At 38.5% G+C, this 127,603-nt stretch overlaps 8 protein-coding genes across 13 annotated transcripts; 2 read left to right on the forward strand and 6 right to left on the reverse strand.

The window, feature by feature from the left end:
- Positions 1-1,735: 1,735 nt before the first annotated feature.
- LOC139953332 (uncharacterized) lies at positions 1,736-13,127 on the reverse strand. Of its 2 annotated transcripts, none has more exons than XM_071952828.1 (2): positions 12,762-13,127; positions 1,736-6,785 (listed from the first exon to the last, which is right to left on the reverse strand). In XM_071952828.1, the coding sequence occupies exon 2, from the start codon at positions 6,757-6,759 to the stop codon at positions 4,837-4,839; it is 1,923 nt and encodes a 640-aa protein (XP_071808929.1). In that variant the 5' UTR covers positions 6,760-6,785; positions 12,762-13,127; the 3' UTR covers positions 1,736-4,836. The 2 variants fall into 2 exon arrangements, with proteins under 2 accessions (XP_071808929.1, XP_071808928.1); XM_071952827.1 differs by lacking the exon at positions 12,762-13,127 and adding an exon at positions 9,338-9,470.
- A 766-nt stretch (positions 13,128-13,893) lies between these two features.
- Positions 13,894-23,802, forward strand: LOC139953356 (E3 ubiquitin-protein ligase TRIM32-like). The gene is made up of 4 exons (XM_071952864.1): positions 13,894-14,037; positions 20,694-20,756; positions 21,842-22,157; positions 22,340-23,802. The coding sequence occupies exons 1-4, from the start codon at positions 13,894-13,896 to the stop codon at positions 23,800-23,802; spliced, it is 1,986 nt and encodes a 661-aa protein (XP_071808965.1).
- A 12,362-nt stretch (positions 23,803-36,164) lies between these two features.
- Positions 36,165-55,941, reverse strand: LOC139953260 (uncharacterized). 2 transcript variants are annotated; one of them, XM_071952731.1, is made up of 10 exons: positions 55,840-55,941; positions 52,166-52,476; positions 43,477-43,659; positions 43,164-43,258; positions 42,232-42,334; positions 41,152-41,439; positions 40,209-40,252; positions 39,134-39,287; positions 37,251-37,370; positions 36,165-37,025 (listed from the first exon to the last, which is right to left on the reverse strand). In XM_071952731.1, the coding sequence occupies exons 2-10, from the start codon at positions 52,449-52,451 to the stop codon at positions 36,976-36,978; spliced, it is 1,323 nt and encodes a 440-aa protein (XP_071808832.1). In that variant the 5' UTR covers positions 52,452-52,476; positions 55,840-55,941; the 3' UTR covers positions 36,165-36,975. The 2 variants fall into 2 exon arrangements, with proteins under 2 accessions (XP_071808832.1, XP_071808833.1); XM_071952732.1 differs by lacking the exon at positions 55,840-55,941 and adding an exon at positions 53,534-53,647.
- Positions 55,942-69,971: 14,030 nt separating this feature from the next.
- On the reverse strand, positions 69,972-84,264 carry LOC139952974 (uncharacterized). The gene is made up of 8 exons (XM_071952325.1): positions 84,165-84,264; positions 80,179-80,310; positions 79,494-79,729; positions 78,984-79,137; positions 75,595-75,676; positions 75,002-75,218; positions 73,482-73,656; positions 69,972-72,948 (listed from the first exon to the last, which is right to left on the reverse strand). The coding sequence occupies exons 2-8, from the start codon at positions 80,293-80,295 to the stop codon at positions 71,716-71,718; spliced, it is 2,214 nt and encodes a 737-aa protein (XP_071808426.1). The 5' UTR covers positions 80,296-80,310; positions 84,165-84,264; the 3' UTR covers positions 69,972-71,715.
- A 728-nt stretch (positions 84,265-84,992) lies between these two features.
- LOC139953033 (biogenesis of lysosome-related organelles complex 1 subunit 2-like) lies at positions 84,993-94,076 on the reverse strand. 2 transcript variants are annotated; one of them, XM_071952424.1, is made up of 5 exons: positions 93,930-94,076; positions 89,139-89,258; positions 88,214-88,333; positions 87,419-87,523; positions 84,993-86,217 (listed from the first exon to the last, which is right to left on the reverse strand). In XM_071952424.1, the coding sequence occupies exons 1-5, from the start codon at positions 93,991-93,993 to the stop codon at positions 86,186-86,188; spliced, it is 441 nt and encodes a 146-aa protein (XP_071808525.1). In that variant the 5' UTR covers positions 93,994-94,076; the 3' UTR covers positions 84,993-86,185. The 2 variants fall into 2 exon arrangements, with proteins under 2 accessions (XP_071808525.1, XP_071808524.1); XM_071952423.1 differs by having other exon boundaries at positions 89,139-89,261.
- A 1,845-nt stretch (positions 94,077-95,921) lies between these two features.
- Positions 95,922-101,313, reverse strand: LOC139953261 (uncharacterized). Of its 2 annotated transcripts, none has more exons than XM_071952733.1 (7): positions 101,217-101,313; positions 99,616-99,821; positions 99,330-99,478; positions 98,339-98,398; positions 96,887-97,007; positions 96,363-96,509; positions 95,922-96,048 (listed from the first exon to the last, which is right to left on the reverse strand). In XM_071952733.1, exons 2-7 carry the CDS (start codon positions 99,803-99,805, stop codon positions 96,029-96,031), a joined length of 687 nt encoding a protein of 228 aa, XP_071808834.1. In that variant the 5' UTR covers positions 99,806-99,821; positions 101,217-101,313; the 3' UTR covers positions 95,922-96,028. The 2 variants fall into 2 exon arrangements, with proteins under 2 accessions (XP_071808834.1, XP_071808835.1); XM_071952734.1 differs by lacking the exon at positions 101,217-101,313 and adding an exon at positions 100,153-100,305.
- Positions 101,314-101,455: 142 nt separating this feature from the next.
- Positions 101,456-108,056, forward strand: LOC139953102 (uncharacterized). The gene is made up of 3 exons (XM_071952513.1): positions 101,456-101,591; positions 102,743-102,850; positions 103,365-108,056. Exons 1-3 carry the CDS (start codon positions 101,536-101,538, stop codon positions 104,233-104,235), a joined length of 1,035 nt encoding a protein of 344 aa, XP_071808614.1. The 5' UTR covers positions 101,456-101,535; the 3' UTR covers positions 104,236-108,056.
- A 27-nt stretch (positions 108,057-108,083) lies between these two features.
- LOC139953103 (uncharacterized) lies at positions 108,084-112,757 on the reverse strand. Of its 2 annotated transcripts, none has more exons than XM_071952515.1 (5): positions 112,670-112,757; positions 111,670-111,867; positions 110,205-110,327; positions 109,776-109,946; positions 108,084-108,837 (listed from the first exon to the last, which is right to left on the reverse strand). In XM_071952515.1, exons 2-5 carry the CDS (start codon positions 111,814-111,816, stop codon positions 108,691-108,693), a joined length of 588 nt encoding a protein of 195 aa, XP_071808616.1. In that variant the 5' UTR covers positions 111,817-111,867; positions 112,670-112,757; the 3' UTR covers positions 108,084-108,690. The 2 variants fall into 2 exon arrangements, with proteins under 2 accessions (XP_071808616.1, XP_071808615.1); XM_071952514.1 differs by having other exon boundaries at positions 108,085-108,837; positions 112,666-112,738.
- Positions 112,758-127,603: the final 14,846 nt, after the last annotated feature.

Consider the following 127,603-nt stretch of genomic DNA (forward strand, 5'->3'; position numbering starts at 1 on the left):
ATCCTCATGCTGTTCGTGCTTTAAATGTTAACTAGTTTGTTTTCTGCTTTTTGTAGCCTGTACATTAATTTTTTTGTAGATATTTATATTTTTGTAATTCCATCGTAATGTTTTTAAATGTAATTTTTTGATTGTTAAAAGCAGTGGACACTATTGGTAACTGTCAAAGTTTAGCCTTTACAGTTGGTTTATCTCAACATATGCATAAAATAACAAACCTGTGAAAATTTGACTTCAATCGGTCATAAAACTTGCGAGATAATTATGAAAGAAAAAACACACCATTGTCATACGAAGTTGTGTGTGTTTAGATGGTTGATTTCGAGACCTCAAGTTCTAAATCTGAGGTCTCTAAATCAAATTCGTGGAAAATTACTTCTTTCTTGAAAACTATGGCACTTCAGAGGGAGCCGTTTCTCACAATATTTTATACCATCAACCTCTCCCCATTACTCGTCACCAAGAAAGGTTTTATGCTAATAATTATTTTGAGTAATTACCAATAGTGTCCACTGCCTTTAAAGCCAATATACACTTTCGGAACAGAAAAAAATAAAATAAAAGTTGACAGACTTACAAATAACTTACAGAGTTTACATAAGGTAATGGTGAAAGACTTCTCTTGAATTGTTATTCCATGAAAATGCTTAACTCTTTAAGAAAACACTATCAATTATCTCGATATCGAGAGTTACGGATTTGTTATAAACACATGTCATATGACACGGCGAAACGTGCGGAAACAAGGATGGGTTTTCCCGTTATTTTCTGCCGACTCCGATGACCGGTTGAGCCTAAATTTTCACAGGTTTGTTATTTTATATATAGGTTGTGATACACGAAGTGTGGACCCTTGGACAATACTGTTTACCGAAAGTGTCCAATGGCTTTAATCTAGAATGCTCGAGGCACACTACAATGGGAGACTTTGGGACGCTAGGTGGCAGCATACTTACCAGGTAAATTTCCATTGTTTACGTAGTTATGAGCATGCGCACATGACCGAGAACAATGGATTTTACCTGGTAAGTCTGCTCCCACCAAGCGTCCCAAAAGTCTCCCATTGTCGATGTTTTTTTTTTTTTTTTTAACGTTGGCTGATTAAATAATTTTAATCTAATCTAATCTTATCTTAGTAAAATCATAGTCAAAGATGTTATAATGGTTTGGCAGACGCTGTTGAACTGTTTGTACGAACTTGAACAAAGGGGCTTTTGAATATTGAACGAAACAGATAGCGAACAATGATGATCATTTGTGATAATCCGATGCGCGAGGTGGCGGGGCAAATGTATCAACCATGATTATAATAATATTACCTTCACATTTGAAAAACGCCCTCACTTCAGCTGGGTCCTCGCTAAGGAATAAATTATCCAAACAGGGCGCCCTCTTTCGGTTAGATGTCGTAGTCACACCACCAAGGCGTATAGCATTGCATTTGCATGGATCGTTGAACAGTGAGACCCAACAGTGTCGGTTGTTACAGGTGGGATAAAACGCCGATCCGATGTAGCAAATATGGTTGGGTGAAACTAACACGACCTCTAACAAAGGAACAAACAATGAAACAATACCCCCAGCGAAATGAGACTGCATTGGTGGTTAAAAGGTGGTCGTACTATGAACGTCTTTACCCTGTAAACACCGCGTGCGTTATTGACTAAAAAGTATGAGAATACTCATTCAATTTTTTTCAATTTCAATTCATCAGCATTTATTTTCACCAAGAATAGTCACTTTATAAAAACATCAACAATTGATACAATAACACTAATACTATGCACTACAAAGGAAGCAGAAGCTTACAAACGGAATAAGAGTATAAAGGCATTTGCAAAAAACAAATGGAGGGGGGGTTCTTAAATACAATGACCATAGTTAACTAAGGTGGCACGCAAGGTATGCCTAATAACATAGGGTGTTTCCTGCGCAGTCGACGCGTATGGCGTGACAGAAATGCGGCACTGCGCGAAATATTCCGCAGGTTTGAAGAATTTAAACTATGTCAGATCGAGAAAAGTAACAATAAAACCATAATTATATTAAAAACAAGTTATCAACAATCGAACTGACAGTTATCCACTCGGAAGTTTAAATCGCCGCATATCATTTCGCCATCATTAATACGAATGTCGTATGTGGCGAACCCTTAACCAATTCAGATGGATGATCTACCACCATGATCTAAGTTCATACACCTTGTTTTGGTCATTCGAACAAAAGAGCCCGGCTATTATGAGCTGAATGAGGGCTAGCTCGTAGTAGACGGGCTCTTTTGTTATGGACTAACGCTGGCCTGGTGGTCGGGGCACCATACCCACGAAAAACAGCAGGCTGCCACATCAATGGATGATGTCATCGTCAGCCAATCACCGTGCAAGAAACCATCCTGTGTAATGGTTGATTTGCTCGTAACGTGGGTTTTGGACTACCGGTGGAAATCGCTGTATCCTGACTGGACTAGGTCGATCCGGTCTCGCTTTTAACATTTCCAGAAGGCATATTAAATAATCTATCCATGTATACTATTGTTGGACTGTTGCTGACATTCATAACGGGACAATCTGTCGTGTTTTTGTGACTTGTTTTCTTTCTTTTTGATGCGATTTTTTACGTACAAATTTCTCTTTTTAAAATTTGAGTGGCACCGATTTTGCTCAAACAAAACGACAGATATGCTCGTTATTTCAATGTACTACTACATTATTTCTGTCAATACTTATTAGATAAGGCCGAAAAAAGCTGAATTTCAGAAGTCCTTCGGACTGATTAAATATTCAAACCGAGGTCACGCATGAAAAACCACACCAACCCCTGCAGATAAAACCGGGCAAAAGCTCATAACGCATGGGTTGCGGGTAGATTGGAGACATATATCCAACTCGCGCACATACCTGGATAATTAATCCCGCCCAGTGACGCCATCATCTCTTGACTTGTTGAAATTTGAAAACAATACAATTACAAAAAAAAAGTTACTTTCCATAACGAATTAATATTGTTGGTGAGGGCCATTTTGACAACTTGAAATCCTAAACAAAGTTGTTTACAAACAACGACGAAATTCTCGTAAACGGTAAAAAAAAAATGTATATCCACGTGACTCCGTTTGTTTTTTCTTTGATGTTTATCCAGAAACAGCGCACATTTCTTGGCAGGATGCAAACGTACATAGGTTTAAAAACAAATAATCTTGAAGAACTATGAAAGAACCTGAAAAAACAAACAGTGAATGCAAAAAGACGAAAATAGATACCGTTCACCAAATAAGAATCACGTAAGATGGGGTTTAACATTTTTGCAACCAGTCACTTCTGTGTGAAATAATGTTCACTGCTGACTTAAGCTGTAATATTTCTCAACAAAATAAAAACGTTAATAATTGTTCTCCAGTATGGAATTGAAACACAAAACCACCGTTGTTTGCACCCTTTCCTGAAAAACATGAATAAGTACCTGTCACAGCAGAAACCATCAGAAAAGCCAGCGCTGCTCCACCTATTCTCAAAAGTCAAACTTGCTAGGATGTGGATGTCGTTGCTGTGATCATTACTTGCAAACCATTGGGAGAATGATGAGAACCGTCACGAACTGATTAGAAACCTCTCATGTAGTGGTTGAACTATCTATCCTTACAAGGTGTTTTCTTCATTAAAGCTAGCACAATGTTATCGTCCGTATTAGCGCAACATGACGATGTAATTGGTCAGTAGGTGTGTACTAAAAAAAAGCTTCCAATAACTAACTCCCGTAAAGCTTACAAACTCATTTATTTTCTACGTCGAGCCGGCTTACATTTGCCTGATTAGCTATTTACATAGTGAGCTATCACATGAAGCGCAGCGCTGTCTATTGTGGTACAGTGGAGTTGTAGCTATTGGCTGCAATAATTGCAAATGGTTCATCTTGCTTTAAAGACAGTGGACACTATTGGTAATTGTCAAAGACTAGTCGCCTCATTTGGTGTATGTCAACATATGCATGAAATAACAAACCTTTGAAAATTTGAGCTCAATTGGTCGTTGAAGTTGCGAGATAATAATGAAACACAAAAACACCCTTGTTACACGAGGATGTGTGCGTTAGATGGTTGATTTCGAGACTTCAAGTTCTAAACTTGAGGTCTCGAAATCAAATTCGCGGAAAACTACTTCTTTCTCGAAAACAACTCCACTTCAGAGGGAGCCGTTTCTCACGGTGTTTTATACTACCAACCTCTCCCCATTACTCGTTACCAATTAAGGTTTTATGCTAATAATTATTTTGAGTAATTACCAATAGTGTCCACTGCTTTTAAAGTCACCTGAAAAAAAAAAAAAAAAATCTTCAAACATTAGAGTATGTTCCTGAACAGTAAAACCATTTCTGGAGTAATTGTTGTTTACGATTTATATGTTAAAAAAAATTAAATAAAGTTGTGTGGGGGTGACGTCGCCTATCCTCTTTTGTGGCGTCAATCGAGGAAGACTTTGCTTCGATCGAACATCGAACACACGTACGTGCAATTACATTCAAAACCTAGTCGTAATTTTGTAAGTTTTGCAAAATGGCTTTTTTCTTGCATTTTTCCGGCAATGTCGACCAGGTGTATTGTTGCTGGATGCAGCAAAACAACTAAAGATGGTGTCAGTTTGCAAAATGGTCCGGTCCGACGTCTTTTCCAGGGCTGTGCAGCAAACTGGATTCGTCCGAGTGATAGAATATTCATATTCTTATGAATGACTGGGTTATTCACCGAGTCTCGTTTATTAATAAGTGTTTCTCTTTGTCAGTTGTTAATGTCCTTGTAGTCCGTGATATTAGAACACCGTTGATCATGACGTCATCGACACTTCACAAACGATGGAATACCTTGACCGAGTGCGTATCAGCCACGAGGAGATCACCAGTAGGAGTAAACGTCACACCACATGCATTGTACAAGCCACGAGCTATACAGCCGATGTGCTCACCCGATGCATCGTAATGATGTACCTCACGGGTTCCCAAGCCACCGCAGTGAACAGACACGTAGATGTCCCCAGCATCGTCGCAGCACACACCAGCAAGTTTGACTGGCTTACCATCGATGGAAGTGCTGATGTTGAACACCTCGTTTCCCATGAGATCCAGAAAAACGAGTTTCATCTTGTGGTAGTCTGCGAAGATCAGACGCTCTTTGCTGGTTATAAATAGAGAGGTTGAATCACCTATATCTTCATGATATATTGATGAAATAATGGATCCATCCATATTGTGGAGAGATATTACCTTTCTCTTCCAGTCAGCCACTGCAATCCGATCTTTCTTGTCGACAGCAATACCACTGAGTAGACTCTCTTCTTCATTCTGTGAGGGTCTGAACTGACGAATATATCGCAGTTCCCTATCATAAACTTTTACGTCACGTCTATCAGTGACCAGAAGTAGGTCATCAGAGGTCACGGTAACATAACGAGGGTATTTTAGTTGGCCGTCATCTGTTCCTTGAACACATGCAGATCTGTAAGTACCCTTTGATGTTAATATCGATAACAGCCACCTAGTTATATCAGTAACGACAATGTCACCATTGCTAAAGCAAGCAATACCAAGTGCCCATTTGAACTCCCCATCACCTTCCCCTTCTTTACCAAACTCTGTCCGCACCTCCCACTTCTCTTCCTCTAGTATTTCACCAATATCTGCATCGGTGACGATATCGTGACCTTTGAACCCGATGAATGACTTGCTATGCTGCACTGTTTGAAACTGAAGCTCTTTGTGGAAGTCTAAGTTGTGCATAACTTTTGGCTTGAGGTCCAGCAGCTCAAAGTTATCAGCATGTTGCATCAAGTCATTGACTGAAGCTACGATCTGCTCTGCACGGCTCATCTTATCGTGATTGCTGCTCTGTATGCTCTCAAATCCCTTATCTCTTTCTTGACCAATTTGAGTGACTCTTTCTTGAAGGAGGCGAGATGCTTTTCTTATCTTAGTGATTTCGTCTTCCTCCTTAGCCGCAATAGCTCGAAGAGTCCGGTCGACCATGAGCTGTAAACATTTTTGTGAGTGTTTGATAGAGTCATCCACTATTTGGAACTGCTTGCGGCCCTCAGCAAATCTTTGCAAGGCTTCATCAACAGCTCGACGATAAGATCGAATGGAGTCATTGATCTCAGAGAGATTGTGGTTTGACGCTCGGTGATCGAGCACCGCACATTTAGGACACACGAGTAAATCACACGTGTCGCAAAAGAAACAGAGTTCCTGGCCAGTGTGTTTCCGGCACTTTGGTGGTTCAGTTTTGTCCTTATCTTTGGCTCGCTTAATATTTGACATTGCGACAGAATTAACGATTTGATGATGACTGATAACTTTTAGCTTCGCGTGGTGTTCCAGACATATCCTGCAGAAATTTGCAGCACAGTCAGCGCACCGTGAGACGGCTTCAAGACCTTCGTCGCATCCATCGCAAGTCGAGACAGGGGGATTAATGTCCTCCTTCGGACCTTCCAGATTGATGACGTCATCAATAAGCGAGCTCAAGAAAAAGCAGCCATGGAGATCCGACAATCCCTCATCTGGGATTGACGTTTCTTTTTTACACATTGGGCAAATAATAATACCCGTCTTCGGATCCTGTTTGTCTACGAGTTCCTGAAGACAATTGAAGCAAAAGCTGTGCAGACAGTCCAGGATTTTCGGATCGTTGAACCGACTCAGGCAGATTGGGCATTCGATGTGTACATGTCTTATCTTGCAAGTGGTCTCAGTGGGTAGTGCAGCTTCGGCCATCTTGATGAAAATGGGGTCCTGTTTACCTGAAGAAGTAAAAACAAATAATGTTTTTGTTTAGTTCATACAACGCTGGGTGGCTACTGTGTTACTTCGTACTTAGACTGGTCCCCTGTCTGTACACGATAGGATCAAGTAATGCATTTGTCTCGGATGCCAAGTTCATAAGTTTTTAGACACAAAACTTATGAACTTGTGACGTGATAGCTTTAATAGCTGTGTAATGGTTGGTCCGAGGTGATTGTAGCGTGTGAATAATGATAATTGTGCGTTTATGTACACCGCGGTGTTGTGTAAATATTTCGTCACCACGTCATATTTCATGCACGTTTGAATTTTGACTGCAAATCGCCGTGTGACAAATTTCCAGCAAGATCAAAGGTAAATCGTCCGGTCAGGCTGGTATAATGTGTTAACGTAATTGAGCCTCGTAGGGTTACGTTAAACCGCCCTCAGGCCGACCTACGATTTGCTTGCGCTCGCAACAAACCGTCGACAACGCGCAGACAAAATAAACATGTTGAACAAATATAAACCGGGCGGAAAATTCTAATTATTACATATATTAATCAATTTTTTGTTATGGTGATCGAGTGATCCATTTCTCGTTGCTATGGCTTTTTCTGTTTTAAAATAAGAATAAACGAACTCTTTAAACGCTGTAATTGATAGAAGAGGCACTTCTTCACACTTATTGTTAAAAATGATTTTCGCCAAATAGTGACAAAGGAGATGAGCTCTTTCCCTGGTAATAAAACAAAACAAATATCTTTACAGCTAAGAGTCACTGGATTATCAGATGTTGAATTAAGCCAGATGATTATATTGTTCCAAAAAAGTTTGACCTTTCTGCAATCCCACCAAAACAAATATCTTTACAGCTAAGAGTCACTGGATTATCAGATGTTGAATTAAGCCAGATGATTATATTGTTCCAAAAAGGTTTGACCTTACTGCAATCCCAAAAGAGGTGAAGCATCTTCTCACGCTCTTCGTTACAAAAGAAACAAATGTCAGAATTTGTCTTTTTAATTTTGCAAAGAAAGGAGTTTGTTGGAATGAGAAAATGAATGAATTTATATTGAAAACATTGCAACTAAGGGTCTTTAGTAGTATTAAAAAGAACTTGGTGAACCTCATCCCATGGTGGAGAATATTCAAGCAAAGTTGTTCATTTCTGTTGTCATTTAGTAGGCTCTTGGCCGGGCTACAGCTTGGAAAATTGAGTTGTAAACAAAAATGTTTTTGGTTGCAAAGTTCATGAATCAATATTAATGAATTTGACTCAATCACATTTTGTCAAGTCACAGCCAAACAGTTGTTTCCAAGCCCTTGGAAGTGCTTTAAGAAGACCACAGTACTTGATAAAAATGCATTTGATATTAATATTTCAATCGAATATCATGAAAAGTTAAAATATTCCCGTCCTCAGAACAGATATCCATAAGTTTTAAAATCCCTTCATCCTTCCAAGAATGGTAGAAAATACAAATGTTATTGATTTTGACATTAGAATTAAGCCAGATAATTTCAGACAAGAAGTACGTGACATGGTTTACTTGCAATTCTAACCAAGACCTTACAACATCTTTTAGGAACCAGTCCTTTAAAAAGTAATGGAATGGAAATTCTGAGGGAGAAATATTTAACTTCCAAATAATGTCTTGAAAACCTGGTTATATATTATGGTTGGAAGCCTTAATGTGAAGTGTTGCTTAAGTCTTTTCTGGCAGGGCCCAATTTCATAGAGCTGCTTAAGCAAAAAAATTGTGCTTAAGCAAAAACATATTTGCTTAGTAAAATCAGATTACAAGCTAAGACTCCACTCAATTGTTATGCTAAGTAAACAACAGCTAAATACCAGTCACAAGCAATGTATGTGGCATGACATTTTTGCCAGTAACATGTGTAAAACAAGCAAGCTATTTTCGTGCTTAAGCGAATTTGTTGCTTAAGCAGCTCTATGAAATTGGCCCCAGGTCTACTGCCGGTTCGTTCTTTGTTTTGTTGCGCATCTGGCTTTGATATTAGTACTAAGTTATATGTGTTTGGAAGCCTGAGGTTTCACCGTCAAGAGGGTAGGTCCATTTTAATTTTAACAATCAACATGACTTACTACAGATTGAAACAAGCGTTTGTAGAATGATATTGGGTAGGCAACAAACAAATTATACCTCTCATAATCATGCCCTGGCTGGGCGGAGGAGAAATCATTGTGAATATTTTGCCGACAGTCGTGGTTTGTATTCTCTCCTCTCCCAGAGAGAGAGTGTGTTTATGTTTTGTACAAATACCCGTTATTCCAAAAATATATAAAACTCTTCCGATATAAACCACCCGTTTCCAAATCAACCCAGTCCTTTATTTCATTGGTATTATTACAATAATAAAATAACACTTTGTTACAATTGATGCAATAACTGTTATTTCACATGCAATTTAGCCCTTTGCCCACTAGTTGTAGTTTTAATACAAAAACAAATCTAACTTAAATCGCAAATTTTAGTTATTACACGCTGAACTGGCCAATTGCATTTGCATTTAGACAAAATAGACCTTTGTGAAAGTAAAGTCCTACCTCAAGCTGTAGATGTGACTAAAGCTTGCTGCGTACACTTGAACCTCTTTGTTTGATAAGTGGAAGATTGCCTGCAACAATTGGATTTTGTACAATACAACATTCAAAACGTGAAGAGCAGTGAACCCCTTTCGCCAACTCGCCACCGATGTGAGTGTTTATAGTACAAGTTACATAGGCTAAAATCCCCTGCGAAATCCAATGGTAGCAATTTCTCTCAACTGGAAAAACCCCTACGTATGTTTAGTGTTGCAATGCACTCTACGGTGGCCTGTTACGACCATTGCGATAGAGGGCGTTAAATGATTTTCCTCTTTTCAATGACATAGTGTATCAGTCTATCCGCAGCACACACGAAGCCCGTTCCTTTTATCTGCAAAATGTGCATGGGTTTTCGTGCGACCTAGGTATGAATATTTAATATTAGTCAAAATGGGCGTATGAAATTTAGTCTTTTTCGGCGTTTTGTGAAAAGTATTGACACAGGTAATGCACCAGTTATTTGAAACGAACAGCATACTATATCTATCTTTTCGTACGAAAAAAAAATCGGTGCAACTCCAATTTTAAAAAGAGAAACTTGAACGTTTGAAAAGGCTTGAAAAATAAATAGAATAATAAATGTTGGTACTCTCCCATCCAGTGCATTGTATCTGTTGACTTGTAGTAAATTGAAAAAAATATTGTATTAATACGATTCCAATTATTGTAACTGTGCTGTTTTATTTCCACCGTTGTTATTATAAACATTGTGTTGATGGGAAATAGTTTAACCAGGAAATATGACCCTTTAAGACCAAGTTGGTCTGTAGTGAACGAAAATATTTTCGAGATTTCGGATATTGTTGCAGATCATTGGTTAGCAAGGTAGCCGAGTGAACACCTTTCCACTGACTATTTATGATTCGCAAGTACTCATTTCAAAACTACTCAAACGCATTGAGGAAACTTAGATGGTTTCATAAGTAAATTGAAGTTCATCCGAGCTGAAGGTGAATTTTACCTTTGGTTTTTGAAATCGTTCAACTATTGTGTTACGTAGAAAAGGCAAAACAAAACACTATCATGAAACAAATAACCTGAAAGGGTGTTTGCGTTTTGATTTAATGTGGAAAATCCGGAGCGAATAACTACAATGTCAACGCAGGATTAACCCGTACGAAGGCGGAATACAATTTGATAAAATGTTTTGTTATCAGTAACCTTTGTCTTTTTGCCATCAACGCAAAAACGACTAGTCCACAAGTCAAGTTGGTGACTATTCTTTCCTGATGATGTTCCGTTTAATCTTTACCCTTGGCCTTTGATCTATAGAGTGTAAAGTTATCATTTCCCGGCCCGTCGTAAACTCCAGATCCCTTCAATGGACCAAAATTATACATTTCCGGGAAGAATGTAAGTAGGGCTTTAAAGTTTTAAGGCACTGTAAGCGTTTGGTAATTGCTCAACAAAATAGCACAAAACCTTACTTGGTAACGAGCAACGGGGAGCTGTTGATAGAATAAAACACTGTGAGAAACGACTCACTCTATAGTAACTTAGCTTTGAGGAAAGAGGTAATTTCTTACTAAAATACTTTTGGCTTTTTATTCCTATCTGAAAGCACACTATTTTGTACAACATGGGTGTTTTTTCTTTCATTGTGTTATCGGTTTTCTAATTATGTATTTAGAGTCATAGTTGCGATAACGTTACCCTCCTCCCGACGGCCGCCAGGCCGGAGGGTTATACGAAGCTTCCGCAATCTGTGCAGGGCGAAATGGTTAAAAACGTACATTTTCAACAGCTAGTCAGCAGATTTGCTCCAGTTTTACCACTTTTGAAAATCATGACACAAATTCTAGGAACACGAACTTGATCCTCAATGTCTAATGAATCCTACCATATCACTCAAAACACCATTGAGGAAATAGTTTGAAGAAAAGAGACAAAAACTTACCAGATCCCAGAGTGAAAGAGTAAAAAATGTCCCAGGTTGAAAACTCGAATCTGAGGGGGGCGGAGCTTCGGCTGTTTTTTGTTCTGTTTTTGCAAAGATATTTGAATTGCGACATCACAAACATCAGTTTTGAGTTGGCGAAGGGACGCGCGCATTTGCATTTTACGTTTTGAGCGTTGGTTATCGTACATTAATCCATAGTTCCTGTCAATCTTCCATCTTGAAGAGGTTCTTCACACAGAGCTTTAAGTCACACATACCGCTCGAGGTAGGTCTTTACTTGCCTTAGGGTCTTAGACTGTCTTAAATGCATATGACCAACATAAAAGTGTAATAACTATAACAGGTTGGCTGTGTGTAAATGAATGTCTGTTCACCATAATCCTGTGTCAGTATATAAAGTCATGCACTTAGATTTAGAAATCTGCGTTTGTTACGAAACACAACCAGTCATTGATAAATCTAAGAGGTATAATTATGTTTATTCATCACTTCAATCATCGGTTATTGGTCGCATAGTTCCTCAAACACGTCTGCCATCGACATGATGAAATCATCTTAACACACACTATTGCAATGGTTTAAACATTACAAACCCTTCTTGATCATGTCGAGCACAATACGTGTGGGGTTTTCATTTCTTATTGGGTTTTAACAAAACCATAGCCCAACCAATTGATGGAAAACAATAGGCCTACCTAGGCGAAGAGGTGCGCACTAGCTGCTTATGTAAAACGTTTACGTTCTTTATCGCACATTCATAAATACCTCAGACAGTTTCGATATTCCTATTGGTGGAGAGCGCGTCACGTGGGTGTGTTTAAACCGTTGATGATAATGACTAGTGTTTATAACCGATTGTGAGCGGAGACTCCGCTCAAGTCTTGATGATGCATGATGTTTCTTGTTACGGGCGATGCAGGCGCTGTCGGTGAGTTGGCCGGAAAACACACGCGTACGGACGTAGCCTTGACTCAAGGCTGTGGGCGTAGTGTGCCCCGGCCCGTCGCGGCACGATTCGGCAGTCTGCACGCTGTGCATACACGAACAACGTATACAGTACATTGTATGTACAGTACATTGTACAGCGAGAACAGTATAGCGAAGTCGTGAGTACGGTCGTGTCTTTCTACTTTCAAAATCGTACACGTGGCTCAAACAACATAAAGTACTTAGAAAGTACTGATGTACCGTACAGTATTCCGTACAGATGGTAATGTACATGTACAGTATGTATGTGTGTACATACGCTGTACACGTATTATATGCACTGTGTTTTATGTATGGGGAGGGGCGCGCTGGCGGAATTCGGTGATGGGGACTGGGATTTTGCAGGTGGCGGCTGGCTGTAGCGCCTTGATCAAGGCTAGTACCTAGTTAGCCCTGGCGGCCTTACACTTTCGTATTGTACTACAGTGACGTCCTGGACATCAGGGTACATTTCTGGGGCGGAAAATTTTCACAGCTTCATAACTCAAATCTTACCTGCAAGAAAGCACCAATTTCAACAAATTCACATTCCATGGCAGCATATGTTTTTCTGCGGTGGGTTTCGATCGTCATATATTCTTCACAAATCCGTTATTTTCATGAAACAATGCAGCTCCCAACGTTAAGGAATTCCGTTTTTGTTCGTACTCTCACAGTCTGCCGTGTGTACGGAAGACGCACGACGCGCACATTTTGAATTGTGTTGCGTGTTAACGCTGTGCAGTCAAGATACGGTGACCAAGAATTCATGCGTCTAAGCTTGCATCATGCGTCTTGCACGCGAATGTATACGCGTACGCACGACAACAGACAACACTGTGAGAAAACGATCGAAACGGGAATTTTTTTACGTTGGAAGCTGCATTATTTCACGAAAATGACGGATTTGTGAGGAATATATGAGGACCAAAACCCACCGCAGAAAAATATATGCCGCCATGGAATGTGAATATGTTGAAATTAGTGGCTTGTTGCAGGTAAGATTTAAGTTATGAAGCTGTGAAATTTTTCCGCCCCAGAAACGGGCCTCAATAGTTAGGACTCTGTTCCTGTGTACAGAGAAAGAGTCCTATACAGGGCTAGTACCTAGTGCATGTAACATGTACATGTATACTCAACATACCATATGGAGGCAGTCCACCCGCAGAACACTCGATTTAATAAGTCTCCTTTGTCATTTATCTGCGCGAGTAGGCGTGATTTTTCATGCGTGACCTCGGTTTGAATACTAATTAGTACAAAGGGCTTCTTTTTCGGCCTTTTCTGGAAAGTCTCAACCAAAATAATGAACCAGTAAATTGAGACAAAGAGCATATCTGTCGTTATGTATTAAAACAATCGGTGCAACTCAATTTTTAAATAGAGAAATTTGTACGTGAAAAATGGCTTCAAAAACGAAAAAAAAACAAGTCACCAAAAAATATTCCCGGATGAACGTCGGCAACAGTCCCCAATTAGTATGTATGGATAGATTATTTCATATTCTACCTGGAAATGTTCAAACCGAGACCGGATCGTTCCTAGTCCAGTCAGGATACAGCGATTTCCACCGTTAATCCAAATCTCACATTACGAAAAAGTCAACTATTAGACAGAATGGATTTCTTGCACGGGTGATTGGCTGACGATGACATCATCGACTGATAGGGCAGCATGCTGTTGGCATGGTACCTTGACCACCAAGCCTAAGTTAGTGAATAACAAAAGCGCCCGTCTATACCATGGGCTGAATGAGGAATCAGCTCATTCAGCCCATGGTAGACGGGCGCTTGTAATTTTACGTACAAATTTTACGAACAAATTTCTCTTTTTCCAATTTGAGTTGCACCGATTGTTTTTATACATAACGACAGATATGCTCTTCGTTTCAATTTACTGGTACATTATTTTGATTGAGACTTTTCAGCAAAGGCTGAAAATGACCTTATTCCAGAAGCCCTTTTGACTAATTAGTATTCAAACTGAGGTCCCGCATGAAAAAAACGCCGCATATCCCTGTAGATAAATAACAATGGGGATTAGTGTACTGCAGGTAGACTGAAGGTGGAAACGTACAGAGCTCAAGCACTCTTCTTACTTTATTACACCTTTTAACCAAAAAGGTATTTATGAATGGGAATCAAAGTGTGTTGAATCGGTTTTCAACTAGTGGTTTAAACCCGCCAAAGCCTGGTTCTTGATAATTTACCTCGACTTCGTCTCGGTAATATTATTATCATTATGAAGAACCAGGCCTCGTTGGGTGAAAACCACACATTGATTCCCTTATTACTGTTGCCGGCAATATTCCACTTCCGATTCATCAAACTCAAAGTGGTTCAAGTGTAACGCAGTGAGCATTTTTATTCACAAAACTTGAGGTATGACTTCACTTGCACTCGGGTCAATGTTTTCATAGGACCATCTACGACTGTAAGAATTGACTATGTGGGACATTAGGAAAACGTTGCCTTGGATCGGACGAGTTGGTCTATACAAAGCGTTTGTAACCGTTTGGTTATAAAATGCATATGGTTAGAAAGATGTTTTAAAAGTAGAATACAATGATCCATACAAATATGCCTCGAAATTGCACGGTTTTTCTTTTACCTCGTCGACAAGAATTGTCGACCATTAAATTTTATGGGAGTCAAATTTTGACTCCCATAAATGGCAGACCGTGTTAGTTCGCAAATTAAAACGAAAACCACGCAATTTCGAGGCAAATGTGTGTAGGTCATTGTACTCTACTTTTACAACATCTTTCTAACCATATGGGCATATCCACGGTCAGTCGCATTACACTTTTCAGTGTCATTTCTCGATCTTGGTGCTAGAAGTTTTATGTGAGATATTCTTTCCACTAAGTTTATAGACTGATTTGTACTTGACACCCAAGGCTTTGAATTGATAATATTAGAAGTGTTGTGGGCTTTGTGCTCTGGATGTTATAACGTTGTAAAAAGCGGTCAGTCGCATTACACAAAAAGGACATGGTAAAAAAAAAAAAACTTGTCACAATTCTATCAAAAAGCTTGCGAAAGTGTTACTATATGTAACACACAACTCTTATATATGAGTATCCAACAGGATACTTATAAATGGTCAGCAACTTGAACTTTTAGGTATAAATGGCAAAACCATGGTCAGTCGCATTACGGTCAGTCACATTACAGTTTTCCAGTCCATTTAGCCACGCCTGCATGGAGGCCAAGCTGAGGTCTTATTTGGCAAAATTGGGTTCATTTCTTGTCAACAACTAAAAATAAATTGGTTTCATATGTTAGCTATAACTTCTAAGTGGTAAGAAAGTTGTGAGAAAAACTTGTTTTTTTTGTGTCATGTCCATGTTTGCCTGGAATTGCCCATATGCATTTTATAACAAACGATTACAAACGCTTTTCAAAGACCAACTCGACCGATCCAAGGCAACGTGTTACTTTAATATGCACCTGATTTGGTTTACATAAACCAGGATTATTCTGAACAAGTCATATATACTGCGCCAATAAAGTATCTAAACACTTACAAATGGTCAGATATATCGGAACCTGAAAAAGTATGCCAAACAATAACTATTCATTTCGATTCACCGTTAGTTTCTGCACATTCTGATGTTGTTAGGTAGATTTATGGGCACTTACGTGGCTTAAGGTTGAATTTCAAAAGTTGCAAAAGCCCCTATTCAAGCTAAATCGTTGTATTGTGACGAGTAAGATCAGCCTTTATTTTACCCGCTGATTATAAACGTTATTTTTTTGTCGCGTGTTGGGTAAATCGGTTGCGATGAACATCAGCAATAATTGTCAGTAACCAAGCAAAGGGGTCAAAGATTGGAGGCATACAACAAAATGGGTTAAGAGCCAGAATCCCTGATTATGGTAAGACAGTGAAAGGTGTTTCAAGATAACATGAAAGTTGGCTCAACTGACCAAACAGGAAAGAGGACGGATCGTTGGTTTGATAGAAGCCGGTATGTCGATGCGAGCTGCACCTCATCAAGTTGGAACGTTATCAGCGACGGTCAGTAAATGGTGGAATGGCAACCAAGCTCAGGGAAATGTGGACGACCTGCCAAGGAGTGGCCATCCGAGGGTGACTTCTGCAGCAGAAGAAAGTGAACAAGTCCATCAAGCCTGACACCACTCTCAAGGGATTGCGACGCATCCTGATCAGGAAATGCCAGGGGATTGACCAGGGACAGATCGTAGGTCTCATTGGGAGTATGAGAAAACGACTCCTTGCCGTGCAGGACAGTGATGGAGGACACACCAAGAATGGGGGACAGAATATCAGCAGTTTTAGAGTTAAAGATACGGCAATAAATTTTATGGTCAAGTAAACGAAACGAGTTTGTGTCTTTTGTCTTAATTGTGTCTGTGTGTGATGCTTGTGTGAGTTCCCTTCTGGATTTGGGGTGAATAGGGGCTTTTGCAACTTTTGAAATTCGGCCTTAAGCCACTTAAGTGCCCATAAATCCACTTAACAACATCGTAGCGTAACACAAGAGGTGTCAAAATGTTCAGAAATTAACGGTGAATAGAAATGAATAATTATTTGTTTGCATACTATTTCAGGTTCCGATAAATCTGACCATTTATAAGTGTTTAGATACTTTATGTAGCTATGTGGGTTTTCCCAGTCGTCATACACTAAACACATCAACAAAAGTAAGTCCCCCCTCAACAATACGTCATAACATCGTAAGGTGAAACATTTTATATATAGCTACACGCCAGATAGATAGTCAATGTTTATTCAACGAGATTATTCAGGTTAATATTTGGGATCAACAGGTCAGACAGAGAACTTCAAGTTCCACAAACACACCATTACGAAACGGCATTGGAATAGGGAAACTTACATTCAGCGCACACTATCGCAATGGTTGCAACAGACCACCGTATAATGCAGTGCTACACAATATTGGTGTGGGTTTTTCCAGGTTTTTTTTCCAGTGAGAAATCTATGGTGGCCCCGAAGGGACATCGCATAACGCAAACGTGTGCGCACACGTATGCAATGTCGTGAAACAAATCGCGAATATATGCGCACACGTATACAATATCGTGAAAAAATTCGCGAATATGTGCGCACACGTAGGCAATGTCGTGAAACAATTCGCGAATATGTGCGCACACGTATGCAATGTCGTGAAACAAATCGCGAATATGTGCGCACACGTATGCAATGTCGTGAAACAAATCGCGAATATGTGCGCACACGTATGCAATTTCGTGAACCAAATCGTGAATATGTGCGCACACGAGTGCGATTTGTTTTGCAATGTCGTGAATTTTATTGCATACCATGTTGCATACCATTAGGATGATGTCATAGTTGTGGATAATTTGTTACCGATCTAGGGAGTACTGTGGCGCTACAGCAGGCTCCCTCTGTAAAGCATGTGTATACCCAGGAACTTGGCACCAGGTCAAGGACGACCACACGCCTCGCTTGCCTCACAACAAAGACTACTGCTGCAATGTTGGAAAGAAACCCCCCAGATCATTAGACATTTTATTCAAAGGTATGCAACATGGTATGCAATAAAATTCACGACATCGCAAATAATATTCGCAGACGTGTGCGCACATATTCGCGAATTGTTTCACGACATTGCATACGTGTGCGCACATATTCGCGAATTGTTTCACGACATTGCATACGTATGCGCACACGTTTGCGATATGCGATGTCCCTTCAGGGCCACCATACGTGCACGATGCAACGGCAGCGATTTCTATGGTGGCCCCGAAGGGACATCGCATAACGCAAACGTGTGCGCACACGTATGCAATGTCGTGAAACAAATCGCGAATATATGCGCACACGTATACAATATCGTGAAACAATTCGCGAATATGTCGTTGTCGACTTGGCGAAGAGGTGCACTGCTTTTAACGTTTCGAGCGTTGGTTAACGTACATCCATTACTGTTCCCGTCAATCTTACATCTTGAAGAGGCCCAGCTTTTAGTCACCGCTTGAAGTAGGTCTTTACTTGTCCTAGGATGTTAGGTTGTCTTATACACATTAGCAAAATATAAATTTAGTAACAGGTTGGTTGTGTGTGTACACGAACGTCAATCTGTTCAAATTTTGTACATGTACTTTAAATACGTCACGCTCTTGTATGAAACCTTATATTTTTTTGTATGCAAGCTATATAGGGAGATGTGGGAGTGTTTGGCCATATTTTTTTTTACACTTTTCACCAATCTGCTGAGATGAAATGTAGGATCCCTAACTAAATGTGTTGAGTAAAGCTTTATAGAGTATTGACTTACTTTGTACAACATAATAATATTGTTCAACTGCTATTGTTTATTCATGGGAGATGCTTGAAAAACAAATAAAGTGGCTCAACTCTCCCCGACTATGGGTAAGTTGAGCCACCAATGTGGGTAAGGAACCACAAGAATAACCGATGGGAAATCTGAAATTAGTTTGTCCATGGTAACAGTGAAATGTACTCATCATTGTAATAATATTTTGATCCATACTGGCGTTTTAAAACAATTCCCAACAATTTTCAGAATTATTTAAAAAAAAAAAAAAAATTATTATGGCTGTTTCTTATACTAGACTCAGAGTGCCATTTTGACATGTTACTTGATTTTGATCGATAACAATCGAATTGAATCCAATTTAATTTACCATAAAAAAATATATTAAGGCTAGAAATAATAATTATCACTATATTTCATCGCTAAACAATATGTAAGTAAAAAAGGGTCTCATCTGGAGTTCCAAAATTTACTTGTTAGTGAAAATATAAATACATGTATTGAAAATAAAATTACATGTGTTAGAAATATAAATACACGTATTGAGAACACATGTTTTGAAAATAATATGATCAAATGTATTGAAAATATAAAAACACGTATTTAAAAAATAAATACATGTATTGAACATATAAATACTTGCATTGAAAATACTAATTAACTGCTCTTAAGAATATAATTGGCTGCTTTGAAAATATAAATAACTGCATTGAAAGAATAAATAACTGCTTTGAAAATATAAATAACTGCATTGAAAGAATAAATAACTGCATTGGAAATATAAATAACTGCATTGAAAATATAAATAAATGTATGTGTTGAAAATATAAATACATGTATTGAAAATATAAATACATGTATTGGAAATATATGGAGGAGTGTTTCCTTCTTCCATGGTGCAACTTGCAAACAGTTTACTTCTTGAGTTCTGTCTCCTTTTTTATCGTTCTTATATTATTAGAAGAGCAACTTATTTTTTGGTGGTACTTATCTCTATTTTATAGGGAGCATATGGCTCTCGCCATGCTCAAAAAATTTATCTGGGAGGGATAAGTTTGTAGGGATAATGTGGGTCATTATGTTGTATGTTAATTCTATTTGGATCGAATTATTGTAAATTGCCCTGTGTGATAATGCTTTCGCTCTGCGTGTAGCCTAGCAAACCCCGTGTATTGGGGCTGACCTTTTTGTGAACTTTCGTTCACTCTGCATAATGTAAAGTGTTGTTGAAATTGTTTCTATGCTGTGCTATTTTATTGGATAAAATAAACCAGTACATACGAACAAATTTCATATTCGACACGTTTTAGCACTGTATTGTATTATTAATGATTAGTATTATGGCGAATGCTCGTCCTTTATTAATTAGAGGACCGGTGGTCGATTTCACAAAGAGTTGGGACTAGTCCTAACTTAGGACTATGGCTATAGTCCTCAGTTAGGACGAGTAACTCATCCTTACTCAAGATAAGACTAGTCTTAACTCTTTGTGAAATCCACCCCAGGTCTCATTCCCGTGCCTATACCAGTCAAATGAAACTCGATTTGTCAATGAAAGCTATTATACTATAAGTAAACAACTAATATACATGTACCATTGAACACAAAACGTGTAGCTATGTGGGTTTTCCCAGTTGTGAGAAACTATACTCCCAATACGCATGTCACACGGGGGTAGCTTAGTCATTGAAAACCGTTGGTAATTGTCAAAGACCAGTCTTCTCTCACTTGGTGTATCTCATTCTCAACGTATGCATACAATAACAAACCTGTGAATATTCGAACTCAATTTGTCATCAAAATTGCAAGAGAATAATGGAAGAAAAAACACTGATTTGTCGCATAAGTTGTGTGTTTCATATGCTTTAGTCAGACACCTCAGCAGAGGTCTCGAATTCAATTCAAATAAATTATTTTAGTGAGAAGTTATCTTTCTCAAAAACTATACGTTACTTCAGAGGGAGCAGTTTCCATGTGTTATGATATCAATAGCTCTCCATTACTCGTTATACCAAGTAAGTTGTTATGCTGACAGATGATAATTACAATACGAATAGTTTTGTTCAGTGCCTTTGAGAACAACCACTAGCCCTTCCAGAAGTACCACGGCGACGGGGTGCAGTGCTTTGTAAATGTTCACGTTATTGTTTATCATACAGAATACATCACTGTTGCCTGCAATCTTGTATTTCCGATTCATCAAAGAGGTTCAAGTGTACGCAGTGAGCAGAGTCACATCTACAGCTGGAGGTATGACTTTACCGTCTTAATGCACATGACAGGTTGGATAACAATATAAAATTGTTGCACGCTGTGACGGGCACTATGGCCCCGAGGGTGTACAACCCATGGACCCCAGTCACAGCGTGCAACAATTGGTTTGTTATACCTTTGTATAATTGTTATTCTTCTTCTCGAAGTTCTGTTGTCATCTTCAAACATTATTTCGACGGACTATTCATTATTTGAAGGCAGTGGACACTATTGGTAATTACTCAAAATAATTATCATCATAAAACCTTAATTGGTGACGAGTAATGGAGAGAGGTTGATGGTATAAAACATTGTGAAAAACGGCTCCCTCTGAAGTGACATAGTTTCCGAGAAAGAAGTAATTTTCGTGTGACAAGGGTGTGTTTTTTCTTTTATTATTATCTCGCAACTTCGACGACCGATTGAGCTCAAATTTGCACAGGTTTGTTATGTTATGCATATGGTGAGATTCACCAAGTGAGAAGACTAGTCTTTGACAATTACCAATAGTGTCCACTGTCTTTAATAAGCGGTATAGTGGTACGAGTGCGGATGACTTGTGCGCACAGTAGTATACGATGTGACAGTGTGTATAGTGTATACGGGTGGGTCATGCGGTGTGATTACACGCACCACGCACAGTGTACAGTCGCGAGTCCAGTGTTCACAAAATCTAGGGCATATAGGCCTTTATTTTAGAGTACCATACGGAACAAGCCTGAACGTCTGACGTCACACGTCGAGACTTGTGAACAACCCATAAACCAACCTGACCGGATTGCAAAATGCACCTTTGACGTCGCGTCATTTCACATGGAGGTTCATAATCAACTCACACGTACATTAGTGAATAAAACACACTGCATGCAGACGATTGGAAATGCAAGCTTACACAATACATCACATCTGACCAATCATGAAATATTATTTCATATACAGTTTACATCATGTTATACAATAACATTACTGAGCCTTTAAGACCATTGCATGTCTTAGTATCGATCCATTGTTCATTCAATTACCAAAATAACATGACATTGCTTTACTTTATCAGGTACAGGAGCCCATTCTCATCAAGATGGCCGAAGCTGCATTACCCACTGATGAGACCACTTGCAAGATTAGACATGTACACATCGAGTGCCCAATCTGCCTGAGTCGGTTCACTGATCCGAAAATCCTGGACTGTCTGCACAGCTTCTGCTTCAAATGCCTACAGGAACTTATAGACAAACAAGATCCGAAGGCGGATATTATTATTTGTCCAATGTGCAAAAAGAAAACGTCAATCCCAGATGAGGGATTATCCAATCTTCTTAGCTGCTTTTTCTTGAGCTCGCTTATTGACGACGTCATCAATCTGGAAAGTCAGAAGGAGGACATTAACTCTCCTGTCTCGACATGCGAAGGATGCGACGAAGGACTTGAAGCCGTCTCACAGTGTGTTGATTGTGACGCGGCTTTTGCAAGACATGTCTTGAACACCACGCGAAGTTAAAAACGAACAGGCATCATCAAGTCGTTGATAATGTCGGCTCGTCAATTAAACGAGCCAAAGACAAGGACAAAACTGGGTCACAAAAGTGCCGGAAACACATTGACCAGGAACTGTGTTTCTATTGCGACACGTGTGGTCTACTTGTGTGTCCTAAATGTGCGGTGCTCGATCACCGAGCGTCAAACCACAATCTATCTGAAATCATTGATTCCATTCGATCTTATCGTCGAGCTGTTGATGAAGCCTTGAAGAAGTTTGATGAGTGTCGCGAGCAATTACAAAAAGTGGATGACTCTATCAAACACTCAAAGCAAACTTTACAGCTCGTGGTCGACCAGGCTCTTCAAGATATTGTGGCTAAGGAGGAAGAAGAAATCACTAAGATAAGAAATGCATCTCGCTTCCTTCAAGAAAGAGTCACTCAAATCGGTCAAGAAAGAGGCGAGGGATTTGAGAGCATTCAGAGCAACAATCACGATAAGATGAGCCGTGCAGAGCAGATCGTAGCTTCAGTCAATGATTTGATGCAACATGCTAATAACTTTGAGCTGCTGGACCTGAAGCCAAAAGTTATGCACAACTTAGACTTCCACAAAGAGCTCCGGTTTCAAACAGTGCAGCATAGTAAGTTATTCGTCGGGTTCAAAGGTCATGATGTCGTCACTGATGCAGATATTGGTGAAATACTAGAGGAGGAGAAGTGGGAGGTGCGGACAGAGTTTGGTAAAGAAGGGGAAGGTGATGGGGAGTTCAAATTTGCAGAGGGCGTTGCTTGCTTTAGCAATGGTGACATTGCCGTAACCGATACACACAGACAGCTTTTATCCACTTTTACATCAAAGGGTAAATCTACAGGTGTTCGAATTGGAACACAGGACGGTATTAAACTAAACACTACTTTTGATGTTACCGTGACCTCTGATGACCTGCTTCTGGTTACTGACGGACAGGATGTAAAGGTTTATGATAGAGAACTGAGATACATTCGTCAGTTCCGACCCTCACAGAATGAAGTCGAGGGACAGTCAGAGAGTCTACTTCGTGGTATTGATGTTGACAAGAAAGATCGAATTGCAGTGGCTGACTATAAGAGAAAGGTAATATCTCTTCATAATATGGATGGATCCATTATTTCCACAGTGCATCATGACGATATTAGTAGCGACTGCCATCTATCTGCAAGCAGCATGAAGCATTTGATATTTACAAACTACGACAAGATGAAACTGATTTGTCTGGATTTCATAGGAAATGAGGTGTTTAATATCAGCACCTCCATTGACTGCAAAAATTCAAAACCTTACGGCGTGTGCTGCGACGATGCTGGAGACATCTATGTGTCTGTTCATTGCAGCAATCTTAGAGGAACACTTGAGATACATCACTACGATGCATCAGGTGTGCACATCGGCTGTGTAGCTCGTGGCTTGTACAATCCTGCAGGCATGACGTTTACTCCTACTGGTGACCTCATCGTGGCTGATAGGCACTCGGTCAAGGTCCTGCGTCGTTCGTAATGTGTCGGTGACGTCATGGTCGAAACTGATACAACATGGTAGATAACAAGGACATAACAACTAACCAAGTTAAACAATTATAAATAAGCGATAGACTCGCACAGAAAGTAAATCAAGATGGCAACGCGGGAGAACAATGCTTTTAAAAGAGTCGCGTGTCATGAAGGAAAATCGAGCTTTGACACTCAAATAAATCCTACAACGACAAAAGTAACTTTAAAGAAGGTTCTCATCCATCTTGTTGACCAAATAATAGCGTTAACCATTAATTTTTGTTTTCTTCTTTTGTTTTAAGTGTCAAGAAAGAAAATCCTGAAATCTACAGAATTTTGTTTCCAGTCGGAAGTTTTATTTCCACTGTTCCAGGGCTTTATTAACACTCAATAAGTATTAACTTAACACAAGAAAAAAGGCCTAAGCCAAAGGACGCTCTCTCTGACGAGCGGCGTGCAGGGGTTGCCAGGACCGACGGGGAGTCGTGATGGGAAGAGGTAGTGGACGATAAGTGAGCGAAAAATTCGATATGTGCATGCGCGAAACGAAACAACTCTCAGTCCTTCAGAGTTTGAGACGGTCTCGGGGATAAATAACGTCCAGTCAGTGGACGACCGAGTGGTTTTATTTGTAGTTGAACACGTTGTTATGGTTTTTTTTTTTTTTTTTTCGTTTCTTTAAATTTTTGTGTATTTATGTATTGATTTTGCCTGTTTATTGTTAATTCCATTTTTCTTAATCCTGTAAAAACTTTGTAAATTTGAATGTTGTCAACCTTTTGGTTGTTTTTTATTCAGATTAAAATAAACCATTAATAATAATATACACAGCATTGAACCGTGACCATGGGGCTAGAAATCGAAACAGCTTACAAAGTAGGACGGGAGCGTTAGTGCCCGGACCGCCGGCGTGGCGCGTTCGGTTACTTTCCGTTACCTCCCTCCCTCCCTCCTCCCGTCCCGATTCGAAAGCTCCCAGAAAACGGGTTAATATGTTTTAATTGGAATTTTCCTTCCCGGTTTATATTTAATCTTATGTTTAGATCTCTAGTTGGTACTATCAGTCCTTGGTCTTTTTGTTGTCCCTTTTTGTTTGTCTTCTGTTCATGTTTTTTTTTTTACTGCCCTTTCGGCATTTTTTTTTTCAATTTTGTTGGTTGTTTTTTCTGTGATTTATTGTATTTGTATGTATTTTGGTTGCTTATGGAATAAAACAATATGACTATGTGGCCGTGACACAGCTAAAAATCGAAAACAGCTTACAAAGTAGGACGGGGGCGTTTCTTTCGGACCAAATTAATACAGGGCAACAATATTGTTCAAACGTATATAAACTTCATCAGAACATTATAATTGTTTTACTTTTCGCTTTATATTAAGTCACTAATTTACCAAGGCTGGTGGGCGGGTGTGTGCTTGTGTGTGGGTATGTCTACGCATTCAAACCTAGGACTTGGAGAAGGTTATAACAAAAGGGATCCGGGAAAAGGTCACACCGAGGAAGTCCTCCATTCAAATTCGTGTATAAAACGAATGGGGACGTACAAACAATGGGAAAACAAAGAGAAGTCCTCTCGTGGTGTTGTCGTGCATAATTATTGAGTCACCCCCCAAGTGACCCACTCCACAAGCAGGGCACTGGGGGCTGACTCATCAGGTGAGCCCCTGGAATGACGTCAAAGCTATTCGAACACACCGGGGCAGACCGGGGTCGACCCAAGGAAAGCTACACGAACGCATCCACAACCCACTCTCGTAATTTGTTGCCACAATAAACTTCAAGGTTTCTTTTTTGCTAGTGCTTCAGTTCACACTCATCAGACCCGTCGTTTAGCCAAAGGGAATCTTTTTGTGAAACAAAGTAGAACTTAGTTTGTTAAAATGAGTGTGTTTCATTAAGGGGTCCTTTACTGGAATAGCCTTAATGCAGCTCTTAAACAGTTAGTGTTTTTTCTTTTCGTAGAAAGAAGATTTTGATTGATCTATACACTACTCATTAATCATATCTCTTTTAATTTAATACACAACATGTTTTAGTAAATATTTTATCCGTTGCCCAGTCTCACTCATGCATAATGTCCATGTCCCTTTTGTTTGTTAGTGTTCATTTTTGTGTAAATTGTCCCTGTCTTTAGGGAAGAGGGAAAAAAAGCTTTTGCTTCCTCATTTCCCTACATGTTAATGTCAAACTATTTTCTATTTATTGTTCATTAACTGGATTAAGTTTTCCTTAGTTCAAGTTATTATATGTTTTTCTGAACAATGTTATAACAATGTATTGATTGATGTTGACATGAAATAATAAATATTATCTGAAATGAAATGAAGGCTAGTGTGGATGTGTTGGGGGGGTGGCTGGGGTAATTACCAGTGATGTAGTCGATACCAGCATGCCCGAGACCACTGTGATAAACAAAGCGATGTTGTATGGCACCTGTCTAAAAACTATTCAAGTTGCAGTGAGGTTGTTTGCCAGCCGTTTCACGGGTATGGCAAATGTGGGAAATGTGGGGTGCAATGAAGGCGCCAGAAACGGGGACATAAATGGGTATCGGTGAAGCAGCGGGAATCATACAACAAACGTTTATTTTTATTTTTTTATATATATAAAACCTTGCAAGTTTCCTTTGACGGAACAAGACTTTTTGCACGGTGACATTCGCCGCGGTGCACCCCGCTATTTACAGAGAGCACGAAGCGGTAGAAGTTGATGGGCGGTAGTATGTGTGTCCATCCGAGAATCGGCATAGCGCCACCTCGCGGCGCGTGTCTTTTTTTCCGTGGGGTTTGTGGTTTTGTCGACCCCTTCCAGAGTTCATTGAACAAAACTAGTCAACAACAAACCTGCGGAACTTTGTCCGCTTGTACAGTTTTCACCGACATTTCTCAATCGCCTCCCTTCAGTTGAATGAGTCAAGGTGGAAACATCAATAGGAACCCGTGGCGTTGGATGATCTTACTCTCACAAGATCTGGTGTTTGTTTCATTGGTCTTGGCTGGTACAAGTCTATGAGTGTATTGATACCCGGAGGATTTTGATATTAGTATTTCTACAGCGGGTCTTCTAAGCAGCATTCCTTACAACATTAGTTTGTTAGCAGGTTAGTGTTTACCTATGGGTTCGTTCGTTTAGCTTCCCTGTGTCGACCCCAGTGTGTGGCGGTTTTTTTTTTCCCCAGGAAGAACGTGTGCAGACAATTACCCACGTTCGTCCTGGAAAAGAAACACGCCACACCGGGGTCGACCCAGGGAAGCTAAACGAACGCACCCTATATGAACGAGGGAACGTTTTCATTTTTCAAAACATTCTCACTCAATATAGTTTCAGTATGAATACTATGAGATCTACACACTCATGCTTAAAGGCAGTGGACACTATTGGTAATTGTCAAAATAATTACCATCATAAAACTTTTCTTGATTACGAGTAATGGGGATAGGTTGGTAGTGTACAAATATTGACTGCTTCGAGTGATATGGTTAAAACTATGACTCCCGAGGTGATCCCGAGAGCGTTCTATTTTCCCGAGGCGAAGCCGAGGGAAAATAGAACGCTACGGGGATCACCGAGGGAGTCGTAGTTTGTAATCATTGCACGAGTAAAAGCAGTCAATATTTGTTTTATAACACCCCAAACATTTCTAAATACTGTACTATTATTATTAAGTTACAGACCTGAATGCTACAATCCACGGACGACGCGAATACAGATTGCAACCACTTTTACTGTGCTGCATGTACTGTAGTGTCGTGGAATCCGAAATGGTTACAGACTATTAATTTATCATCCTCGTACACGCAACGGACGTCTGGGTACTGCACGCCGTGTGCTAGTCTTCGGACTAGCGCATGGCAAACCGACGCACTATCACACGGCCGTCGTATAGCAAAACTAAGACATGTCATGTGACGCGCTCTAAACCAATGAGCAGGCAGAATACTTGCAAGGAGTGTTATAATATAAAACATTGTGAGAAACAGCCCCCTCTGAAGTGACATAGTTTTCGAGTAAGAAGTAATTTTCCACGAATTTGATTTCGAGACCTCAAGTTTAGAATTTGAGGTCTCGAAATCAAGCATCAGAAAGCACACAACTTTGTGTGACAAGGGTTTTTTTCTTTCATTATTATCTCGCAACTTCGACGACCGATTGAGCTCAAATTTTCACAGGTTTGTTATTTTATGCACATGTTGAGATACACCAACTGTGAATACTAGTCTTTGACAATTACCAATAGTGTCCATTGTCTTTAAAGCTATTATACACTTTCGGTAAACGGTATTGTCCAAGTCCCACACTTCGTGTATCACAACTTAAATATGAAATAACAAACCTGTCAAAATTTAGGCGCAATCGGTCATCGGAATCGGGAGAAAATAACGGGAAAACCCACTCTTGTTTCCGCACGTTTCGCCGTGTCATGACGTGTTTAAAATAAATCCGTAATTCTCGCTGTCAAGAATTGATATTGTTTTAATGTTTTCACAAAAAGTGAAAGGTTACCTTCTGTAAACCCTATAAGTTAATTGTAAATCTGTGAACTTGTTTTCTTCTTTTCTGTACCGGAAGTGTATAATGGCTTTAAAGAAAGGTTACAGAATTGGTAGTAAACAAAAATCGTGAAAATCACAGCTATACATACAACTTACACGGTCTAATGATGATGATAGTTGAAAACATCCCTTGAAATATTTTTGTCTGAAGTGTCTTAATCGATGAGAAATAAATAATCTAACTTCGCGTTTGGAGTTTTTCGCTCAGTGTGCGTTTTATGCATTTACATTTGGCATCGATGCAATGCAAACAAAGTTTGTAATCGGTTTTCCACTTTTCTCTCGTGACCCAGATGGCCGATCGATCTTAAACTTCTACAGATTTGGCAGTTTAAGTATATGGTGTATTACATAAAGTGCTTACACTGTCAGCAACGATTTTGTTACCGAAAAAAAAAATTATGCAATGTTCCTTTAAAGGGTATGTTCCTTTAAAGGGTATGTCCTTTTTTCCTAACAAAAAACACAATGTCCACAGATTTACATTAAACTTACAGAGTTCGAAGATTATGATAGTAGAAAGCTTCCCTTGAAATTTTACCCACTGAGGTGCTGCAGTTTTTGAGAAATGAGTAAAAGTAATAATTTTCGTCTAAGTTTTAGCATGTAAAAACGTAGTAACCAGTTATGCTATGGTTTTGGTATAATATCATAACTGGTTAAGGGGATTTTACATGCTAAAATAATCTTGGTCTCAACTTGTTTTACTCATTTCTAAAAAAATACAAAACCTTAGATAGTAATATTTGAAGGGAAGCTTTCTACTATCATTATCTTCAAACCCTGTAAGTTTAATGTAAATCTGTGGACATTTTGAAAAAGTACCCACATCCTTTAAGGACAAATTAAGTTTAGTATCTAAAGATATTAGACCTACCCTTACTAATAGGACGAGTTACTCTTCCTAACTCGAGGTAGGATCAATCCTACCGTTTCGTGAAATCGGCTGCTGGTGTCTTACAAACAGGTGATCAAAATATTAATTTGTGTGAGCAAACGATCGAAACTAAAGCACTATTATTTTTGCGACCTTTGAAAACTTAGCGTTTTAGAAATGTATCAAAGGTGTGCTATAGTTTCGATCGTTTGCTCACACAAATTAATATTGTTTCACAGCTAAAACAAACTGACACCAGATTTGTTAACAATAATATAACAAAATCACCTGATTACTTGCCTAAAATGTAAACATACGTCCCGGTGCGGGTTTGGATGGAGATTCTGTCCCCCCCCCCCCCAGGTAAATCTTTCCCCCGGACATCTTTACCTGGGTTGTCTAGGGTGCAGCTTCCCGGAGACAGTGACTCCTATGTTGTCTACTGTTATGTTATTCTTTCCGCCGTACTAATAAGAGGATTTGGTCCCCAAACGGAGAATGTTTCCCCAAGGCGTCAGCCCTCCACCGACGACGGAACTTCAGTGGGAACATTTCGCTTGGTTTTACTTACAATATTTTCACCCGTAAAACAGCCATTTTGTGAGCAGTAAAACATGTTATTTGAAGACGGGGGATAAAATATGAAAATAAAATGAAAGTTCACAATGATTAAGGTAGTTATAACTATATAATATATAATATTAAGTAGCTTAGAGTAGGACAGTAATTTCGTGAAGTTATAGCTGCTGGCCCGATGAAAGGGTCATTTGGGCGTGTCCGGCGGGCACAACCGCCCACCACGAGTGGAGTTGGGGGCCTTCGATAGAGGGCATTTAGGTGTGTCTGTTGGGAAAACCTACCACTGAAATTGTCTTGCATTTGGCCAGTTGTGATACCTAACCTTGGACTCTACTGAACATTTACCAAAAGGTTTCATCATGTTTACTCTCTAGCAAGTTCCTTGCTCTATGCCCTTAACACCATTATCATGTACATGCGTGGGGCGGTTTGTGGCATGAGAGCAATTTGTGGATGATAGCGCCCTCTCGTGGTTAGCATTGTAAAGGTTTCCCACCAAAGACTAGGGTTTTGCAGTATTGTTTAATAGTTTTATTTGGCATGGGGGTGTGGAAATCTTCAAGGGGGGGGGGGTCAAGTAAAACCATGTAGCGTTGATCAAAGACGTGTATATCCTTAAACCCCAGGACAATATTGGTAATTTACTCAATAATTGTTAGCATAAAAACTTATGGAGAGCTGCTGACAGTGAAAGAAAAAACATTTTGAGAAACGGCTCCCTCTGAAGTAACGCAGTCTGGCCCCCCTTAAAAAAGGAAAACAACGTAATGAATAAAAATGCCCCAAATGATTTATAAAAAAATACCAGGTTACATACTACATTAAAAAGTACAAAAATAGTTTTAGTCTCTCATCCTCTTGAAAACTAGATTTTTTTCAGATCATTAAGTTTCTGATTTGTTAATTATTTGTTTGGGGCAGGTCAGCTAGCTGGTTGAAATAATAACAAATTACAACCCCCCCCCCCCCCCCCCCGCCCCAAGAAACCATCCCGAAAATGTTTGTGCGGTTTTTTTTTTCTCAAACCGGCTTGCGCCAGTTTTCATGAGGTATCCTTCAATTCTCAAGATCAATATGACAGACTTTAATACCCAAGTTCATCAAAAATACCTAAAAAGTGGAGCACATAACCCCAGGTTCGAATAGATTGTTATAGTTACAGCCTATGACGTTCTTATTCAAGACATTTTCCAAGGCATACCCAATAATAAAATGGTCACTAGCTTGAATTGGCACATTAATACTATTGGTCGATTTAGAGTAGTGCACCCATGGCGTGTAATAGCGCCCTCTTGTGGTTGAACCTCAGCCATTCCTAAGATAAGCCATTATTCTGTGAGATAATGGTCACATTGCTTTAACACCATGGTTGCGGTTTTGTCTGCATACACCGAAACCAAACAGTGCGCTCCTAGAGGCCACCATACCTCAACAAGACTAAATATTGCGTGCCTGAATAATTAATATATTTAATCAAAATAATCCAATAATTAATTAATTAATATATTTATTTAATTAGATGGTAATTATATAAACACGATCTCGACCCTCAAACTTGAAATCAGTTCGGGGGTGGGGCACATTCTCTCAGTCGATGGTATGTCCTATTTAAGCCCGGGCGTGGGGCCGCAGCTGCTTGAGCTTGTGACGCAAAAAGCCATTTTTTGAATTCGGGTCATCTCGTACCCAAGTCAACTCGTACCCAAGTCAACTCGTACCCAAGTCAACTCGTACCCAAGTCAACTCGTACCCAAGTCAACTCGTACCTAAGTCAACTCGTACCCGAGTCAACTCGTACTCAAGTAAGTCAACTCGCACCCAAATAAATGTTTACAATTTTTGTTTTACTCGTACTGATAAATATTGTAGTTTAATTTATTTATTTATATTGTTAATCATTTAGCTATTCATTGTTGCAATGATTTTTGTTTTCTTGGGTTTTTTTTTCATGTTGCAGTTTTTTTTTACTTAGGCCTTACGGTGGGGAAAATTAATCAGATAACTTTTTTTCTAATATAGGCTTGTTAGAATGAATTTTTTTTTATTCGGAAAAAGATAATCAGAACTTACGCAAAGAGTTTTGGTTGGAAAAAGTGGAACAGTATATTTGTTCAAATTTACTTGTTTGAATCGGAAAACGATAATCAGAACATAACGCAAATGAATGAATTGATGAATTTTTACCACGAAATTTTCTTTTGGGAACACTTTAACAGGAAAAACACCCAGGTAAACATGAAGGTTTTGCGTTTTATACATAGTATATTTTTTCATTGAAAATAATTGGTCTCATATGAACATGGAGGTAGAAATATTTATACATCCATGATACGAAGAACTAGGTTGTGCATCTGATCTGCTCAACGCCTTTCACGGCGACCCGTCTACTATATGATGGTAGAACATCATTTTCATTTCCTATCGCTTACAAAATCACGCCGCACCGAAATTCTCCGTTTCGGCATACAACGTACGTTGTACGGTACGAGTTGACTTGGGTACGAGTTGACCTGGGTACGAGTTGACCTGGGTACGAGTTGACCTAGGTACGAGTTGACTTTGGTACGAGTTGACTTGGGTACAATATTTTGGGTACGAGTTGACTTGGGTACGAGTTAACTTGGGTACGAGTTTACTTGGGTACGAGTTGATCTGTTTCGCATTTTGGGAGTTAGATTTGAATAACACTGTCTGTGGTGCAGCTTGATCACACTGTGTTGCTTACATTTGAACTCCTCAGACTATAGAGACAGTTGCTCTTTCAAATGATTTGGGGCAATTCATTGTTACGTAAGAGAACACCCATACACCGTTCTGGATGAATGTGTATGACACAATGGTCAGGCTTCGCCTGTCTTCGGTTGCCATACAAAAGCTTGCCCGAACTATGTGCCAAAGCAACTGCTTCTAGTCGGAGGAGTTCAAATTTAAGTGGTAGTGACCAAGCAAATCATTGTAACTGACAACATTCAAATCGAACTCGCAAAATGGCTCATTAAGGGTCTATCCCAACAGGGAGGAAGGAAGGAATTTTGCCACTACGTCTTGCCTAGGACTGTATCGTTGATGATAAACTACGGGACCTCCTATCCTAGTGCAGGAGTTTGTTTTATCTTTCCCCCTGTTTGCTTTGCAACCGGCCAATCTAAGCGACTTCCCCCTCCATCAAAGTATACTAAAATCCACTTTAATGAAGACATCAAGTACCATAAGTTGTTTAAAGGCACTGGACACGTTTGGTTATAATTGTCAAAGACCATTCTCACTTGGTGTCTCCCCGAACATGCAGAAAATGACAGACCTGGAAAAAATTTGGGCTAAATTGGTTTTCGAATTTGCAAGAGATTATTGAAAGAAAAACAATGTTGCATATTTTGAGTGCTTTCAGATGCATAATAAAAGGCGTCAGCTGAAGTATTTTTTATTTTTGTATTATTAAGTTACTTCAGAGGGAGCCATTTCTCACAATGTTGCTTTTGTAATTACACATCTCTATTAACTTTTACCTCTCTTTTGTTTTCATCTCAAAGCGCATAGAGACTTCTCTGTGATTGTGATATTATATGCGCTGTACAAAATTGGTTCATTATTCTATCAAAAGCTCTCCATTGCTCGTTCCCAAATAAGTTGCTATGCTAACAATTATTTTGAGTGGTTAGAAATGGTGTTTATGGGTGCCTTTAACTTTTATAATTACGTATCCAAATGGATGAAGAGTTTATGGGAAAGTACCAAACCAGGTTCTGTATTACTTCCGAGAACACGAGGGTGCGTGTGTTCACACTTCCCCTTGTGTGTCACACGACACTGGTTACTGGGCACGCGCCTGCGGTAGGCAACACGCTGGGTTCATTACAAAGAGATACAGGAGGCGAATTTTTCTTTCCAAGAACAAAGTTGAGAGTTCTTATCTATAAAGTTGTGAAAACTCATATGTTGAGTATAAGTATGACCGAATAGTAATACTAAACTCCTATTAATTTTGTGTGGTTGTTTTAACAGTTTGTGTGATTGGTGTTTCTATATCCGGACCAGGGGTGGATTTCACAAAGAGTTAGGACTAGTCTTATCTCGAGTTAGGACCAGTTACTCGTCCTAACTTAGGACTATCCATGCAGTTTGTATATCTCCTAGGACTAGTCCTAAGTTAGGACTAGTCCTAACTTAGGACTATCCATGCAATTTGTACATCTCCTAGGACTAGTCCTACTACTACTAATAATAATAATAAAAGTAATAATAATAACCGTATTTATAACGCGCCTTTTCCAAAAGGATACAAAGCGCCAGGTATTATTACTGCATGGAGTGGGGCGAATTTTGAGATATAAGACCTAATCCTTAAGCACCATGTAATGGTTTACAAGGTGCTATGGCGCAATATGCTGCCAATCCAGCCAGGAACATCGGGGCGAACCCCTTCTCTTTTCGATAAGTGCACTGGGTTCTTTTACATGCGTTTACACAACACTTTGTGAAATCGACCCCTGGTGAGCTCAGAATGACCGAAAAGCTGGACATCGATCTGGAAACTTCTATGTTTTTTTGCGTTAAGCGATTTGTGTTTGTATACGGAAATGATGATCTAAGTATGACCAAATAACAGGATATGTTCTCTTGTGTGGAAAGCACTCTGGGACTTTTATATCTTTGTTTTCACAAACAAAGCGTGGGAGATCCGTATTCACCTGGAAGCCATTTCTGAATATTATTGTATTAGTTGCACAACAACAATAACATGATTACACAAACAAAACAGTCATTATTATCAGCCAGAAGACGAACTAGTAAAGAACCCATCAGTCACTTTCTTCAAAGGCAGTGGACACTATTTGTAATTACTAAAAAATAAATAACAGCATAAAACCTTACTCGGTAACGAGAAATGAGGAGCTGTTGATAGTATACAACATTGTGAGAAACGACTCCGTCTGAAATAACGTAGTTTTCGAGAAAGAAGTAATTTCCCACGAAATTGATTTTCAGACCTCAGAATTAGATTTTGAATTTACGAAATCAAGCATGTGAAAGCACACAACTTAGTGTGGCAAGGTGTTTTTTTCTTCATTATTATCTCGCAACTTCTACTTCCAATTGAGCTCAAATTTCCACAGGTTTGTTATGATGCATGTTAAGATACACCAAGTGAGAATACTGGTCTTTGACAGTTACCAATAGTGTCCAGGGTCTTTAATTACAACGGATTTTCAGCGTATCATTTAAAAATTAAAAATAACAGACTAATATTTAGACTTATTCCTTCAAATGTAAATTTTATTTATACTCAGTCATTGCTGTACAAAATGTTATATCTCTAAAAACTGTTGTACCCAACATTAAAAATGTCATTGAACAAACGCTGATGAAACACTCCAACTCTCAAAACACGAGACGGTAGCACAAATTCATAGCAAAAGACACAATAAAAGGCACTCTTATTTCATTTAAAATCGAAGCCTATCGTAAACAATTATATTATATTTCCATAAAGTGTAATTTTTTTAATCAATCTTAAAAAATAGCATAAGTCAAGCTTCCTTTAGAGAAAAAAAAAACAGCAATTGGAAATCACCAATATTAAATACAAACAAAATCAACGACACAAACACAGAATCATTCACCTGCGTTATAGGTATCGACTTAAACCGACCTTCCAAAAAATGGACAGTTCATAAATTTATTTCAATACAGTACTTTAAATTCATTTTATCGAGAACTTAAAAGGCGAAATTGTCTCAACCAAACTCGGGGTGTAATCATATTTTGCTGGTTGCAGATTTATCTTGCATGACCCGCAGGGTCTTACTAATAAAGCAATGCAAACTTACATTGATGGTTTTTTTTTATAAGCAAACAGCTTTTCAAACAAAAATATTTCAAAAAGTAAGTTTGAGTTTAAAATGGTATTTTGTTTAAACAACAACATTTCCACCCAAAACATACAGTGGTAATTACATAAGAAAACATCTGTTTTTGAAACATAACATTATTTAATCAACTGCAAAAAAAGTTTCTATTTTTTAAGCTCTATTAAAAATTCAAGCTGAAAAATTCAAATTGGAAATGTTTTAAGCCTGTTAAGGACTTTTTCTCTTATATACAAATAAATTTTATTTACACTTTTCATTCGTCAATCCAGTTTTGGGCCTGTACCCTACAACGCTCTACATGTTATTTATTGTGGAGTATTCTCTTATTCACATTAATTCAAGTGATGATACATTAGTTTCAGGGAAAGTACTATTTAGTACAATCATCAAAATCTGTAAAATGTTATCCAAATAATATTGACATATTTCACTATTTCAAAGTGCCACAGTACAAATTCTTGATCATAACAGTTTCAGAAGAATCTTCATTTATTTATTTTTTTATTTTTTTACATTTCAATAAAATAAACCTGATTCTTTACTATCTAATTATGTGCAAGATTTCCAAAATACATAATAGTACACCAACAACGAACTTATTTCCTCAATTTTGTCATCACTTTCATTTTCAATGCCCTTTGCGTTATGATAATTTACACAAGTACTGCAATTTACAGAAATAAAGTGACTGTTTTTATAGTAAACATGCAACACGGTAGAGAATTGTGTTATAGGTTTTTGTGATCACAGGGTGCAGCATTATGACGTTGCCATGGATACACCTCTAATTCAAAACAAAACAATTGCCTTCATATCTCTCTCACTGCCAACATGTATGTACACGAAACTTTATTACGATACAAAAATGTAGCAATGTTTTAATGCCGGTCGTTTTATACGTTTATACACAAAAACAAGTACAGCGATATAAAAAAGAAATAAGTTCAAACAAACTTGTAGGACCCTATTATTTTTTATTTTAATAACAATATTTAGTCCAAGTTCATGCAGTTTTACGGGAATTTTGGTCAATCGTTCGTGAATATCTGACGTCGTTGGTGGCGCTATTTATCGTCTTAAAGGAGCGGGTGATGTCGGCACGAAGCTGCGGTTGTGATAACTTTGGTCCTCTAGGAAAACAAGCGTCTTCAAGTGTTCAAAAGTTTGTCGTCTGCAAGTCAACTATACGAACCACCTTGCAAGTTGGGAGTTTAACGGAAGCCTCTTGCTAGTCGGAAGGTCTGCAATGACAGCTTTCAACCCCACCGTTGGGTGGTGGTAGGGGGTATCAAGACGCTTCTCACATCACGTAGAAACAGGCCCCAGTGCTCGTCTTTGTAATTCTATTATCTGTTTATACATAAATATAAATAATAATGATAAACATCAAATTAAAAACATTATAAACAACAAGAGAACAGACTATCATTATAATGTATGTTTTGATTTTTGGGGTAAAACAAAGAAAACTTGAATAAACTGGGACTCGAACCAACGTCACTCGGATTAAAGTCCTGGGGCTCTACCAACTTCTTGATTTTTGCATGAGTTTAATTACGATTTTTGTGTCATTACCTGCCATTTCGCTGCCGACTGCAGATTTCATGTACTGGCACGACGCCCTGGTTTCTGGTTTGATGAAGGCGTGGCTAGAGCTAGCGTAATACTCAGGAGGGGGAGGTCTCATTGGCAAGTCTGTATCAACAAAAAAGTAAACAAATTATAATTAGTGACTAGTTCATAACAAGAAAGTAAACAAATTATAATTATTGACCAGTTCAAGAACAAGAAAGTAAACAAATTATAATTATTGACCAGTTCATAACAAGAAAGTAAACAAATTATAATTATTGACCAGTTCATAACAAGAAAGTAAACAAATTATAATTATTGACCAGTTCATAACAAGAAAGTAAACAAATTATAATTATTAACCAGTTCAAGAAGGTAGGCTAAAATACACTGGACACTATTGGTAATTACTAAAAAAATAGTTGTAAGCATGCTTGGTAACGAGCAGTGGAGAGAGCAGTTGAAATTATAAAAGATTGTGTGAAACGGCGCCATCTGAAGTATTGTGGGGTTTTTAAAGTTTTTTAGGCAAAAGTTTCACAGATTTGATGGCATATACACCAAGTGAGAATACTGGTCTTAGATAGTTACCGAAGGTGTCCAGTACCTTTAAGTATCCCCATTGTAAGAGTTTAATGTTTGTTTGTTTGTAAAGTCATGACCTTTTGTGACCTCAGTCACAAAGACTCATCCGGCCATCATCAGGATGTCATTTACCGACATGGAGTTTACCTGGTGTACACCAGGTTTGGAAATTCCTTCCCAGATTTATACAGTGCATGCATGGAATGTCAATTTTTTTTTAGAGGGTAAAGGCCATTGTTTCACAAAGTGCACTTTCATTGGGCAAGATTTAAGTATAATGCAAAAACCGGGGTGTTGAAATTGACACCGTGAGTGTTGTCATTACATTATGCCGAAGATAGAGTCCAAACTAATATAATTGTTGTGGAAATATCAGCAATTTGATTGTGTTTGAAGAAGTGCGTGTTGAATTTAACACTATTTTGGTGTAGATTTGATTATTATTATTTTTTTTTTTTTTTTGGGGGGGGGGGGGGGGGTATTGTTATGTGTATACACCTATGGTGAAAATGTTAACACCCCCAGTTTCTGCATTGTGGGTAACTTTGTGAAGGGGCACCAAGGGCAAGATCAGGGGCAACAGAGGCAATGGCATCCTTGTAATTCCAGGCATTCAGTGTATTATCAGAGTTTTGCTACCGGGTTTAACTATCAATGGTCTAGTTCATGGGTTGACTCTTATACAGGGTCAGTTTGACCCTCTTAGCGTCGTAGACAAAGGGGAATCTCGTGATCTGAAACCCTGGACGCACTTTCTCGTTTAGTGGAAATAATTGTTGACAACAAACTGATAACTTTCAGGGAGATTTGTTTTCAAGGAGTTATCAAACACTTCCTGTAATTCTCCATCTTAAACCACGGGCACGCCTATAGCAGTGGGGGTTAAACCTCTACCAACTCTCGGGGTACCAATTCTTAAAACTAATGGAATGCGAAAAAGGGTAGGGGTACGATAAAAGTGACAATCTTAACATCTTTCCCCAGTGAATCACTCATCCAATGTTGTCAAAACAGGCACCCTGTGTGTGAGAGACCTCAATAGTAAACCCTCGAGATTTAATTGGTGATGTCTCTGTTATTATTGTTGACCAAAACGAAAGAGGACTAAAAACCAGCAAGAATAAAAAAATCTTATCAAATTGAGGAGTCGGAATCTACACAAATTGAATATCTCAAAGGGGTTTCAAATTTCTTGTAAATGAACCACCATGGGTCAATATAATTGAATTGAAGTTTGGAATTAACCAGGAATTGTATACTTCAGTGGGGCTTCATCTTCACCACGCGCAAAGGGCACTCACCACTTGTTTGTGTCATCATTGGAGGATCGCTCATGAAACGTTTGTGGTCTAATGTTGATGTGGTCCAATAGGAGCTACTGTTGTTATTACCATCAAATGGAGACGTGCACGTTGGGCTATGCTCTGGACTGTTCTTCCTCATATCGTCAACGATCTATAAAAAGGGGGTGTAAGAAAACGACAGTTAGATTTGGCTGACCATTAGCCAATCACGCCTGTCTAAAACTGACCAGCTCATGAATACGTAAATCAACGCGGAAAATATCGACCAATGAGACTTCAAGTCGAGGGAAAGTTAGTGGGGGTAACGATACGTAGGGCTAAATCTCGGTGACTTTACGCGAAGGCGTTACTTTTATCGCCAAGACACCAACCGCGAATTCAATCATGAAAAGACCTCCATCAAAGCATTTTCAAATTAACACTAATTTAGAATTTTACATGGAAAAGTGAAAGCTATGAAATTAATGTGTCGGAAAACCTCCCCAACATGATCTTGAAATCGCTCCTTATAAGACCAATGGAATGATCTCCACTTCCATATCTGGCGATGCCTCAGCAAGTGTAAAAATCAATCCCTGAACCCTTGAAAAGGGTTCTTTTGTCTGAAGGAGACGTTCATAAAACCTCTCTATATTTGGGCAATAATTTTAGACGTCTAATTCCCCAGGGATGGGCAACATTTTGCTGAATCGTCTGATTTTCAGGCGTCTACTCGGTAAACAACAATAATGTTGCACTTTTGGTCAAGAGAGGGCGCTTCGAACTTGAATGGCGTTGGCTTATTAATAAAGGTGTAATTATTCAGTTTTTAGAAGCCCAGTGTTGTAAATTTAACAATTATTATAGAGATGTATCAATCATTAAATAGTAAGTAATGAAAACCAAAGTAAGAACATCTTATTTTAATAGGTTCGTATTCGCATACGTTAACAATAATGTACCTTATTTTGTTTATAAAGTTTAACTAAGCTCGTCAATAAAGGTCTCACTCGAATTAAAAAGTATTTAATTTAAAAGCACTCATAATTATTTGGATAATTGGATGTTGTTTTAGTCATTGTTCAAAACCTACCTCTACAATTTCCTCATCGGAGGGTACGTTACTGCAATTACTATCTAGAATCAAAAAGAAAAGAAAAACACAAAACTCGTTTAGCATCACGAGGTTAACATCATTAAAATTATTCTTAAACCCGAGGAGGGGAAATAAACCTGAATGGTAGTTCAGTATTGAAACGGAAACGACGGTTTCGAAAGTAGAACAAGGGGAATGCGCCACGCAACGACTTAAGACAGGGCGAATCAATGCGTTCAATCATTATAACAATATTGATCACCATTTGTTCTAACAATAATCACCATGAAAGCACTTTTTAGGAGGTCAAGCAGTTTTGCCGCACCCTTGTTTTCTGGTAGCACACAAAGTTGACTCCTGCCCTACTTCTCACGGTAAATTTTGTTTTTATGGAAATCTCCCGGTTCTTCTTTCTGTCAGTGACCCCCCCGAAACAAAACAATGCCCCGGTAGATAATACAAACTATAGACCAATAAAAACAAGGATGATCTACACACCCCGCTGTTAGGTGAACTCTAACAGAGCTATAGCCACAAATAGAACAAAGGTATATAATGATGAGGAGGAGGAAATGGGATTGAACGACTACTAACCAACCACAAGGAAATCACATCAAAGAATTAACAAGCATTGATTAGTTCTAATGGTTAAATCAACACATGGACGACACGGGATAAGAGAGAGAGTTTTTGCACCTAAAGGGTTTAGAAGGGTCTCCTTGCACTTTCGTCCACATGTAAATTATGAATCCTACAGTTTCAGAATCACTTACGTAGTGATTGTTTCTTTTAAACTAAAAACTGGCTCAAACTAAAATAAATATCTGTACAAAAGATGATCGCTTTCATTTTCGCATCAAAACTGTGGAAATTTCCGTATAAATTTGCTTGAAATTGCTCATCTTTAAAATCCGGTCAGAAAGAAAAAGTAATCTCTTACCTGTATCGTGGTGATCTTGATAACCATTTGATTCAGTGACGTCATCTTGTGATCTTCCATCGGCTATGTAATCCATCAGCCCCCTCCGTACGTAGAGGGGTGAATAAGCAGTACCTCTGTTGCATGGATATGGAGGTGGAGGGCTTATAACTGATGCGGTTGGTGAGAGCGGGGATGGAAGGCTGGAAAGATTGCTAACTCTTGAAGAGGTTGGGGAAGAGTACGGAGGAAGCTCGTGTCGCATTGGGGAACTCTGATTGCTGAATGTAACACTCGAATGCCAAACATCTGTAGAAATCAGAGAAAAACAATACACCGATTATGTTTTAACACCTCTATAAAGTGAAAGACATCGAGTAGTGTAAATAATATGATTTCGACTGGGTTGACAGGATGGCTGACTTTGCAAGTCTCGATACAACTCAGAGTCAGGTTACAAAGCGAGTGGGTTAAACCTCAAACCCAAACAAAATAAAAAACAAAATATTAAAGAAGTTATTTTCGTTTTATTGATTTTTTTTCTTCAACCACTGTCGTGTTAATTACAGCATGTTCACATGATTATTGTTTGTCCACCTTCTACACCTCGATTAATTCCTGTATCGTATCGTGGGAAAATGTTCAACCAGGAATTAAAAAAACAACTATATATCACTTTCATTTTCAGCGGCTTGTGTGGATGGGTTTTTACAGTGACGTATAACGTTGGCAGATGCACTTGTATAGTCACAAAGAGCTGATGACTTCCTTGATTTGTTTCTCTCCAAACAACATGATCCTGTTTTCTGTTTGTGTTTCTTTGCCGAAGTTTTTTTCCACGATTGGGCCCTGAAATCAACTCACCAAGGTTTTGGCAATGCACGCGATAGAAATATCCAATGAAGTTTCCTGCACGAAGGAAATTCTTGCGTGTAATAGTAACTTTAATTGCAACTAAGTATGTACCTTTAAAAACCAATACAATCCGGATAACAATTCTAGAAAGTGGTTTGACTTTCAACCAGGTTTGGGGTATGATTTGTTGCAACATATTTTAACCAATCAGGGACCACATTATGAACACTTGGGTACTGGGCTTACCTGTATTCATCTGTGATTGGCTGACTTCGTTATGCTCTTTCCAAAGGTCAGGTGAGAATTGTTGAGAAGTCGGATGGTGCGTGGACGTAATACTGTCTCGAGTCTTTACAAAAGAGAATAAAACGAAATCAACTTTAGTTAGAAGAAGTTGGAAGAATTAATTAATCTAAGTTGGCTCCTGTTTCTGCAGTTATTATGATTGAAATTCCATATGGATTTCTACGCTATTGGTAGAGACGATTATGCAATAATGGAATGCTGTATTAAAACAGAGATTATTTTCTGCAAAATAAAATCCGGCTCATCCTGGCAAACTATCTCTCAATTAAAAGTTTTATTGTCTGGCCAGCAGGACCACAAGTTAGGTTGTCATGTCACCAGCAATCCAACTCTTTCACTATTTTCAATTTTGCTTTTGTATTTACTTCACATCTCTATTAACTTTTACTTCTCTTTTGTTTTCATCTCAAAGCTCTGTGATTGTGATATGCGCTCTACAAAAATTGTTCATTATTATTGTTATTCACTGGTCTATAATTGATATCCCAAATGAACTTAATGCTTTTCAATTCAACCGGACGGGTATTTTTTTTCCAGGAGTGATGAGGCCACTCACCATTAATGAGTGTGTTTTACCTACTTTGGGGTCTGTTTTCCACCAGGGCAGATGAGCCCCTTAGCATGGGCCCATTAATATAGTAAGTGGCCTCGTCTGTCCTAGGAAAAAAATACGCCAACCAGACCTCATTGGAGTGAGGTTTGACTGGTCACCTGTCCTTTTAACTTTTTGTCATTTGGCGAGCGGGAGGGAGGGGGGGTTCGAGTATGATTCGAACCAATTACCGTTTTAAGAGATGTATTTTAAACAACCAAATGCACAAAAGTAAAGCCGATTCTGAGGAAGTGCAAGCAAAACGAAGTTTGACACTCACCTGGAGAATTCTTGATTGCACTTTAAATAAACTGGTCTTTGGCGATCTCCTGGTAGTCCGACTGATCTTCTTGTGTATCGTACTGCCATCACCCACTGCAAAACAAGATAAAGAATTGCTTTAACCAAAAGTCATTTCAAGAAACATTTAATTTATACGTATAGCATACGTTAAACATGCATTCCTGTTTAGCAAGCGCCTTAATATTTTCTAGATTGTGGTATTTTTATAATCGTACCATACTTTGTATTATCCTGTGGTTGCAAAAAAAAAATGGAAAACAAAAGAAGAAAAAAAAATGAATTCAGCTCACCAGGTTTGCTTTTTCTCGCCTTCTTCGGAATCAACTTGTAGATCTTGTAAGCATCGTTCCCTTTACTCTTCCCCTGATCCTTGACCTCAAGAATGTCCGGAAGTGAATTGATTGCACACCGGAAGTTCGCTTTCCAGATCTTGGGATTCGCCTTCGGGCAATTGGATACCGGGTCGTATTTTTCTGTAATAGCAAAAAAATGCAAAAATATTCATTTGGTTTTACACTTACACCGATGTGTGTTAGCACTGTATACTCGGCACTTTCTCGAGTTTCATAAAAAAAAAAATCACAGACATACTACTCGGGCGGGATTCGAACTTTGCATACTTTTCCAATCACAGACGACTAAGAGGCAAGTCTAACACCTCCTTCTCGGAATCCTTTTTAGAACGCTTGAGTTTAAACACTACCATTGACCTACTTTCTTCAATCAGATTTTTAACGCCCATAAAATGTGTATTAATATAAAGCCACAGTAGAACACTACATGCAACCTTATCATGCTTTGCTGACCCTAACCACATTTCCAAGGGGCTATAGCATAGTTGTGGTTTTTGCCTCAGCTGAAAGAGTTACCGCACTTTTTTAACTTGAAAGTTGAAGCGATCACATCGTTTGCCGTATGGGAACTTGATGATTAATACATGAAAAATTGATATTCAGGGATTTGTTTGATGGTGGTGGAGCGATTTCACAGCTGGGGGCAGGGCCAGCAGGATTAGGGATTAGGTTAGTAGTTAATATTGTATGTATGGGAAGTCCGTCCTTGACAATGAACCTGAAGTGAGTGTGGACAAGTATAAGGATGAATGATGCAGCAACCTTTGGAAGTGTGTATTTGGAGGAGGGGCGGTTGGCAATCGTACAAAGTCAATACACTTTATTGTATGCCTAGAGAATTCTAATTAAAACAGAGACATGTGGAACTTTTCCAGAGTGTGTATTCCAAACAAACCATAATAATAGAATAACAAAATAATCTACACTGACTCAATAGCGGGAAAGCAATCACAACACAAATCAATCAACTGAATCTTAAAAAGAATTAGTAAGAATATTTTAACGATGACGACAGAAAAGCAAAAAGAAAAGAAAGGAAGACAGCGAGAGCCTATAGAATTTTGGTTTTATTGAAACTTTGTTTCAATCTCAATGGTTTAAAGTCCGGGGTATTCTTTTTTTTCTACAGAGGGTATATTCCGACCTTGAGATGGTACTGTCAATCGGTTTGGTATGTGCATGTGTGTTTGATTGCGCAATTGTATGAACAGTCAAGCAACACCACTGTAATGCCCCAAGGGCTCTGTGCTTTCATACGGCAACAACGGGGTGTACGGGTGTATAACCTTCTGAAGAGATCACGTGCGTGGATCAAGCATGACATTTGTGTTAAGTATTTTTTTATTAGGCTTCCCCTCAGTGGTTAACTTTATTCTGTTCAGAGATTTTTTAATGTCAAATTGGATGTGCTTTAACCATGGAGGAAGGAAAGTAAAACGAAATTTTGAGAGAAAGTTTTATTAATTAGAGTTTTAGTTTGACGTATTTTGCTTTTTCTTTCAGTTTCAGGGTGCTGGTATAATGGTGGGGATGATTTAACAAAGGTATGGACAAAACAAACTTCCAGTGGGAAGAATTTGAAATCAAACTTTAGTTTAAGTTAATTTAATCTCCATTGTTCACTGGCTGTGAAAGTTTGGTTAATTATCTGTGCGTGTTCTGAAGTTATAATTGTGTGTTGGTTCATATAATTTGCATTTTTTAACTTGTTTACAAATGGACCTAAAAATGTTCACAAATTGTATCATGTTGAAACTGTGAATGACCACATACACAACAAAAACAACTGAGAAATGATTTGGGTTGAATTTACAAAATGGGCAACCGTTAGGCCCCAAGTCAGCACTACCAAATGTGAATTGCAAAAGTACGAAACAATAGTACTACAAAATCGTGAAGTTTGTTGAACTCTCTTCTCAGCCGCTGAATCTGATGCTGTTTTTTCATCCCCATGGCTAACTTAAAAGGTACTCTTGTTGTACTATTGCTGCCAGGTGTTGCATGTGACGCAATACAGACTCTAAAAATAAAACATCCCAAAAGAACTGACGGATTCTCCATCATATTTTCGGAGCCTTTTTTTCCTCTCCCTTTTTGAATGACCCCCTGCGACCCGAGAGAGAGTCACGAGTTGTTCACGTAATTTGACTGGGCCTTTACAGAATCAGCGGCGCGCGCCGTAAATCGACACCGTTCCACCCACGCATTCTTTAGTCTTCACTTCGCTGCGGAGGGGCTTTCTGTTCCGCGTTCTGTACCACCACTGTGATGTGTTGTTTGACAATAAACGGCATTCAAGTTGTTGTACTTGTTTGAAAGAATATGACGACCTTCAAATATTTTGGGGATGCCGTTCCGATTATGCAATAGAGTGGTTGAATACGCTGCCTGGAGAATGGGAACATGGGAACATGGGAACATGGGAACATGGAAGCAGTTTTCTTTTATTAAGTATTGCCTAATGGTGTGGAAAGTAAACCTGAAAATATAAATTGCGGTTTAGCTAAAACCCAGTAAAGTGTTTACAATAGTGAAGCTGTCAGCAAAAAAGATTCATAAATCATAGAACGCTTTATACACATTTTTAATGTAATCCAATTTCAACTTCGTGTTGCTAATTTCTCAAATTCAAGTTAATGTCGATCGAAAATTAAAGAAAATAATTATCACTAATAATGAGTTATACAACGTCGACTGATGATCTACACATTGTTAAAGTTTTCTTTCAGTTATAGTTAATCTTGCTTTCTTGATTGGCAAGAGTCGTTGATGACATTTTCAGAGCCAGCCTACTCGTCTTTTTCAAGTTATTTTTTTTTTAGAACATGTGGGAAATTGGGAGTCTGTCCTGGTAAAAACAAAAGTGGTATCATTTTGCACAATGGATCAGACAAGCCGGGGCATAGACTCGTTGAGAGTCTGAGAGAATACATACATGGTTAAAGTTACACTGACAGTTCATCAACATTCAATCATGAAAAATGGTAATCAATTAAAGTGTAAAGAAAGACATGGATTAGAACACCACGTGGGAATTTTAACATCCATGACAACTTGCTAACCTTTCGGCCAAACTAGGGCAACCGTACATAGCAATTCTGCTATCTGACGGCAGCTGTAGAGAAACAGTTTTTCAAAAGTAAACCGTCGCACGTGCGTGTACTTCTCTGCCAAACACGAACGGTTGCCGTTTACTCCAGTGTCATTTGATGTTGTGTATATTATGAGTTACTGTGTTGGCCCATTCTACCTCCATGGTAGGCCCATACTATTCGGAGTGAACTCAAAAGCACTAGACACTAGAATGGTAAATACTCATTATAGTTTTTAGCGTACAACTTTAACTTGGTAACGAGCAACGGAGAGCTGTTGATATTGTGTGGAAACGGCTTCCTCTGAAGTAACGTAAATGTGTAGAACTAGTTAATTTCTCACTATTAAAACACTTCAGTCCTGCAGCCTTTTATTTGGGTGTATAAAAGCACACACATTTTGTGCAACAAGGGTGTTTTTCCTTTCATTATTTTCTTGCAATTTCGATGACCAATTAAGTTAAAATATTCACAAAATATTTGTTATTTTATGCATATTGGGACACCAACTGGTCTTTGACAATAATTAATTACCAAAAACGTGTCCAGAGCCTTTAACGCACCACGATTGAAATATTTATTTCATATTATCTGTCATTAGTTCGAACGTAATAACGAAAATGTATAAACCTCTGAACTGAAAATAATCAAACAAAATAAAAAAGAACTCAGAAATATTTAACAAAGGAACTCGAGTGTGGAAATAAATATTTCCACGACTGGGAACTATTTATTCAGCTGTCTCTGGGACGCAAAAATGTTTCTCTTTTACTTTCCTTTTCCTTCAAAGTATTAAAATGGCATATTTCGACCCAAAACGAAATCAAATTCGACGCAAATTAACATTCCGTTTTCATTTCAGGGTTTTTAAATTTACCTCGCATTATAGTTTACAAAAGCGTGGGTGTAAAAGAGGGAATCCCGTGCAATGCATTCAAGCAAATCACTTCTGGTGTTACAAATTGTAATGTCCACCCACGCACAATTAGTCCCTGGGAAAGTACAAAGCATATTTTATGGCAGACTCATGCTTTGTTTAAACCGAGGGAAACCCCGTTCATTTTTTCTTTTTTTCAAACTGAATTTAATGACCGTGGAATTTCTTGTCGGTTCCTTTTCGGCCGCGTGATTCACAAAGTACCTCTTTTTTATTTCATTAGTTGTTTAGAAAAAAAAAGATTCCCGCGAATCGAGTGCGTCCCTTCAGCTTTTGGCAAATATGATGGGTTTTTTTTTCTTCGTTGAAAAACAATAATCGTGTTTTAAGTTCAAGCAATGTTTCGATGGTGCAGTGCAAGTGCAGCGCATAATTAACTTAAGTCAGAGTTGTGTCAGTCTTTTTTGTTCGATCTTCAGATAGGCCTATAGTGTTTTATTGTACATCTCTGTATGTTTGATTTGAGCCAGTGAAAGTCTACTTAGTTAAACGCATTCTATACATTACATGTTTATGACATTCACTTTGACGAGAGACGAACCTCCCAAAATCTATACCTGAAGGTCAGTGGTTTACCTCAGTGTTCCAGCTTTCCTTGCAATTACCAACATTTCGCAATACTGACTCCTTTTTACTCCAAAACATGATGAGATCATCTTCTTCTCCCCGTGACAAGAAAAAAAACAAGTTCAAGTATTCCTCGTCCCACGTTTGAAAGATAACAAATAAATCCACAAACTTGAACATGTTACGGAAAAACATCTCCTGTGAGCAGGCCCTACCTTTTTTGCAATGACAACCGGGGGAATTTGGGTGAAGGCCCGGACTCCTTTACCAAAGTCACAAACAAAGTTGTTTGTTCGCTTCAGGCTGGTCTCGTGACTTTGACTCAGCTTGTTTGAGCAGCTACGTAGGTCATAAAACTTGCCACTAGTCGCGGGCCGTGATCTATCGTATGTACAACGCCCACGCACCAAACCTGTGCCCCTTGCGGTGTTGAGGGTCGACCGTTGCTAGTCTATGAATATTGCCGTTTTGTGAATGAACAGTGTTGAGTGTTTCACTGGTTCACCTGTAGGTACATATCGAATGTACGTTTTCTTATTGGGTGCCAGTACACAATGCAAGTGAAGCGCCGCGATCGTACTTATTTTGTTCTGAAATAACATTCATGTGAATTATGCTACGTATTGCCACGTAACCCCACCCCCCCCCCCCCCCGCTCACTTTAATGGAGGAAGTTGGGGTGGTGGGGGTGATAATTATGTTCAAATTATTTCCCAACTAAAACAAATGTAACCCTTTTATTTCAGTATCAAAAACCGTAGAGGAGAACCTCCAAGGAAAAATAAACCAGAAATCGCTTTCCCCGGAAGTAATTATACACAATTAGTCAAGAATTCAAGCAATGCTTCTGACAATATTCCATTTCTGAACCCCAGGCTCAAAAACCAATGAAGAATTAAGAAACAACTTGTAAAGTGATCCTGCTGTTATATATTACGCCCACTCGATGTATACTCGAACAACTCTGTAACATTAACCACTGGTGGGAACAAATCACTTTACGCTATAAGTATTTGAACATCCATCTGAACTAATTACATTACTGGCCGTGACAGTCTTTACCAAGTACTGGTGGGGGGATGGTGGGGGGGGGGGGGGGTTATCATCCAACCCACCCACACCAGAGGGTGTCAACCTCGCTGCAGCACGGAGTGTTGTCGTGGAGTTTGAATTCTTATTGTCCCTTGGGTTTGATTTTTTTTACTCTACGGTACTGAAGTGCCTTAATTTCGTTCATGATTCATTTTTTTCCGTAGTATTATTCTTACGAATGGTTTTGGAATTGAATAATTGTATAGGCATATCTGGTAGATAGGTCTTTGAATTCCTGGATAGGTCTTGACCAATACTTACAACCCGGATAAGGCCCCCGCCCCCCCCCCCCCCCCCCCTAATTACTGTCTCGGGTATTGATAATATGGATAAAAGTGACATCTTAAATGAACCTTCAAATCAGATTGGGGACCCCCATTAAGTCCACAATTTGCTTTTATGGGATCCTCGCGCCAAATATTGTGCAAGTTGTTTGGTATATTCTGGAAAGTGATGTTGTTTGCGACACTGGTGCTATTCCATGGTTGTGGGCTTAATTACATTCGCCTTATTGTTGTTGAACTTCTCAACAGATGTATTCTTCGTTTAGTGGAAAATGATGTATAGACCATCCAAAGAGTGGCATCTTATCAAGCGACAGAATATTCACTTAGATCTTAGATTGCTAAACGTCGTTTACATGAATGACAGTTTTTTCTGAAGAGAACTGTAATAACGGCAGACTGAAAATCAAAATTGATTTCCATCAAAAAGTGACAAGAAGATGTATTTTTCATTATTGTGAAGCATGTTTTCGATCTCTGTAAGTGACAACTTGTCAGTGACAGACCTTTTGCAAAGATAACAGTTATTTAACCATGTGTTTGGAAGAGATTCCAGTTTTTATTTTCTTATATTGCGGAAGTGAGACTAAAAAGTATAAAAGTATAATCGCATTGTAAGTCAATCATCATAAAATGTAAAAGCATTTCCCCTCTTCAAACAGTCAATTCAGATCAAGTTATAAATGTTAATGAATATTTACTCCTGTACAATTGCTTCCAAAAACAAAATTATTTTACCAGTTTTTGGAGGAATGAAAATAGAAAGTGATCGTCAGTGTTTTTATGACGTGGGAGTTTGGAAGGAAATGTTTCAACACCCTGCTCCGTTTCTTAAACCAAAACAATTGTGTAATATTGCTCTAAGTTTCCTCGTTTTGATGAAAGTCTGTTCCTTGTTTCGACGCATGCTTCTTTCCTTGAGCGAAAAAACTCCCACTTTAAGTTACCGTTATCACTCTGCCCTTAAAAACAAATTATTTTGTGTGGGAAACTTCCCCTTCATCCCCAAATAAGTACTGTTAAAATCTGTGTGTTCACATTGGAAGCTGTTTTACAAAACCTGATCAGCCTGCACCGGTAGGTATAGAAAACTGTCTAAGAGAATCGGAAAGACTTTATTTATTTTTTAATTAATGATAAAGAAGAATTGCAAACATCAAAATTTAGACCTTGAAATTGACTTGGTTTATTTTTTGTTTTTTTTCACACAGTGACTATACCTTTATTATTGATCATCTCGTAATATCATGCCCTGGCTCACAACATTTTGAGAGGATCGACAAGTGTTATTTCTAATATTTAAAAGTTGAAATAAAAACAATTGATGAGTTAAAGCGGGTTTATTCATCCCCACAGTCGCTTTCTTATTGATCATTTATTCATGTCATGCCCCAACTCACAACATTCGAAGAGGATCAATAAGTCTTACTCAAAAAAAAAAGAAATAAATAAAAAAAGATGCACAAATCCGTTTTGTGACTTAAAATTAGAGAATTTAGGATAAAATGACTGAGTTTTTTAAAGGCCTTTCCAACAGTGACTACATTATTGATTTTCTCTCCACATCATGCCCTAACTCACACCTAATCTGTCTTCATATTATGTTTTAATTACCCACCCCAAATAAACATGATTTTATTTTAGAGGTGTGTGAAAAAAAGAAGCCTTATGCTAACTTGATCAGTTCTATTTACTCATTGATTTTCCCATCAAGCTTCAATGAAAAAGTGACATATCGATTTCCACAGTTTGTTCTCGCTCATCAAAAAAGCGCCCACTTCACAATCCAGTGTTTAGAAATCGATTGATATTCAATGCATATTTAGGGAACAATTTTTTATTTGCCTTTTTATCTAATGCTGAACAGGCTGTATTTATGACAATATTGACTGTTTTAAATATGTGACTAATTCAAACGGTGGTGGTTTAGCTTCTCACGCACCCAAAATCGCAAAAGAAATATTTCGCCATTTCACGCAACAATTTATATGAGAACACTTTTCTTTTCGAATCGACAAAATATTGAGCTGCACAACGCCAGCGTTTTTTCCATGTTTGAACGGATTAAATTTGAAATTAATTCATATGCATTTTAAAAACACTTATTAAATCAATCAATTCATTGTGGATTGGTCCTAATCTACCCTTTCTGATGAGAGTGATTCGTGGACGCAAGGACAGAAGTACTGTATTTTTTGAAAAATGTGATAAGTTTCTGAAAATCAAAGAAATTTAAAACATGGAAATGGGAGAGTCTGTAGCTGAAATAATTGGTGATTTATTGAAGGAAAAAAAAAAAACACGTTGTAGTTCAAGCCTCGAGAGATGACTATAAAAAGAGTGGCCGATCCACCACCACACAAGTTCTTAGGGTTAGTATGGAATTAGTTTTATTTATGTTCTTAAACGATTTAATTAAAACCATGAAACGTCATGAGAAAACACAGTGTTTTCAGGTATTAAGAAAGTATCCTCAAGTATGATCGAAAAGCTTTCTTCTAATAATTCTTCTAAATTGTAGTTGATGCGAGAGCTGAAAACACAATGTTCTAGTGGAGATAGATCACCTTTTTTAGGACAAAAGGGAACAGTGGTTTAAGAGAAAAATATTCATTCAATTTGAAAATCAAAAACTTTTTGAAGAGATGACTTACTTGTATGGATGGCCCAAGCACGAAATAGCGATGCATCTTTGTCACAAGTCCAGCCGTGTCTTGCGGCATGTTTCCAGGGTATCTTAACCAACTGTTCCTTTTCATCCAACCACTCCAAGCCGGGTATGGTTTTCTCAACGATGTTACGGATGAGCCATGGTCGCAGACGCATCCTTTCGACCGGGCGAACCGACGAGATGGACGGGTTCAGGACCCTCGTCCCACCGCTGGTGCTGGTGGGGTAAATGGTGAAACTGGGCGGTGGAGTGGACATCAGTGCCGGCATGCTTTGGTTATGTCTCCTCGGAGTTCTGGTGATAGATCAGACATTTAATTTGTTGTTTAAAACAAATTAAGACCGCTCAAAATGTCACAAAATTTAACATTTTAAAAGCCAAAACATTTATACCACTAAACAGTTTGCTTTTGAGAACAGCTGTACACATTTTAGGGTAACATTACTGCTCTTTGCCATGTCTTTTGTTGCCGTGCATAACTTCATAATTAGTCACCCCTAAAACGTCAGAGCGGAGAGTAAATGGCAACTTGTGATCACTTTTCATCAAAATTGTGAGGTAAAGCGTTTTCTTTTGACTTTCCACCGCACTTCCATTATACACCCTTGTCTTAGTCACAAAGTGGTCCTAATACATGCGAAGATATCATATTCAATGTCAAATTCTCGCTGTCTTAGTGTGTCGCTGAGTTGCGAAATCTTTCATGGACACCGCACCCTCGGCGACCTATATACATATAGAACCGTGGAGTCATCCGCCGCCATTTTGCTTTTACGGGAGGCGTATATACGACCATCAAACACGTTGCTCGAAACAGTTTGGCACAGTTATTCACGTTACTGGTGCAATGTAAAAGTCGGGCTATACAGAAAGATTGAAGTTTCAAAACTATATACACATCAGTATTGGGCAAGAGATAAAAACGGGCAGTTTGAAAACGGGGATGGGAGATGAAAATACCACATCGAGGAAGGCAGTTGTTAACAACAGTCGTCCGTTCAAGAAGGCTTGGGTGTGACCGTCCAAAATAGCTGGACCATCTTCAAGTTCAAAACTTCACTGAACTATTAGTTCACATCGGTGCGATAAAAGAATATTTGCTAACATCCAGTTTATTTAACACTAGGAGGCATAGCTGGTATATGAACCACAGCTTAAGTGTTCATAACGACAAGCAACTCTACCAGTTACCTCTTTCGAATTTGAAATTCTTTAAAAGTGCACCTGTCTTTTCTTTACGGCCGCAAAGTCGAAACCACAAAAGTCAAGTCTAAAATCAAGGCCATTAAAACACAACAAAAATATTTACTATATATAAATACAATATTTCAAAAGAGAAAGAAATACATACAATGCTGGCGTATGTTGACGCCACACGGTGAGAAATCCCGTCTTGGAAACCTCCCAAAAAAGCAGAGAGAACACCCCGGTTCAAACTTGGATGAACCGATGAAGTGAAAGAAACTATTGAACACCGCTTTCAAGTCTAACATGAATACCCTAAACGTTTGGAACCTCCCACTTCATGTGACGTAGCTCGGAGCTGCATTGTGATTAGTGAAACGTCACTTTCGCGTCAGCCAATGGGATGACTTGTAGGCTGTACCTCAACTTTATGAATGGAGACCGATCACAATCAGCGCTGTTTTCCAAATCACTGATTTTCGACCATCAATATTTTAACATAAAAGGATTGACCAGTAAGAACTGATTCAAGTTTCACTTGGAGATTCATATCTCTGTCAAGTCATACACTCCCCTCTCCATGTGTCCAACGTACACCCACACACAGAAGCAACTGCAGTGCTGCCTGACAACAGGGGTCACGTGACTCATATGACCTTGCCTTTATTGATGGCACATTCACAAGTCATGTGAGTTATAATAACTACACGTGGACGTAACACCATGTGTTCAATGTCTTGTTGTTTTCTATTCCGACCGGACTGTAGCCCCCCCCCCCCCCCCCACATCAATATTACAGGGTCTTACATCAGAAACTAATGTTGTACATTGCAGTCAGAGACACGATTGGTGACAACAGCTAACAGTCAACAACTTTCACACGTTACTCTATCAACGTGATTCCATCCACTACGCTATTAGACAATTGTCTTATCTTGTTTTTGAGAGAAAAATGTTCTACTAATTTTCTTTTGAAGTCGATCTTAGAACAACTGATAAGAACGATTTAGACCTTCAAAGTTTAGTAAATGAGAAGGGCATTTGTGTAATAAGTGATTATTCCCCAAACCAAACGGAGTGATATCACTGTCAAAAACCTTAAAAACACTCATGGTCAAACACTACAATTTACTTGCTCTAATAGATGTTAAATTTACTTCGGGGATGAAGAATATTAACTTTGGAATACTTGCTCTTGTATGGTGTGCACAGTGCTAACACCAGCGGCTACAACACATCGGTGAAAGGGTAACACCATGTTTAATTTACTCACTGAACAATTGGGTAACGCTGTATGCATATACACATAAACGATATCAGTTTGACTAAGAACCCTAACCGGCTATTGGCAAACCATAGAGCAAGAAACAGAAACTGAGATAATCTGGCCATGGTTTGAACTGTTCCCAGACCACTGAGACAAACTCGCGACCCTCAAGCTTTCGACGAAATTTATTTTTAACCACAACGACACAAAAAATCATCTAAGACAAAGGATGTCCAGAGAAACACAAGACCTGGGCTTTCCTGGTATTCTATCTAAACTGGCAGGAAATAGATTTGTGCGCAGAAGATAATACGAATGTTTTCCATGGATTGGTTCGCTAGACCCTGGTGCTATGGCGCGAACCTTAGTCTTATCCCAAGTACAGGTATTCAAAACGCGGAAGTTAAATCTTAAAGTAACAGATAAACCTAATAATGAGCAAATTCAAGACAAGATATACGTTTGTGGTTTGTCAGACCAAAGGATGATTGTTTGGGCAAAGGAGTTTCCAAAATAAAGCTAAGATTGTTTTGAAGTTATTCCTTGTTTTTTTTGTCTCTTGTCCAAACATCTGATGCAACTTTGTTTATTTTGAGCATCATTGACAGTGCAAATAACGGTAAGAATAGTGATGACCCAGGCCTTCACTACTTCCATGTAAGTTTCCACGTGCTGCGCAAAACAGGTGAAAAGGGGAAGACATACTTTTAAGTGTTTTAAATTGGCAAACCGATTACAGTAAGTTAATTCAATAGCCGATCATAGCTCTTTAAAAAATAAACACGAATCAGGTTGCGCAATAATGACACCAAAACCACCCACGCAAACGTTGGCACGTGACGGGCAGGGGGGTCCGTAAATACCCCAAAAGACCCGAACTAGTTTTTTTGACAAGTAGACAAAACCTCAAAGTAACATGTCCTTACACAGGAGTATGCACACAAATAATACATAATAAATATTGCGGTTGGGCAGTGAATTCCCCACTTGCTAATAAGCTTAACAGAAGATAATTAGTTTCCAATATTGAGGAAAATTGATAAATCACGTCTTGGAACTGCCCGGTACAAATATCCTTACATCTTATCTCCACTAAAATAAAATGTCTCAGTCCATGAACACAATTAAAGTCAACACAATTATAAAAACATATTTGCGGTTTGACCGATTTTATGATGAAAAAAAAACGAAACATCGAGTCTTACCTCAAGTTGGTAAAAAGAGAAGTAAGTGTAGATAATGTTCCAAGGAAATGAGCCGAGAGCCAGGAGCACTTAGACACACCGCTCACTATGAGTCACATAGACACAGTGAGTGTACAGAAGGAATCCCGCTTTTATACGGCTATCCCCGTCCCAGCTTTGTAGCCACTTCAGAAACTAAGCCCGCCCATTATAGAGTTCCCCTGTGCTATAAATACAATCCCATTGATAAGATCGGTCGACGTAACGTGAACTTCACCCTAATCCGTTGCATATTCATAGCCGATGCGGAGTTCCCACCGGCGCTGATTGGTCGGCTGGAGAGTGTATACCATATAAGGTAAAACGGGCGGTAGCTCTTGTGCGGCGCTTCCGGAGGTCCGGAAGAGATTTTTATGAATGAATCGCTATTGAATGGACACGTGCTCGTGACGACACAATTGAATTAGATAATGGTGCTTATAAAAAAAGCAATGCACAATGCAAGCGGTGCGCTAGGGGTATTCACGAAGTGTTGAATGTAGTAAAACTGTTGAAGGACATTAAAGGCTACATATAGCAGTGAAATCCGAGTGTGAAACGACTGGGGAATGATTTGACTTCGGTGAGGATTAAAATGTGGTTAATACCATAATGACCGTTATATATAAATGAATGAAAATAGAAGAAGAAGAAGAAGAAGTGCATTTTATTTTATATACACGAATTTCTAAGACAAATTATTTTTCTTTACTTTGATTTGAGTTTATCTACATAGGTTTTTGCATTATACATTTTTTTAACTTGGGGACAAAACAAAACTGAAGACGTGCTGATTTATTATTTGAAAAGAATTAGTGATAATTTTTCTTTTAAACAAAAATGTATTAATTTATTGTGGGTAAAATCAAAATTATGATTATTTATCGCTGGTTATGTTTTTTATTTTTATTTATTATTTTTTTTTTATAATTCGGTGTTATAATGTTGTGAGGCGTTTTTACACGGATTTGCATAATGTATCCTATACATACTGCAAATCGAGCTGTTTTGTTATAATTTACAATTAATAATAACGGTTAATAAGGTTAATGTATTCATTGGCCTAGTAAAGTTATGCAATGCTTAGCCACTGATTGAATGATTGTATTAAGTTGTCCGTAGATGGGTTGTCAATTTTGTATTGTGAGAAACGATTATCGTCCTTCTGTTTTATGTACTTAAGGCTTTATCGACTTCCGTTGTGTAATCTAACCAAAGCAAATAATGATATTATTGTGTGTGTATTGAACGAGCTTGAACACTATTGGTAACTACCCACATGTACATGTAATATTTGTTAGCATAAAAACACAGGTAACGAGCAATGGAGAGCTATTGATAGTATATATTAAAGGAACACGTTGCCTTGGATCGGACGAGTTGGTCTATAAAAAAGCGTTTGAAACCGTTTGTTATGAAATGTCTATGGTTGGAAAGATGTTTTAAAAGTAGAATATAATGATCCACACAAGTATCACTCAAAATTGCACGATTTTCATTTTACGTCGCGAATCAACACGGTCGGCCATTTATGGGAGTCAACTTTTTGACTCCCAAAAAATGGCCGACCGTGTTAGTCGACGAGGTTAAACGTAAACCACGCAATTTTGAGGCATATTTGTGTAGATCATTGTATTCTACTTTTACAACAGTTTTCTAACCATATAAGTTTTATAACAAACGGTTACAAACGCTTTTCAAAGACCAACTCGACCGATCCAAGGCAACGTGTTCCTTTACATTGCGATAAACGGCTCCCTCTGAAAGAGGTTATTTCTCACTCTCAAAGACTTTGGGCCTGAGGCCCTTTATAGGGCATTTGAAAGCATACAAACTGTAGTACAGAGATCTCTTGCAACTTCGATTAACTATTGCGTCCAAATGTTCACGACTAGATTTGTAATTTTATTCATAATGTTGGAAAATGGGATAGTTTATTCGACAATAATCCAACATTCTGATAAATATTTATCTCGATCTTCATTTTGTTCAACTGTTTGCTTGCCCTTGACAGTTTCACCGTTTTGTGATTTTATTTTGATTTGATTGAACTTTGTCACGCGTCTACGTCACAGGTGTACTAATTATAATCTGGAAAAAAAAGATAAGACACTTTTGTATTATTATTTGTTTTTTCATGTATTTTTGTTTAAACTAAAGTATTGTGTCCTGACTGTATGGCGTTCAGTCAGCATTTTTTCTGATTTTACAATCTCGCCCAATAATGTAATGGCATTGGACATGATTGTTGTTTAAAGGATAAAAACGTCATTGTTTAATTTATAAGTCCCGAAGCTTACTGGAAATGAAGTTCATAAAACATTTTGTCTATGAAATAGTTCCTCTGAAGATAAAGTGATATTCGGAAATGTCACTCATCCATTATAAATTAACATCTGATTTTGGTTTTTGCAACCTATAGGGATACAAAGCTGAACATTTTGCATATTAATTTTTTTTATTCATGTATTAATTGGTTGATTACGCAAAATTTAGTGATGAACACTGTTCATTTCGTTGGCTCTAACGAATCCTGTATAACACCTCAAATATTATCACTTAGCGATTTGTAATTCAAAATGTCTCATCAAGTCATCTAAAAAAACTTTCGTATAAAAATGCTTTTCTGGACGGGACAAGGTAAACAAAAATATCATTTTTTTTTTTTTTTTTTTTTTTCAGGAAGTATTAAAAAACTAAAAATTGCAAAATGAAAGGATCTTTAAAAAACTTGTTAAAGCTTGAAGAATAATGTTATGAGTGAACAAATCCGGGCTGCACCTTCTTTTTATAACTATCTAGGTACTCTATTAATGTAAAATAGTGAAAAAGCACTCTTTGAAGAGCCATATAGAGGACAACTTTTTTTCAAGTGGTCTTCCGCTCTTTTAGATTGTAGTTTGCATCTTTTTGAGTGATTTTTTACTCTGTCCTGGAGTGAAACCCCTCTAAAAGAGTGAAATAACCACCACTCTTTTTGAAGAACCGTATGGAGGACAGCTCGAAATGTAAAGAGTGGTGTTTTTCACTCTTTTACATGTATGTTTGCTATACAAATTATGTTAAAACTGTCCCCTACCATCCCCTGCACCACAGAAATTGGATTGAACAGGGGAATTTTGTCTTTGCACTCCCAAAATGAAAATCACATTACTGAGGGACTTCCCGTCCCAACATGTGCAAAGTGAATTACCGGAACCAACCTCAAAACAAACAAACAACAAATCCCGTGACTTTGTTGTGTATAATAACATCAATCTCGACTTTGGATCCCATCGACAATAATCAGGTAGATAAGTGTTTATCAAGATTATGACCCCCCCCCCCCCCACACAGTTATATCTCTGTCTGATTGATGGGCTAGAAAAAAACTCAACATTAAAGGCAGTGATAATATTACTGATTACTCTTGATAATTACTCTAACTGTTGGTAGTATAAATCATTGTGAGAAACGGCTCCCTCTGAGGTAATTTAGTTTTCGAGGAAAAAGTTATTTTCAACAAATTTGATTTCGAGACCTCAGAACTCAGTTTTGAGGTCCCGAAATCAAACATCTGAAAGTACAACATTTTTGTATTCCATTAATATCTCGCAACTTCGATGACTAATAGGTTCAAATTTTCACAGGTTTGATATTTTGTGCATATTATGTTGAGATACACCAAGTAAGATGACTTGTCTGTGACAAAATAACAAAGTTGTCCATTGTCTTTAGGTATGGCTTTTTTGTGTTTTGTTGTGTAATGCAAAACAATGAAAACAAGACACAAGGTTTAATAATGGTCGGTGTTTCATTTCAATTCAATGTATTATAAACCTCACATTAAAAACACATGAAAATAATTGTTTTCCAGTGTGCATCTATCGATAACAAAATACAAAATTTGCGACCATCCCAGGTCTTAGCAGAGACTTAAGAGTAAACAAAAATTAAAGTTTTCCTGAAACTTTGAAGGAACGCTTTGAACTATTTTGAAAACATTAATGTTCTGGTGGCAGGAAGATACTCTAAAGTTTAACTCAATACACTGAGGCCCGTTACGAAACCGCGGCTTCGGCTCAGGCTCAGGCTAGCTTGGCCCGCGGTTGTTTTAGCAATTACGTGCTTTCGTGAAAATTTGAGCTCAATATCGGTGGTTGAAGTTGCGAAATAATAATGAAAGAAAAAACAGCCTTGTCACACGAAGTTGTGTGCTTTCTGATACTTAATTTCGAGACCTCTAATTCTAAATATGAGGTCTCAAAATCAAATTCGTGGAAAATTACTTCTTTCTCGAAAACTAGGTTACTTCATCAGGGGGAGCCGTTTCTCAATTAATGTTTTATACTATCAACCTCTCCCCCATTACTCGTTACCAAGTAAAGTTTTATGCTAATAATTATGTTGAGTAGTAACCGATAGTGTCCACTGCCTTTAATAGGATAGCTCTTCAATAAATTTCTTTTTGATTTGGTGTATAAAATTAAATTCACATCAGAAAAAGTTAAGATACATCAAGACAACACTTGGTGAGATGTCATATGGGCCATGTATGGGGGAGGCAACATTTTTAAGTTGGTGAAACCTATACGTTTATACACAAAATTAAAATCAGTAATGTTATTTTGTGTTCGAGGCGGGGCACGGTCTCCCCCTCCCACCTGTGTCTTCATTGCGTACATGGAACATAAGGAATTCCTCAAAGGATTTTAAGGGGGTATGTGTCTCTTCAAGAGGAAAAACGTGCAGATTCAGTATGATGGATATCATTTTGGGGAAGGGTCTTTTGGGGATACCCTCTGCCTAAAATCAGACATGGTATAAGTCACGTATAGCAATCACTAAAATGGTCACGTGTGTGTGTGTTTGTGTGTGTGTTATCAATTTTGTACTTTACTCTTTGTGATGACGAAAGTTATGATAAACAAAACTGAAATGTCAAAAAGTTAAATCAAAACAATGAGTTACAATTGTTAACTTTGAAATTATCTTTAAAAAGATTCCGCTGACGTCATCAAACTTCAATATTATATTAGGGTGGAACTTTGGGCCCTCTTCAAAAGTCTTAATTTGATTCCATTGTACGGGACGGTCTGATTGCTTAACATGACTCTTGAAGTAGGGGAAGCTGCGGTGGTGATTGTAAACATCACTTGACATCACTATTTGTGTAGGCTCTGTAAAGAACTCGACGTTTCGATCAATAAGCACATTGTCTTCAGGAGTGACTATGACGGTATCAGAGCATGCAATCGAAGTTGTTTGACTCTACACAACTAACGATTGACATGATGATACTCAAAAGCCGGAGGAGATTCTCTTCATCAAGTTGTTATTTTCTGGTGATGTCAGCTGCAGAGTGTGGGTTCGAATCCCGGTCATGATATTCGTTCCCTTGAGCAGGGAACAAAACCAAAATTGCTCCGTAAAAAGTTGAAAAGGTATAGCTCATTCTGCCAAACAGGCTTAAAGGAACACGTTGCCTTGGATCGGACGAGTTGGTCTATTAAAAGCGTTTAAAACCGTTTGTTATGAAATGTATATGGTTAGAAAGATGTTTTAAAAGTAGAATATAATGATCCACACAAGTATCACTCGAAATTGCACGGTTTTCCTTTTACGTCGCGAACTATCACAGTCGGCCATTTATAGGAGTCAAAATTTTGACTCCCATAAATGGCCGACCGTGTTAGTCGATAGAGTAAAAAGAAAACCACGCAATTTCGAGGCATATTTATGTAGATCATTGTATTCTACTTTTACAATATCTTTCTAACCATATACATTTTACAACAAACGGTTACAGAACGATTTTCAAAGACCAACTCGACCGATCCAAGGCAACGTGTTCCTTTAAAGAGTGGATCGATGATACCAATGTTTTCGACTGTAAAGGGGGTATATGTGGCAGTGTGTCCCTTGTAAAACAGTTGCTTTAGTTTGACAGCCCAAATCATTTAGATGTAACCCTCTCCCCGAAGTGGCCGTCTGGCTTTGTAGTTGGGCGATAACTAAAAACAAACAACAAATGAATTAGCTCTTTACTACGGAAGCGTTTTGCCGCCACATGAATAGAACAAATTCTCCCTTATCGTGTACGTACACAATAAGTCCAAACTTACTATGTACGTACACGATTAGTCCACACTTATTACGTACATACACGATAAGTCAAACTTATCATGGACGTACAAAAATAAGTCAAAACTTATTATGTACGTACACCATAAGTCACTTATTATGTACGTACACAATAAGTCCAAACTTTCCATGTACGGACACGATAAGTCCAAACTTATCATGTACGTACACGATACGTCCAAAATTTGCGCATTATTTGCTCAGAGCTTCCGATTAATGTTCGAATTATTAATAATTAAATATAGACCTTTCAGATTGGCAATTATCAACTTAAACATTTCGATTAACCCTGCACTCAGTCTTTTAAAATGTAGCATGCCCACCATGGGTTAGAGTATCGGAGTGGGCTTGCTATCATAATACCTAATATTCTGTTTAATGTCACGGGCTCATCAATTACATCTGTTTAATTGAACAAACTATCATTATCAGATTGTGAAACGAAAATGTTCACATAATATTGTGCAGTTACAGCTTTTTGCCATTATTTACCGGGAAAAAAAATCAATCTCCTGCGATGGGAACTTCAAAACGGATCTGGGGCTGTAACTTTGTGGTAGCGCAACTGCTCGTCATGTCTGTTCTAAACGCACACCTGGTACTTACACCAGTAAGAAAGAACGAAAGACAACTCTGGCTAATTGATTTGTTCGATATTTAAAGAGTATTAAAACCGGCAGTCTAAAATGCATGTATACACATGACCGAGGATTTCGCCTTTTTATTGAGCAAACATTCAACAGGTGAAAGACACATGTGATTCGTGAAGGTACAGGAATGAAATAAAGTCCGCATTAACTATTCAACATTAACAATAAATCAGGAAATAAAAAAAAGGTTGGTTCTTCGCACATGTTATTATTCTATGAAGCTAGATCAAGTCGTTTCATCAGAGCAATACTATCTCCAATGGGTGGGAATTTGCACCAGGGATAAACAAAATAGTATTCATCATCGATGTGTGTTCACACTAATGCTCAGTACGTTCCCGAGCTATGTGAAAACGAGAACTGCCTCTCTAGTTCTGGGCACTATCGGTGGGCTGGTTGGTTATACACTGCTATAGGTTTGACAAGATCGTGGCTTCGAATCCAACCCAAGTAAATGCATGCGATTTTGTTCACAGAGCTCGGGAATTTGTAAAACAAAATTCGAAATTATTATTATTATCCCTTTTCGTCGGGCATTCTTTTAGATCATTCCTCAAACTGTCTCAACTCTCGGGGGCATACAACCCAAGCAGCTTAAATGAGCGCCAAGTGTTAAACACATTACTGTTTCAGGCCTCTCAGCAGGTTCCTACTTATACACCTGGGTTAAGAGAAGCAGTTATGGTTAAAGAGCAATGTTAGCCATGGTATAAGGCTGGCGGTGTCGGGTGGGGCTGTCCAGAACGAATACAATTTCGCCCAGCACTCTAAGCAAAATAACACTGTGCTGCCGGCCCAGCATAGATATTTCCCCACAGATTACACTTCAGCAATCATGGCCCCCATAAATATTTAAACTTTTAATGATGAATTTCTTGAACAAACTCGCCCTTCCTTGGTGAAACTAAAATTGGATTTAGAGCAACTACTGAAAATATTGGTGTAGCTAGAGTCATGATCCAAATGATGATTGAAACATAGTCTGAACCCAACGCAGTATAGACCACCCAGCCACGACTCACATACAAAACGCAGACACAAAATAATTGGTAATTTTAAGAGCTAATTCCCCCTCCCCTTCCTCCAACAAAGTTAAAAGTTTGTTTGCGATAACTATGTTAGCTATGTTAATTCTACATACCGAAGTATAGATAGACTATGAAAGAACAACCTTTTATATACAACCATTATAATGGTGGTAGCTTGTGACAATTACATTCAGATTGCACGAGAGATAATCCCATCCTAGCCAATGGGCAAACATTCCATTGCTTGACCTTACTTGTACAATACACACAGAGATTAAATCATCTTCTATCTGTCCTATTTACTTAGTCAGTATTATGTCGCAATAAAATGGCCACCCTCCATTTTTATCATTTAATCCAGCTTCCGGTCTATCATAAATACCCCTCCCCCTCCCTCACCCCCCCCCCCCCCACCCAGAAAAAAAGAGAAACAAAAAAATAGGGGGGACGCCATCTTCAGCAGTCCAAACGTTTTTAAAGGAAAGGTACACGTTTGGTAATATTGTCAAAGACCAGTCTTCTCACTTGGTGTATCCCAACATAAGCATAAAATAACAAATGTTTAGTTTCGAAACTTTAGGAAACTTTCAAAATTGAAAAGGTATTAAAAGGGTTTTGGGGTCTTAATGGAATCAGGGGTGGGTTTCACAAAGAGTTAGGACTAGTCTTATCTCGAGTTAGGACGAGTTACTAGTCCTAACTTAGGACTAGCTGTACGTTTTTCATATCTCTTAGGACTAGTCCTAAGTTAGGACTAGTCCTAACTCTTTGTGAAATTGACCCCAGGCCTATTATTGTGTTCTTACCCAAAACTGAAAGCATCCTTTAGGTGTACTTCCGATTCAAGGAATTCAGTCGGATATTTTATTAAAAAAGGTCCAGCCATGCTACGCTTCCTTTGCTGTAAAGTACAAACTGCGGATGTTAGATCCAATCCCTGCTAAATATTATTACCTCCGTAGGCCTACCCCCCAAAAGGCTCTGGTTTGATTTCAAAGGGTTTTTCCCTTTTGTCTAAAACATGAAAGTTCCAAGAATTGACTCCACTTTATAATATTGACCATTTCGAGACCTGAAACTAGAGTTTCTTGTTTCATAGTTACGAGAGCAAAAGGGATTGTTTTGTTATCTTTGAGTTGTTACTGTGTTTTTCGAGAAGATTTCAAGAAATCAAAATGATAGTTTGTAAAGAGTGAACAGGATTCTTGTGATATATAACACAATCGTCACACAAAACCGAGTACTAGAGGGCGCTGTATATAAAATTAATAACTCCATCATACAATATTTGTTTAATAATTATTGTTGGTTATGTATTGTTGCCACTCTTCCTGTGTTGCAGAATTTAGACAAATCTCAAAGGATCTCTCGATCAATGAATCCGGGTTTTTGTAAAAAATCAAATCCTGGATATAAGGAGGATATATAGGACCTACGTCAAGCAGCGTGCAACGTTATTGAACATAAACGCATAAGCGCATAAGAGAGTTGTTGATATTATAGAACAATAATATTAGAAACGTGACGACACCTATTTGAAGTGGTAGTTTTCTAGATAAACATTTTCCCCAATAAGGTGAATCCCACAGAAAAGCTTCAGGGATATACGAAGCGTTTCTCACCTGAGAAGCACACATTTCTAAGCTGCAAGGTTTTTTTCGCAACTACAACGACCAGTGGGCCCAATTCGTTTGTGCGTTATTTCATGCATATAATGATGGAATACACCAAGTGAGGAAACTGTTTGTTTTTTTGTTTGTTTTGTTTACAATAATTACCAGAAGTAAACCCTATGCTTAAACAAAATATATATCCCATTGTTGTTACTTTTTTTATTAACAATTACAGGCGAGTCAATTAAACATTACGATTAGTCATGCTTATTATTTTTCAGTAATGGAAACTTAAATTGTGTTTTTTTTCGTGGTGCGGACATTATTATTCGTTCAAAACTTGCACATTTTAAGGTTTTGTATAAAAATTAGGCTAGCTACTTAATATATTAAAAGTGAATAAACCACAACCATAATGTTTATGTGCAAATGAAATATCTGACGTATAGATCTGTACTATAATCATTTGAAAATTCCCGACCGTCATGTAATACTACAGGAAAAGTGACCATTGTCTCGCCTGCTCTACTCATTTCCCTGCCACCAGTAAACGCAATAATGATCAAGTACAATGCGACTGTGTCATGGTTGAAAAACTATCCTTTGTGACAGTGCCTTTCCTAGAATTACAGCCCGGGGTCTTTCAGGAAAGTCCGTGAAGCATCAAGGTTTACTTCCTATCAAATTAAGATTGTAAAAAAAAAAAGGCGGGAAGGGATTTCCCAAACTATTGATGAGTTATCCGAATTGTGTTCAAAAAGAGGGAGTTACGCCCCCCCCCGTCCCTTCCAATTTGAACGTTCACTGCTACCAAAAGAAGTCCTTTTCATGTTGTGATGTGGATGAAAATTGTTTTGAGGGTGATTTTTGCCTAGAAGAGTACTCCACAACTTTGAAGCAATTCCAGGAGAATTCACAATAAATAATTATGTTGATGGCTTGTATTAAAACAATGGAAATGAATCATGCAACCTGTATGACAACACATGTTTATAAAAGAGCCATAGAGCCTACTCTATGTAAAAGAGGGATAACACCACTCTTTACATTTCGAGCTGTCCTTCATATGGCTCTTTAAAAAGAGTGGTGGTATATTCACTTTTTTTTGAGGGGTTTCACTCCAGGACAGAGTGAAAAATCACTCATAAAGATGCAAACTTCAATCTAAAAGAGTTGTCCTACATATGATGGCTCTTTAAGTGCTGTTTCACTCTTTTTACATTACTGGACACTATTGGTTTATGTCTAGGACCAGTCTTCTCACTTGGTGTATCTCAACATAATTATGCATAAAAAAGCAGACCTGTGAAAATTTGAACTCGATTGGTGGTCGAAGTTGTGAGATAACTATGAAAGAAAAAAACATCCTTGTCACACTAAGTTGTGTGCTTTCAGATGCTTGATTTCGAGACCTCATTAATTCTAAACTTGAGGTCTCGAAATCAAGTGGAAAATTACTTCTTTCTCGAAAACCACGTTATTTCAGAGGGAGCCGTTTCTCACAATGTTTTATACGATCAACCTCTCCGCATTTACTCGTTACCATTTTTTGAGGTTTTATGCTGATAATTAGTTTGAGTAATTAGCAATTAATGTCCACTGCCTTGAAGAGAGTATGGACAAGCTTCCTGTATACAATATGATTCGCACACTGCTCAAAATGACGAAAACATAAACTAGATTTACGTCAACTTGTGATTGGTGAAAAGGGTCACAATTAACTCAAAACCCGCAAAGCTGTTACTTTTATAACTCTTGAGTTTGTGTGGAAACCATGGCACATTATATGAATGCCTTGGATCGGACGAGTTGGTCTATAAAAAGCGTCTGATGTAACCATTTTTCATAAAATGCACTGGGGTGATTTTTCATAAAACATATTGGAAAGATGTTTTAAAAGTAGAATACAATGATCCACACAAATTTGCCTCGAAATTGCACGGATTTCATTTTTTCTAACACGGTCGGCGATTAATTATGGGAGTCTTGACTCCCATTATGGACAACCGTGTAATTAGTTGACGAGATAAAAGGAAACCGCGCAATTTCGAGGCATGTTTGTGTGTATCATTGTATTCTACTTTTACAACATCTTTCTACCCTTTATGCATTTTATAACAAACGGTTACACGAACTTTTCAAAGACCAACTCGACCGATCAAAGGCAATGTGTTCCTTTTTATGTAAACCGTCCACTGTAGTATCAGGAGCGTTCAAAGTAACTCTTTTTGCTAACAAAGCTTTGTTGTACATGGTATGGTTGGTATGGTTCTATTCGAAATACTGTAATCTGATGAATGACATTACATGGAAGACCGATTTAAAGCCGTTTATAAAAACATCGTCTCAAATTATTCAGCAAAAAAAAAAATCTAAACCTATACTCACAAATTAGTTTGATTACCTTTTCATGAACCACCCAACAGAATCACAGCAAACAAATGCCATCGTCCTTTCACGAACGCTGTTTCCTTTAATTTAAGGCTAATACCATGATATCTCATTTGCAGTTTACACTTCCCCTTTAACCTAGTGCCATATCCTCGGTGGTTCCCCTTTTGATTCCCTAACTGAGAATTGTTGGTACTCTCGTGTCATTATTATCAATTCCTTTGTCGTTTTGCAAGATTCCTCGAAACGCATGTCTTTGAAAAACCCTGGGGTAGTTGTGTCGAAGGGGAGTGAACAAATAGTAACTGTCTGCGTCAACGGAAACAGGGCAACTCGTGCACTTGCAAACTTGAATACTTGCGAATTCGTACATCACCTTCTTCATAATGAAACTCATACGCTTGCAAACCCGCACAGTATACACTTTGGAGCTTGAACACTTGTTGACTCGAACGCAAACTCATATGCAAACTCGTTTGCAAAAACGTGCGCTTGCAAAAACGTGCGCTTGCAAAAACGTGCGCTTGCAAAAACGTGCACTTGCAAAAACGTGCACTTGCAAAAACGCGCACTTGCAAACTCGTGCACTTGCAAACTCGTGCACTTGCAAAAGTGCACGTTTTTGCAAACTCGTGCACTTGCAAACTCGTGCACTGGAAACTCGTGCACTGGAAACTCGTGCACTGGCAAACTCGTGCACTGGCAAACTCGTGCACTTGCAGGGAAAACTCGTGCACTGGAGAGAAAAAAAAAAAAAAAAAGTGTGTAGGGGGTGGCAGATTAGTGTCGTCGGATGGTCAACTCGCGTCTGCAAATCCGACACTTGCAAATTTGTTGCTATCGAACACATACAAACTCGTGCACTTAAACTCGTACACTTGCAAACACCATGCCACTTGCAAACTCGTAAACTTACGGACCCGCGGTAGGGTAGACTTGACTCAAGTCCCAATCCCGTGCCATCCCCAGAAAACTACTGTTTTGTGATGCTCTGAATTCCAAAACCTGTTCCGCATGCGGGACAGGACCACATTTTGACGGCGAGCGCGCACTGTACTGTATGCTACGGGGTTGTTTCATAGTAAGTTGAGGTAATAGCTTAGGGACCTCTCACACGAGAATGGGACTTGAATCAAGTCTAGCGGTAGGGTGACGTACATGCTCTCTTCGACAGAGTTTTAATGGGTCGGGTCTGACCTGTTTTCGGATCCTGTGTGGCAGGAAATTCCCCCTACTATTATGGGAAACTGTGTTTAAAGTTCTTATGATATAGCGCCCTCTTCTGAATCATCTTCCTCTAGGCCACGTTATAATAATTCCCGAATCTCCGGCAGACAGAATTGCCTGGGACACGGGTTCTTGGATTATAGTTTAAAGTACGATCAGTTGGCAGAGAAAAAAAAAAATGAAATATTATCCTTCAAAATTGAACGATCCACAAAAGTCGCTTGTTGCAATCTCTACTTATTACGGATTTTGTAAGAAATTCTACATGTGAAAAGTAAATTTTGTGCGTGTTCAGGGCCGGACAATACACTCAATGCAAAGAAGCGCTTTGTTCCGATTTGATAACAAAAATTTGTGTAAATCAAAGAGTAGGTTATGGCTATTATAGTCTTTGCCATTCGCAATGTACCCACAGCTGGGGGAGGGATCTCATGGTTGCAAGTTGTAACGCCCAAACACAATGAGCTTTGTTCATGTAAATTGAGGGCGCTGTTGGGGTTAAACGGTCGCTTTGGGTTCACCTAAGTAAAACAGTCCCGCCAATGTTTAAGAAACTGCTACACAAGTTTAAATACAGAAGTCGGTAGGCCTACTACAAACAATCAAGTTTCTGGATTTGCAGCAAAGCATTATTGCATCTTTGACCTTGACCCTTCCTCCATGGCTTGACAAACGACAACAAGCTGACCAGTTCTCTATTCAATTAGGTTATGAACTTATTTCCTTTAAATAAATTCTCAAGACATTCATTTTGTGGTTTTAAAACAAAACATGTGCATTACCTCAAACAAAGACAATATTAATTAACATAAGCGCTAGCCCACTTACAAACTACACACCAAAACATACGTTTTAACCCAAACAATCAAAACAATAATGGGCAGATTTGCAGCTTAGACAGGGTAAGGCATAACATCCTTGGCAATTTAAAAAAAAAATATATATTCACTAGTTTCAATAAAGTAGATTTCTAAAGTACCTGTCCGAAAAATTTGTAAATACATACATTCAACTAAGCTGAAAAAAAACAGTGTTCATGTTTTGTGTGATTAACCATTATTATACATGAACTAACATGCCTGTTATTTAAAATTAATTTTTGCCTTAACCTGTTGTGTGAGTCAAGAGAAAAAAAGTGAAAAACAGTGGACAATCTATCGAAATGTAAACAAGTTGGGTCTAGCTGGGTTGTAAAAACCAAAATAAGGTATTAAAATTTAAAAAAATAATAATCGTATACATGTAATTTTCTTGTCAGAAGGAAAGGTTCCACATGGGAAGTATGAACTGCATTTAGTAGTCTTTCGGACTAAAATTCAATTGTGTTGTTTCATTCTCACTATAACCCCGTATAATTACTTTAAACACAGCAAGTATACAAACCATTGGTGCCATAATTGAACCAAACCTGAAGTATTAAATGCAACACAATTCATAACAAATCTAAGACACAAGGGCCTTGTCCCTCGAGACAACTTGGAGGCAAACCACAATTCAGCACAAATCCAAGTGCAAGACCACTATGGCAGCACATGAGTAATTTCAATTTCCCCAAAATGTGGAGATTCAAATGGGACTGCCTTTTCTTCTTGGAGATTGCCTGGAACAAACTGGTTTCCTGTAATTTATTGCCAGTAAACTGGTTGCCTGTTAGGTGTGACATGGCCCTAAACTTTGTAGTAATGACCACCTAATTGGATGCACTTTGCCCGGGCTGGTTGTCTAAAACTCATTGTTATGTAATTCACCTTTAAGCCAGATTAAAGTAATTTTATATATTAACACAATTTAAAAACAGTTTAAAGATAGAATTTACAGGGCTTTCATCTCACTAGGGAGGAGTGATTATCACATTTTTAATTATCAATTCATTTCGAAATGCTAAACAAAACCTTACCCAATAAATCATCAACTATTACCGTAATAATGTTTACAATTACAATCATATACCTATGGTTGGATTCAGCTATTGAAGTAGTGGTGATGAGGTACTCATGTCAATTGAATAGTCTTAACTTTTCAAACACAAAAATTAACTACATGAAATAAGGAAAGAACAGAAACGTAAACATAACTTTTTAGATATAGTTTTTCGAAAAAGTAAATTAACGGGTAAAGAAATAAAGATATTAAAACCATAAACACTAAAGTAATGTATTGTAGCTACTGATCTCCTTCTGATATTCCTCTATTTTCTTTTCACACCCATTGTATTGCAGGAGTTTTTTCAACTCTTGAGGTATTGTGATGTCAAAATCGCATTCACAGGTAGTATGAACCAGGCTTTATAAAGGCAAATATTATCTACTGCTGCCAGTTACTTATACTCGAGGCCGAGTGGATCTCAAAATGTGCAAAGTAAAGGGAGTGTTTAGTTTTGGTTGGAGTGGGTTTACTTGGGGGAAGGTCCAGTTAAGCTCAGAGCGTCCTAATGTTCCTGACTTGGGATAGAGGTCATTAAGTGCCTTGTCTCTCAAGTTAGGCGTGTTACAGTTGGGACTGAAAAAAACACTCAAGTTAGGAGTGTTACAGTTGGGACTGAAATAACACTCTAGTTAGGAGTGTTATTACAATTGGGACTGCCCCAACTATAGCTGGGATTGCCCGATAGTGATAATTGCATCAAAAGCTAATGGAAATGACCACACGAAGGCTTTTAAATTATCTTTTGGTTCCCCTTCAAGTTTTTCTTACAGCAGGGCTCACTTTACCTAATTGAAAAGGTTTTTTTTTCATTGATGATTGACGGACAATCAGTTTCTCAACTCATTAGTTCACCGACCACAATTAGTAGCCAGGTAAAAAGATCAAACTCCAACTTTGACCTCAAGACACCAGCCATCTCTTCACATCCAACTTTTCATTAAAGCATGAGAACAGGTCACTGGTGTTCACACTAGGGTCATTACACTCCATGGTGGAGTTAGACAACCAGGGGTTAGCCTGTTTCTCATTCTTAGCCGTCGAAATTGAGAACTGGTGAACCATTTGGGAAAGTTCTTCAACACAGTTCTTGTTATCTTCTATCCCAGACTTCAACCAGAGCTTTTCAGACGATTTAGCGTCTGTCTTTTCTGTCAGTAGCCAATCTGAGTACTTTTCAGTGGATACCTGGGACCCTTCCTTCTCACACACTAACCAATCAGAAAGCCCCTCCGAGCGTTCTTTCAAATAGACCGACAATGGCGAGTCGTAATTGGTCAGTAAGAATGAGGCCGACTTCTGATTGGACTGTGTGATCCAATCAGAGGGCTCGTCTGATCGTGATTCAAGGTACGCGTTCGATGTTTGTGTGGGGCTTCTGTCAGAAATTGTCTCACTACAAGCGAGCCATTTTGACGATGCAGGGGTTGAGATTGCATAGGTTTTCGCTTCAAGGCACCTTGGGGACTCACTTTTCTTATGAACCAACCAATCAGATACATTCTCAGATCTCTGTTCGAAAAAGCTTTCCAGAGGAGACACCAGCGTGGTTGTTGGATGCTGTTGCTCTTGCAATAACCAATCAGATGGCTCGTTAGAAAGATGCCCAAAATAGTTTTCAATGCTATTGGCTACCGAGAACCCACTTTCATCTTTTGATTCCTTGACAAGCCAATCGGAGGTATCGGATAGAAAGCCATGGATGGGGGATGGCATTTCATTGGTTGTTGGAATGGTCTTTAAATTACAAGCAAGCCAATCAGATGTCTGATCTAAACACCTGTTGCTACTACTATTCTTAATCAACCAAGAGTCGATTTCTGGTGATTTTTCAGAAGGGCTTTGATCTTCTTTTGATTTCTCACATGTCCCCCTGTTTGAAACTAACCATGGAGAATTTTCTCCACCATCACTCTGACAACAATTCGTATCAAACAAACACTCAGAAAAATCTCTGCAAGGTTCATTTGCACGACAAACCTTCTCAACGTTAGGGAGAGGTGTGTTATCCACAACATCTTCTTCTGATCTTGCAAGCCACTTGCTAGAGTTGAAGGAACTTGTCTTAGGGGCTGGCTTCGGCGGAGCGTTGTCTTTGATGCACAGGAGCTCCGCCAGGTTTTCTATTTCGTAAAACTGAACAATGCAGAAAGAAAAAAAAATTGATACAAAAAATATGACTAAAAATCAAATTATAAATTATAAATTTTAATATAAATTCTGGTCTGGTCAAAATAATAAGCTACACGCCATGCAGTTTTGTGGATTCTCCCACTAAGCATGGGCGACTGATGAAATTCACTACTCAACTAGTCATGCCTCAAGTAATTGGGACTTCGAAAATAGTCACAACTAAGATGCATTGCCGCATATGGTTTGCCCCAGGCGTTTTAGTTAAACTTGAGCTGGCAGGATTTAAGGATTGTGTCACTGACGTCTGATTGTGTTTCCTAAATGAAGTTTTCGTGAATAGTTGTGAGCAACACAATTGGTTCACCAAGCAGAAAGTCGCGACTAATTTGGTATTAGTCGTGGTGGCGCGATTAACTGAGAAGTTGAATATCGGTAGTAACATAATCTAAGGAATGAATAGTCACGACTTTGACACTAGCCCAGGCTTAATCATCCCCCCCAAAAAAAAAAAAAAAAAAAAATTGTAATTAACAAACCTGTGGGCCTTGCTTGGCAGCAGTGCAGGCACAGGTTGGTTTAGGGCAGGAGAGTCTGTCATCCTCCTCAGCTTCATTTATGTCTTCATCTTCATCTACTTCTTCATCTACTCCCTCATCTTCCATCCTCTGCTCACTACGGACTAGCCAAGACTGGATGTCGTCGGGCACCTCACTGTTTAATTATAAAAACGTTCCAATTATATTGGATTTTCTAAATGAGCGATGGTTAGTTTTTTAATCTTATCAAGATGTTGTTGTGCTCTTTTTAATGTTTTTCTTTTTGTGTGTGCTCTTTTTAATTGGATGCGTTGCCTTGGATCGAGCGGGTTGGTCTTAGGCAGGCTTTTGAGACCAGTTTGTAATGGAATGCATTGCGGTTTGCGGTTGGATGGATGGTTTGGGAGTGGATGATGGTGGTACGTAACTTGTATTGAATGGGCTTAGAGTAAGGTCGCCAATGTAGTGACTGCAGCAAAGGGGTGGAATCATGTCTACGAAGTACTTGGTAGATTAGGGGAGCTGCCCAGTTCTGTAGGCTCTGGAGTCTTTTAAGGTGACTTGCTGGGACGGACGTAAGAAGCCCATTACAATTTACAATGGTCTAACCTAGACAAAATAAGACATCTAAGCGCATGATGGCAGGTGGTTTGATCAATTAACTAACCGAATATTCAGTCCTTCATATACAAACATTTTTTGTTCTCTCTTTATCCCCTATGTGGAACAATCAATCGTTGTGGTACCTGCTCCCATCACATAGAATTTTAACTGCCCCTAGCTCGGTCATCTATATGTACTGTATGGTAAGACTTCCGCTCTAGCATTACAAAGGTCATGAGTTCGAACCCACCTGACTGATGTGCCTGTGTATTTTTTTTCTTCACAGAATCTTCACAGCACTCAGGAAAGTACAGAGTACACATAAATATCAGTGTAAGGGTAAAATTATAAACTTATAAATAGCAAACATTAAAGGAACACGTTGCCTTGGATCGGACAAGTTGGTCTATAAAAAGTGTTTGAAACCGTTTGTTATGAAATGCATATATGGTTAGAATTATGTTTTAAAAGTAGAATATAATGATCCACACAAGTATCACTCAAAATTGCACGGTTTTCCTTTTACGTCGCGAACTAACACGGTCGGCCATAATGGCCGAACGTGTTAGTCGACGAGGTAAAAAGAAAACCACGCTATTTCGAGGCATATTTGTGTAGATCATTATATTCTACTTTTACAACATCTTTCTACCCATATGCACTTTATAACAAACGGTTACAGAACGCTTTTCAAAGACCAACTCGACCGATCCAAGGCAACGTGTTCCTTTAAAGTTAATTGATTCTATTTACAGGTGTGTAAACAATAAACCTACACTGCTGCAGGTCCCACTCTGTGCAATTAATTTAGTTACCTACGTAAAGCCACTGAACCCTGTACAATGGTAACACCTTCTAAGCAATTAATCTCTGATCAAATAACCAACTTAAAAAATAAAAATATGATAACCACGTACCTGAAGTAAGCAATCTCCTGGAGATCTTCACTTCGATCATTCCCACAATCAGCGAGCCAATCCGTCCAGGGTGATTTCATCAATTCTTCCATATGCTCAAAGGTTGGCGCAGAGTTTGTAATGGGCCAAGATGCGGTTTCGTTCACCTCTTGTCGAACGCCATCAAGGATCTCTATATCGGCTTCTGATTGGTCGTCATCGACAATTTCAAAGTCATCTTTGGTGAAAAAAAGGGCAGCGATGTTTTACAGCAATTTAATTTTAAAATTGTTCAGTGATTTTAAAAACAAGAAATGCATAAAAAGACAAGGCAAGTCCTTTTGACTGGCACCCCTAAACAAATATGTTGACTTATAATAGGGAGACAGCCGACATACGTAGGGCTAGGTATCTCAGTTGGTAGTCAGTACGTTAATATGGAGGTCGTTGGTTCAAGTTCCATTTCTGTAAATTTTTCTTTATTCAAACCTGATTTTACCAACAAAGTTTAAATTGTGGATACTGGAGAATCGTAATATTATTCTTTATCCCTGATGCAAATTATATTAAAAGATTTAGACAACTTGGAGACTTTTGATTAAGCTTTATAGTACCTTCACTCTGATTGGATGAGAATGGTGTGGTCTTCCTTATGAGCCAATCAGAAGGGTTGTAAGACAGCTCCAAGGCTGGATTCTGATGAGGAAAAACAAATAATACAATAACTTCATAAACACAGATCATCACTAAACAAATACAACAAATCAATTGCCCCCAAATTCCTCCTGTAATTTCCACTGTTTTTCCCAGAGTCTAAATTCTGGGTCAAAACACTTTTGCGGACCTAACACTTCAGTAACTGTGATTTAAAGGCAGTGGACAAAATTACTCAGAAAAAATATTAGCATAAAACCTTATTTGGTAACAAGTAATGGGGAGCTGTTGATAGTATAAAACATTGTGAGAAACGGCTCCCTCTGAAGTAACGTAGTTTTCGAGAAAGAAGTAATCTTCCACGAATTTGATTTCAAAACCTCAGATTTAGAGTTTGAGGTCTCGAAATCAAGCATCTGAAAGTACACAACTTTGTGTGACAAGGTTATTTTTTCTATTATCTCGCAACTTTGACGACCGATTGAGCTCAAATTTCAAGAGGTTTGTTATGTTATGCGTATATGTTGAGATACACAAAGTGAGAAGACTGGTCTTTGACAATTACCAATAGTGTCAACAGTCTTTATCTTTGCTTACATAGGACATTATAAAGAACATCTGCTGTTATCTGTTTGTGCTCAGGGTACCAGCTATCGCTGTTGTTATATTTTAAAGGGAAGGTCTATGTGTGGTAATCACTCTTACAATGTATGGTAATAAAAACCTTTGGTTAGAAGCTGACAGCAGTGTGTGATATTTAAAGCATTTGGAGAAACATTTCACTTCAAAGTTGTGTGGTTATCTTGTAAAAAAGATCAAAGATTTTAGGCACAAAAATCTGAGTATATGAGATTCCCATTTAGGATTATCTTTGGGGACATATTTGCTCCGGATATTCGGCGATGTCTCAAAAACAAGCTACCTTTTGAAAAAAAAATTCAAATGAATTTCTTTAAAGGTAAGTTTTATTGTGTAAGGATCAAAACAACTAACGGTTCCAAAAACCATAGGAATACTTTTCCTTTAATTGATAAGGGTACCAGCTAAGTGGTTGAAAGTCTTCTTTTTATGATAACAACGAAGGTTAAAAGTCCTTATTCTGGTTACATAAATAAGAATTAAGTTTTTGATAGTGAGAACAATGCCTTATTGTTGTGTTTATACTGAGGTTCAATCAACTGTTTAACACCCCTTACAAGGATTCTTCCCTTTGATTGGTTTAGAGTGTGTTATCATGTCTACAGTATTATCTACTGTAGACAGCCTTGTGAACATGATGTGCTACATGTATACACACAACAAAGAAAGTACTACACCCATAGCAACCAGGGCTTTACATGTAGATACCAATAGCAATGGCATTTTCTTGGAACCTAGAAGGACCTACATGTAGTCACACAATAAGCCACTTCGGAATAGACCGATCCGTTAAGCTCCGCCCCATTGCGTTCTAACCAATCACAACGCAACGAAGGTCCGACACTAAGGTCCGACATGCGTGGGCGTAGCTTGGCGGGCGCGGCAGAGTTGTGCATTAAAGGCATTGGAGAGCCCCACGTGTTCTTGCTCACACGTGCGTCGTGGGCGGAGCCTACTGAATCGGTCTATTGCAGCTGCGCCTGTCTTACTGCTGACAACGCATTTTGTCTATTTCACGTAACCTTTTGACAACACCAGGGGGTATTGTCAAAAGGTTACATGTTAATAAACAAAAAGCAGTAACAGAAGTGCGCAGCTGCAATTCCGAAGCGGCTAATATGGAGTGTTAAAACAAAAATATTGATTGCTTTCAGTTGTGCTAGGGTTCAAACTTTACGGTACGACTCCCACAGACCATTCCATTTTCCCTCAGCTTCACCTCGTGAAAACAAAATGCACCGAGGATCACCTCGCGAGTTGTAGTTTCAACAATAGCCCTGAAACAGTCGAGTGATCTAGTCCGATCACTCGATCCCAGCACCTCATCTAGGGACCCTGGGATGGGCCAAGGTACATGTGTACCATGGAATACACGAAGATAAGACCGTACCGCACCTAATAACCACCCCCCCCCCCCCCCCACCACCCCAAACCGATGACCTCTTCCTGTTTTAAGAAAGGTTCCACTGTCAATACTAAAATGTAGCATAATTATGTCTACGATCCATTACAAATAAATATTTCATTTTTTGCCTTGTACTAAAAAGCAGGGCTCGATTGCAGCATTCGTCTTGGAACCATGGTTTTAAAAGATCGTTTATGGATATAGAACCTCCATGCTTTATCAATTCGTGTGTGTTTGTAAACTACTGGTGGTTGTGCGACAGTACAATCGTTCCCATCATTGCTGACGAGTAAGGTCTCTCAGATTGTGTTTTCCATTACGGATTAATCTTCCTGCCTGTGTCGACATCCTGAACAAAATGTGTACAAGCTCATCAGCCCCTCCCAGAGGTCTTGCATGAGACCGGTGAGGACCGAGTAAATTGAGCCCACTGGCTGTTTTTATATATCAGGAACTAGAAGATACTTTTGTTTAAATTCTAAAAGAAAATACTGATAGTTGTTTGAACTCTGCCCCAAATGCAAAACCAAACATGATCACCCGATCAAAAAATAAACATACAATGAAGATCAGAAGGTCGGACTTTGTGCAAGTGCCACTTGTTCGTTCAATGACACAATGATGTCGATGAAAATAACTTGAATAAAATGGCACATTAACAATGACATGACAAAGAATGTCAGCATCAAGTTTAAAAATGGATCTATTTCCTTATTAACTACCATACATACTTCATTATCTATTTGTTCATTCCGATCATTGAGATTCTAAGAGTATATCTTGAATCATATAAAGCATTGGCCGATTTGTCCCAAAAATTTTGATTTAAAATTCAATAGGTATTTTGATGGGGGGTCGAGAAAGTTACAAGCTTTCATTTGAGCCATTGCTCGAAAAAGTCCGCCAATTATTAGTAGCAGTGAAATAAAGTGCTCAAAATTAGTTTTTGTCGGGATCCCGACAATATATCACGTGACCAATTCTTATGTGTTTTATAAGAAACGTTTTAAATTTTTGTCATGGTTCCTGATCATTAAAAGTAAAAGGTAAACTTTTTTTTCGTTAGAGCGGGGGATACTCTTTGATATACCATTCACTCAAAAAAATGTATTTCTTAATGTTTGGGGCAAAAATCTGACATAGCATCTTTGAGTCAACATGAGAGTGATTGACTGTTGCCAGCTTGGTGTTGATATCATCTTGCAGGGGGTTTGTTGAGTCACCTTGACGGGAAGATCATCCCCACCTCAAAAAAAAAAAAAGGTTTTAGCACCCATTAACTTTTCCACCATCTACCTCATATACCTTTGAGGAGAGCCCCACATCCAAGTTTTGGCTCCAACGAGGTCGCTTCGCATCAATCTCTCCAAAGTCATGAAGAGCTCTTCGAAGACTAGCCATATCTGCCGTAAAGTTGATCGCTGTAACTTCAATTGGCTGAAGATTGAGCAAACCAAGCCTACAAAATGATAAATAACACAAACAAGAAAGGATCCAGGATGATCAAAATTTAAATTCGTAATGAAGATTTTGACAGATGCTGAATGAAGCGAGAGAAAGTTAATTTCAGATACACAGATGCATAACTGATTGGGTTCGAGGTGGGTAAAAATACATCTAGGTAACTGCACGCCGTGTGATAGTCATCAGACTATCACACCGCAACTGATGTACTATCACACGGCTGCCGTCGTCTAGTAAGACTAAGACAAATCATGACCGCTCTACACCAATGAAATGGCAGAATATTTGTATGGGGTGTTATAATAGCACTTATGACACCAGTCCCACAAGTCGCCAAGGCTTAGTCCTTACTTTGATAAAGTCTGAGCCAACTCTTCATTCAATCCTTCCCTGTCCTCCTCATGACACTGAGCAACTTCTACGAGACGCTGAAGTCCTCCGAGCTCGTGCATCAAGCACACCAGATGCTCCTGCAAGAGTTGGTCTTGGATGCGAAGGATTGCTTCAACTTGATCAAGAAGCCAAACCTCTCGATTACGGAGAGTTTCAAGCTGACGGGAGATGGCTGTATGAATGTCAGACTTGACCTAGTTGGAAAGAAAGACCAAAACACCAAAACACTATTAAGAGCTTGATCAAAGGTAATCATACATGTAGAGCTGCCTTTAGCTTAAACTTTGTATACCAGAATGGCAGATTAAGATCACCAGCCAAATAGACTACAGTCTATTTTGGGAAACACTTGGGAAACAGCCGGCTTAACAAAAACAGCAACCATTTATGTATACACAGGAGATGAACAGGAAGTACATGTTTTATTCACTTAGCGATCAAACAATAATAGGTGTTATCTTTTCAGAAAATATAAAAATAAAGATCCAAAAGAAGCAAAAAAGCACAGCAATTTTTGTTTTCACCCTCCCCTCGCTCAATAGCCATACTGGAAAGTGTGTTGTGCAACAAGCGACTCATTTTTGTGGAGCCTGTCACAAATACTATTATGCAGCCCCCAGTCTTCCCTTATAGCTTCACTCACCCCTACAGCACTGTGGTACAACTTCTCCTGTTTTTCTGAGATGCTAGCAATGGCATCTTGTATACAGACTACCTTGCGTTTAACATCGCTAAGAAGCTGCTCTCTCCCACAATCCATTGCAGAGGCAGGCAACTAGAGTAAACAAAAACAAACAAGGATGAGACGAGTTAAACACGCCCATGGCTCTACTGAACAGGGAAAACATTAAGAATCAAAGAAAGAATTTTTTTTTTTTTCCAATAACAAGATATTTTTTTAACTTGGTAAGATAAGTTGAATCTTTGGTTTTGCCAATATTTGCAAACAGCTACAATGTACAATGTACATGTACATACACATACAGTACATGCCGTAGTGTACATTGACCATGTTGACTCAAATGTCTATAGTAAGCCTACTAGGCCCAGAAACTTGGGAGCTGAACATTTTGTTTTTCGATTTCTTTTTTCACAAGTTTTTCTGCAGTCACACTAGTTCGACAACAGATGTCAACATTTTCAGGGGGAAAAAACAGAGTACAGCGCCCCAGTGAGTGTCATTGTATTTTGTGAAATTCTTTCATTTACATGGTGCATCTTTCCTTTTCCCCTATCGCCCAAAGTTTTCCAATGTTATGCTTTCAAGAATTTCCTGCTTTGTTAAATGAAAATTTCACTGCATAAATAAAATAGGTATGCAGCACCAGCCCGTACGTATTTCCTTTTCTGTAAAATTACGATTATCCATACTTTATAAATTGCATGTCTGCAAAACAGACACATAGTAAAGACAATTTTTCAGATGCAAACAGTTAGTATTATTCAAATTCTTACATAAGATGCATACAAAGTATAAAGCTAATCTTTGCTAGCATCTGTGTGATTTGCCTGTGGAAAGGGAAAGGGTTAGTACAGCAAATGGTAACCTTTGCTAGCCGTAATAAATATTTCTATTTAACGACAGTGAAAACCTTTACAAAATTTCAGTTTACACTGCATGCCATGACGGCATTACCCAGAAGGATATTTGTGTCAACCAAATTTCTTCGAATTGCGTGCCAGGACTGAACTACCTCAAATAGAAAACAAATTACACTGGCCACCTAGCCAGAATCCTATGGTAGTTTTAACAATGAAAGAGCAATTTGTATCATATACAATGTAGTGTGCGGATTTTACATGCACACATCAGTAAAAACGACACTGAATCTTGCTTACTGTCAAATGATTCACTCATTGAAGCAATCGTTAAAAAACAAAGATCAGTTTCAGGCCTTGAACTTCGCTCATAAAGGGGCTCAGCCATTTCCTTCTAATTTAGCAGGCTTGGGGGCACTCTTTGAGGAAAATGTTAATTCGTACAGAAAGTATGAAACCTTGGACATGGCACCATAACAAAAAGCACGGGGCATCACTGCGATTGCTGCTGGCATGGCTGATGCCCCGGGTTGTACTCGATGCCTGCAGTATGGCACATAATTTTTTACCAAGCAAAGCATACATGTAGGTCTATTATTTTCCACTTTTGACCTACTTTCAAAAACAGCCTTCAGTCACACTCACAGGAGGAGCAACAATACCTCTTTGTATCCAAAAGGCCATCAAGCACTGGCTCATGAATTATCAAAAGATTTGTGCATGACTAGGCAACTCCATTTGCAATAGGTTTGCTCGGGGCCAAGGCAAAGGTACATGTACACATACATGTAGAGCTTTGAATTAACAAACTTCAAATGGATGTCAAACTAAACTGATGCTTTGAAATAACCTGTACCAGCAAATGTAATGGGTGCTTTAACCGTGGGTGGGCTGTGCAAGAGAAATTGTTTTACAATGACATGAAATCGTACAAGTACATACTCGTGTCTGCCTCCCCCGGGTTCCCCATCCAGCCACACATCACTCAAAGGCACTGGGCACTATTTATAATTACTCAAAATAATTGTTAGCATAAAAACTTAATTGTTAACTATCAATGAAAAGCTGTTGATACAATGTAGTATAAAACATTAGGAAAAAACGGTTCCCTCTGATCTGAAGTAACGCAGTTTTTGAGAAAGTTAAACTTTCAATTAAAATATTTGAATTTGATTTCGAGACCTTTGAATTAAATTTTGAGGTCTCAAAAGCAAGCATCCTAACTACATGTAAAGCACACAACTTTGTGTGACAAGAGTAATTTTTCTTCAATTTTTTTTTATCTCACAACTTTGACGACCAATTATACAGGTTGTTATTTTGTGTTTAGCTTTAGTTTTATTAGACTTACATGTAACACTGGCATACAAATGTTTTTAGATTCAAAGAAGCAAAATAGCTAAAAAAGCCAGTGTGAGCATGGTGAGTGGCGAGGAGGAACAGGTGACCAGCAGGTCTCTACAAAGCCGTCCTGCCACAATGCCGTGTGTTGAAATACACTACCGAAAGTAGGCAGACTGCCCTTTAACAATTACCAAAGGTGTCCAGTGCCTTTTATTAAATGGCCGCTATTCCCTTTCATAATATGCCCTTTTGTTAAAAAAAAACAAACAGAAAAAATACATTTATAAATAGACACTTTGACAATTGCAAACGTGGGGGGCCACATGGTGAAGTGCCTGAAGTAACAAAGTGTAGTTTTTGAGAAAAAGGTAATTTTCAACAAATTTAATTTTGAGACCTCAGAATTGGATTTTGAGGTCTCGAAATCAAGCATCTGAAAACACACAACTTTGTGTGGTAAGGGTGTTTTTTCTTTCATAATTTATGTCACAACTTCGATGACCAGACCAATATTTAAATAATTGAGCTCAAGTTTTCACAATCACAGGTTTGTTATTACATGTTAGGATACACTGCTTCTTATCTTATTCTATATTCTAGAAACTATAAGGCTCCCCCGTGAGGGAGCCTTAAAGCCAGTGGATACTATTGGTAATTACTCAAAATAATTATTGGCATAAAACCTTTCTTGGTGACGAGTAATGGGGAGAGGTTGATTGTATAAAACATTGTGAGAAACGGCTCCCTCTGAAGTGCCATAGTTTTTGAGAAAGAAGTAATTTTCCACGAATTTGATTTCGAGACCTCTCAGATTTAGAACTTGAGGTCTCGAAATCAACCATTTAAATGCACACAACTTCGTGTGACAAGGTTTTTTTTCCTTTCATTATTATATTGCAACTTCGATGACCGACTGAGCTCAATTTTTCACAGGTTTGTTATTTTATGCATGTTGAAATACACCAGCTGTGAAGGCTAGTCTTTGACAATTACCAATGCAATAGTGTCCACTGTCTTTAAACTGTTTCTAGAATAGAAGTAAGGATGCACCAAGTGAGAAGACTGGTCTTTGGCAATTATAAATATAGTTATAGTTGCGATAACGTAACCCTCCTCCCGACGGCCGCCGTCGGGAGGAGGGTTACGTTATCGCAACTATTATAAATAGTGTCCAGTGTCTTTAAATAGCATAATGGGGTAAACAAACAAGTTAAAACAACAACACATCGAATTGTCCATGTTGTGTCATGGTGGAGGCGGCCGCTGCCATATCCGAGTAGCGAAACTGCACGTCCGCCATCAACGGAGTACAAATACAAAACTACACTAGACGGACCAAAAATGGTACGACATTGGACAACTGAAGAATGAGCTTTACGTACTGATGAAGATTACATTTCATTATAAAATACATTGAAAATACAACAAAACATTACACAAATCATGCGGGAAAACGTTAATTTATGTCGTGTAAAAATGTCACAATATACACAAGATTGGTGACAAAAATGTAGGCAGTGCGTGTAGTAGAGCCATGTGTACCGGTCATGCCGGTAGAGCAAAATCTCACTGCCAACTAAACTAAACTCTTCGATCCCACTTTTAACTTTTAAATTGTTCGTTTAATTAAATCAACTACACCATTACACCGCATACCAAATTAACCACAAATAGTCACAGCTTTTGCTACACGAGTATCAGTATCATTTTCAATTCTTATTGTATGAAAAAGATGAATTTTCTTACCGTCCTCAGTCAGCTCAGTGCCGTTTGGGTTGTGCAAAATCACCACAATCAATCGTCGTTTTTTGGTTGGAAGCAAAACGACGCACTGCGCAAGCGCATGCTCTATGTTAATTTGATACTAATTTATGCAAATACGGCCTTCACTACCGGTGACGTAAAATGACGGGTTCACGGTAAGTTTGAAGGGCCCGAGCAAAATCTTTCTTCCGGCCGGAGAAAAGAGGGCGCCATCAGAATACAGCTCGCCATGATGTGTTTGAGGGCTGGTCGAAATTTTTTGGTTTTACATCAAAATATTGCCTTTGTCGTTGTGCTTTTTTTTTTTTTTTTTCAATCTATTAATAAAAAAAAAAAATTAAAAAAAATAAAAAAACCTATCACTAGTAGCAGAAGGATGGCAGTTTTGAGGGAAAAATGCGGGCGGGTACGGTAAATCCCTACAAGATACAAGTTGTTTTACCTTGGGAATTCTTGAACTGGCCTTTCACACTAAGTTGTTGGCGGTCGGATTTCCTATTTCCTCAATGGAACATCCAGGGACAGAGTCCGATTTACCACGTGCTCTTGGACTTCTACCAGGAAGTAACACATCCAACCATGGAGGAATAAATTATAATTTATGATCCAACATACCTCAGCATAAATACAAAGATCAACACAGGAAGAGTGCACTCTATTTTCTCAACCTGAAGTTTCCAGGGAGAGGGGTCACAGGGGTCAAGAGCAATGGGGAGGGTGGGTGTATCTTGATTACTGTATCTCTTTTGGGTGTTTTTTTCTTGTTTTGTTTTACAAAAAGGGAAACAAAAGTAGGTAAAATTTGGATTTCATGTTCTTAACATTTTTATTTACCAGTATATAAACAATAATGAACAGTTATTATTTACAACAAAATTTACATAAATTAAATTTTAACAACTCATACACATGTTCACATGTTTTCTTTAACAAAATTTCACACAATGTTGAACTGCTTTTTCTGGACAGAAATTTCATCTTTGTGGGGAAGGACATCTAATCATTTTTCAAAGGGAACTTTCATTAGAAATTCTGAATGGCCACCACCAATGCTTCCATGAACAAACAGGCACGTACGCTATACATGAAAATAGGTTGCGAGTTGGATTGGTTTGGACCCCCCTTCCCATGATATAATTCCCCTTTTTAATTTAAATGTTCCAATATTTGCACAGGTTTACCCACAGGTTAACCACCTTGTATGTAGGAAAATACCTTGAGAGCTACTAGTTTTCCTATTTGATGGACTTTTATTTTTATATCTATGAAGTAATTTTATGTAACTTTTAATTCCTTTAAAGGCACTGGACACCTTTGGTATTATTGTCAAAAACCAGTATCCTCACTCGTTGCCCTTGTTCATATATTAAGTACCGGGTATTGTATTGTAACAATAGTAAGACTTGTAAATAAATGTATAGTTTCTTTCATCGACAAAGTATAATGGTCAATGTGTTTTGATTTGAAACTCTTTCAGAGTGTTTTGACCCAAAACAACCGATGGTTATATCAAGCTAATAAGATTGCTAATCCAAATTCCGGGATGTGACTAACATGTATACAAAGACAAAACTGTGACAATTTTGACTAAATTGGCCATCGAAGTTGCAAGAAAACAATAAAATAAAAAAACACTTTGGTACAAATTTGGGTGCCTTCAGATGCATAAAAAAGGCTTCAGCTGAAGTCTTTTAACTTTGAGTGAGAAATTACCTCTTTCTCAAAAATATGACACTTTAGAGGGAGCCGTTTCTCACAATGTTTTATACTATCAACAGCTCTCCAGTATTTGTTATCAAGTGAGTTTTAATGCAAACAATTATTTGAGTAATAATTTACCAATAGTGTCTAGTGCCTTTAAATTAAAACTTGACAAGGTCCTACTGCTGTTTCATTTCCCTCAGCAAGGGCAAGTTCAGAGATCAATAAAATAATCAGACAATGCTTTTCTTGTAGACATCCTTCTGCAGCCAAGGAGCTGATTATCTTCCCCAACCTCATTCTCACCTTTTCTCAAGATGCTTGAATTTGGCTTCTGTGGATGAGAACAGACAAAATGTCTTAGAGAAATTGAACATGATTGGTCGAGCTGACAAGTAGTCGCAGACAGTGTTCATATTTTGTGAGATCAACTACAGCATTGAATACAAACCTGTAAAAAATTGGAATTAGTTCGTTGTGTGGGTCAAAACAAAACATTAAAAAAAAAAACAATTATCAGCATCATACAGTGTCTTAAATATTGCTGCATTTGAGAGAGAAATATGATGAAGGAAAAAAAATTTGTTTTAGCACGGACTTCAAATAAAGTAAGCTTTCAGACTGATATCAAAGAACGTTTTTATCCTTATCAATCCTGCATAAAACAAGGAAGGTAGCTATTATTATTATTATTGGTTTATTAAATATGCAAACATGGCGGCCAAAAAGCCGAATTGCGGATGAATATATACAGAGAGTAAAAATACAATAATTATTGCTATAAATCTATTAAAATTTGAGAACATTATTTGTAGTGGTAACACTTAAAGACAGTGGGCACTATTGGTAATTGTCAAAGACCAGTCTTCTCACTTGGTGTATCTCAACATAAATGCATAAAACAAAAAACCTGTGAAAATTTGAACTCAATTGGTCGTCGAAATTGCGAAATCTAAATCTGAGGTCTCTCAAAATCAAATCCAAATATTTTAGTGGCTTTCTCGAAAACTACGTTACTTCAGAGGAAGCCGTTTCTCACATTATTTTGTGCTATCAACAGCTCTCAGTTGCTTGTTACCAAGTAAGTTTTTATGCTAACAATTATTTTGAGTAATTACCAATAACTAGTGTCCAGCCGTCGCTTTCACAAAACTCTTCCTAACTTAAGACTAATCTTAACCCTGCACTGTAGCATGCGGAACTTAAGATTAATCCTAAGTTCAGACGAGTTACTTGTCCTAACTCGAGATAAGACGAGTCCTAACTCTTTGTGAAATTGACCCCTGGTCCTTTAAATACTAACTAATTGCATAAAAACTGCAAAAGCTACTGCATCCTGTACAATTCAATTAATATAAATAAGTAAAACATTTAAACTGTGAAATTTGAATGTTCAATAGGCCTACCATCATAATATTTCCTTTCTCAAGTAATTTGTATAGAAAGTTTTGTAACAGAAGTGTAGTCTGCTAGTGCTCCAAATCTGTATTACATGTAGTACTCAGTGAAACAAAATGAAAGACAATATACATTACCTAGTCGTCTAGCATAGGCATCAAGTCTTAGAGCCGCATGCTCTAAACTGAGGACACTCTCTTCAATTTGATCAACTTGAGCCAAGTACGGCTCAAGATTTTTATCTGTTAAGACCAAAGAGAAAATACCAATTACTTCCTTCTTGAATCAACAAAATCTTTAAATCTTAATCTTTTTAATCTCAAAGCAATATTTGTCCGTTGTTGTAAAAAGGGGCTCCAATGTGAAATTTAGTTTTTGCTGCACTCAGTTTACAATAGATAAGAGTCCACATAAAAGTGTGGAAAACAGTCTCCAACTGAAAATGTTAGAATGGTGTAAAACACTGTAAAATGCCTTGTTTTGATACTCTTTCAGAGCGAAATTTGAAACATGACCCATGGACAAGACAAACAAATTGGTCTGTTTCATTCCAAAGAGGAACTTTGGCACCAGTCAAAAGGTCTAATTCAAAGACATTTTAATTGAATACCATCACAATTCAAGAACGAACTGTAAATCCACTGCACAAAAATGTACAGATCATAATATTTGAAATGTAACGTCATCAAGCATTGTCAAGTATTTTTATTTATTTTTTTTGACAAAAAATGGACTTGAAGGGTATCAAACACAAATTTTATGCATTTTACACCATTTTAACGCCAGGTTAGTAGTACTCATAGAGACTTGAAAATTTGTTCGCATTTTCATTAGGAATCTATCTATTGTAAAATGAGTGGATAAAAAACTGAAATTTCACCTTCTTGAGAGCCACTCTTTAAAATTAATGAAAGCTGTTTTATCATTCTTACATTTTTCATCCAAAGTCTTCATAGCGCTGGAGATCTCACATGCTGTTTGCTTCATATCTTCATACTTCTTAGACGTTATTCTGTTCATGTCTTCAAGGAGCTTGTAATCTTCTGCTGTTGCTATATTTAACAAAAAACACCATGTCAAAGGAGTACTAAATTGAAAGACACATCTATGACCTTACCTAGGGGAGAATACCTTTTGGTAATAACTCCAAAAATTAATGAGTTTATAAAAATTTACTTGCTAAGAAGCACTGTAGCTTTGAAAAACCATTCCCTCCATGGTTTTAGAGAGAGGAAAAAACATTTCAATCTGAGCAAGGTTTCGGCATGAAACCATTCTCAGGTTGTGTATTCCAATTACAGAGTAGTGTTCCTGCATGGACTATACCTTCCAGATTTTCAACCGTTATCTCAAAACACTTCCACCTTTTGAGCTGAAATTTTCACAGATTAGTTTATTGTACATAGGCCTATCTGACAGGACACATGTATCCTATATGATTATCAAACGGATACAAAAACCAAAGCTGTAGTTCGACTTTAAAGGCACTGAACGCCTTTGGTCATTGTCAAAGACCAGTTTCACACTTAGTGTATCATTTACATAAAATAACAAACCTGTGAAAATTGGTCAAGTGCAAGGCGTTACCGGAAGAAAAATAAGCCTTATTTCACAAATTTGTGTGTTTTCAGTTCAGGTGCCTTAAAAAGGTTTCAGACTTGAAGTCTTTTAATATTTGAGCGAGAAATTACCTCTTTTTCAAAAGCATTACTTCACTTTCAGGGGGAGACGTTTCTCACAATGTTTTTAAACTATCAATCAGCTCTCCATTGCTCGTTTCCAAGGAAGTTTTTGAGCTTACAGTCATTAAACAAAGGCTACATACTGTAGAACAAACTAAAACCCTGTCAAACCTACTTGCTAGATCTCCTCGGATGTATGCAGTCATCTTATTAAACATATCTCGTGTCAGTTCAGCAATATCATGGTCAGGTTCGGTAGCCTCCGTTCCAGTCTCAACACCAATTCCAGAACTGTCTGCTAAATCAGAGGTAAAAGAGTTTGTTTATTTAGATTTGTATTCAGCTTACTTAAGGCATGGAGGAAGGAAGAGAAAGAGTTGGAACGGCTCGACAAACCGCAAAGTAAAAAAACAAAAACTGACAATGCCTCTGTCAATCGTTTGATCCATTTGCGCATCCATGAAAGACAAAGAAAACACACTACGCATGCGAAAACTGTGTATTTTCACAATTCTTGTCTCCAATGAGTCATCTTCACATGCAGGCAACAATGCAGAGTGGCGGTACCACATGTTTTGTACAAAGAGATCTAATCGCGGTGTAATCGGCCGTCCTGCAGGAGGTCTCCTAGATCTTTTCCCACATTTTTTTCCCCAGTTCCTTTGGTTATTTTTCACATGAAAATTGGAGTTGTAGAAGGTGAGTTGTGACTGACTTCTTCATCTACCGTTTGTGGTGTTTTCATGGAATCATGGAAATGTCACAGTATATTTTTACATGTTTTATGACTTTCCTGTCATTAACAGTGATTCAAAACTTGGGTATTCACACAGGGGTGGTTGGTATTCAATTGTGTTTTTCGTTTTGGTGTCCGAAAAACCAAGTGCGCACGCGCAAACTCACAGACGCCAGGTCACCTATTGTTTGCATGTTATTATTAGGTCTACGTGGATGATTAAGACTAAGAGGTGTCGTTAAATTATCGCGGTGGTACCACGGGTTTGGCTTTTGATGTCTCTTCGTTCGAACTCCTTCTAACTTCTAAATTCTATTTCCTTCCTCCATTAAGGTTTATCGCGATTCAGAACCGCAATGCGTCGTGGGAAGGCTGTGGGGCAGTTTGCCATGCGGTCATGCAGGACTCGCACACGCATCTCTTATATCTTTGTGTGGGTTCAACAGCGCCCTCTCTTGATATTTTGCTATTCGCGATTTGATTGAGTCCATTCTTAAAATTATAAACATGATAAAAGTTGTCAATGTCACTCATCTAGCCCACCTTGTTGAGCTGTTAATGGCTCCGCTTTTAACATCAGTCTCATCACTGAGTGATGAGACCGATGTTAAAACTTTAAAAAAGCGGAGCCATTAAACAGCTCAACAAGGTGGGCTATCTCGTCATGCTCAATGACTATTGTAACTATCTTGTTTACTGGCTGTTTTACTTCCCAGTCCGCGCGCAGAGTGCGAGATAATTAGCATATTTTCCAGGTTTCATTTGCAGTCGCGCGGCGCACTCGGACCCTTCGAGATTTCGCGTGACAGCGCGAGAACTCGGAGACGATGTGCAAAATTGGCTACAGGTCCCAGCAAGAGGGCAGTGTTGGGTCAAGCATGGAGTGGTAAGTTTCTTGAACATTTTCCTCGTAAAAAAAATCCATTTTTACCGGATTTTCGAGACCAAATACATGTGAATCTTCGTCTGAAATGTGGTTGAAGTTTTACACTTTTTGTTGATAGGCTTTACACTTAGGGTGCCCCCGACTGTTTCGAGCACGATTGAGACAAACGGACCCATATTCTGATAGACAAAGGATAGTTCTTTCGTTTGGTACCACATACACTTCTGCAGGTTTTGCCGTTGATATTTTTTTTCAGTGCCAAAAATGTGCAAAAATCATTGTTTGTGCCGCTTCGTTTTAGCTTACGTGACGTCATCATGTAAGAAAAGGCTTTGGTTTGTGTACTGTTCGTACAGCGTTCTTTTTTTATCATGATTGTTTGATGACGATCGTTGTGAAAAATAAATCATGAAGAAATAAAATTTCTCATGAAAAAAAAAAAGAATAATATCAAAAATTATTTCCATCAATAATAACAAAACATGGCAGTTTGATGCAGGATTGAAATATGGAATTGTTATGGGTTTTCTTCGTGGTGGTTGAGACTGTTTTAAATGTGTAGAGTAAGACTAAGAGTATAGGTCTTCTATTTCTATGATTCGAATCTAAGTTCTATTTTACATGTATATTACTATTCAAAAAAGAATATTTTTTTTAATTACCTGAAAGTATATTCAATATTTGTGGACACGTTGTTGAGAAAATAAATAATACAATAATTATTGATTGAGTTTCAATTTGATCAGGTGGTCAATACTTTTTGCTAGTTCATACTGGGTTAAATCCTATTGATTCAAGTCTTGGTTAACTCTTAATCAAAAAGGGAACGGTCAAACATGTCTAACTTTAATTTCACACAGCAAAAATATTTCACTGGGGGATTGCAATTTATTGGTACTAACTGTAGTCCATGTCAGTTTTCTGCTCTGTGTAAAGTGTTTCTGAAACATTTTGGTCTTCTTGGGCATGTTTTTAACTCTATTTGCTTTCTTTGTGTTCCTTTTACAGTCCCAGCTCTCTGAAAATCTTTCACGGTTTAAAGTGACGGGGAGACCCGAGCCTGAACGACTACATAGGGCGACTACTGTTGAAGTCGGGACTGTTGATTGCTTAGTCGAGTTGCAAACATTTTTCAACTACTCAGTTATCGTGCCACTGCATAGTCGTAACTACATGTACCTGCTTGTGAACCAATAGCACTCCGCACTAAATGCTAAAATCAAGTTTAGTACATGGATCTCAGACAAGCGTACAAAATTTTACTAACAACATATGCACACATACTTGTCCACTATATGTTTACTCGCGTAACTACTTACTACTTCATACAAGTGCCATATGGTGCGTTTGGCGTGATTGCTAAATTAGTGGAATGTTTGTCTGACACCGGGGTATTTCAAGCAAAAGTGATGTCATAAGTGCAGAGTGCTATTGTATTGCTTGCGACCATTCACAACAGCGAAAGGCCCTTTGCGAGACCACGGCTTTGACTTTGGATTTGGCTTAGGCTAGCTTGGCCCCGTGGTTGTTTTAACAATTGCGCATGCTTTGCTTATGCCCCGTGGGGTGTCAGACATGACAGAGCCTGAAGCCGAATCCAATGCCGCAGCCGCGGTTTTGAAAAGGGTCTTAATTTACTTTACGGAACACAATCTGATTGTTTTTCACCAGTTACATAATCTTTCAATCCATTCAGCGTTAACTTTAATACATTGCGCCTGTGCCAAACAATATGTCGTAAGGCATCTTGGGCATCGAAAACTAGTGTAAAAGTTGCGACTCCGAGGCCCGACTAGTCGAGTAATAAATTTCACTAGGAGACTCCCTCACAAGATATTTTTGTAAACTGAACAAAACTGATATTTCTGTTTAATTTATATTAATATACCAAGGTACTTTCCCAAGTAATTTTTAATTTGTATTTTGCAGTGGTCACTCAAGTTTTTTCAACTTGTCGTGTGTGCAGAAACGCATCATAATGTCGTTGTTATTTTATGTAAGCAGCTGACAGGGACTTTAAAATAAATGTTTTGTAAAATTAACAAAGTTAAAAGATTTGTCATCTGGTTTATTATTGTGTGTTGTATATTGAATATATTTAATTTGAAGCTGACCAAACTTTCCAGCTTTTAGTTGAGATTTCACAGTTAATAAATAGGGAGAAGGCCAGGGTCAGGAATTGAACATTTCATTGGTTAAAAGAAAACAACAAATGAGTTTTGAACCCTTTTTAATTTTATTTTAATCAATATAATACAAAGAGGGATTTCTTTTTAAAACTCAAATATACTTGGATTCATAGCATTGGGTTGGAAGGCCATCATATTTTGGCACAGAATAGCAATTATCCGTTGCGTTTATGCCAGTTTTGGTTTCGTAGACGTGAAGATGCAGATCAGATAATAACTGAAGCTAAACCCGGCCAAACACCATACTAATGAATAATAGTCTGGCACCCCTTTGTTGTCAAAACAAGCCCCCGTGATTGCATGACATGAGCAAGGAATCATGCCAAACCAAAGGTGCCTTGCGTTTTGTTACGTAGAAGCTGATTAGTCAGTTGGCACGCTTGATGCACATTCTGACCAATCACGTTCGGGCTCACATTATACCATTGAGTAATGGCGGATTTTTTTACAGAGAAAGTTCGCTCTGACGGCGACGGATACTTAGGGTGCCCCCGACTGTTTCGAGTGGATTCAGAAACAACGACAGTAGCGGTTGAGTAGATGAATAATGTACCTGAACACACATGATTAAGGTTTGTCTGCACGATTTCGTTAAATGCTACAAAAGGGACTTTTTCGGAGACCGTTATTTTTGTACAACGATAATCATTTTTATAGTCCGAAATTCCTTATTTCTGAACAATTAAAAATTCTCCTATGGTTTTTGTCATTACAATTAAGCATTCCTCGTTCATACTGTTACGTTGTTGTATTTTTACATGGCTGGGTTTTCACGATATGATTTTTTGAAAATGTGCCCTCCAAGCTCATTATAATATATGCAAAACTGCGACTGTCTTGCATATGCTGCAAATGAAATAAAGGACTTTTCCGCACGGTGCGCACTGACTGTTCCCCTAACTAAGCATGGAGGACTGGTCAAAGTAATGAAAATGTAATTAACAAAACATTTCATTGAATGGTGGCGAAGGACAGATACAAACATTCTGCTGGTGGTGGATAGCCACACTGCACCGTGACCTTGGCAGACTGCACTTTTGATCCAACAACTTGCATTTTGGAAGGCAACAACAAATCAGTCAAATAATGTCTTTTTAATAATGACAATACAGTTACGAAAATATTGTTGTGGTTTGAACATGTGAATGTATTTACCTCGTGTTAAGTTCATCTCATCCCCAGTAGAACTATCCGCAATGGCGCTGCTCTGCTTCTCCATGTTATGCAAGACCGGTCATTATATTTATCGCTAAATGAAGTAATAATTTTATAGAGCGTGTGTGACAGCGGAAATTACTTTTTTTTTTGTGGCAGAAAAATAAAGTGCGCCCTCTGTTGGTTAGTTTTAACTCAACAAATTTTCAACAGAAGACGCTCCCACAACGAATTTTTTACCCCTAAAAACTCTCCCAACTTTATAGTATAATAGTGGTGAACAAAAGGTGTCCAAAACAAGAAAAATCAAGGGAGAGAAAAGTACACGAATACTCTTGAAAATTCTCATTTTTTTTATTGTTGTAATAATTCTACATGGTTATTTATTGTTACAGTACACAATTGAAGAAAAAAACATATGAATAAATTGAACATCAATTACAAAGATTCTATCCTACCAAAAACAAATGGTCAACTTCAGAGGTAATTTACCCTTAAAAAACATAAACTAAAAAGTAAATTAAAACTGTCTAATGAATTAGGTGTTACAATGGCTAACGCACAAAGTAATGTACATGTAATTTGTCTAACTAGTAAAAAGGGCAATTTAACATCCTTATAACTTCAAAAGACTCTACACATACAGAATACAGAATGATTGAATAAGCCCTGACCAATCAAAGCAGTTCCTTAACCAGAAACAAACACTGTACTGAAACAGAGCAAGCGAGCGGAAGCATTATAACTTCAAAAGACTCTACACTCTACAATCATACAGAATATAGAATGATTGATTAAGCCATGACCAATCAAAGCAGTTCCTTAACAACCAGAAACAAATACTGGTACTGAAAAAGAGCACGCGAGCGAGCGTAAGCATTGCCGTTCCAACACTGTCAACCTTCACTGTGACTAAACATTTTGATGTTTGTGAGTGCCTATGCATTTAGTTGGCTGCCCATAACTACCAAGAAGAGTCACACACATATGTCATAGGTCAAATTCGAGTGAGGGACTTAAGTCGACCATTATTTTGGCGATCTTGCCTGGTACCCAGGATGCATTGCATGCGTTGGTAACCATGGAATGACTATAATCAGTCGCTACTCGAACCTGCCAATGTCCACATTAGCCGTTTTGCGATACGGGTACACCGTTTGGTTTGAGCCTGTACAGACAGTTGTATTCGAATTTGCAGCAACAGCTATGACTACCGCTACATTTCTGCATCGTCATGGATTTAAAGACACCGGACACTATTGGTATTTGTCGAAGACTAGTCTTCATAGTTGGTGTATTTCAACAAAATGCATAAAATAACCAACCTGTGAAAATTTGAGCTCAATCGGTTGTCGAAGTTAAGAGATAATAATGAAAGAAAAAAAAACACCCTTGGCACACAAAGTTGTTTGCTTTTAGATGGTTGATTTCGAGACCTTGAATTCTAAATCTGAGGTCTCGAAATCAAATTCGTGGAAAATTACTTCTTTCTTGATAACTATGTCATTTCAGAGGGAGCCGTTTCTCACAATGTTTTATACCATCAACCTCTCCCCTCGACTCGTCTCCAAGTAAGGTTTTATGCTAATAATTATTTTGAGTAGTTACCAATAGTGTCCATGCACTGCCTTTAAGTGTAGGACATCCTCAACAACACTCTTAACAGCATCCATAGCCGTTTCTGCCAATTTGGATACGGCCATACCCAAACCCAAAAAGTGCAATTTACTGTATTATTACATCACAATCGTTTTTTTCTTATTTAGACTGCATATAAGTTGTTTTCTTGTATTAATTACCAAATAGATGAAAACAACAATGAAAAAAAAATGTTTAATTTGTTTTACTTGTTTTGCATCATGTCAATTTTGATCACACACCCTCACAAAGTCAAAACCGTTGCAAACTAAAATGTGTCCACCATCTGAAAATGGGTTGTGATGTTGCTTAGGTATGTTGTCAAGGATGGTCTGGGTTTTTTTATTTGTCAATAATAATGTCAAACTTTTATTATCAAAAGTTGTTAAATATTTACAGCAGAATAAAAGAAAAAAAGAAGAAATTTTTGATTCAGCTCTAATAGTTGCCAGTCACACTCGTCATCTTCCACCGCGGAATCCTGGAAATAAAAATGAAATCAAAATGGTGGTTTTATAATTTAGAACAAATAAAAAAAATATATATATTTGGGGGAAGAAAGAGTGCATGAAGGCACTGGACACCTCAAGGGTGTATTGTCAAAGACCAGTGTTCTCACTTGGTTTATCTCAACATATTGAATAAAATAACAAAGCTGTGAAATTGTTGACTCAAATTTTCACAGGTTTGTTATTTTACGCACTTCTTGGGATACACCAAGTGAGAATACTGGTCTTTGACAATTACCAAACGTGTATATACACGTAATGCTTGCTCGGATTAAACCAAACTTACCTCTACTGAAGCCTCCTCTTCCTCCAGCACCTCCACGGAAGCTACCACCAGCACCTCCACGGAAGCCACCACCACCCCCTCCTCGACCTCGGAAACCTCCTCCGCCACCTCCTCGTCCTCGGAAACCACCTCCGCCACCTCTTCCTCCTTGGAAGAAACGATCAACAGAACTTTACTTTAATGATTCAGTTAGAAAAGACGTGTCATGGCTGAGCGGATACGAGCTCCTGACTCAAGCTCTGGGGTTTTCGTTCAGCAGTGTGCTGGTCAGAATCCCGGTCGGGACACTTGCTCTACCCACTGAGCTAACTAGCCCTTTGTTTGTGGTCTCACTAAGTGCCAGTCAGAAGCCACCTTGAAACAAAGGCATTGACAACATTTGGAGACGTCAACACAGGCCTAGATAGCCCAATTGGTAAAGCGTCAGCACATTAATCAAGAGGTTGTTGGGTTCAAACCCTTCTTCAGTAAATTTTATTTGTTCAAACTAAAATAACTTTCACATAATAAACTCTCACACTGACCTCTTCCTCCGCGGAATCCGCCCCCACCTCGCCCTCCTCTACCCCCTCTCTTTGAAACGGAGCCAGGAGCCTTAGGAAGGAAGCGCTGTAAGGGGAGAAGCTTCATCGGATCGATGAAAAACTATCAGAAGAAACAAAGACAAATAGACAAGGAATTAAAACAAAATGTGGAGATGGATAAAACAAAATGTTTTAACCGTTGGACTGTTTTATAGGGTCTATGTACTTTTTGTAGAACAAAAAAACACAATATCCACAGAATTACACTAAACTTGCATAGTTTGAAGATAATGATAGCAGAAAGCTTCCCTGAAAATATTACTTGCTGAGGTGCTGTAGTTTTTTAGAAATGAGTATTACAATGTCATGAAAATAATTTTCGTCTCAGTGATCATGAGACGAAAATTATTTTTGCCTTTATAAAAGTATTTTCATTTCAATGTTTTACTAATTTCTCAAAAACTGCAGCACCTCAGCCACAACTAATATTTTAAGGTATGCTGTCAACTATTATTATCTTCAAACGGTGTAAGTTTAATGCAAATCTGTGGACATTGTGTTTTGTGTTACAAAAAGTACCCAAATCCTTTAATCCTATCTAAATTTAAGTTGATAGAATCAAATTAACTGGTGAAAATTTCATTTCAAAAGGTGGTCAGGTTTTTTGAGAAATCGCTGACAATCAAGAGTGATTATGTCCACTCAGGAAGAATAATCCGTAAAATTACAACACAATTTGAGAAACATTATTGTCAGTAACGCTTCTCAGATTCAAATTTATGGGGATAAAAAACTTTAATGTTTCCATAACCACAATCTTCAAAGTGAAATTATTCTCAAATTGCTTTATTTTATTGAAAGCTGCTGTACTTCTAACCAATTAAGCTTTTATTGCCAGTTGTTCTAAGAATGATTACCAAATGCACACATATACCTTCCCTTTAAAAGTAGTCTGCCAACAACTCAACTACTCAAAATTACTAACAAAATATATATGGCATAAAGACTTATTTGGCAACCAGAAACACAGAGCTGTTGATAGTATAAAACACTGTGAGAAACCACTCCATCTGAAATAACGTAATTTTTGAGAAAGAGGCAAATTCTCACTAAAATAGTTATTTGAGTCTCAGAAAGAGATCAGTACTGCTGAAGCCCTTCTTACATGTCTTAGTCAGAAATTCTCACTAAAATACCTAGAGTTATTTGAATCTGAGAAAGAGATCAGGACTGCTGAAGCCCTTCTCAGTCATCTGAAAGCACACAAATTTGAGCAACAAGTCTTTTTTTTTCTTACATTAATTTCTTGTAACTTTGATGACCAATTGAGCCCAAATTTTCAGAGATTTGTTATTGTGTGCATACATGTATAATACGTGGTTATTATACCAAGTGAAAATACTGGTCTTTGACAACTACCAAAGGTGTCCAGTGCCTTCAAGTAAAATTCACCTTTTGGTCTTTATTGAAGGAAGACACTTTCATGTTGTCCGACATCTTGACAGAAAAATACTACAATTACAAGTTAAGGATGACAATTGACAGAATCGATACACAGTTTCATTGACTTAGATGCAGCCTTGAAGGAAGTGAAGTGTTTTACCCAAGGGTCTTTGTGTTATTGAACTTGTACGCAGGGGAACTTTACTTTGATCAAAAAAGTAGTTTTCTATAAATCCAACAAAAAGTTCAATATTTTAAAAGAGAAAATAATGATTAGCTCATGCAAAGTGAAAAGCAACTAAAAGTATGAGATGAATGAAAGAAGTCATGCCTGACGTTTTGAAACTTTCAGTCTTAATTCATGTTCCCATTGGATTCATTTTTTACCGTTCCAATAGGTGAAACTCATCAGCGTAGGCACTTGGATCTCTGACATGGGTAAACTATCTGAAATGACTGGTGAAACTAACTTACGTACTTACAAACACATGAGGGCAATATCGCAGTGACCTTTGACAGGGGTACATGATGGTGATAAATGCAATGAGTGCAACCGAGCTTCCTTCCGAATACACTCAAGGCTATGTGGGCCAGATGTGGCTTTTTTGTACTTGGACAACTGTTATCCAGATTGTAATTAAACTGGACTTTTCAGCTCGGTTAAACTGACCTGGGGTGGATTTCACAAAGAGTTAAAACTAGTCTTATCTCGAGTTAGGACAAGTTAAGACCGGCTTGCATTCTTACTATCTAGCTCTCTAACTCTTTGTGAAATCAATGCCTGGTCAATTTAACTGGGCAGACGTGGGTCGGTTAAACTACCCATTCAAGTCAGGTACATTGTAAGTTAACTGGGAGGGAAACTTCCTTGGCTGTTCGCACTGGACTTAAAATGGTTAAGTAACCCATTTGGTCAGTTAGTTTACCCAAAATAAGTCCAATGCGAACATGTCTTACTCAAAGCAAAATGACAACACAATACACACTTATAAAAGGATACGTATTCCGTTAGATGGCCGAAGATCTCATCCACCTTGCCGATCTGTTCTTTATTTTGAAGGAAGATTGGTGCGTTGAAGTATGGGATCTTATCGTTAGTTCCCTTCACCACCATGTCATCCTGACAGGGGTGCACGTATTCACCAATTTCTACAAGAAACAGACAATGGATTATAAAACCAGGGGTGAGAGTCATTTTTAACAAAAAAAATCAGAAACTTGGGACACAAGTTTAAAGGTATATTGAAATGATGCAACTCAAAAACCTGACTGAATATTTTACTTACCAACAACTTCATCTGGTGGTCCGTAGCTTTGTCCAAATCCCCCTCTTCCTCCTCCTCGGCCACCACGCCCCCCTCGGAAACCCCCACCCCCTCCACGACCACCGCCACCTCCCCGGTATCCATTCCCTCCCCGGTTACCTCCTCCTCCTCCTCTCCAACTGCCTCCACCTCCGCCACCTCTGTAGCTCATCTCTGCTGTATTTAATCTGTGGGAAAATAGTTATTTTGCGTTATGATAAAGCTGATCAAAACTTCATTGTTCTGTATCTATATCTGTATAGTTGAGCCGACAAAAAATGTAAAAAGACACATCACACCGGCCTAAAAAATGCGCAATGTGTGGATGGAATGCCTTAATTTTTGAAGTGTTTAGTTAATAAATAGTGAGAGTGTCTTTTTCACTCATTTTACAAAACATGCACAAAGGGAAAGGGATAGGCATACGCCTATCTCAACATCAAAATTCAAATTGAGCTGTAGAAAATATTATTTCTTTTCGAATAATTGATTTTGAAAGTGGTGGCGTGATACTGAAACCTTTCCCGAGTGTGTGTGTGTACGACTTGGAGTTGGTTTGTGTTCGAGATGGTGGGCTAACGAGTGACGAGTTGATCAATTAGTGTTCGTATGAGCATTGCTTATGTCTTTATGACAATGTATGACAATGAGTCAACTCGGTCCCATGTCAACTCGGTCCCATGTCAAGTCGGTCCCAACCAAGTCAAGTCGGTCCCAAGTCAACTCAGTCCGTATGGTTGACGGGTTGAAACAGGATGAGTGTGTGTGTGCACGGCGATCTTTCTGGGTATATATTCAAATTCGATGCCTTCATCACCGCAGGGGGCGAGGTAATTTTCCGAGGGCTGATTTTATTTTTTCGCTTTGGTTTTAGCTGCTGATTTTTTCTTTCTTGTTAGTAACTAAGCCGCCACTCTGGAATTCGAAGTTTAAAGGGGAAAGTTAAATATAATATTGTTTTAATTAAACTCCATGAAATACATTTAAAAAAAAAAGTAAATAATCATCTTGCATATTGTATCACCCCTGCGGTATAATAGAATCGTCCAAGTGCGTCGAAAGACAACATAGCGGATATTACCGTTCGTTACTAAATTCGGGTAACACTTTTTTTTACAATTAAAAATACAATTTTTTCAACAGTTTGAAAATGATTTGGGATTTGGGTGCATATGACTGAGTACTATATTATGACTCTTTTGTAGTCTTCTTGTGCATATTTTTAACAGTTGACTTATGTTAAATAGTGCATTTAAAAATTGTTGTCATGAGTTGTCGTGAGGGGTCGTGAGTTGTCAGTATTGTAACGCAGGATGTCTTACAGTATTTAGTGCGACCCCCCCCCCCCCCCTTCATCATGCATTCATGTTCATTCAATCAACAACAATCAATTACATCTACATGTTCAAAATAGCAACAACTGACACAAAAATAACGCCAATAATAATTAATAGACACAATATTTGTTATGGCCACATAAAAGAGGAAAACACAAGGCATGTCATCAATCATTAATAGGATTGTGGCAGTAATTATTTTCCTGAAAATAAAGCAAAACGTTTTGTTTGTTAAATTTCACATACCGATCCACGCGTTGGAGAAAGACCAAACCACACGTGTTGTAGTAGATGTACTGTACCCCGACTCTACTAGGCTTTTAGTGATACATATTGTGGAAGGGCAACCAGGCTACTTTTCTTTCTTCAACTCATGGTGGCGCTATTTCAAGGATCTTTTCGCAAAAAATATGACCACACAATGCATCCTGGGATTGTTAGCGAACAGGGAAGGTCGAGCCGCGCGGTGGCGCACTCCCCCAGTTATCTCTCCAAGTGTTCGGTCGATCTCCGAAGATCGAGCGGCGATACGATTTTGTAAAACAGCTGAAGTTTTGTCGCCAAAATGTCACATCAATGTGCCGTGTATGGCTGCTCAAACGACCGTCGTTATCCAGAAAGGTTAGTAATTATATAACAAATATTCAAGTTAGCGTAGATGTATCCGGCAGGATATTTTGCTGACTGAACCAATGGAGATGGAGAATTAAACCAGAAATAGAAAGAAAAGAAAAACAAATTCCAAAATTGTGCTGTGCTCTTTCATGATTCAATTCAATTCGATTCAATTCAATGAGTCTTTCCTTTTTTTTTATCTGTCACTCTGCTCTGTGACTGTGTGTGTGAGTGTGTCCTCCTGTGTTGTGTATTCTCCGTGGTGTGACGGTTCACACCACCACACTACACTCACTCACATGCAGAAGTCCTGACTTCGTCTCTTGTCTTGGTGTATGATTGATATAATTTAATAAAGCAACAAAGTGAAAGTTTCCCCAGCAAACAAAAACGCCCCCTGACCGGCTCGCCCCCCCCCCCTACCCTGCCCTGGCAGACTTTCGCCCTGGCCTAGCCCTAGCAAAGTCGCCCCCTGAAAAAAAAAACCCTGACAGTGTCGCCCCCTAGTGAAGATGCCCCCTGAAACTTGACATAATGTCTCCCCCCCCCCCCCCCTTACAGAACGATTTAGTCCAACTTGGCCGTGACTCAGCAGGTCGTCAATCCACTGTTCCCTGTACTGGTACCCGCTGTTACAGTGCTTGGTGACCAATACAAAGCGTTGAACACATTGAGAAGTCAAAAAACGTGTGGTGTGAGAGGAAAACAGTGCAAGTACCGAGTAGAAAATTAAAATTTTTTGAAGACGTTTCTTAATTTAACTCAACAAAAAGGCAATACTTGAATACCGGTACAAGCATTATGAATGTTTATATTTGACTTGAGTGTATGTATGGGGAAAGTTTTGGTTACAGTTAGTACTTGCAAAGGAAATTGAAGTTTTTGTGCCAAAAGATCATAAATGTTCACCCATCAACAATGATTTTGAAAACTTACAGCCTTGAGGGGGCCCAAAATTACGTATCACGGGGGAGCCTCGTTTCTAGAAGTAATGGTGGACGTAGACGTCTAGACATAATGAGAGCAATCCTCGCGCAAACTTGATGGTCTGTTGTAAATTTTGCAGGCAAGTTTAAACCTGCACACCAGATTTTCCCTGAAACTTCAAGCCTAGGAGTTGCCCAATTGGTGACCCTTATTTCATTTTCATATTTCAGGATGAAGGTGATGCCCCACGTGTATCAACATATGGGTCAGACTGATCGAGTCAAGTTTTATAGATGTAAGCTTCAGTTTTATTCAAAGTGGACAAGACTTATCAAGAGGTAGGCTGATTTGAAAGTCAAAATGTATTATGAAAATGTTTAATTATTTTTCCTTTAAAGTTTTGTTTATATTCGTTTTATGCAAGTTGCCAAACACAAAGCTTAAAGGCGTGGCTACAAATCAACATTTTGTTCTAGGAGCCGTTGCCAGCTACTCCTAGGGCTGAAACAAATCCCCTTTACAGTCCATTCGGATGTATGTTGGCTGGGGTATCATCCATCAGAAGGCTGGCTGGTAGAGCAGAAAGCACTACATGTACCTCCTGAACTTTATGAAGCAATCGTGGTTAATATGATAATGTCTTGCTTTTAAAGGACGCAAGTGTCACGACCGGGACTGGAACCTACACTCTGCTGATCAGAAACACCAGAGCTTGAATCGGGTATTCTTAACCTTTAGGCAGTGCGGGCCACAATTGTAAAAATCACTATGTGCAGTAGGTATGTTTACATAGCAGTGTTTTAAGTGTAACTTTTTCACATTTGGTTTCCTTATTTCTCTTTTTTATAACAGACAAGACTTCAAAGTAAATAAAAACACTGTAGTTTGCAGTAATCACTTCAAGTATGGGCAACCCCGACTATGCGAACAACACCCAACAGAATACCTCAGAGGTTGTAACACCACTACCACTAGGTCTACTAGACATGCTAGACGTCCCTCATCCAAGATAAGAAAAAACCCATCGCTCAATTCTGCACCCCCAAGGACGGATCCTTGCGGCGAATCCGGCAATGTGAACGCAAAACCTTCTCCGCTAGGGATGTGTAAAGCTGGCTTCCAACATGATCATAGTATGTATGTCAGTCATGTCAGTAGTGATGGTGGTCAATCATGTCAAAGGACAGGTCTAGTTCAAGGCCCATGTGCTGACTGTGAATCAGCCCTTCAAAAGTTGAGACGTAAAAACGCAGAGTTACAAAGGGAACTTGAACACTTGAAAGAGAAACAAAGAAGAACCAAGATGACATCACAAAAGCATAGCGGTTCAAAGTCAAAGTGCTTTAGTATTGATGACATCAAGAATAACGAACGTTTGATGAAGCTGTACACAGGATTGCAGTCGTATGAAGCGTTTATGTGTGTTTTCGACCATGTCAAATTAAAAATGGGAAGACTGCATTATTACAGCAGAAGCACATCGCATAATACAAAATGCTGGCAAAAAACAGGTGCTGCGGAGAGAGCACTTTCAATGAAGGATGAACTCTTACTGACACTCATGAAACTTCGTCTAAACCTTGTTGATGAAGATCTAGCATTCAGGTTCTGTGTCAGTACGTCAGTCGTTTCAAACATAATTTCAACTCTTCTCCCATTTCTTGCTAATGAGCTTAAAAGTCACCAAACATTTGCATATGATTTCTCGTTAGGGCCGAGTTGACTTGGGACCTAGATGATTTGGGTCGAGTTGACTGGGTATCGAGCTAACTTGGGACTGAGTTGACTTAGGACCTAGTTGACTTTGGACTGAGTTGACTTGGGACTGAGTTGACTTGGGACTGAGTTGACTTGGGACTGAGTTGATTTAGGACCTAGTTGACTTGGGAACGAGTTGACTTGGGACTGAGATGACTTGGGACTGAGTTGACTTGGGACTGAGTTGATTTAGGACCTAGTTGACTTGGGAACGAGTTGACTTGGGACTGAGATGACTTGGGACTGAGTTGATTTAGGACCTAGTTGACTTGGGAACGAGTTGACTTGGGACTGAGATGACTTGGGACTGAGTTGACTTGGGACTGAGTTGATTTAGGACCTAGTTGACTTGGGAACGAGTTGACTGGGGATCACCAGATTTGCGAATTACCAGAGAAAGCTTCCCTTGAAATATTACTTACTGAGGTGCTGTAGTTTCTGAGAAATGAGTAAAACAATGTCACAAAAACTGGAGAGCTGTTGAATTTGATACTATAAAACATTGTGAGAAACGGCTCCCTCTGAAGTTACGTAGTTTTCGAGAAAGAAGTAATTTCCATCGAATTTGATTTTGAGACCACAGACTTGGATTTTGAGGTCTCAAAATCAAGCATTTGGAAGCACACAACTTCGGGTGACAAGGGTGTTTTTTTCTTTCATTATTATCTTGCAACTTCGACGACAAAAGCTCAAATTTTCACAGTTTTTTTTTTTGTATGCATAATGTTGAGATACACTAAGTGAGAAGACTGGTCTATTGACAATTACCAATAGTGTCCAGTGTATTTAAAGGGCAAGGGCACCAAGACATTTTCTCCTTTGTTATAGGGAAGGTACACGTTTGGTAATTACTCAAAACAAATATTAACTTAAAAACTGACTTGGTAACGAGCATTGGAGAGCTGTTGATAGTATAAGACATTGTGGGAAAACGACTCCCTCTGAAGTAACGTAGTTTTTGGGAAAGAGGTAATTTCTCACTAAAATAATAAAAGACTTCTAAGTAGAAGTCTTCCTATTTGAAAGCACACAAATTCGTCCAACAAGGGTGTTTTTTCTTTCATTTTTTTATCGCAACTTCTATTACCGATTGCGCCCAAATTTTCACAGGCTTGTTATTTTCTGCACATGATGGGATACACAAAGTGAAAAGACTCGTCTTGGACAATTACCAAACGTGTACCTTCCCTTTAAAGGGCACCCTGTGAGGAAATTTTAAATTTCTCCTTGAGCATTTCAAGGGCACCAAGGCTAAAGACAGGGCGCATGGAGGAAATCCGTTTTGGTGCCTCCGTAAAATATCGGATGAATATGAATTGGTTTGTTTGGAAATTTCAGGGAACGATTACATCCAGTAATTTTGCATAGCAAAGTACTTAGACTGAACAGATTATGTGCAGATTGAATTCCAACATTGAGTAGCAGATGATGATCTTTGAGTAGCATGCAACTGATACAATTTGTGTAGCATTTTGCTCTGCTGCACAAGGGAAACCCTTCACTGAATTTGTGTTTACTTTACGTTCATGAAAAGACATTCATAAATAACTCGGACAGTTTCGGTGGAGAGCGTGTCACGTGGGTGTGTATAAACCTTTGTTTATGACCAGTAAAAAGTGTTGAAACATAGGCGTGACACACAAACTTGCACCTGTTCATATAAGGCAGTTTCTTCATTCTGCAACGACCACGACAGTCGTGCCCATCACGCGATACCCCCGACACGCACAGCATTCCCTTATAAAGAGTTGTTTACCCGAGGGCGGCGGAGGGCCTAACCATTTCATAGCTGGAGTGGTGTTGTGTTGAAAGAAATCATTGAACAATTATAATGTTTGCATTTATTTTACTATTTTACCAAAAGTGTTGATGTTTTTTGACCAAGAAGGTACCGGTATTTATGAATGGGAATCGTAGCGTGTTGAATCGATTTTCAATTCCGGTAGTGGTTTAAACCCGCCGAGGCCATGGTTCTTGATTTATTTACCTCGACTTCCTCTCGGTAAATTTTTCAAGAACCAGGCCTCGTTGGGATTAAACCATTAGTTGAAAACCTCTTCATCACACATTGATTCCCTTTTTATTACATTCCTAAAGCCATTACATGTACATCAATAATTAATTGTAAAATATGTTTTTAAATGAAATAATAAAACATCCACACATAGACAAAAGTTAACCTTTTCCTCAGAATATTTTATTTCATCCCAATTTACCAAGCAGTTTCTGTTTTTATACATTTGCTATTAAAGATTAAAACAAACAAAATAAGATTCATCAAACATGAGTTCACTGTGTCTGCAAAGAGAAAGAGCAACCATTTTGCTGAACCATTCTTTTTAGTTCCTAACTTTGAACGATCTTTCTCTCTTGATGTTTTAAACTTAATACTTAAGTCACTGTTCCATTATTGTTAATGTAAAGCTTATTTAGATTAAACTATCAGGAAAGATACAACAAAAAACACCTTTCGTTTGAAAGTTCCATGAATGCCGGCACTTTTTGACGAAAAAAACAGGAAAGAAATGTCTTTGTATTTTCATCAAGATTGTTGCGTCCATCAATGTTTTGTAACGGGTACCATTCACATCTCTGGCCACAGCTATGCACAAACGGACACCACAGAAATTTGAACCACCCTAAATCGCCTTTAGGACAGCTTTGGGGAATCATGAGGAATAAACCAATGGGGAAAATTATATGAAGTTGGTAAATAAAAAAAAATTAAACAACCTCGATTAAAATCTTAATTATGTACAAAGAAGTCAACAGGGAAGTAACATTGATAACTGGCTTTAGTACAAATATCTTAAACACTTATGGTTTCTTATAACAATATTTACAACTCCCGAGAAGGCACTTGTTCGTCAGTCAGGAGGAAGTGCACTGATGATGGACAATTGGATCTTCTTAAAGGAACACGTTGCCTTGGATCGGTCGAGTTGGTCTTTGAAAAGCGTTTGTAACCGTTTTTAATAAAATGCATATGGGTAGAAAGATGTTGTAAAAGTAGAATACAATGATCCACACAAACACGCCTCGAAATTGCACGGTTTTCCTTTTACCTCGTCGACTACCACGGGCGGCCATTTATGGGAGTCAAATTTTTGACTCCCATAAATGGCCGACCGTGTTAGTTCGCAAAGTAAAAGGAAAACCACGCAATTTCGAGGCAAATTTGTGTGGATCATTGAATTCTACTTTTAAAACATCTTTCCAACCATATGCATTTTATAACAAACGGTTACAAACGCTTTTTATAGACCAACTCGTCCAATCCAAGGCAACGTGTTCCTTTAATTATATCTTGAACACAGGCCTTAAAGGCACCGGACTCTAAAGATTGCTTGAAACTTTGCATGGTGTGGATAAATAGGAAGAAACAATAAATAAATAGTAAACTTGCGGGTACAACAATGTGTAAATCTCTTTTGTGGGAGTGTTGGCTCTGAAAAGAGGCGGTGTGGTCTTGACATTTCAAACAGTATACTCTGATTGGTCTTAAAGGAACACGTTGCCTTGGATCGGTCGAGTTGGTCTTTGAAAATCGTTCTGTTACCGTTTGTTGTAAAACGTGTATGGTTAGAAAGATATTGTAAAAGTAGATTACAATGATCTACACAAATATGCCTCGAAATTGCGTGGTTTTCTGTTTACCCTGTCGACTAACACGGTCAGCCATTTATGGGAGTCAAAATTTTGACTCCCATAAATGGCCGACCGTGATAGTTCGCGACGTAAAAGGAAAACCGTGCAGTTTTGAGTGATACTTGTGTGGATGATTATATTCTACTTTTAAAACATCTTTCTAACCATATGCATTTCATAATAAACGGTTTCAAACGCTTTTAATAGACCAACTCGTCGATCCAAGGCAACGTGTTCCTTTAAGGAGAATGGAGACTTGGTAACTACTGTACAAGCAATGGAGAGCTGTCGATATTATAAAACATTGTGGAAAAACGGCTCCCCCGATGTAGTTTTTGAGAAAGAGGTAATTTATTACTCAAAAATTAAAAGACTTGAGACCTTTTTGTTGGGCACCTGAAAGCACACAACCTATGCAACAAGGGTGTTTTTACTTTCATTATTCCTTGTAACTTCAATGACCAATTGAGCCCAAACTTTCAAAGGTTTGTTATTCTATGCATATATATGTTTGGATACACCAAGTGAGAATACTGGTTTTTGACAATTACCAAATTGTCCCGTGCCTTTAAGAAGCACTCGATGAGGAACATTTGAATTTGCAACCGAGCTTAGCAAAGGGCACAACAGCAAAACCACATGGTACCACGGTAATTGCTGTGGGTGCCGTGGGTTAACTCAAGGCATGTGAACATCTTGATCCTTTTTACAAATCCTAGTCCCCATCTGAACCGCTACTTTCATCTCCTATCCCAATAGACAAGACAACTTGCTAGCTTGCTTCCTCAGCGTCTTGCTCGGTCTCAGCTGCCTGTTGCTCTCCATCTCCCGTTGCCTCGTCAGCGTCGGCATCCTGAGCATTATCTCCGTCTGCCTCTTTGTCTTCCTCTTTCTCTTCATCTTTGTCTTCATCCTCCTCCTGAATCAAGAAACAATGTGACAGATAAACCATACATTTTTGGAATCGCAACCCCTCACCATCCCACACCTAAAAGCTTCCCCACGAGTGTGAATAACCACATGCCTGGGCCCAATGTCATGGAGCTGCTAAGCTCAAAAAATTTGCTTAGCGCGAAATTTATTATTCCTTGATCAAAACAGGATTACCAACCGAATTTACATTTGTTGCATATTGCTCGGGACTAGTGTTCAGCTGTTGTCCTTAAAATCACATAACATTTGGTTGGCATTCCTGTTTTTATCAAGGAAGAAACTTCATGGCGAGGAAATCTTTGTGCTTAGGCTGCGGCAGCTCTATGAAATTGGGGGCCCGATCTCTCTTCAAGTATATTATTGCAAGCCTTGGCATTAATTTCTGGCGTAATCATAATTCATAATTTTTTATATACTTTAGTAAAAAATTAAAATCAACGGTTATCTAGGAAGTGAAAGATAAACAACTCCTTTATTTTGAGCTCTTAACATGGCTAAGTTTATTTTGTTTTAGTCCCAGTCTGCAAAAAGTCACACACAAAGAAAATTCCACTGCATGGAGAAAGATTTCCACACAATCTGGGAGATGGCAAATTTGACCATTAGAACATACAAGTAGAAATATTGTTTTCAGGGAACTTTCTGCAGAATCAGAATTAATCAAAAGGTTGTTCAGTAGAAAGTGCGTATGGAAACAAATCAAAACCCAAATTAAGTGTTTTTCTTTTGACAACAAATACTTTGAAGACAACTCTCGATCAATAAACCCACTTACCAGGAGCTCCAAAATATGCAATAAGCATTTTAATAAAATCCTTACAAACTGCACTAACAATCTTATAATCCTGAGTCAACGAAACAAAGGCTCCAAGTGAAACGTTTCCAAGTTTTCACAAATATTTTTATAGAGATAATAATGCTCACCTTTGTTTCTGTTTGTTCAGCATCCTCGGCTGGGGCTACCTGCTCTTCCTCCTGCTGTTCCTCCCCCTCTGGAACAGTCTCAAGGTTTGGCGCACCAGGAAGATTGCTTCTCTCTTTGGAGACTGCCGACTTATCTTCTTCTACGGGAACTTCTGGTGGAGGCTCCTCAGCCTAAAGGACAACAAAACAAAACCATTTTGGTAAACAAAAGTTTGGCAAAGGTGAAATTTTGATAATTACTTAACAATTAGGGGGGATATGGTTGATTCAGGTACCAGGCGTCGCTTCGTCTTTTGAAAGGGCAAGTGCACCAAGGCATTTTCTCTTTCTCCCCATTACTAGTTACCAGGTAAGGTTTTATGGTAATAAATATTTTGAGTAATCACCAATTAGAGTCCACTGCCTTTAATTGGACTTGGACAATCTTACCTTCCTTGCTTCAGCTTCTTCTTGAGCCAGTTTCTCCGCTTCTTGTCTCATAATTTCTTGACGCTGTTTTTCTTTCTCTGCCTCCACTCTCTCGATGGCAAGTTGTTTACCTCTGGCTTCCTCCTGAGATTCAAAACAAATAATGTTCATTTATTTCATGTTTGCAAATAATCTTGACAGTGCAGCAATTATTACAGTAGATTTAGTACATGTAAGTCGTGTTTAAGTCTTTTACATGCACACTGGGTATGCTGAGTACCGTTTCATTTGTAAAAATTTGTTGATACAAGTAATAGACTTTATGCAGATGGCATCTCTTCAGTAGGGTGCCCTCACCTAGAGGTCAAATGGTGGTTGTTTATTAGCCAATCCTGTGTGCTGCGCGTACAAATCTGTGCGTCTTGATTGTTTCATCACCATTTTACCTCTAAGATGGTGGCTGGATGACGTCTATGCATTAGGGCCTAGGTCTATAAACCAAAAGGGAAACTTGAGCGGGGAGATGTTTTAATATTTGGGGTTGAACAAAGAAAGAACATTAACAACATGTACTTGAGTGTGGCTTGAACCTTTGACTTTCATAATAATGTGCCAGCACTCTACCATTAGTAATCTAGCCCTTTATCGGCAGTAACTTTGTTCGAGGGTGTGCAGTCAAGAGCAATTCAACCTGTAACTCAGCGGTGTAACCAAGATAAACTTTTAGGGGGGGCACAATTTTTTTCACCTAAACACCTAAGTTTCTTGGTACAGAATTAATCTCAGATCAATCTGAGCGGTTTGAAAAATGTTCGTCAACAATCACGCTGAGATTTTACATCCAAGTCATTACGATACAATGTGGGAGGTGGCGACAGAGGAATCAATCAGAGTAACACTGCCAACATACGGCTAGATGTAGCTCAGTTGGTAGAGCACTGATAGGTTAATCTGAGGTAGCAAGTTCAAGTACCACTTATTTTTTCTTTGATCTACCCAAATATAAATGGTTTTGGTTTCTTTTTAAAGTGTTAAAGGCAGTGGACAACTGGTAATTACTCAAAATATTTATTAGCATAAAACCTTTATTGGTGACGAGTAATGGGGAGAGGTCGATGATATAAAACATTGTGAGAAACGGCTCCCCCTGAAGTGCCATAGTTTTTAAGAAAGAAGTAATTTTCCACGAATTTGATTTCAAGACCTCAGATCTAGAACTTGAGGTCTCGAAATCAACCATCTAAACGCACACAACTTCGTGTAACAAGGTTTTTTTTTTTTTTTTCATTATTATCTCGCAAGTTCCATGACCGATTGAGCTCAATTTTTCACAGGTTTGTTATTGTATGCATATAATGTTGAGACACACCAACTGTGAAGGCTGTGTCTTTGACACTTACCAATAGTGTGCACTGCCTTTAAACGGTTTGACTCATGCTTAAAAAAGAACAGTCCCCCTCAATTATTGAAAATAAATCACACCTACCTCAGCATAGTAGCATTCATTTTCCTTAAACTTGTACAGCCACTGCGCTATGTATTCAATCGGATCCATAGGTCGTTTCTCTGCCACCTCAGCCAATGCCGAGGTCAAACAGCTCCCCAGATTTCTCTTCAAATATTCTGTGTCCATTTTGTCGTTCAGTCTCAATCTGTTGTTCCTAGCTAGGGCTTAGAAGGTCACCTGAGAAAAGTGATAAAAGTATTGGAACAGAGTTAGGTAACTGTGTTTTTATTTAAGAACATTTTATTTACTTAAAGGCACTGGGGTGGATTTCACAAAGAGTTAGGACTAGTCTTATCTCGAGTTAGGACCAGTTACTCGTCCTAACTTAGGACTCTCCATGCAATTTGTATATCTCCTAGGACTAGTCCTAAGTTAGGACTAGTCCTAACTCTTTGTGAAATCGACCCCTGGACATACATGTAATTGGTAACTACTAAAGATAACTGTTGGCATAACAACTTAACAGCTGTTGAGCTGTTTGAGGTCTCGAAATCAAGAATCTGAAACCACATTGAGAGTCCTTAAATAAAACAGCAGTCAAGCTTTCAAAACAAAATAATGTGGAACACATTCTGTACCCGACCCTGCACCTGCCATCACTTTTTCATTTGATAAAATAATTATTAAAATTAAACTTAAAGTGAACTAAACATGATGAAAATATCAATTTAAAATAAACACAAAATAGATTCTGGATCCGAAATCTTAAATTTACCCGACAAAGGACAACCACGACAATTTCTGTTTACCTTAACCTTTTTGACGAAAACTGGGGCCTACCTTTTTTTATTTTTGTTTATTTAATTAGGCCTAGTTTATTAGTTAGCGTAGAGACAAGAGACGCTTCTGTCCTTTATCATTCACAAATCCGAGTCACAACATTCCTGTTTTGTCGATAAACTATTCTACAGCTTCTCAGGCTGAATCCAATCTAAATACATGAAATACACAAGAGATAATTTATAGAGTACTTACATACACTTTTTACACGAATCCAATTCACAAACGAGAACTAGCCACACACACATGGATAGTGTTGCCAAGCTGTTGTTTACAAGATGAATATGCAAATTATACTTCTACAGTTTTTGAAAAAATGTTCGTTTTAACATAAATTATAGTAAAACGAAAACCTATGTTTCGTTTTTGTTATTTTATTTATTAAAATTTTAATAATTTGAGTAAATAAAATTATTATTAAATACAATTTAAATGCATTTAAATGAACGAGGATACAACAATCTTGACTTTAGCAGGGCGCCCTCTGTTGTTTGAAATGATGTAAACATTGAAAATAATTATTTTTACGCGAAGGCCCTACGTACCACATTATCCGTAGAGTAGACTGGATGGAGATTTTTCCAAAAAAACGCAACGTTAAATATAATAAGGGAATCAATGTGTGGTGAATTGATTTTCAACTTATGGGGTTAATCGCAACGAGGCCTGGTTCTTGATCATACCGAGACGAAGTCGAGAATTTATAACCATGGGTTAAACCACGTGAGTTGAAAACCGAGTCAACATGATTCAACACGTGATTCCCATTCATAAAATACCTTTTCGGTCAAAAAACATCAACACTTTTGACCAAAAAGTAAAATAAATGCAAAAATTTCCGTTTCCTCCCCTTCTACCTCATCTCATGCAGCGCATGAAGACCGGGGCAGTGTCACACTGTTGAATAGGCAAACTAGATCAAAGGGTAACACTATAATGCGCGAAGAGCTCTGATCTAAGATAGTCTTTTATTCCACTCCATTATTTTGAGGTCGCACCTTCTGAAAGAAAAACAAAATAGTCAATCGTTATCAAGATCTCGAAATTTGACACCCTTTTGGCATTCTTGTGCAGCAACACAACATGATCACTGTCCTGTTGAATACATGGGTACTTCTTGATATTAAGAAACAGTAGCGGGGTCGATAAAATCAGGCCCCGGCGGACAACATGAATTAGGGTAATAATAACGTCGTCAATAAAGGCTCCCCTTCCTTCGACTGATACATAACGCTGCCGTTAATTGGGCTGCACTGATCTCCCTTCGATTAGGTCTACCTGTGTGCCCCTGGCATAATGACTTGACGACTGTTGCATGTGTAAACTATTTTTAGGATTGATTGAAAAGTTTCTTTCCCTCAGACCTGTCGATGTCGGTGGATTCTCTTAGGAGCTGGTACGGCACTCGTAAGTCGTATCTTGGGACGACTACCCACCAAATTACAGGCGATTTCTTATGTTATGTATATTGTTGCGATACACCGGACACCGATACACCAAGCGAGAACACTTTGACCACGACCAATATTATAAGTGTTTTTAACTATCCCTACTGTCCGGTCCCCCCGAGAAGTGGTAGGATAAGATTGCTGATTGCTCGCGTATTGTTATTATTTTATGCTGCTCTAAAGTCATTTATTCTGTCACTCATTCCCCCTATGGGTATTACGTTTTTCAATGCAATAATTATTTAAAGGAACACGTTGCCTTGGATCGGACGAGTTGGTCAAAACAAAAGCGTTTGTAACCGTTTTTTATAAAATGCACATGGTTGGAAAGATGTTTTAAAAGTAGAATACAATAATCCACACAAGTTTGCCTCGAAATTGCGTGGTTTTCCTTCTACTGTGCGAACTAACATGGTCGGCCATTTATGGGGGTCAAAATTTTGACCCCCATAAATGGCCGACGTGTTAGTCGACGAGGTAAAAGGAAAACCCCGCAATTTCGAGGCATGTTTGTGTGGATCATTGTATTCTACTTTTACAACATCTTTCTCCCCATATGCATTCTATAAAAAACAGTTACAAATGCTTTTCAAAGACCAACTCGACCGATCCAAGGCAACGTGTTCCTTTAAAGGCAGTGGACACTATTGGTAATTACTCAAAATAATTATCGGCATAAAACCTCACTTGGTAACGAGTAATGGAGAGAGATTTATAGGATAAAACATTGTGAGAAACCCCTCCCTCTGAAGGGAAGTAGTTTTCGAGAAAGAAGTAAATTTCCAAGAATTTGATTTCGAGACCTCAAGTTTAGAATTAATTTTGAGGTCTCGAAATCAAGCATCTGAAAGCACACAACTTCGTGTGACAAGGGTGTTTTTTCTTTCATAGTTACCTCGCAACTCCGACGACCAATCGAGCTCAGATTTTCAAAGGTTAGTTTGTTAATGCATAATGTTGAGATACACCAAGTGAGAAGACTGGATTTTGACAATTATTACCAATATTGCCACTGTCTTTAAAAGATGTGTGCTTGTTCTCAAACTTTTTTGTTTTTTGTCTGCATGGCTAAAGTGTGTGGTGGTCATATAACGACTTTATTTTTTAAAACTCATTGTGCATTGTTTCTTGTGCACAATATTTTGTGGCTGCATATTGTAACTGTTACTTTTGATCTTTATATTTTTAAAATTGTGCGAGCAATCTAAATTCTTCCCTTTTTTGAGATTATAAATGAGAGTATAAACGCTTTTAGGTCGTACATTTATGTCGGACAATCCTCATAAATGTTATTTTGTTTTCAATTTCAAAAGACAATTATACCAAATAGCTGAAACATCCAGAACTGCTGCGAAATGAAGCTATACGATTCAACTCAAACAATTTTTTTTAGACTGAAAATAACGCTCGCTCAATAAAACGGTCGTCAACAATCTCCTGCCTCTTCCTACTGTTAGAGGAAACCTAGGGCCGAGGGCTGAGATACCCAAGGGTTTTTCACTGGAATTGTTGGAACACATTCATACCACCAAAAACAAACAAGGAGCACAGTATGATAACGATCATGATTATTCCGATTGTATCGCGCCAAATTACCGCTGAGAGTAAAATAAAAAACAAGAATTACAAAAATAACCACTTCACCTATGTACAAAAAATATGACTGATTGTGTTTTCACCCGACATCATTGACGCATAGCGCCCTCTATTGTTATCGACAGATCAGTTTGATTCTCATGGCAATAAAATCACAGTGACAAATCAAGAAAAAAAGGATGGGGTAATGGATGAAACAGAACGGAAAATTAAGTGGATGTATTTACCCAGGGTTAGTTTGTGCCATAGTATAGGAAGCCTAAGTCAGCAATAATTCAAATCAATAACTGATTTTAGATCCTGAAATATCTTCTTTTTTCTTTTCTTAAAACCCCTTTTTAACCTCTTTGCTTTTGTATATGTAAACTTAATTTAATCTGTCATTATATACTTTCTTTCCAATACAAACTATTTGGTACAATGTCACTTTGCTAAACAGAAAAAAAGCAAAAAAAGAGAGCCGTTATTATCTAAACCACCTTGAAGAATCCTCACACAAAAATGAGCCAAGCAAAGTATGGATGGGAAATGGTTTTGGAGAGGGGGTAAACATGAAGGCACCGACCACGTTTGTCAAAGGTCAGCATTTCTCACAGTGTATCAAACATAATGCATGAAATAATAAATCTGTGGACATTTTTACTCAATCGGTCATCGAAGTGGCAATGAAAGAAAGACGCGTTGTTGCACAAATTTGTGTGTTTTCATATTCTTTATAAAGGGCTTCAGGCTTGAAGTCTCTTAAAGGAACACGTTGCCTTGGATCGGACGAGTTAGTCTATAAAAAGCGTTTGTAACCCTTTTTATAAAATGCATATGGTTGGAAAGATGTTTTAAAAGTAGAATACAATGATCCACACAAGTTTGCCTCGAAATTGCGTGGTTTTCCTTTTACTGTGTGAACTAACACGGTCGGCCATTATGGGAGCCAAAAATTTGACTCCCATAAATGGCCGACGTGTTAGTCGACGAGGTAAAAGGAAAACCGTGCAATTTCGAGGCATGTTTGTGTGGATTATTGTATTCTACTTTGACAACATCTTTCTACCCATATGCATTTCATAAAAAAGCGGTTACGAACGCTTTTCAAAGACCAACTCGACCGATCCAAGGCAACGTCTTCCTTTAACACTTGAGTGAGAATTTACCTCCTTCTCAATAACTAAGTCACTTCAGAGGGAGCCATTTCTCACGAAGTTTTATACTATTAACAGCTCTCCATTGCTTGTTACCAAGTCAGTTTTTATGTAACAATCATTTTGAGTTATTACCAATATTATAGTGTCCAATGCCTTTAAGAACGTCCCTCGATCAGTCGCTCGACCGGAATAGAAATCCTGGTTATCTCAGACACACTTATCAAATGATAACCTCTTCCTGGTTTTGCTTCTGGACAAGCTTTACTTTAAAGGCAGTGGACACTATTGGTAATTACTCAAAATAATTATTAGCAGAAAACCTTACTTGGTAACGAGTAATGGGGAGAGGTTGGTGGTATAAAGCATTGTGAGAAACGGCTACCTCTGGAATAACGTAGTTTTCTAGAAAGAAGTAATTTTCGACGAATTTGATTTAGAAATTGAGGTATCGAAATCAAGCATCTGAAAGCACGGACAACTTCTTGAGACAGAATGTTTTTTCTTTTATTATTTTCTCGCAACTTCAACGACCAGTTCAGTTCAAACTTTCACACGTTTGTTATTTTATGCATCAAAATATGTTGAGATATACTAAGGGAAAAGACTGGTCTTTGACAATTACCAATAGTGTCCACTGTCTTTAAGAGTCCGTCTCCGGGACGATAACTGGCTCAAAATAGCGGAAGTAAATACATTCGATTCGGCAAACTAGAATTTTTGATTAATCAAAAACAGCTCCTAAAAAGGGCCCGCAATCGCAGGGTCGAGAGGGGGACCTTTTGTTTCGGAACAAAACATGCGTGATTTTCCACGGAGGAGTAAACGTCGGTGGATTTGAAACTTCAATTTTAAAGGAGCCCGAGGCAAGATATTTTTTTTCTCATTGCGGGGCAAGAAGCACCTGCTTTTATAGCATCGTTTGATTTGAAGATATTTTTTAACACACTGCTGTGGCGTCACCAGCAAACGGAAATGCAAAACGTACTGTGCATCGCAGAATGATGTCCTTTTTGTTTAGTCTGGTTGACACTCTGAGTTAAAGGCTTATGGACATTATTGGTAATTACACAAAATATTTATTAACATAAAAACGTACTTGGTAACAAGCAATGGAGAGTGGTTGGTAGTATAACACATTGTGAGAAACGGCTCCCTCTGAAGTAACGTAGTTTTGGAGAAGAAAAAAAAGTAATTTTCCATGAATTTGATTTTGAGACCTCAGATTTAGAATTTAAGAAAAGACTGGTCTTTGACAATATTACCAATAGTTTCCACTGTCTTTAATGGCCATACAAAACATTGGTTAGACATCTATACAACAGCTTTCAATGGTGAGGGGGCCAGCTGAAATTAGTGTGTTTTGTTTTTGGATTTATGCATTCAAACTATGGAGTTAAAACAACAACAACAAAGGATCTGGATTCTTTTTTAATGCCGAGGACATAAAACGTGGTTTATAATTGTATAAACAATAACGAGGACGTCCCCAAATACAATAAACACTGGAGAACGTACGCTCTCGATATGCGGGGTCGACAAAAACACCCGTGTCGTAAATTTGATTTAACGCGCAACATACGAAGTGTGGACCTTGGAGCAAAATAAGTCTACAACATGAAGTGACGTAAACCGTGTCGACGTCACACACACGTCCACACATTTTGTTTCTACATTTTGTTTCTACAGATGTTGAAGAATATGATTCACACACTGACTAGTATACACTAATTGTACATCGGACTGTTGTATATTGATTAAGTTTTGTTATCCTTTGTTGGGACCAAGTCATTGTACAAAGCAGTGTGCTTAAAGGAACACGTTGCCTTGGATCGGTCGAGTTGGTCTTTGAAAAGCGTTTTTTAACCGTTTGTTATAAAATCGATATGATTAGAAAGATGTAAAAGTAGAATACAATGATCTACACAAGAATGCCTCGAAATTGCGTGGTTTCGTTTTACCTCGTCGACAAACACGGTCGGCCATTTATGGGATTCAAAAATTTGACTCCCATCAATGGCCGACCGTGTTAGTTCGCGACGTAAAATTTTGAGTGATACTTGTGTGGATCATTATATTCTACTTTTAAATCATCTTTCTAACCATATGCATTCCATAACAAACGGTTTCAAACGCTTTTCATAGACGTGTTCCTTTAAACACAATGGACACTATTGGTAAATGTCAAAGACCAGTCTTCTCACTTGGTGTATCTCAACATATGCATAAAATAACAAACCTGTGAAAATTTGAGCTCGATTGGTCGTCGGAGTTGCGAGATAACTATGAAAGAAAAAAACACCCTTGTCACACCAAGTTGTGTACTTTCATAATATGCTTGATTTCGAGACCTCAAATTCTAAACTTGAGGTCTCGAAATCAAATTCGTGGAAAATAACTTCTTTCTCGAAAACTACGTCACTTCAGAGGGAGCCGTTTCTCACAATGTTTTATACTATCAACCTACACATTACTCCCAAGTAAGATTTTGTGTTAATAATTATTTTGAGTAATTACCAATAGCGTCCACTGTCTTTAACTTTGTCCGGATCCTTGTCCGGATCATACTTCACACTATAGAGACAATGAATTTGGGTGACGCACTAATCGGAACGCGCCGTTTGTCCAATGTTGCAACGCAACAAAATTCGGATCGCTTTCGCGTGAGGTATGAACTGGGCTTCAGTAAAATGTATTTCATTATTCAATATTATTCTGCAATTCTCGAATAATTCAAAGACAACCAGAGTACAACAAAAGGCATACCAAAACACAGGATGCTAATTTATATTACGAGCGGCTCTGAACTGTAGGCGGAAACTTGATTTGTGCCGGAGGAAACACTCTGTCCATCGAACGAGAGCAGTTGGGGGTGACATGACCGACCCACGGGACCGGAATTTGTTAACATGCATGTACCATCGCGTCGAATGAAAGTGCAATAAATCTGGCTGCACCTGCTAAAAATGTCTCTAAGGTTGAACGTAGATTCCAAGTCCAAAGGAAGTAAACGACGACGCTGGGGTTTGGGTTTTACAGGAGAGTAACACTTTTAAGAAACAGGCTAATTAGTCTAGATTTCTTCTACATCCATCCTCATCTCTTTCTTAAACCAAGCTGGCACAACAACTGTATATGGGACAAACTAGGCCATGGGGGATTAACGAGTGATAATAACATTTTTCACCCTGTACTGCGTTCCGGCAGAGGTTTGGATGTATACATAAAAAACCCACTCTCGTATGTTGGTTCAAACTGAATCGTCGCACTCATGTGTTTAAATTTCGTTTGTACAACAGACGCAGATAAACATACAGTCTCCACCACACGGCCTGAAACTTCTGGGTTGGGGCCTTTTTTTTTTTTTTTTTTTTTTTTTTGGGGGGGGGGGTTGTAAACCACCTGACACACCGTCAGGGTACTTACTTCTAACTCCCATTAACGACACTGTTCACTGGTAACTGTCTTAAAGACCAGTCTTTTCACTGGTGCATCTCAACGTAACTATGCACAAACTAACAAACCTGTGAAAATTTGAGCTTAAAGTCACCTGGAAGTGGTATTTTTTCAAAATAAAGCTTTTGTCACTAATATATGTGTTTTGATGAGTGGAATGTGAATAAACAGTTAACTAAGGTTTTAAAAAATCAGTTCTTATGTTATTGACAAATTTAAGAGTAGCCCCGACCCGAGAGGGCGCTGTTCGTGACGTAAATCGAGGCAGACTTTGCCTGTAATGCGTAGAGTAAACACAATTGCAAAGTACATGTACGGACCAAGTCGTGAGTTTGTACGTTTCAAAAAGAAAATTAAGTTTTTTTCCGCCAATGCCGACCAGGTGTATTGCTGCTGAATGCAGAAAAACACTTTTTGAACTGTACCAACTCACGACTTGGATGTACATGTACTTTGCACGTGTGTTTACTATACGCATTGCAGGCAAAGTCTGCCTCGATTGACGTCACAAAAGGGGTAGGCGGAGTCAGCCCCCCAAACAACTTTATATATTTTTTAAACATATAAATCGTGACAAACAATTACTAAAAAAATTGTTTTATTGTTCGTAAGCATGTACTCTTATGTTTGAAAGAAAAAAATTATATTTCCAGGTGACTTTAATTGGTCGTCGAAGTTGCGAGATATATATTGAAAGAAAGAAACATTCTTGTCATACGAAGTTGTGTGCTTCAGGCGCTTAATTTCGAGACATCAAAATCTAAATTATGAGGTCTCGAAATAAAATTCGCGGACAATTTACTTCTTTCTCTATAACTATACGTCTCACCCCAAAGGGAGCCGTTTCACCTAATGTTGTTTACCTCTCCCAATTACTCGTTACGCATCAACCTCTCCCAATTACACATCCACCAAGTAAGGTTTTGTGCTAATAGTTATTTTGAGTAATAACCAACAGTGTCCACTGCCTTTAATACTTCTAAACATTCTCGCCCCAGGCTGACCTGGATGCAGGTGCGCGTATCAATATTGTATTTGAATGCTGCAATTTCATGTTTTGACAGCTAGAGGAATAATACATGATTCATATATTTGTTTCTCTTCAGACTTGTTTGATACTGCATTGGTTTCAATTCATTTCGATTCGAACTCATTTTAAGGATGTAGTAAACAACAAGAAAAGTATTAAATTATTTTTACGAAGGCTAAAAAATCCTTACTAGTGAAAAACATACAAACAATTGTGTTTGAGGAATGCCATTTACGCTTTAAGGAATGCCAATTCATATTGTGCTATAAAAATACTGTTTTATTATTATTAATCTTCAAATAATTGTGGTCAAATTAAATTAAATTAAACTTTCAGCCATATTTGGTTTGCAATTAAACAAACCCACTTAAATATGTTTAAAGTTTAGGCCCGAGTTTATTTCTACAATATTACTTGTTTCGAAAATAATTAGTTTGTTGGGGGTTAAATTAAAGAAAATGCATGGAAGATTTCAAATGCCATCGCAGACGCATGAAAAGCTGGAGAAGAGAAAACCCAAAATGAAACGCAACTTGATTAATAATGACTTTCATGGCCTGTCGTGGCCGAGTGGATAAGAACACCGAACCCAATTTATGATGTTTCTGCTCAGCAGAGTGTGGGTTCGAGTCCTGGTCGTGACACCTGTGTCCTTAAACAAGACACTTTACCACTATCGCTGCGTCCTTCGGATGGGAAGTAGGGTCGTATGTCCCGTGGGTTGTGCTATGCCCGTAAAGGAACCTAGTGCACTCATCGTAAAGAGAAGGGGGTATGCCCCGGTTTTCCCGGTCTGATTGGTAGCAATAATAAACTACAGCATTTATAAGGCGCACTTTACTGAAAAGGAGGAACATTCAAAGGCGCCGGTCAAGTTTTGTCAAGTGGTTGGAAAGTAAGCAAGAACAAGTGTGTTTTGAGTTTCTGCTGGAAGAGAGTGATGTTGTGTATTTGTCTGAGGTATTCCGGAAGTGAGTTCCAGAGTCTAGGTGATATGTTGGAGTAAGCCCTGTCCCCGTAACTGGCAAGGCGAGCTCGAGGAACATGGAGCGTATTGCTGATAGATCTTAGACCTGGTCTAGTTGTACGGGGTGTCAAGAGATCGTGTATGTTATAGGGTGGAGCTGATCCATGTAGTGCCTTGAATGTGAGTATGATGATTTTGAATTGAATTCGCTGATTGACAGGTAGCCAGTGTAGTTTATAGAGTATGGGGGTGATGTGATCGATATTTCTAGTACCAGTTATGAGACGTGCTGCAGCATTCTGCACTGACTGGAGACGATTAAGTGTGCTCTGAGGAAGACCGATAAGAAGGCTTTTACAAAAGTCAAGTCTGGATGTGATGAATGCGTGTATGAGCTGCTCAGCCGCCTGCTTAGACAAAAGGTGTCTGATTTTGGTAATGCGTCTAAGGTGCATGTAAGATGTTTGGCAGACTCGCCGCGACCTAGACGTGCTTCTCAAGGGTCATACACTGGTCGAATATGACACCGAGATTACGCACGTCTGTGCTGGGTGTAACCTGGACATCACCAATTTGAATGTGTGGGATGGACATTTTGTGTTGAAGGTGAGGAGTGGAGATTACTATGAGTTTTGTTTTGTGAGTGTTGAGTTTCAGGAAATTGTCTTGCATCCATGTTTGGAAGTCACACAGGCAGTTTGTTAGTGAATGTTTGATGTCGTCATTACCTGTGCGCCATTGCGCCTCGGAATTCATCACATGGTGATGTAAAGGAATATGTCTCTTACTTAGAAACAAATAGCTCCACACAATCTTCCATGACAAAATTCTGAGCCTGGGTTGTGATAAAGTGCTACTTTTTTTAACCTTCCTCTAAAATAAAACGTATAAGTTGCAGAATGATAACGTAACACGTTTTCAAAAACATTGAAGTATACATTTTAAAATTTACTTCTAAGAGCCATTTTAAACGAGGCAATTAACGGGCAACCAGTTCCAGGCACTCTAAGAAGAAAAGGCATTCACATTTGAATTTTCAAATTTTTGTTTTGTGGATCGTAAGACAATGTTTTAAAATGTACTCATGCGCTACAGCATGGTACCTCGGTTGGTTGCCTCCAAGTTGACAGCAAAAGTTGCCTCGTGTAACAAGGGCCTAAGTAAATTGAAACCTCCTCTAATATAAAAACAGACAAATGTCATAGTTGACCAGCAACTCACACTGTTTACCTTACACTGCCTGCAGCTAAGATATTTACTAAGCTTCAGTCTCCATCATGCTCAATATTCAACCAGTCCATGATAACAAGTGTAGCGTATTTATACAGACCAAAGAAAATAATGCTGTTGGCGAGCTTTGTCATAACCAAGTTTAAAGAAGAAGAAAAAAACATAAAATACAATAACTAGTAGTACTGACATGATCAACGGGGGCCAACCACTTAGTACTCAGTTCATTTTCTGTGTCAGGTTATGGAAATTCAATCATGGAATTGACAAGTTATTCCAAGCAAATGACCATCCCGTTCCCCCTCCCTGCGGATATGTTGTGAGTCCGAGCTTATCAAATCTACTTGGCAGAAACATAAACTGGTCACCCCCCCCCCACACCCCCCCCCCCATCGTACCTAACTCTGTAATAGGATCTTAGCTGTCGCCCCCCCCCCCCCCGGCCCCCTACAGTAAACGGCCTACTTGCCTTATTGTCTAATAGGATCATAAATTGTATCAACTCCGCCTCCAGACTGAGCAGGGTGCCATAGAAAAATATAAGTCGATTATGACTCGAGATAACGCAGGATTAGCACTAAATACGATTATGTTATACACATCACTGTCTGTAACTAACGCCATGTCTTCGACTCGTTTAATTCCAACTGCGTAAATACTAAAAATAGAATAATATTTATCCCTCTTGCTCTCACACGTAACTAGTTCAAGCGTGTTCAAAATATTCCCCATTTAATGTAATCTGCCACTCGATCATTAAGTTCAATCCAATTTACATGTATGTCCATACTGTCAAAAACACAGCGTTACAAGAAACAATTCCCTCGAACCCGCGGTTGTTTCGTACACAACGCTGGAAGTCGACCAACGCTGGGAACGATCAAGTGATGTACAGTGTACATCACTTTTCACAAGTGTGGCGGTTTCAGTCTTCCGCCGTGTTCAGTTTTCCGGGACTCAGTAAAGCATATAACAATTGACTTCTTTCGCTTGCTGTGCGCAGGCGTCGCATGACGTGATGTTACCGTATTTGGTCATTCGGAAAACTGAACACGGCGGAAAGTTGGAACCGCCACACCTGCCCGTCGAGCCATGTAACATGCGTTTTTGTTGCGCGTCACATGAGTGGTTCCCGACCAATCAAACTTCACAGTTTGTTACCGCGGTATAACAAAGTGCTTTGTATACAATGTAGTTATAGCAAAAACAGTAGTGTAAGGATTTTACAGTCAAAGAAAAGGAACTGTACTGATGCCGATTTGATCAATACGCGGGGCAAACAAACTGACAAAGGACGTACGAATATGAACAAAACAATTGTTAAAAACAACAACATCAACGCTTACCTAAAGGCAATGGACACCATTGGTTATTGTCAAAGAACAGGGCCCAATAGCATAGCGCTGCTTAGCGGCCGATTTTGTGCTTACTGTGCAATTTCTATTTCATAGCGCTGCTAATCGTATAAGCACACGAAAAGGCACGCTAACCTTCCGGTGCTTACCGCACGAAAATAAATGACGTCACAATGCAAATCCACGGTAAACACGCAACATGGCCGCCCAGTTGTTCTGCTAACCTGTGAAATACGCTAAGGCTTAAGCAATTTTTTTTTCTGCTACAGTAAGCTCGCAAATTGGCTTACCGTTAAGCACCGCTATAAAATTGAGCCCAGTCCTCTCACTTGGTGTATCTCAACATAATATGCATAAAATAACAAACCTGTAAAAATTTGAGCTTAATCGGTCGTCGAAGTAGTGAGATAATAATGAAAGAAAAAATACCCTTGTCAAACGAAGTTGTGTGCTTTCAGATACTTGACTTCAAGACCTCAAAACCTAATATTGAGGTCTCGAAATCAAATTCGTGGAAAATAACTTCTTTCTTGAAAACTACCTTACTTCAGAGGAAGCCATTACTCACAGTGCTTTATAATATCAACAGCTCCCCATTACCCGTTACCAAGTAAGATTTTATGCTAAACATTATTTTTAGTAATTACCAATAGTGTCCACTGTCTCTAACTAAAATGAAAATAATTTAAGACCAAATGATGATACGTTACAAAGCAGTCAATGGAAAGAAGCCACGTTATCATGCATCTCTAATTTACGTCACCTGTTCATATTGAACTTTAGCCGCTTTTATTCGGCATGCTCCAGTTTGTTGGTTGCTTAAAGTGCGTATCTTTTACGCACTTTGAATCAGTATAATGTCGAAGACAGTATCTTTAAAACTGAAAGACTTTAAGAAAGATAAAAACATCTGCATCTTTGTACATGTTACAGGCACGTGGACACTATTGGTAACTAGTCAACATTGTGTGCTGTATACAAACTTACTTGGTTTCGAGCAATTGAAAGATATTGATAGTACAAAACATTGTGAGAAACGGCTCCCTCTGAAGTAACATACTCATTGAGAAAGAGGTAATATCTCACTCAAATAATAACTTCAGTCCTGAAGCCTTTTACATGCCTATAAAAGCACTCAAAGTTTTGCAACAAGGGTGTTTTTTCTTTCATTAAATCTTGCATCTTCGATGACCAATGAGCTCAAATACTCACATACTATTTTTTTTGTTATGCATATGTTGCGATACACAAAGTGAGTACTGGTTAGGATGAGTTACTCGTCCCAGCTTAGGACTAGCCATACGTTTTTAGTATCTCCCAGGACTAGTCCTAAGTTAGGACTAGTCCTAACTCTTTGTGAAATCCACCCCTGGTCTTTAACAATTTTATTAATAAAACGTGTCCAGTGCCTTTATGCCAACTTGATTTGTTGTTCCAGTGCTCGATTGCATTTCCTCTTCATTGTCGTGTATCAGGATAAAGTCTCATAAGTCATAGCGGTTTCCATTACCTGTTTTTTCCCAGCCAAAATCGAAATAACTTCTTGCAATCAATCACCAACGTGTCATACTTTCATCGTCTTGCATTGTGCATGATTACCCTCTGCTCTATTTCTAGCTTCACTGTAAACTGCTCGCAATCTCTTCTTTATACCGTACTTCTTCAGAGAAACAGGTTTTGCAATCACTGCGCTCGAGTTGTTTCAGCTTGATCTATCAGATATGATGCGAAGACTTTTGCTATGACGTCTTGTTGGTGGTATTTAGAACAGAATATGGGGTAACTTTAGTTGATTATAGAGGGCGCTGATTGATTTTTATTACACAGTCTAAGTTGTACTTACGTTGTAAAGTAACCTCTTAGACAGTACAACATTTCCCGACGTTGGCACATCCTAATGATGCGGACGTTAGGTTGTCCGTATTTTAACAACGTTAAGCCAACGTTGGAAGTTGACATGTTATACTGCACTACATTTCCCGACGTTGGCACAACCTATATGATCCGACGTTAGAATGCCCCTATCATAACCAAGTTATTACAACGTTGTAATTCTGACTGTTGTATTTCATACTGTTCACCTACCAACGTTCGGATAATAAGTAGTCTGTTGGGGTGTTATAAACAATTACATACCTCAAACATATTTATGACCGATAGTCGAGTTCTCGTTGGTCCATTCACCATCACGTGCCAGGTTTAACTTTGCTAATTACCAAGTGCGCATGTGGGTATTCACGCAGGTGGTAAATGCGCATGACAAGTAATAGCTCAGTAGGATTTGAAACTTTGCATGGTGGAGATAAGATATAGAAGAGTTTGCGGTAACACCATGTAATAACAATCTCTAAATAATAGCTCCCCGGGAACTATTCTACTTGTCATGCGCATTACCATTGTGCGACGTCATCCCCGGGTGCTATTCTACTTGTCGAGCTAGATCCATTATGTATCCTTTCTTGTGTTTATTGATGAATCATAACAGATGCAGTCAGTTGTTGTGTTCGAGTCAGTTGTTGTGTTCATAAAGTGCAAAAATTTTTCAAGAACGCATTTTATTTCAGTCGTCATTTCCTCTTGCCCCTATTTGCAACGGTAACTGAATATATATGAAGTATAGTAACACAAATATAACAGGTTTATTTCGGGCGACGAGTCGATTATTAGCTCCCCTCGGTATTGGAAGTTGACAAACTAGTTCCCTCGGCCTCGCCTCGGGAACTAGTTTGTCAACTTCCAAAACCTCGGGGAGCTAATATCGACTAGTCGCCCTCAAACCATCAAACCATGTTATGTTTGTATAATATTGACTGCTTTAACTCGTGCTATTGTTAAAACTCCGACTCCCTCGGTGATCCCCGGGCCGTTCAGTTTTCTCTCGGCTGCACCTCGGGAAAAACGAACGCTCCGTGGAT

Source organism: Asterias amurensis, chromosome 21 (assembly GCF_032118995.1).
Source record: "Asterias amurensis chromosome 21, ASM3211899v1".
Lineage (NCBI taxonomy): Eukaryota > Metazoa > Echinodermata > Asteroidea > Forcipulatida > Asteriidae > Asterias > Asterias amurensis.

Coding starts and splice junctions, on each gene's coding strand:
- LOC139953102 (XM_071952513.1), top strand. CDS start 101,536: ATGTCACATCAATGTGCCGTGTATGGCTGCTCAAACGACCGTCGTTAT. Junction 101,592..102,742: donor GACCGTCGTTATCCAGAAAG/GTTAGTAATTAT, acceptor TTCATATTTCAG/GATGAAGGTGATGCCCCACG. Junction 102,851..103,364: donor TGGACAAGACTTATCAAGAG/GTAGGCTGATTT, acceptor TTTTTATAACAG/ACAAGACTTCAAAGTAAATA.
- LOC139953356 (XM_071952864.1), top strand. CDS start 13,894: ATGACATCATCGACTGATAGGGCAGCATGCTGTTGGCATGGTACCTTG. Junction 14,038..20,693: donor CCCATGGTAGACGGGCGCTT/GTAATTTTACGT, acceptor TTTATCATACAG/AATACATCACTGTTGCCTGC. Junction 22,158..22,339: donor CGTCATCAATCTGGAAAGTC/AGAAGGAGGACA, acceptor CAATTAAACGAG/CCAAAGACAAGGACAAAACT.
- LOC139953103 (XM_071952515.1), bottom strand. CDS start 111,816: ATGGACACAGAATATTTGAAGAGAAATCTGGGGAGCTGTTTGACCTCG. Junction 110,328..111,669: donor ATGAATGCTACTATGCTGAG/GTAGGTGTGATT, acceptor TTTGAATCTCAG/GAGGAAGCCAGAGGTAAACA. Junction 109,947..110,204: donor AAGAAGCTGAAGCAAGGAAG/GTAAGATTGTCC, acceptor GTTGTCCTTTAG/GCTGAGGAGCCTCCACCAGA.
- LOC139953332 (XM_071952828.1), bottom strand. CDS start 6,759: ATGGCCGAAGCTGCACTACCCACTGAGACCACTTGCAAGATAAGACAT.
- LOC139953033 (XM_071952423.1), bottom strand. CDS start 93,993: ATGGAGAAGCAGAGCAGCGCCATTGCGGATAGTTCTACTGGGGATGAG. Junction 89,262..93,929: donor TGAGATGAACTTAACACGAG/GTAAATACATTC, acceptor CCTCTGATTTAG/CAGACAGTTCTGGAATTGGT. Junction 88,334..89,138: donor CATCCGAGGAGATCTAGCAA/GTAGGTTTGACA, acceptor TGTTAAATATAG/CAACAGCAGAAGATTACAAG.
- LOC139953260 (XM_071952731.1), bottom strand. CDS start 52,451: ATGCCGGCACTGATGTCCACTCCACCGCCCAGTTTCACCATTTACCCC. Junction 42,335..43,163: donor TGCAATCAAGAATTCTCCAG/GTGAGTGTCAAA, acceptor TCTTTTGTAAAG/ACTCGAGACAGTATTACGTC. Junction 41,440..42,231: donor CCAATCACAGATGAATACAG/GTAAGCCCAGTA, acceptor TGATTTCTACAG/ATGTTTGGCATTCGAGTGTT.
- LOC139953261 (XM_071952733.1), bottom strand. CDS start 99,805: ATGAGCTACAGAGGTGGCGGAGGTGGAGGCAGTTGGAGAGGAGGAGGA. Junction 97,008..98,338: donor CCTTCAATAAAGACCAAAAG/GTGAATTTTACT, acceptor TTCTTCTGATAG/TTTTTCATCGATCCGATGAA. Junction 96,510..96,886: donor CGGATTCCGCGGAGGAAGAG/GTCAGTGTGAGA, acceptor GTTTCTTCCAAG/GAGGAAGAGGTGGCGGAGGT.
- LOC139952974 (XM_071952325.1), bottom strand. CDS start 80,295: ATGGATTGTGGGAGAGAGCAGCTTCTTAGCGATGTTAAACGCAAGGTA. Junction 79,730..80,178: donor TGTACCACAGTGCTGTAGGG/GTGAGTGAAGCT, acceptor CTTTCCAACTAG/GTCAAGTCTGACATTCATAC. Junction 73,657..75,001: donor CAGGAGATTGCTTACTTCAG/GTACGTGGTTAT, acceptor ATAATTAAACAG/TGAGGTGCCCGACGACATCC.